Source organism: Serinus canaria, chromosome 6 (assembly GCF_022539315.1).
Source record: "Serinus canaria isolate serCan28SL12 chromosome 6, serCan2020, whole genome shotgun sequence".
Classification (NCBI taxonomy): Eukaryota; Metazoa; Chordata; class Aves; order Passeriformes; family Fringillidae; genus Serinus; species Serinus canaria.
In genome coordinates this window covers 5704216-5822549 of record NC_066320.1, presented here as the reverse complement: position 1 = coordinate 5822549, position 118334 = coordinate 5704216, and the positions used below count along the sequence as shown (strand labels likewise).

At 43.6% G+C, this 118334-nt stretch overlaps 2 protein-coding genes and 2 long non-coding RNA genes across 4 annotated transcripts; 1 reads left to right on the top strand and 3 right to left on the bottom strand.

Moving 5' to 3' along the window:
- Window positions 1-41268: 41268 nt before the first annotated feature.
- On the bottom strand, window positions 41269-80869 carry LOC108961649 (uncharacterized). The gene is made up of 6 exons (XR_003946308.2): window positions 80157-80869; window positions 78886-79029; window positions 78108-78211; window positions 66151-66245; window positions 64135-64264; window positions 41269-42437 (listed from the first exon to the last, which is right to left on the bottom strand). It is a non-coding gene; the product is annotated as an uncharacterized LOC108961649 (long non-coding RNA).
- Window positions 80870-97977: 17108 nt separating this feature from the next.
- ADO (2-aminoethanethiol dioxygenase) lies at window positions 97978-101190 on the top strand. Its single transcript, XM_050976593.1, has one exon. The coding sequence runs from the start codon at window positions 98123-98125 to the stop codon at window positions 98861-98863; it is 741 nt and encodes a 246-aa protein (XP_050832550.1). The 5' UTR covers window positions 97978-98122; the 3' UTR covers window positions 98864-101190.
- Window positions 101191-102796: 1606 nt separating this feature from the next.
- On the bottom strand, window positions 102797-105308 carry EGR2 (early growth response 2). Its single transcript, XM_030240958.2, has 2 exons — window positions 105034-105308; window positions 102797-104689 (listed from the first exon to the last, which is right to left on the bottom strand). Exons 1-2 carry the CDS (start codon window positions 105209-105211, stop codon window positions 103485-103487), a joined length of 1383 nt encoding a protein of 460 aa, XP_030096818.2. The 5' UTR covers window positions 105212-105308; the 3' UTR covers window positions 102797-103484.
- A 361-nt stretch (window positions 105309-105669) lies between these two features.
- On the bottom strand, window positions 105670-110875 carry LOC115485535 (uncharacterized). The gene is made up of 3 exons (XR_003946309.2): window positions 110116-110875; window positions 109161-109216; window positions 105670-106985 (listed from the first exon to the last, which is right to left on the bottom strand). It is a non-coding gene; the product is annotated as an uncharacterized LOC115485535 (long non-coding RNA).
- Between the last annotated feature and the right edge of the window lie 7459 nt (window positions 110876-118334).

Here is a 118334-nt window from a genome sequence, read left to right as displayed (position 1 = left end):
CAAGCATTGGAGATTGCTAACAGAGCTAGCAGAGGGAAGTGCGATACCTTCAGCAGTGATTTTTGAAAGTTCATGGAGAACAGATGAGGTGCCAGAGGATTTCAGAGCCACAAAATACAGCACTCAATTGAGTTATAAAAAGGGGCATCCAGGAATTTACTAAGCAATTCATTTAACTTCAATAGCAAGTAAACTATGTAAGGAGTCATAAAGGAGCCATTATGAAATCTTACAGCGACCCAGAATAATAAATAATTGGGTGGGAAAGGGCTTTAAGAGGTCATCTAGTAATCTCATCAAAAATCTTGTAAGAGTCAACATTCAGAAAAATACGGTTCTTAGATATGCACATTTCAGTTGGCCCTCTCTGCACACCCGAGGAGAGAATTCAACCTTTGCCTAGGGAGGGGGAACATTCCTTGAGCAGAGCCCATTTTAAATGGAGGACTTCCTTGCCTTTTCTGCACAGCTCTTGGTCTCACTATTGAGTGAAAACTCCTCAGAGGTGACAGGAGAAATTACAGCAGCTGGCACAGAAAAGGAAAGCTGTTAAAGTTGATGATCCTATTTTTCAAATTAATATTCCCTGGACAGAGACCCAAGTAACAGATTAACCGGGGGCGAACTGTGATAACACAAGCAGCTTATGCCATAATGGAGGGCTGTGGGGGAAGAGTGTTCTGGGGAAGGGAGCTTGTAAAATAAACCCTCTCCTGCCCAAAGCCATAGTGCAACAGAGAGGTCAGCCTGCCTTTGGAGAAGCAAAAGAATCTGCAGCAAACACCAGAGGAAAGAAGAACTCTGTGCCTCAAAAATTCCCACCTGAGCTGAGGCGGGTAAGAGGAGCTCACATCCATGCCCATCCAAGGTTGTCACTCCCTTACTTTCTCTGTTCTTCTAACAACACCCCTGAGTGGTGAAGCAAGAGGAGCTCTGCCATGACTGGGGACAAGGACAAAAGTCAGTTTTTTACAGCTTGAAAGACTCTTTAACCTTTAACTGGAAGGGTTTAAAACCTTCCTTTCAACCCATGCTTCTGTGAGCTTTTATATAGTCACCACAATGTTCCATGGTAGTATTTGGGTTTCAAGTATTGTACTGAGTTTTGCAGAATAGTTCAGGAGATCAAAGGAAATACTGGATGGCACATAAGATTAGGAGACTAGGATGGGGACTCTGGTGCTCAGTCTAAAATGCTGAATTGCAGCCTGACCTTGACAGAAAACCACTAACCCTGAAACACCAAAGTGCCAGTGTGGTACAAGAAATTTACCTCTGAGGTGAAATTCTGTGTCTTTCCTTGTGCTCACATACAGCTGCTCACCAAAGCCAACCAGCCAAACAGCATGAATACTGACAAAATAGCAACCTGGGACTGCAAAACTTATCTATGATGTTGTCCAGCCAGGTACATGTGTATTTTTCCCCTTAAATGCAGAATGGCACAAGGTCATTTTGAAAGGATTGAGGAAAAAACCCAGAAGTTTACTTGTCATTAGATGTAGATAGTAATAATCAAAAGCAATAATCACACCATGTGAGGAAATTGAATACAGACAAACTGCAATGCTAAATGAGAGAGGAGCACCAATTATGTGCAACGGAGTTCTTATTATATGGCATTCTGATTACCTTAAATTATATTTTTAAAGATATCCATTTTTATTTTTACTTCTAAAACAGGAAGTTCTTGTCAAGTATTGACGTCAGCTAGCCTCATCAATTGTTCCTGTAATAGCTCAACTACCACTACAGCCACAAATGCTATGAAAGAGCTAAGTACTCCCTGCACAAAGGGGATTCGGTTTGGGCATTGCCACAGCGAGTTTGCGTGCCTAGTCTTTTACAGAGTAGTAATTGATATTGATTTTTTTGTGGCAGAGGTTCCCTCCTGCTATGCACTGGTCTTTATTAAAAAAAAAAAAAAGTTAAAGACATGATGATCTATCTTGAAAATAAATCTAATTTTTTTTTTCTTCTTTTAGAAAATGCAGTGAATTCAGTATTCATTAGATGTGCTGGACTGACTCCATGGCAGACCTCCAGCATGGTCTGCAGGAGAAAAGTCTCCATGTAGAACTGCCTGCAGCTCTTGCCTGTGCTTTTTGGGTCCTTTGGGACAGTACAGCAGCACCACACGGACTTCTCTTTGGCACACAGGCCCCCACCACTCAAGGGGCCATGCAACAAGAGTACCATGACCCGCTGCAAACTGGATCAGAGGCTACCAGCTCTGGCAGCCATCAGGTGGCAATGTGGCTGCCAGTTCCATGTCACATCCAACCCCTGCTGTGTCCTGACCTGTACCCCCTCATTATTTCCTGTTTGCCTTTCCTTTATGTTTATGACCCTTATTATTACTAAGCCTGTATCCTTCTCTCTCACAGGAATCCTGGATTGCAATATTTATTTGTCATTGCTCTTGTTTTGGCTTTAAAAGACATCCACAGCTTGGGGATGGGGGGGAGTGAGTGGATGCTACCATGAGCGCCTGGTTCAATGGAAAACTTCAAGCTGTGCCAGGCTAAACAAGGAAGGCCAGGAGAGCTTCAGAGGCCAACCAAGTCAAAGGAAGCACTTAAACTCCCTGGGGAAGACAAGGGAAATCTACTGAAACACTGAAATGGCACTTTTGTTTCCTTCCTGTTCATCACATGAACCCATCTGGGGTTTTACTTCCAGGTGTGAAGAAGGTTTTTACTAACAGGAGGTTTCACTTGGCACCACAGAAGGACTGGAGGATACTGGCAACTGTTTAGAGTCCCACATGGCATCAGCATGCCAAGGCCTTGTGACATCGTGCAGCCCAGCAGCTTCCCAAAGCCACACAGAGCACTTCTGACTGTGCACCTGAACCCTTGGATTCATTTACTCCTCCTCTGCACTTCCAGAAGGGTTGCACATTCACCAAAACATCTTCACTGGCCACAGATTTCAAGTGCCCTTGGATGCAGTTTTAGTTTAGGTACCACATTCTTTTATGACAAGAACCTTTCACAAACATGAACATACCTGCTTCAGCTAACTGCTGCACCTACACAGAGAATTAGATGGCAGCTGGCATCTGCCCAAGCCTTATGGATAAAAACAAATGTTTTTGAAGGCACAGGGAAATGTGCTCTCCCATAAAATGTCCAGCACCTCTTGCTGCAGCCTGAACTAAAAATACTACAAGTACAGTTCAAGCTTTTGTCATTCCCACTGCCCACGGGAGCAGGATGTGCAGAGGCAGAGGATCAGAGGATATAAAAAGTTCATTCAGGAGTCTGTCTTCTTTACATTCTTAAAGTGACCTCAAACACTGTGAGCTTCCCTTTCAGTTTTGACTGGGAAGTTTGGCTTTCTCCTGACCCTCTACTAGCTGGTGGGAAGTGGCAGACAGAGCCCAGGCCATCACTTTGATGCTGCTTTCCTGTGACACTGACAGCTCCCCCAGTTCCCATGGCCACAAATTGGCCATGCCTCCCCATTCCCGCCCAGCACTGCTAAGCACCCCTACATCATCCATGTCCCAAACTCAGCAGCAGGGCTGCTGCCAGCTGAGACCAATGTAGCCCTTGCCCACCTTTGCCAGAGCAAAGCCAGCACAAAATGGGCTCCCAACTACACCCAATATTAATTTTGTCCCACAACAAAGAGCAGATTTACTGATTAACTAAGTCAAGCTCTTCTAAAAAGTCTATAAAGTAAGATTAAACATTTCTTCTTTCTAACTTTTTCTTAATCTAATATTAAAAGCATTTCTTTCTGAAACCTGAAATCTTCCTGATAACCCTAAAGTTTTAACCCGAGTGGCAGTATGATTTGGAATGAGATGGTGACCATGTATATAAGATGAAGTAGATACAGAGGTTTCATTTCCTACAAGTTAATTCTCTACAAGCTGTGTAAACTTTCCTTCATATAAACAAAGTCCTTACAGACAAAGATGTTAGGGTTTTTCCCCTTTCAATTATTTAGAGAAAAAACAGAAATGCAATTTTACTGTCTAGGCACTTCAACCCATACCAGCAGATTGAGAGTTGCTCTGGTTGCCTTCCACAGTGCACTTCCTCATGCTTCTGACTATAAAACAAATGTAAATAAACTTGCAAAGAAACAACCTTGTGCAGCTGGATATTACTAAGTAGTTTCAAGTTTCTACAGTAGATTGACAACAATTTGTATTTACTGCCTCCCCCCTGCCAAATACAAGTTCCGTGATCTCTCACTACAAAGGGGCAACATACGAGAGATAACACAGCTGTCATGGCAATTCCATGCTGTCATCTTCACTCCTATCACTTTTCCATGCCCTAGCTTCAGGGAGGCTCCAACATTCAGCTCTAAAAATGCATTAAACAGTCATTCTGCAAAAGAGGGAGTAATCCACATAATAAAATTTAGTGGCCCAACTCTGTCCTAGCTGGACGTAGAGGTCATGGAGGGGGAGCTGCCAATTTGCTTTGCCCTAACTCTTGCACTTCAGATCCTGTGTGAGGAGAGGAGCTGTCCCTCCTCAGAGAGCTCAAGGCCCCCACAATTTGGAGAAGGAGCATGACAGAGAACAGAGACAATTCAACACCCTGAGGGCTTGGGATACCATTCCTTGAAGGAACAGGGAGCACCCTGAAGTCTCAGTGGTGATGGAGAGATGGTGCCTTGCCTGAGGACACAGAGAAGTGGGCTAGAGGTTGTAATACAGGAGGCACCAGACTCAAAAACAAGACAGGGGAAGGACCTACCTTCCAAGGAGACAAAAAGAGCCTTATTTTAACCTGAGAATTTTTCTTCTTCAAAAAGTCACACTGGTAGAGCTTGTTTTTTGAGAAAACATGGAGCAGAGAGCCCCTGGGAGACTCCTCATGTGTGCACTTCCAGGAAACATTGCAGGTCTACCAGAGGGCTTGACTCACAGGTCATTAGATGTGGTTTTGCCAAACAGACAAACAAGTCTTTGTGGACAAATATAAAGTACAATCAGAAAACAGTGGCATCATCCTTTAAAAATATTCTGGAGCACTTAATTCCATCTCATTTTCAAGTGTCCAGAAGACCAATTAGAAATGCTATTTGCTGGGGTTTTTTGTTTTCCTTCATGGTATTAATCTAAACTAGTACATTGCATATCATTTAAGAGGAAGAGTGTTTTCATACATCCGAAAAATATTTTTGTTTCATTAATGCCCCATGTCTAAAAATAAACCCAGCACATTTAGAATGAATGCTCACAATATTTGCCTACCCTTAAAAAAAAATCTCCATGCCAGAAGACACAATTTCCTAGAGAAACAAGAGACACCTTCTCTAAATGATGCTGTTTATTAAATAAAGCAGAAGAGTCACTTGTGCTCACAATTCCCCACAAGGGTTTAACCTCTACCTTCAGTCATTTTGCACAAGCCCATGGGGAACATTCATGCCATGTTGCCCAGGGCTGAGGACTTGGGCTCAGGCACCAGGAGCAGCAGTGCTGCCGGGCTGCTGAGAGCCCCAGCTTTGCCTGCAGTACCTGCAAAAGATCACTGGGAGTAGTGACTGCCTTGCTCTGCCTCATTCTGGAGTACTTCAGGATAAATTCTGGAGGGCAAAATTTCAGAGCAGCAACTTCTAGAGGAGCTATATTGCATGGAGAATAAAACAACATAGGAATATCTTGTCACTGCAACCACCTCTACTTCAATCAAAAACCTCATTGGACAGTACTGCTGTAAACCTGCTCTCCATCTGTTTATGGTGGATTCTTGGTCACACATGAGAGGCTTACGTGAAGGCAGGGCTACACCTCCTTCTATGTTGCTTCTGTCTCCACCACTGCTTCTCAGGACAGATACAATCTACTGCTGAGATAACAGTGCCAAACTCTGCTTTTTTTTCTTTTTTTTTTTCCATTATCTCTCCCCAGTGACTGTAATACCTGTTCTGACAGTACCAGTGGTCTGACTTTCCAGCATTGACTGGAAAAGAAAAATACCAGCAGTGAGAATAGAGGCTTTAATTCTACTTCTCCTTAACTTAATAAAGTCAAATATGTAACAGAATCTGATTTTTCACTTTTCTTTATTAGGTACTTTATCATTTGGGCTTCATTGTCCAACCTGATTTGTTACTAGAAGATAAAGCAATTACATGCTCAAACGTGTTTCACTGTAAAACTCCAGCCTGTGAAACCACAGCCCAGCAAAAGAGCTGTGCTGGCAGTACCATGGCTAACAAACATATTTTATGTGTGACACCTGGGGAGAGAAGTGACCATAGGCCTGTGCTATCCCTCTCTCCTGCTGCTCCTCAAATCTCCCTGAAGTGACACAGAACCCAAACTGGGGAGAAACCACCATGGGATCTGCCACAGAGGGCATGGAGGCAGCCACTCCATGGGGCCAAATGCAATCCAGACCAAAGGGGAGCGAAAGGCAAGAAAAGAAGAGCATGGTAACCCTTGAGGAAACCAGGAGCAAAAAAAGGAAAGAAAGCCTCTCTCAACAGCTGCAGAGAGATTTTTTCCAGACAAAGAGAGAAGCTAGGCAACTGCACAGCTGCTCTCTAAATTACTGCTCAGACATGCTACATGGTCCTGACTGGCTGGGGTGCAGCATCTGGCTGGCTCCTTAGCAAGTCCAGCAGGCTCAGGCTTCCAAGTGGAGTGAAGGCCAACAGGCCTCCTTGGGACTCCAGTGTCCTGCAGGAGCCCTACCTGGCAGCCCTGCCTGCAGGTGCTTACATCACAGCATTCTGCCAGCCACCAGCTCCTCAGCACCAGGGCCAGACAGGAGGAAAGGCAGTGACTGGCCACTTGCCAGCACATCTTGCATTGTCTTAAATGCTCTGTTCTGACTACATGTCCTGTTTGCTATGAAACAAATCTAATGGAGGAAATGAACAGGATTTTGCTTTTAAAAGTATTGTGTCAGGTACATTAACAGTTCTACCATACGTGTTACTCAGCTCTTCAGAGAGTGCTTGGGTTTCATTTCTGCTGTAATTTTATCAGCATCTTGCTCAAGCCTCTCCTTGGTTTCCTGCTACTTAATTTATTTTCCTTTGCAGTCGTATATTGAGGCATCTACAGTGCTCTGCTGGCTGCCAAACCTCTGAAAACACATCACACCGAAGTGTTGTAGTGAGTCACCTATGGCTCTTGTTTGCAGTTTTTACTCATGTAGCAAATACTAACTCCCTGTTTAGGACTTATTACTCCATTGATTGCCTTTTTTCAGCTTAGCAGTTGCTGAGCACAGATAGTAAAAATGAAGACTCCTGTGTCAGAATAGCAGTCATTTGTCAGGTTTTAACAAAATCTCTGACACAGAGGTGGCTCACAGAAAGAGAAGAACTGTTGTCTAGTTATTAGTACAATAAAGGTGAATATAAACCCAGCTGCCATCCTGGAAGCAGCAAGTCATTAAGGGGGTGCTGCAGCAAGCAGGATCAGTTGAGCTCCATGAGCATCAGCACTGAGGTGAATGCCATTCACCCTATTTATCTGTGGCATTACTTATTCTGTGTTATTTATTGGTGGAATGTGAATTTGACAGCTATCTGTGAATGACAGGAGCTAACAGGTATATCAAGTATCAGGAGCCATACATGCTACATGTAGATGATTTAAATAACTTGGAGATTTGTAAGAACAATGAGACATGAACTTCAGTGAGAGGGGGCAGAAAAGGCAGATGCCAGACTACAGTTGGGGCAGACATTGGCAGAGGATGGGTTATTCAGGCTCACTCCTATGGAGCAGGACTGGAAGGTGGAGGTTGGCCACCCACAAGCACTGTCACACTCTTGCAGATACACTAACTTCAAGACCCTGATTCTTCATTGGAGCTAGGGGGTCTGCAAAGTCAAAGAAAGTGGAATTTTATAGCTTTAGAGAAGAGATAGTGCAGCCCAGAGCCACGTAGCCTGGCTAGTGCTGCTGGTGCCCCCAGGGAGGAAGGGGAGGTGTATTTTGGGATGGTCTGTCATCTTCCCTTACCCATAGCCACTGCGACATGTGCCCTGGTTCCATCTCACAAGGCAGCTGCTACTCTGGCTCTCGGTAGCACTAGCACTGGCAAAGTGGGCAGTAAAGCTATTGCTCTTTAGCTTGGGCATTTCTCTGTATTTGTCAGTGTGCAGAAGCAGGCAGAAACACTCTCCTCTTTGGCACAGAGAAAGGCAGCAGGCAGAGATCTTCCCTCCACCATGGGTGGGCTAGGAAAAATACTTGTCTATGTGGTGGACTCCCTGCACCTCACTTGTCTTCCCACCTCCAGCCTTAGCACATGCTATCTGTGTGAGAGTCCATACACAGCAGGAAAGGCTGCAAGGGGAAGGGAAAGCATTTTGTTTGCTTCAAGACTTTACACAGCTTTTTTCTGGGATAATGCCAGCCTGCCTGGAGGATGAACTCCTGTCACTGAACTCCAAAAATTCAGAACAACTTTTAAACAGCTGAAGTTTGGGGGCCAAAACTGGCTACCCCAAAAATCAATATTCAGCCTTGAAAATAGACACCTAAAAGGATCTTGGCTTAAGCTGGGGGTTCTGTCACAAGTAAATCACAAGCAACTTCTGTTAAAATGCTTTGAGAGTACTGGGTGTTGCAACTGAAAGGCAGCTCCCAGGAGCCAGAACTGTGACACAAAACCAGCCATCTTACAGAAACTGGGGAGAGATATTAAAAGTTAACTGCTCCAGGGAGCCAGCACATGTTAAATCAAGTAATTAGTTTAGTCTGAAGTGAGAGAGCCCTGTCATTAGAGGGCTCCTGTCCCATGAGGAAAGGACAGACATTGGCCTGATGATGTGTCTGAAAAAATGCTTTTCATCAGGAGACAATGCATGAGAATTAAAGAACAGTTGACAATATCACTCAGGAAAGAAGGTCATCTCTAACTGGACTCACGACTGCTTACAGGGAAAAATCACTTCAAACGAAAGAGATAAATGTGCTCTCAGTCAAAACTAATGCAAGAGCCCAAGCCTGAGGTTTTATATAGGATGTGAACCCAAATAACAAGCAAGGAAAGAGGGTATATGTACAGGAATAGATATACAGACCCCTGGGGCCTGAGGAGGGGTCACCTGGCTGCGACCAGGAGCCACTGCTGCCTCCACACAGCCCTGCCCACAGTGCAGGCAGGCACAGCCCACCTCTGCCAGACAGCTGTTGCTGCAAAAAGCTGTTGCTGCAGCTCAGTCCTGTCCACGAGATGGGATTCACCCCCTGCATTAACCTGTGCCCGGCAGAGACCCTGGGGAGGGTGGATGGGAAAACTCCTGGGGGTCTGTTCCAAAAGGCCTGTGGGAAAACATCTGGGAATAGACTCTCTGTGGGCTCTTGAGGGTGAATTCACAGTAACAAAAGATCTCAAGAGGATCTAGTGGAAAAAAATGAAGGGCCCTTCCCCCCTCAATTCTGGTAGTTTCCAGATGGGAAACTAAAATGAAACTTTTAAAAAATGTTCAGAAACCTTTTGAACCTCATTAGTTTTCATTTCATATGGCTCTGCACAAAGAAGTTTATAAACCTGCAGCTCTTTTAGATGAAATGATGTAACGTTCAGATTATATCAATTGGAGTGGGGAGGGGAGCATTCGTCTCAGTAATATTTTAACAAAAGAAGTCATTTTATGCAGTCTTTACAATGCTTTCTTATTTCAGGGGTCATGGGAGCTGCACAACACCAGGTCTTCACAGTCTCAGAAACCAAATTACCTAATTTTGAGGAAACAATACCTGCATGCAATTAAGCTCTTAACTTTACTCATGTGAGTAGTTTGAATTGGTGCATGGAGAATACTTGCAGGCTTTCAAGTCCACATGTGTAAGTTTTGGCAGGGCTTGGTTTTTAACCATGTTAATTTTGAAGCCTTGCTTTCTTTTTTCCAACAGCCTAGAAAAACTACATATATGCTATCAACTTTAAAAATCCTGTAAAATCAGTTTTGGAGACTTCAAGGAAATCAAAGGAAATGTGATAAAATTAAAATGCTCCTACTTAAATAAAATTTTATTTCCCTTCCAGTAACATACAATATTTAACTAAGAATTTTAATATAGTCAGTAAAATATGAGCATATTATTAACCTCCTCAGAACGACACCGTTTACTGTAAAGTCATTACCATTCTGTTCACTCATGTCTGGCCTCTTTGTTTCAAGTCTGTTTTCCCAGCTTACAGTATCAGGTCAACAGACTCTAACATAAATGAGTAATGTGTCTGGAATTTTTCCTTGCAATACCAAACCTCAGACCAAGCTCAGGCAGAAGGGCCATGCTGTGAAAAGGATGGGAAGCAGCTTCAGCTGTACCTCTTCTCTACATTCTCCATCCTGTCCCACTTTCCCTTGCAAGAGAAGGGAAAGTGGGACAGGATGGAGAATGTAGAGAAGAGGTACAGCTGAAGCTGCTGTACCTCTAGGCTGCTGTCTGTCCCTGACTTCACTTCCTTCTCTCACAGCTCTCAGAGACAGCATCTGGACTTTTGGAAGTCCAAACCTACCCTTTCGTAGGGTCTAGTAGACAGAAAACAATTCTGTGCTTCCCATGGCCGGGAAAGCCATGTTCAAAAGCTGCAACAGTGACCTCAGAAGTCCAGAAACTTGTTTCTGTAAGGTGGGACAGTCGGGGGGAATCTACTCAGCTAATTAAGTATTTGTGGTCATTTCTGTGTTCTTTTCTGTGCTTCCCACAGTTAACTCAGTGAAGTGAGGGGATGCCCTTGTTCTTGCTGTCTGTCCCCACAGTCAGTAGGACCTTATTAACAGTGCTGAAGGTGTCAGCCCAAGACACAGATGTCAGTCTATCCTCAGCACTTTAAACTTCTATAGGCTTCAAGTCTGGGGGAAGTTGGATGTCCTTCTGAAACATTCTGTCAGTAAATCTAGTCTTTTTTACAGATATTAGCAAGTAAAACCAACTTGTGTGAAAAATGTCAGTTCTATTTTTGCCAGCTAAAATATAACAGGAAATTGTATGCTTAACATATGTGGAGAACTGCAAAACTGAACCACAGATAAGTAACCATTATTATTAAGAATGGTAAACACAGTTGCAGAGGTGAAATGGATTATGCTGCTGGATGTTTCCTTTAATATGAATTCCAGCTACAGACTTGCTTTGCATATGAAGGTTAATAGAAAATCTTTGCAACAACTTAAGGAATCAGAATTGAATTCTTACAAAATAGTCATGTATTTATCCAGTGGCTTAATACACTGATGGGAAACCTATGTATTACAGTACACAAACTAAACAAACTGTTCTTGAATAGACTAATTTCAGAAACACACCAATAGCTCTGATAGGAAGAACTTGAATATTAATGTCACACAAACCAAAAAGGAAAAAAAAAAAAAATCAATCTGTCCAGCAAAGCTACAAGCTGTTTTGAATGATGTCTAGAATTCAGATGAACCAAAGAGTGTCACCCCACATCTGAATCATAAGTGCAGGTCTCCTCTGGGATGCCCTGGAAAACCCCATGCAGAAACCACAGCTCCACCAAGGTTTGAGCCAGTGAGGCATTCTGCAAAGTGTGCCTGATGCTGCTGTACTAGGAAGGTAGGACACAGGGGGCCCTGAGAATATGGGCCTGGCCCCCTCTGTCAGCAGGGTAACTACATAAGCAGGGAGTCTGAAAAACACTGTTGCAAATATTTTTATTTATCAGAACAAGAGGGTGTTGGAAATCTTCTGTTTGTTCTTTGAAAGCACTCGTTTTCCTAAAGAAACAGCCAACTGCTTTCCACAGCTCTGAGGCTCAGGGCGAAATGGTCTCCATATTAACTTTTTTCCCCACCAATTGGTGTAGTTACTCCAGCAGCTAAACCTCCCCTTTCTTGTTGTTAGTACAGCCAACATCAAGAGAGGTACTGTGTGGAACAAATCATACAGTGATGCTGAGTGCTCATGGTGCACCGGCAATAACCACAAGCAGAAATTTGCTGTGTTTTTCACAGACAGCCCTGTGTATTTTCTGCTTTGGAATTAAACTCATATTCAAAGTGATGATAGGACAAAAGAATTTAGCAGGGAGAAATCAGAGCACCCAGCAACCCAGACAGCCCAGCTTAGGGTGCTGCCAAGTCCACGAGCACTCATGTGATGAGGACCCTCTCCCCAAAACACATCCTGGGGAAGGTTCCCAACATACTCAAAGTTCACGGCTATGAATCTAATTTCTTTTCAGACTGGTAACTTGTGACTCACAGGCAGGTATCTATTTTTAGGGATGGCTTCAGCAAGCTCCAAATGGAAGCACAACAGACTGTGGCCTCTGGCCACTTCAACAGCCCAGCTCCTGACATGAGTACGGAAGATCTGGCCAGTGCAACTTGGGCACAAACTGTCACTGTTCAGTATCGTAAATACATGTTTTAACCTGTGCGTCCCCCATCACACAAGTTATTTTGAATTACAGAAGAAATGCCATGGTTTTGCACTGTTTTTCTTCTCCCAGCCTGCTCAAACACAAGTTGGAAGCCTTTCCAAAACCACTCCGTCACCGTGTCTTCCAGCACGAACTGTCTGATATGCTCTGAGTCAGCTACATCTGAGGAGCCACAGCTGGCCTGGAAGGAAGCCAAAGACTTTTCCCTTCAGTTTTGTTGCACAATGTGATCTAAATACCCAGTACATCTAATTGGTTTCCTTCTGGGGTTTAAGGAAACTGTCTTTCACTTCGCAAGGTCTCAAGTTAGGGAAACATCACAAGGTCAGTGTCCAAAACCAATTCAGACAGCAATACAAATAAACATCGATTGGAAAAAGAGACACAGTCGGGGGGGGGGAAGCAACAAACTTTTGTGACCAGACTACCACTTTCTTTCACATCATGCCCTGGAATTTAAGTTTCATCTGTTTCTATGAAAAATATGAACGAAGCAATGTATAACCAAGGAATGAATTCTTACTTGATTGTGTGTCCTGGCTTTGGCTGGGGCTAAACCACAGCACTGTGTAACCTTTTCCTTCTTGGGAATTTTTCAAGATAGTATTTGTCAATTTTAGTAAAATTGGGTTAAAAAAATTTTTTTTGGAGTGACGCTGAATCACTAAAATTCTTTAGGTGAAGATTGCCAAGATGCTTGGAAGTCAGCTGTGGCAGAGACTACATTAAGAAGCATCCCAATATATATATTTTCACTATCTTTATTTTTACTTCATCCTCACAGACAACACATCTTTGTAAAAGCCAGCATATTTCACTAATTTCTATTTTACAACTTTAAAAAGCTGTAGCGTGATCTAAAAATGAAATTTGATTATCTAGTGCCACAGAATTTTGAAAATAAATCATCTCTACTCTAGAGATACTGAAATATTAAGATGCTAAATTAATTTTCTTCTTGGCTCAAATTTTGAGGCAAAATGAGTTTTTTAAAGCATGCATGTATACTTTTCTAGTATTCTGTCCATATTCTAGCAATGACTTGCATTTTGGCTGACAGTATATAAATTATTTTTAGTTGCAAATTTTATTAGAAAGAGAGAATCCATGATGTGATTCTCATAATGGAACAAAAACTGTACATAGTTTTAAATGGTGCTTGCAAGCACCCCTGAATTGACACCCAAATAAGGGGTAGAAAACAACAAAAAAAAAGTCTATGTGCTGTGCCACACACATCCACAAAGGGATAAGTGCACCTCCCTCCCAAGGGGCAGAAACTCACATCCACCTAAACAACAGGCAAAGAAATATCAGCTTCCTGCCATCATACCTTGTAGCCCAAACACAAGCAAAAGCCAGAGGAGTGTGCAAGACTGCTGCACAACATCAGTGTTTCTCAAGATTTTCAGGAGTCTCCTGACTCCTTGGGTCTTGCCCAGTCCAGATCTGCTCCATGCCTTGGTGGGGGGAGCAGATGCTGGAGTCGCAATCAGGGTCCCAGAGGTGCTGCCCACCAAAGGCAGAGTGCACCCTGTCCCTGGGCAGCACCCCAGGACATGGGGCAGCTCCTCTCTGCTCCCCTGTAGAGGAGCTCAATGATCACCATCCAAATTACCTCTTTGGGGTATTTCATGCAATTTTTCAAGAGGCCCTTTGGAAATTGTTAATCATCGGACAGATTTTTTTTTTTTCCCTAAAACTGGTGTCAGTGGTGTGAGGAGCATGGCATTACCAAGGAGAGGTGCTCTAATGGCACTGAGATCAACCAGCACCCTCTGGAATACACTTCTGATGCAAGATGAAGGACACCACTGGAGCACACCTTCCTCACCTTGAACAGTCTCGTGATGAGCCATGTGGAGTTGGTGGGAGACATGGTGACTTTTTAAAGACCACCTTTTGTCATAAACCTGATGACAGCCCATGCTGGTACAACACAGAGGCTTCCTGCCTGTCCTGCTTTTCCTCTGCTCCCTGAATCAGAAGTTCTCATGTTGGCTGCCCTCAGAGAAGCTGGCACCATCCTCTTTCTCCAAGATTATGATGACACCCCAACTTCCATCCAACATAGATCCCCCACTGGTAACCAGAAAGTTCAGAAGGGCTAACAGAAATTATATTACCAGCATTTTCAAAATCCAGCAAATTCCACACCAGGGTGGAGAACTAGTTTCAGTCTCACTGGTCCCCTTATATATTTGTTTAAGGACTACTCCAGCAGCAAGCAGGGAAGAATTCCATTCCCATGTAGGAGTATGATGCCAAGTTCCTCTGACTTGCAGCAAGACTCACCAACATTTCCTCCATCCTGAAATGCCAGCAAGAAGCCTATTCTATACCTCACAGCAAACAGCAAGATCTTTCATATCGCAAAGGAATAATTTAACTATGAGAAATAAATTCACGTTTTCATTGAAAATTCTACTTTGAGTATAGCCAAACGTATTTCCACATAAACTGGTGATAAATGGAGAGGAGGAACTTGCAAGGAGAAGTGCCAATTTGCCTGTGCCCAAATCAAAGCAGTTGCTAGTTGAAAGCATAAGGGCAGCAGCATGCGCAGAAGCACATTGTTCAAATGGAGTTCCTATTGCAAAAATAAAAGCTTGCACGTGGTGAAAATGAGGTAGAAAAATCTTACATTCTCTTCTTCATTAACACAGTGGGACAGCAATATCAGAGGTGTTAACTGGCAGGTGTGTTCATACAGAACTGCTCATTCTGTTGTATGGTGTAGCAGAGAACAGAAATCAGGTTTAAAAGTGAACATGAACCAGGTCTCTTTTCACAGGCTGGGCCCTATGGCCATAATTTTTTACTGTGGATAATACATATTGTTCAATAGCACTGTATAACATTTTTTCATGGATTTTAACTCTTGCAGAGGTACAATAGGATTTCTAGAGGTCAAGTCCTCAGAATAAGAGTCAGGGCTGAGAAGCAGAATGTTCAGTGTAGGCAGTAGCAGAGAGCACCCACATGTAGCAGCCCTGGCTCATGCTCCCAGGGTTCCCTAACAGGTTAACATCCCCAGGTTTCACTGAAAGGATGCATGGGTGCTGCCAGACCTTTCCACCACAACAGCAGAAATAAGGTGAGAAAGTTTTTAAGAGGCTCCTGAAGACATCTCCAGGATTGCACGTGTTTAAAACGTTAGCATGCAAAGGCTCCAACAGATCAAGGAGCATCTGCCGCAATTCATGGAGATGACCCCAGTGATCTCACTGGTCTCAGTACCCTGTCTCAAGGGTTCATCCCTTTGTTTCTCTCTGGATGAATAACATTTCAGACGGCTCATCTAACACAAATCTGTCCTGTCTATGCATACAAGTCTACAATTGACCAATTTATAAAAATAGCAAGAAATTAAAAAGTCCAGTGATACAACTTAGAAATAATTAACTGCACTGTCTGTGGCTTTTCCTAGGTCACCAATTTGTGCCAAAGATGTGACTACAACAAAAGTGAGCAAACACCAACTTTGTAGATGCTGCCATGCCCAGGCTCATTTCAAACTATTTTCCTTACAAAAAAATCCTTTTTGTTTTTTGTTCCTTTCTTTTTTTTTTTTTCTTTACACTGGAAATAAGCTAAAATATTTTTTGAATGAATCAAAGGATATTGTTTCCATAACCTATGTGCACTCACCATGAAGGGGCTGGAGTGCTTCACCTAAAAGCCCTTTCACTGGGCTTTTTGCAGGGCTTTTTTTTTTATTGCTGTTGTTGCAGACCTGTGCCATGAACCAAGTCTTTAAGACTGCATAAAGGAAATTGCTGCCAAATTGTCTAGTCTTTACACTGGCACTAGAACAGAATCTGATTCCAAAGTTTTAAAGAAAATTCATGGATACAGGAGACACTGCCCTGGATTTTTGCAGCCAGGACTGGACTGATTTGATGCAGCAGGATGCTGTCACCCACTGTCAGCCAGCTCCTGCCCTGGCTGAGATCTGTTACTGCTCTCAACAGGAACTGAACTGGACTCTTCACTCTCTCCATCACATTTTGGCTGAATAAAAAATTTTTCAATCAGGGTGAGATGGGAAAATTAAGAGTCTTTTAGGAATGGCATATCCGGAATTTCCAAAAGCTGTCTAAGTCAGCCCAGAGTCTAGCCAGCTGGTGCACTCATCCCCAGTATTTACACTGACAGTGGAAACATGCCTGGAACACCTGCAAACAATTACATCTCTGACCCTCACACAGTGAGGCCCTGTAATGCAGGATACTGCCATTCACACTGCACATTGCAGCATCTACTGCTCACTTCCCACGGAAAACATCCACACTAAACTTATTTCATTATAGCTAACTGGCACCCAATTGAATTCTTTTAAAAGGTGTGCTTTGCAATATCTGTCATCTCAAAGCTTCCTTTACCATGAGGAAACATGTCTTCTCTGTGGGTTGAATGTAAAGGTTTTCTGCTTCCACATTATATATGTATACCAGAGAGTGTCAGAGCAGAGTAAAACAAGGGTTCAAAATTGTAGTGTGCTCTGCTATTGACCAACCTGTCAGTTCCAGTTCTGAGGCCTCCTACCCATATCCATTTTTTTCCCACCACTCCCATCCATCCAAAAGCATCCCCTAAGCCATTGTCCACTTGCACTACAGCATTTGTCCAAACCAAAACTCCAGCCCCAAGTCCTACACACACACTGAGTCCTCTACCTCTTCTCTTCTCCTTGAGGGCTGTGTTACCAGCCCTCACTTGATCTCAGCACAGCCTGGCTTTCAATGTCAAGGCTTGCTCCTGCCCAGGGCTAGGAAGCCCACACCTTGCCATGGTGCTCACAAGTGGGATTTCAGGTGGGAACAATCAATTCTCACAATCACACTACTCTGAAAAAGCCCCTGCACATCACATCATTCACATAACTGAGCAAAAACCACCGAGAACCAGGCCTGACATCCATCTGTGATCTCTACTTCCCTCCTCTACTACTTTAGTTCTGCAAGGCAAGGAAAATATGTTCATGTCTGTCTTGCTTCCCTCAGCAAGAGTAGATCCTGGACTGACATGGAAAGGATTGCTGTCACCTCAAAATAACCCTGGCACAGGGAGTGTACAGAAAGGTGGTTTAGAAACAGAAACATTAAGAGGAAAACAAGAACCAGCAACCTGGCTGGTGTGACAGAAGGCATGAAATATCAAGTCTCTTCATATTTACAGACTCAGGGAGTTTCTGGGCTTAACCAAATGCTTCAGTAAGAAAAAAAAAAAAAAAAAGAAAAAAGAATAAATAAGGGAGTCATCAATCTATAACCCTTGAGACTAAAGGAAAAAAATTACTGGACCACAACACTCAAACCACACACTCGTTTCTTTAGCCTTATATTAGGATCTTTCCTTCTTTCTCTCACATACAGACTTTTAAAGTAACATTTTAGATCTAAATTCTTGCACACAAAATCTGAAACATGAGCAGATAAAAATATATGGAGTTCAAGAGTACAACAGCCCTGGACTTTGGCTGAGCCAGCAATCAGGGAGCCTACATTTTGCTGTGTTCCTTGATGGGCTGCAAATAGACACTCATACAAGTCTTACTTGTTGTCCTTCCTGATACAGACTTGAGTAATGAGAAGAGAAACAGGATATAAAACAACTCTGGCTACTCTGATGGCTGAATTGAAAAGTTTTCCTCCTAGGAATTTGTTAATTGAGAAAGCAGGTCAGGAAAAAAGTGTCAAGAAATACGACTGTAATCTCTCTGAGACTAGAAAATGTATTTCATTGACTAATAAGTAACAGGAAGAAACTTTACATTTCCATTTACAGTTATGTAGTTACAGAAGAAATTATTAGGAGGTATTTTTATTTGTGGACTCTCAAAGGAGAGGACAGAGAACAGAGAAATATAGAGTTTGAACCTAAGGATAAAATACAGATAGTGCTCAGGAAAAAATACCAGCTTGCAAATTGGAGAAGAAGAGACCAAAATCACAACTCAGTCCTCTACCACCTGATGGGAGTCTGCTGTAAATTATTCCCTTTTGAGGACACTTTGTGAGGTTACCAGTAGACCAGCATGGTTGGTGAAACAGCAATGAGCAAGAGAGCTGTGTAACGCTCAGGTCACACCTGCTGGAGTCACCCTTTAGCCTTAAGTTTTCTGAACTGTCCCCTGAGTCTTTGCAAGGACCTGGACCACTGCTCATAATTATCCAAATTATACAAATCTCCTCTTAAAACAACACACATCTTACCAAAATATCCCTGTAACAAATAGTAAGTGCCCCAGCAAAGCAGCTCATTCTGGCACTAAAATAGCAAAATACAAAACCACAAAATCCAACAAAAACCACTTGTTTAACTGAGGAAAAATACTGTCATGAGTGCCTGGGAGTCTGAGTGGCACTCAGGGCTTATTGGAGCTACAGCTGCTCCCAGTGAGTTATCCACCAAAACTCCAATGGAAACAGTGGGAAACTCACAGTAATGGGTTAGCAGTGTGACACAGAGGCAGAGTGGTGGACTGGATCCTTCAAGCCCAGCTTGTGTGTTCAGCATGAATATCTTACATGAACTACATGGCACAGTCTCCCTAAGTCTGGCAGGAGAAGGAGAAAGAGGAAAAAGCTAGCCCATAATTCTTTTTTTAAAAAAGTTGTATTAATTTCATGCAACAGTTTGAAAAGAATAAATGTCAGAGTCTCTCACGTCTGCAAAGTGAAAGCTGGTTTCCAGACTGCCTGTTTGAATCAAAACATGTACTTAGTTTTGGTATTAGTGGAAAGAAAACTGATCTGTCACTCAGTAGATTATTGTGGTGTTTTACTATTGATATTGGGATTTTACATGCCAGTGCTGGACTGTTCAGGTCCTGCTGCTCATGAAGTTTGGGCTTTCGGATGCATAAAGAGATAGACTGCTGAGTCCTGACCATTTCCAGCCATTCCTTGCCAAAATAAATGGCAGCAAGATCAATATTGCTTGGTTTGACATTCATAAGCTATGTTCAGGTTGTATTTTGCTGTTTGGGCTTTGGATTGAGGACAGAAAAACACAAACAGGTAGAAGAAAAGTGACCATAGCCTTTCAAGGCACCACAAGCCAGGAGGCAAGACAGATGAGACTGTCAGTATCTTGGACAACAGGTTTGGACTTTAAAACTTTTTAGCGTGCTTGCAGAAATGCTCTGGGAGGGGGGAAAATTCAATACAGAAAATTGAAAGATGCTTCTGTCAGACAGGAAGAGTCAGGTTCACAGCTAAGGGAGGAAAATAATTTGTCCAGGCAGCAGCTGTGCAGAGAACGACCTGGAGGTGGATGGGTTTCACCATGGTGTTGCGAAGTCAAGCACTGGGCATGAACAGACTGAGCTAGAAGCCTCCGCTGCTCATGAAGTCACACATCCAGTGCACACAGCCCTGCTCCCAGGTCCCATCTTCCTCATGCCTGTTGCCGGGCTAGACACTGCACCTGACAAAATATGAGAATGACTGGAAAGAATACAGGGAACAAGAAAAATATTGGGACTGTTTTCTGGCCTTCCAATCAAGGAAAAGAAGGAAGATGATGAGATTATTTCTCTCAAGAAATGGAAACTAGGGAACTCAAGAAAACAGTTTTGAATATATAAAGTTGTGGCTTGGAAGAAAGAAATAATCTACTTTCTAATGTCCATAATATCCAGAAGAGTGTAGAAAATTATGAGTTTATTGCACAGCTGAGAAGATGTGGTTCAGGCATGAGATAAACCCTCTGAAAGGTAAAGGGGGAGAAGAACAGGTAGAGCTGGCATTGGGAAAATATAAAGTTTCTAGCATCCAGGAAAAGCATCCTTCAGAACTGAGGGGAAGTGCTGATCCTGTCTTTGGCCAAGAGCTTTTACAGGTCTGTCTAGCTCCACAACAACACAGGCATGGTCTTTCCTGGCCTCTGGTGAGCCATGCCACTCTGGAATGTTATACTCACAGATATAGGGAATCAACTGGAACACTGCAAAGAGTTCCAGCACATACTGGGAACACCAAATTTTCTTTTATGAGAAGAATAATATATAGAACAAGGGCATAAAAACTCAAGAAAAGGAAACAGTGCCTTTACTGGCAAAAGTAGCATTTGCCTGCATGGTCAGCCTACAAGTTTTTACAGCAAGTTGTCATCTAATTCCATCCTGTACTGTAAATTGGAGTTGCTTGTTTAGCAATCACAACAGCTTATCTCCTACAAGAATGGGGTAATCATGGAGTGACATGCAGTAGCTGGAAATACAGCCCTGAGACAGATGGGGCTGTGCTCACCCTCTCCCTTATGAAGAGACACAATTAACAGAGACTGGACACCTATGGCTAGAGAGAAACTTTTAAAAGTATCTTCTGCCAAGAGATTAAACTTCCTTCTAAAAATATTTTCTAGGCATAGCAAAAATACACATGTATTACTTTTAAAAAGTTGCCACACCACAACTAGACATGTAAATAAAAAGCCACTTTCCTTATATTGATGTAAGGCCCCACCAAAAAGTGGGAGACCTGCTGCTGTTTGAGAAGGAAAAGGAGAGTCAGTTTTTTTGTTGGCATGCAAGTCATTTGGAACCTTTTTGGCCTTAAAATACCAAGCCCTCCTTCCACTTTTGGTAGGATATGTACACTAGGAGCAGAACCCAGCTGAGACTAAACACCAGCAGTAGCCACAGGAGATACCTCTTGGCTCTCAGAACAGCCTTTTCTCTGCACACCTGCCCAGCATTTACCAGGGACAGGCATTCCAAGCAGCACAAGGCTCCTGCTTGGGTTTTGATCTAAAGATGTTTACACCATTCCCACGCAGATGTCTTTTAAATATCACCTGAGCATGCACTTGCCAAAAGAATAAACATAGCATTGTTTTCATTCATTTTTTAATTGTGAAGCACTTAGTTCAGAATCGTTTGCATAATGATTTAGCAAGAGGTAAATGTCAGCAGCAAGAGAAATACTGAACACGTTAAACACGTGTATTATTGTCTTTCACAGAGAAATTTAGTAAAATTCTGTTGGGTTGAACAAAAAAGAGCTGAATCACAACTTTTTACAGTGTTGTGTTCTACACAGTACCCTAAACAGTTTGTTTTCCTACAGTATGAGCTCCGAAATGGTTGAATTACTATTCTGCACTGGGCAGGACAGTGAGTGACACTAGTGACTGACAGCAGTCAGCACACCTGGATCCACTGCTGTGCATCAGGTTTAGTGACCATCTGCCCCTATGTGTTAGACCAGTGCCTCTCCTTACATGGGCAACCTGTTACACCCTCTACAGAGTAGTCTACATGTAGGAAGAAATTATTTAGAGAGTACCACAAGACACGGATATCCATGGCACTTGGCCACTTTGTGTCACTATAAGAGATACAGATTTTCATTAAAAAAACAAACAACAAAAACCAAACAAACAAAAAACTGAAACCAACCATCCAGAAATACAAACAAAAAAACCCCCTCCAGTGTGTCACCAAGACAGCAAGGAGGTACAGCCAGGAGCAATGGGCATGGCTGGTCCACTGCTTTTTTTAGTTCCATTTGGCCTTTTAGAAATCGTTCTGTCTGCAGTATCTGTGGTCTTAACCCTTTTCTAAAAAAGCATAAATGCTCTGTATTTGAAAAATAAAAAAGCACTAACATAACAAAGCTGTGTTAATATTAGAAGGAGTTGTGCATCACTGGTTCACATTGAATGGATATCAGCATTATGTTCACTGGTGCTAGGATACCATGGTGATGGGCCCTGAAGAATTACCAAAAATAGATTAAATGCATGTGGCAAGTGATAATAAGCACAAAATGTTTTCCATACAGTAAAAATGCCTCAGAAAAGCAGAATAACACATTCTATAAATCAGCTCAAAGAATCAACAATGTCCAGGCAGAATACTTGGTATATGAATGCATAGTCAGAGCTGAACTCCTAAGCCCAAAATTGCCAAGAAACCAAATTTGGCAATAGCATCTGCACCTAGAGAAATTCAGACCAAGGAGACTGGCACAGAATCTGCTGTTGCTAGCAAAAATGTATGAAAGGAGCTGAAAGGTTTGTATTTAAAGTAAGAGACATTAATCACTGGGTAACACCTACTACAGTGACTGCGTCTTCCCAAGCTGTTGGAGTCTCATCCCTTTTTGGATTGAGTCAATCAAAATATTAAAAATGTCATTCTTTGAAGCTGTTCTGAGCCAGGCTGCTTGTTCGCTGCTGTATAAAACAAATCACTCGAAAGCGTCTCACTGACGCTGCCCACTGATTCAGCAGGGTGCTCATACACAGAATTAAAGACACGTGCGAGCATCAGCTCTTGTGTGGGAATGACAGGACACAGAGCACCCCACTTTCTCATTAACAACCACTGTGCTGCATTACCACTAAGTGGGTGACATCAAAGGGACAAGAAATGTCTGAGATGGCACCGCTACTTGCTCACTACTGTCAGCAGCACTTGGCTCAAACCATCCCTCATGGAGAAATATGCACAGCAAAGCCATTTGTTTATGAAAACAACAGCTACCTAAAGCCATATTGAAAATTCATTAACTGGGATGATCTACCAAGGAGACTCACTGTATGTAGACACATATAAATATTTAGGTTGCTGCTCCAGATGTTAAGCCACCCTCAACCCAAAGTAACAATACTTTCTGAAGCAAAAATTCTCTATGCTTTAGAGCTTAGAAGGGCTCCCACCAAAGGGAGCAGGTATCAGAAAGCAAGTGGGAAGGAATAGCCCACTGCATAGCAACATACCAAAGGTATTTAGGGGAAAGCACAAAGAATATGCTGGAAGAAAAGATACCAAAGGCAGGCATTTGAGGAAGAACATGACACAAATTTCCACGGCTTTGAAACACTGGAGTTAATGAAAAATCCTCAGTGCCCATCAGCCAGTGCAGATCTTTCAAGTGAGACAACAGCAGCAGAGTCCCCCCGAGGTTGGCAGGATTTTTCAACATGCAGGGGCAACAGAGATATCTAATTGCAAAGTCTGTTACTAGGTGACACACCAAGTCCTGACAAACTATAATGGGTGGTATTTTGATATATCAATCTATGCAGCAAACTGCGCAAAAAATCCACTTTCACCAATTCCACCCTCTGTTTTTTTTTGATGACTGAGACAGGGTCCCCAGAATATACATGCCAAGAGAAATCCTCTGGAGACCAGAAGGTAAAGGATTCAAAACTTCAGAATCCTTATATTTTCTGTAGGAAGTGAAGAAACATGAAAAATTATTCTATGATTATTTCTTAGCAGTTATGTGGGAAAATACTTTAAGACCACTGAGTCCGGCCATTAGTCCATGACTGCCAAGCCCACCACTAAAACACACCCCTAAGCACCATATCTACAAATCTTTTAAATACCTCCAGGGATTGCAACTCCCTCATTTCCCTCAGTAGCCTGTTCCAGTTTCTTGGGAATAAATTTTTCATAATATCCGATCTAAAGCCCTCCTGGTACAGCTTGAAGCCATTTCCTCCTATCCTATTGCTTGTTGCTTGGGAGAAGAGACACACTCACAGACATACCCACCCTGTCTACAATCTCCTTCCAGTTACTTGTAGAGAACCATAAGGTCCCCTCACCCGTTGCTCCCTCAGTCACTCCCCCATCACCTGTGTGCTCCAGACCCTTTCCCAGCTTCATTGCCCTTCTCTGGACATATTCCAGCCCCTCAATGTCTTTCTTGTAGTGAGGGGCCCAGAACTGAATACAGCATTTGAGGTGCCTCACAAGTGCTGAGTACAGGGGGTCAATCAATGCCCTGGTCCTGCTGGTCACACTGCTTCTAATACAAGCCAGGATGCCAGTGGCCTTCTTGGCCATCTGGGCACACTCTGACTCTTGTTGAGCTGCTGTCAACCAGCACACCAAGCCCTTTTCTGTTGGGACACTCATCAGCCACTCTTCCCCCAGCCTGTAACAAGGCATGGGATTGCTGTGACCTTACGGCAGGACCCAGTACTTCACCTTGTTAAGCCTCACACAATTGCTCTCAGGACCATCAATCCAGTCTGTTCAGATCTCTGTGAAGAACCTTTCTACCCTCAAGTATATCAACACTCCCATCCAACTTGGTGTCATCTGCAAACTCACTGAGGGTGTGCTTGATCGCCTCATCCAGATCACTAATAAAGATTCTTCCTCCAAAATAATTTCCATCTCCTGCTACAGGACAGGAGACTGAAGGATGTGTAGAGAAACCAAAACCCTCCCAACATCCAGGGAATCATATGGGAAATCAATTTTACCTGGTAAAAATGTGATTTATATATCTTTTTGGAGCATGAAAAGATTGGAAGTATAAGCATCTCCACTCTCCATGCAAGACAGACCTTTGCTTAAGCACTTCAGCTCTTAGCCAGAAGAAACAGGTTTTACTTGTTTTTAAAGCAATTTAAACACAAAATTTGCTTGCAATAACACAGCAAAGCTTCTGTAGGGTTTATAGATCCCACTTGGTCCTGAGGATATGGTGTCTCTCTCACCAACTTTCAGACCTCAAAGCCACCACGTAAGAGGAACAATCACAGTGTGAGATCTTAGACCTTGTGGCCACCAGAGAGCTGCTGAGTCTGGGCTGCTTCTGCAAGGCTTAAAGGACCCCTACAACAGCAAAGGCCCATGGTGACAGTGGCCTTACTGGGGAAAAAGTGCAGTCTGGATACCTTTGAGCCTGGGCCATGCTACAGAAACTCCTGGATGACCTCTTAAACCAGTTTCACAATCCCTTGATAGTATAAGAATAGTAGCATGAAGGCGGAATCTATAGCAGCAAGAAAGATTATACCAGAAATATATGTACTGTATTAAAGACAAGAAATGACCAAAAGGGTAGATTTGCGTTGACTGTTCACCTCCATTTCAGCTATAATAAAAACCACAGAATAAAGTACATGGTTGATGTAGCACCCACTTACAAGGCTTTTGTGCCTCCAAGTTACCTTTGTGTGCTGCCATGCTAAAGGTCTGTTCACAGAATCAATGTTTTACAAAAACAGCAAGTGCTATGTCGAGTGCAAGCACCCAACAAGTTGTGAGAGAATCATCCTCAGAGCAGCTTAAGGGGCCATGCCAAGCAACTGTGATTCCAAAAGACCAGAAGGCATGGAAAGACATTGGATGGATGGTAGCTCTGATAGCACAGAGCTACAGAAACATACAGACATCTTTATGATAAGACCTGAAAGGGATGTCTGACTTCTGCTTTATAATTCCACAGTGCTTGGGCCTAATATACTCCACACAGTGCTTGAGAAAGCAGATTTGTCACTTTCCTGATCACAAAATACTCCTCTGAAACAACAGGACTCATTTCACTTTCTCATAATCTTCAGGAATATAAAAGATTTCACATGCAAATCATGGTATTCGACATGAGAATTAAATTTGGAGACAGTAATATAAGGAAAAAATTTCCTGAAATCAGCGTAGTACTACCAACCTCACACTACTTAGCAAACCCAAAATTTCAAGCCAGGTAAAAGAGAGCTTTGCAGTAGAGAATTTAGATCACTAATTTGGCTGTTCTTTATCAGCCAGACCTGATATGCTCACTTTCAGTATCTGATGTCTCCCGAGAACTCTCTAGGACTTTCTCTTGACTGGTCTAGCTGTATATAGATTTGAGAGGCTTCAGGGTCTTGATAAATTGTTTCCTTATTAAAAGACCTACACTGACAGGACTTGGTTTTGAAGAAGTAACTGGAAAACAGGAGCTATCAAGCAAAGGGCTTGCAAGGGCAAATCTGCTACCAACTTTCCAGTAGCAGCCTCTCTGTTGTGGAGAGCAACTTAATCACGACCTATACTATCAGAAGGTTTCTATTCCTTCTAGCATACCAGATCCCTCAACACTTAGAGATCCAAAAGTAAGGAACCGTCTAAGGCAGAGCTACTGTGTGTACAAGTAGGAAACAAAACGTCATCCTTTGCGCATTACTGTCCTGGTCCTTCTCCAGCTGAAAAAGACATGTACTTTGCATCCAGGTGAGGAGAGCCAGGCGGGAAGGGTGGGCGTTGCTCCGGAGGCCGCAGGGCCGCCTGGCTGGCGAGGCAGCCGAGGCCGGGCTGGAGCTGCCGGCGGCTCCCCCGGCAGCGGGCGGGCCCCGCTCCCGCTCGCAGCCCCGGCCGCGGGGCCGAGAGAGGGCGCTGGAGCCTCAGGCAGCGGCGGGGCCGGCGCTCCACAGAAAGACGCCCGTCTGAAAGGTGCCCGGAGCTGAGCAGGTGCGCTCACAGCTGCGGGTGACAGCCCTCTGGAAATCCCAGTCATGGGAAAGGGGAAGTCTGAGGAGCGCCTTTTTTTTTTTTTTTTTTTTTTTTTTTCTTTAAGTATATACACAAGCATCTTTCAGGGCTTTGAAGGGCTGAATTCTCATAGGAAATTGCACATATTGTAAAAAAGGAAAATAAAAAAACCAAAACAACATTGGAGATGTGTAGGACAAGAAAACAAAACAAAAAAAAAAGCAAGTTTCAAAGCAGTTGTTCACCATGTGTTTACATCTAGTCTAGAGACTGAAAACAGCTTCAAACAATTATTTTGCCTAACATATACTCCTTCTAAGGAGAGCTGCTGGCCAGCTCTGCCCGCTCACAGCCTCTCCCTTCAGCCACAAGGATCAGAGAAGGCAGCTCCAACAGCCACCACAGCTCAGGGACATCACATCCCAAATAGCAGTGTGAACATCCATATGGAGACAAGGAAAACTCTATAGAAGTTGAGATTTCCAAGCCCCATTACAGATTTTATGAAAGAATCACCTTTTCTATTGGGTTGGCATCTTTCATTTCAAATAAAGCAAATCCAACTAGTTTATATTTCATAGCACTGAAAAACATTCCTTGTTCATCATCCAAGTAATTACTTTAGACTTCTCTTGAGCAAAGATAAAAAACAATTGAGTGGAGTCCTGCAAGCTAAAGAAAAGTCTGGTCCCTGTGACAGATATCACTTGTTCTTAGTATTTCCACATGAAAAGTAGTTCTGCTCTGCTGTCTATTTTTCCATTAGTTGTTCTCCTGAACATAGATCGCAAAGGCATGAATACACCTCATATTAGCAAATACTGCACAACTGATCTGAGGGCCAATTTCAGTATCCTATAATAATTCTTTCTACATTTTTTTTCCCACAAACATTCTCAGACCACCACCTAAACAAAATATTGTGATGACTTTGAAGTAATTTCGGCCTGAAATACATTGCTGATGTGGCGTCCAGAGCCAGGTCAGTTTTAAAATTCCAGTTCAAAAAAAATCAATATAATTAATCAAGCTTCTGTCCAAAAAACAGAACATGCAGAACAAAAATTACAGACTGATGTTGAATGTTCCCCAAGGTGAACCTCAGCACCTGCAGTCTCACTCATCTTCTGATTCTCCAGACCAAGACATAAAAGACCTAGTCTGATTCCAGATTAGGCATAGTGCTGAGTTTTCTTCGGGAGAACCATGAACTTTACCAAATTTTATATGTCCCACTGGAAAAGTGGAGGGCTGTGTCAGTGGATTGTCCCCTCACATTTTTGGTCTGACACACATTTCTAAGTCATTGTCTACATGAGCATAAGGACTCCCAGAAACAGAGGCTGCAAGAGCATGGTCATCCTGACAGCTATCAGTAGATTTGAGCACCCTGAGCTCCAGTTCGGCCTGAGCTGTACACCTCATCTACCAGGGCAGTATTCGGGGTCTCTACAGCAAGTAACAGACAAGCTGCACATCTGAAATCGTTCATGAGCTTCACATGTCCTGAAGAGGTCCCCTCAGAGAAATAACAGCCTACTCTACATACCAGTGGCTTCTACTGAGCACAGATACTTTCCCAGCCTGTGGGCCTGCTTAGACAGAAATTGAAAGGATCATACAAAGCTGGACTGTCACTTGCAAATTCAAAGGACTTCTTAAATGTGGAAGTTCTCAAGGTGTTGTTCATAGGTGTGGGATTAGAGCTCCCCAGAAGAGAAGATAAAGAGTCAGTACTACACAGTACTGGAAAATCTGGGAGTTAAATAGATGTTAGTACATCAGGACTCTGGAGTATTTTTCTTAATTTTGACAAGTAGGTAATTTTGCTCTGCTGTCCAGACCAAGAGGCTACATAGGGTCAGAAGGCACAGTGAGGACAAGACACTCGGGACTACTTCTTCTGGGGGGGGGTGGGGGGGTGGTCAAGGACCATCCCTTTGGTGTGATGAAACACCATCCCTGTTCCTAGCTGCCCCAACCCTGAGCCAGTGCCTCCTGCTGGGCCAGCCACCTCTAGACTGAAAGCTGCAGCAGCAGGAGGATTTCACTCTAAGCTCCAAGGAAGATTTCAGGGCTTGCTGACAATTGTCAGGAGTAAACATCAACTCCTGCTTCTTAGCCTTGAGGCAGGGGAATCTTGGGATAGCCAAGCCAGGGGACAGAATTCAGACCATTTCCATACAAATGGGGCTTGCCATTGTCTTACTCCATTATCACTCATTATCCCAGCTATGGAGGACCCAAAGACAAAGTTCAGGTTGCTCCCAATCTTCCAGCCAACTTTTATTCCAACCTTATTCATAGACCATTTCCAGCTCACACTACACAAAACTCAATCAATCTCTGCTGGTAGCAGTTTCTTATAGCAGTGCAGGCTCACCAAGATAACTGCAGAGGAAGGGAGGATGTCAAGAGGTTTGATCTGGAGTAGAAAAGCATCAACGAGGGGAAAAAAAAAAGGGGAATGATCTCAGTATTTCCCAGGCATTATCAGCAGGCATAGATGCTACCAGTAGGAATGAAAAGGAAAGTAAGATTTGGTCCAGGACATGTATGAAAGGGAAACCCAATGGATAAGAGGACTGAAAGGAATAGAAAATGCAGAAGGTTGTTTAGGGAAAAAAAAAATTAAAAAAGGGGGGGCGGTGCAAGAGGAAGGGCAAAAACCAGGACTATATCTGTCACTTGCCTCTCCCCGCCCACTCTGAGAAGCTTCAAAAGAGATCTGGAAATAGAGAGGAAAAAAAACGACAGTCAGATATTACTGTTCCAGCCACTGAGTCATGGCAGGAAACTACTGATACTGTAAACTAAGTTCTGTAAGGTCAGAGACTATTTGAGTTTTGTCAAGGCTCACTGTAAAAGAAACAAATATTTAGTGGTGAAGATTTGCCCCTTTCATAACTCTTGGGGTTACCACAGAACTATTTCATGTTTTAAAAAAACTGCCTTTATTTTATCATTTCACACAAATGCAGATGTTTCTTCTCTTTCCCTCTTCCTGGATCTTTGATTTTATTGCAACAGAAGCTTATTAAGAAAAGGATGTGGAGAAAGTAGAAAAAGCCACCAGTCTTTGCTGCACTACTGGATGCTTGGTCTATTCCAACTCTTACAATTGCTGTGCCACAGAGAAATCATTTTACTATGATCTTCTTATCCTTTCTACAAATTAGTCACTGACAGTTGCCAACACTTCGGTGGCATTTTTAGACATGGTCTACATCAGCCCAGTACATGTACTGGGTGGAATGGCTTCTACTGGAATGACACAGCCATTCTAATTCCCACAGAAATACAACAAGGAAAAAAAAAAGATGAAACTTGCTGTTGTGCAGAGGGCTCAGCAGACTCCTCCCAGCCCTCTAGGAAAGCATCCTTACACTCCTTAAACACTGCCCAGACGTGTTTAAGTGGTTTTGATTTCCCACCAAGAGTTGAACAAGTAGTGCACACATGCATGCCATCCAGGCAAATTACATTTTCCAATTGACAAGCCCCTTTGGAAAGGTAAGATGCTACCTAGGCCCAAAGTGCTGAAGAAAATAAAACAGCAGACACAGGATCCAGAGATAATTGGGGAAGGAGCAGTAGAGTATAGGACGTGGATTATTGGGAAACTTATCTGTGTTACTTATTAATTAAAGGTTTTAATGACCAAGTTTTGCTTCTGTTGCCTAGGCATACCCGCCACAGCTTTGCAGCCACCCATCACAGTGAACACAGCCAGGAGCTCTTGTCCCACTTCAGAGGTTAAGGCATTATGGGATGTTTGTACATCTGCTCTAGAAACCTACTATGCAACCACTAAACAACTTTCCAACTCAGTCATCTAAAGCTAATTGCTTCCACAAGTCCTGAGGGTCTCTCTCCAGCCCGTTTGAGTCACTGTATCAAGCCTGAACCAGATCTGGTCAAGCACAGCTCAGCAGAAAGACATGTTGTCAAGAACAGCCCCGTGGAAGCAATGCCTGCCAAATCAAGGAAGTCAGTCACACCAGGGAAAGACACTGGTGACCCTGGAAACATGTCCCATTCTTCTTCCTCCAAGAAAACAGACCAAAACAGAACTTTACCTTATGAGGCTGGAGGCATTCAATCCAGTGATACGTGGAACAAGAGGATGCATGAAAGTTGCAGAGCAACTTCCTGCACAATCTTCTTATGAACTGAGAAGTCATGGCTGGAGGCAATACACCTCATGGGAGGCTACAGGAAAGCTCAAACACAGGCACCTGCTGCTGACAGAAGCACTGAAGGGCCTTGAGTGTGGAACCCCTCTACCTTTTCCTGACAGTAGTTTTAAAGGCTGATGGATAGTTTTGCTGTTTTAACAAATAAAAGAATTTGTGATGTTACAGAAACTAGCCAGATTCTATCTATGGTGCATCACCATAACACATAACATGTCTGAACCTCAAAACATTCCTGTCAGAGACCACTGGCCAAAAAGAAAATCTATTCCCTTTTTGTTTGGGCTTACAGGTACTGATAAACTTTATGACATGACAATGATTTCCAGCAGGGGAGCAATATTTGTCTCAGTTTCCATGCCAAAAACAGCCATGGAAAAGGGCAAATAATATAATGACTAAGCACCAGAGGGTGGAGACTAATTAGCAGCAGATCAGGAGCAGGCAGTGGTCTCTGGAAGAAGGTGCTTTCATGAACAGAGCACAGTTTTACTCATCACCAGAGGTTTCCATGAAACAAATGCTACAGCTGCCTCATACTGACTAAAAAACTTTGGTGATTTTTTGTTTGATTATTTGAAAAGTAGTGCCTCTGTTTGGGACCTTCTCTATTCTTTTGTTCTAGTATCCATTTAATCCTGGGAGAGTGGGACCCCACCTCCAACAACCAAAACTTCACTGTACAGCAGGAGCACTTATCAGGCAGTGTCTCTCCATCAGCCCTATCAGTTCACTGCAAGCAGATAACAAAAATATTAAGATTATGAGGATAGAATCATCCTTTCACTCAATCAGTGTAGATACACTACAAGGTTGCTTCAGCAATTGCTTTTTTCAAGACATGATATTCTCCTCTGTGATTTCAGGCAAGCAATGGACTCACAGCACATGCCTTTCCACTGGTACAAAACTACTACAAAACATTTATCCAGTTAGTTATCACATTACCCCATCAGCAAGGTGGATTTTATTCCTGTTTTAACAAGCCTGCCATCATTTTGGGTTTATCTGAAAGGTATACTACGAATACACTGAAAGATAATTCTGGTCCAACAGATTATTTAGTTGTTTTTTCTAGGAATATATTAGGAAATGATGGCAAAACTAAGATTTGAATCTGGGTCTCCTAGTGCTCCTACTATTCCTAGTGGATTCCCACTGAGTTGCCTCCTAGTAAGTTTTTTCTTCTAAAAAATCTATTGCTTACTTAAGGAAGCTTAAATGCTCAAAAGCCCCAAAATTGATTTGTTTATTTTTTAACTAAATCAGCAAGAGCATTTTTCAGGAGTTGATATATGCCCATTCATATTGAGAAAGGCCTTGATAATTAGCATTTATCTTTAGCTAAGCAGAGCTGAAGGATGGCACTGACATGAATTTTAAAGTCTCCATTCCTCAGGAAGTAGACTGTGGCTCTTCCTGCCATTCTCAGCTTGGCTGGAACTGCAGGAGAGCCAGTCAGGATGTCCTATTAACCAAGAGAATTTGGGCTGTGTGCCAAGCAGCCGTCTCCCTGCTGGCACAGGTGCCTCCCTGATTTCACATAGGCTGGAACACTGGAGGATTTCCCACCTGAAATAACAGCGACTACCTAAGCACTCCTGCTTAAAAAAACTACAATAAACATGGGCAAATGCATGCCCTATAAAATATTCTGAAGGGTTTTAACAATCACTTTGTTGTTTGGTGACCAGGAGTTTGTCAAGCAAAGGTGATAGACACCACCCATTCACCTCACCTTGGTTCAGCTGAGGTCTGAACCAAGCCATCAATATGACACAGTGACAAGGCCCTCTGGCTCTCTCTTGCCTTGTTGGTCTATCATTGCATATCTTTAATGCAGCAGGAACCCTGGCATCCCAAAAATCCTCCTCTCCTAGGCAACAAACTGATTGACTATCTCAACCATTTCTTTGGGTTTTTTTTTCATTCATTCTCAACTCCATAATTGGCAGTTGCATCTACTAGGTTCTCTATTTCTGCAGCTTATGATTTTTTGAAGCAGATAAAGGGATTTAGGAACTTAAGCCTCCCTGCAGCAGCAGATAGGCAGATTTTTTACCAAACTCAGCCAGGCTAGAAAAGGCACATTAAGCAGTTGCTCTGACACAGCACTTGCTCTGTCACAGTCTGGATGACACATCTGGGTGCTCACACAAGATGAGAAGGTGTGTGGCAATCTGTGGCAGGATGAAAATAGAGATGAGTGGGGACAGATCCCTTGATTTATTTTGAAAACACCACCCATGGTCAGTTAAACTTGTTTCCTGGGCAGCCTGGCCATGCATGGAGCAGCCCACCGTTCTACACTGCTCTGCAGCCTGGAAGGATGTGCCAGCAATAGCACCTGTGAGAAGTGGCACAAGCAGAAGGCAGCGGTCCCATACACAGGATATGTCCTACCAAGGCAGCTCTTGTCCCTCTCCTGAGAGGGCACAACTGGTGAGAAGTAAGTAAAATGAGATGTCTATGCTGCATTGCCAAACCTGTGTCCTTCAGAGAGGCCTGACAGAATTCACACTGTGAATTCTATGAAGTGCTGTGAGATGATCGCACAAATGTCCCCACTGGTGGCCTCAGCCTCTTGTTTGGTGTATAAAATCTTCCAGCCTAACTCCTGAACATCACCTCAGATAGAGGAGAACACATCCCCCAGTCTCAAAGCTAATTCCACTCCTGTGACAGCTGCAGAAGTTACTATGGAGAAAAACAGTTCAGTATGAGAAAGTACTGCAGTAAATCTCTCTCTACAGTTTATCATTAGAAACAAGGAGGAATGCAAGAGACCAAGCTGCTTCCTTGGGTCTCTCAGTGGCCTCCCACAGCCCACCACTGCTGCAGCCCCTGTGCCTCCAAACTGCTCACCTATCTTCCCTGGATATCTCTAGGAGCCTCCAACAAATGGGTACAGCTGGCTTACAGAGATATATTTCAGTTATGTATAAAAAGCCAAATTCATTACACATTGAAGCATGGCAGTTTTAACCTAACACTTTTAGGCTTTTCCCTACTTCTGCTGGCAAGACCACTGTATTTTCTCATATATGTGAGGAAGCTTTCCCAAATAGTATCACAAGGAAAAAAACCCTATGTACATCATTCTCTGTAGGATGCCCAAATCGCCAAGCTTGCAGTGAGTGATGCAGTAGCTGGGGAGTTGCTGAGAGGATTGAGCCTGTGCCTGCTCAGTGGGAGGCATGAGGATCTCCTCAAGGCATCAGCAGATGGCTGGGTGGTGAAGGTGTCTCCCTGGTGACACCCACAGGAAAGAGCTGGCAGAAACCTAGGGTGAGGGACATTGCTTCACAAGTTGTCCAAGACATTTTGGCCACTTCTGGGCATCTACAAGGTCTTTACTGGGCTGAGATCATGGCATAGGGCACTTGGGAGTCCACTGCTCCTCTACAACAATAGCTGAAGTTCAGACACCTCAAATGGCACTAGTCTTCTACATTTACACACTTGAATCATTGCTCTGCAAAACAAACTAAAAACCACTGGAAGAGCAGGTAACCACAAGAACTCAAGTTATAGCTCTCCTGTCTGCATTTTTAAAATTAGACTTTAGGGTTCAACATGTGAATTTCATGATCTGATAACAATTAACAGAAAAATACCAACATAAAGGGCAGTGACACATCCTCACTGCACTGTTTACAAATGTCATGGTCATATGAGATAGTAGTCAAACAAATCAGCAGACTAAAAATAAACCACATAGGATATGTTGATAAATATTTGTTTCAAAACAGTATAGCTTTTTACATGACTAATGTGATTTAACGTGATTTCAGACTGAGAAGAAAACAACCAAAGCTGATTGCTTGCTAACTGTGTTTGGAGGAGTGACACAGGTAACAAACTACCATCAACTCTGGCATTTTATTCTCCTGGTAGAAAACGTGAGTAGGTAGATCAGTCAACACCATTATTGCTTTTAATACACCAGTGAGGACCAGTGCAGGATGCAACTAGAAGGCCACAGGTACCACCTTGGAAGAGGAGCAGCCATTTGCATGCAAAAGGGTTCATCCTTCACATCTGTGTGGGCTGGTTTCATGCACCAGCCAACACAGCCTGTATCTCGGAGAGGTTAGAAAATGTCTGCCTGGACCTTTAAGACAATTTTATTCCCAGTTAGATCACCATCAAACCCTTTTCACAATAGCATCTGCCACTGAACCACTGCTAATTAGTCAGTCTCTGCTCAGCGAAGGAGGAAGACGTGACAGCAAAGATGAAATTATTTTTAAAAATGGCCCCAAAAGCCCCGATAAGGATTGCAGCAGTTTATGACCAACACCATGCCTGTCACAGGGCAGGGAGAGGGAATTTGCCTATCACTACATGTTGCAATCACAGCGGAAATGTCTCTCTCTTCTTGCTTCCTCTCCACCCTTGTTCAGAGAGTTAAGGTAAGATGGGAAAGCAGCTGCAGCTTCTAGGACATCCCATCTGGGGAGACAGGACAGTGTTGGCAATGCTCCTTCACTGTGCTCTATATGCCTCAGTTGCCTCATATTTTCTCTGTTAATTATAATTTTTCTCTAACTGTTGTGAGCAGCATGAAGAAAATTCATGGAAGATCTTGAACAGTTTGGGTGTGGCACGGGAGGTGCCACACAACAGACAACACAGTCAGGGGATTTACTGAAACAAATAGTTTTGTTGTGCTGGGGGAGAGAGAGAATTGGGAGAAGTGTCTTGACTTAGGGAGAGGGATTCATAGCTCAGTGAAAGTCTGTGGAATGACTATTCTAACACAGAAGTTTTCATTCTGCACACCACAATCTCCAAGTGAAAAAGCAGGGCACTTCCAGGGATAAGTTTACTAGGCTGAAAGGCAAACTCCTGAGTCCCAGGAGTGTGAGTCTTCATTAAGCTCTTTGGTCTCACGGATATGGACAGATAGAGCCTGACCACCTAAGCACAAGAGCAGCTTTACTGGAATTCCTTGTCCATCATTCTCCCAAGAATATGAAGAGGGAGAGGGGATTGCACAGTTGAGTATTTCTGCAGTTCCTTGGTGAGGACAGAAGCATGTCCACAAAGCTTGGAGAAAGATCTTTGAAAAGAGAAAGTGGTGTGTTTCAAATGAGACACCCACCTTCTCTAGGGTGATGTACTGGCAATACCTGAATGTTACAGGCTGCTCTGATGGTTCCTTGAAGACAGGAAAGCCTTGTAAGGGGATGGCAGATTGTGCACCTTCTCTCTTCTACCTTTTCCCAAACAAAGCAGGGCTCATAGCACTGGAGGGGACTGCTGCCTTTAGCAGTAATCCCCACATTATGGTAACTTCATCCATGTGAGCATCCATAGAGTATGATGTAGGCTACATGCCCACTAAAGCATCTGCCCATTCCTGATTCCACAGGGAATAGAAACACTAAGGTTACTGCTCCAAAAGCAATTTTTGTTTTATCACAGACTGCAATGACACCAGCATTGTGTCCACCCTTCTAAATGCACTCAGCTCAGCAGTTTACCAAACGCACTTGGAAGGGCTAACAAGAAGACAGGGTACCAACACTGACAGTCTGAATTTTAGCAAAGTTAAGAAGCAGATTAAAGAGAGAAAATGAAATATTTCAAAACACATATTTGTTGTACTGTCCTGTTATGCATCTGCCTAAGTTGTGCTGGTAGTCAGCAAATTTTCTCTGTAATTCTCTACTTTCATGAAACTGAACTTATTTCTGGTGAAAAATAATGTATATACCCCACCACTGGGGTATCATTCACAAAGAAAAGCAGAGTATTCAGTGGGAATGTGGCAAAGTGTCATCTTTCAAATGCCACAAAACCCATAAACAGACAAAAGTTACATTCAGTTGGTAAGTATTAAGAAATACACATAAAAAGGAGACTTTCTACCAAGATGGCAGAAAGCTCAAACAAAAGGAAAAAGGAAAGGACAGTATGATATCCCTTTGTGTCCTGCTATTTTTTATTGTTATGGAGTGCTCTCTACTTACACAGAGTGTGCAATAAAAACATGCTTGTATAGCAAGGTAGAGTCAACCAAAATCATCAGCAGAAAACCTATGGAAAATTATATTTTTTCCAAATGCTTTCAGTATTTATACAAGTTCAGAAATTAACATTAACAAGTTCAGAAATTAACATTGGTGAAGGATTATCTCAAGAAGCACTTTGGCATTTGTGTTGTGTTTGTGTAGGGCATTGATGAAATGCAGTTGCTCACAGACCTTCTGAAACCTACCATAGTGTAAATGTCTGCTTCACTCATTTTCCATGTAGAGGAAACTAAATCAAAAACTTATCACTCTATGAAGCAAGGAATATGATAATCAAGAGGAGGAAACTCATCATAGTTGAGAATCTAAGACATCATCTTTTCCAAGACATCTTTAATCCTGACCAGTCACAGGAGGACAGAGAAATATATATAGTCTAAATTGTCAAACAATCTATGCACCAAATAAAAAAGTCAACCTCTTTTTCCCCTCATTTATTTCTCCTCAAGCCTCTTCTGTAATCTTTTTCTTTCCACACACCCCAACAATGTGAAAAACATGGGTTTTCCCATGTTACTGGATTGGGTTTTGTAATGGCTGCTAGTGTGAAAATCCTTCATAATATTCTAACACAAACAAATACTTTTAGCCAGTCCCTTTTGGAACATATACTTATTTTCATCATCTAAATTTAAATAGTAATGCAAATAAACTACTAATTATTAATTCATTAATTAATAATTTAAATAAAAGATGTAAAAAAGTATTTCCTAGTAAGATGTTTAAGAGCTGATAGGAACATGCAATTCATGTATCATGGTAATTTTTAATACATTTTATATGTGGTCACTTCAGACACACTAGAAACAGAGGAATTATCCAATACATAACTTTATATTTACAAATATATTCCAGAGACGCTATCTGAAGTTGATGCTAAGAATAAAAGTTATCAGTTAAAGAAAGGCAGCAGATTCTAATCCTTGTGGTGGAAAAGCTATTTTAAAATGTGAACTTAACCACATCCTCTTTAGTATGTACTTATCAACATTCAATACACTGTCCCTGAATCTGTACAAAGTCTGAGACAACAGTTCAGAAAAGCTTATAAATATACATTTCATATTTTAAAAAAGGCTCCCTCTGAAAACTAGCTATAATAATTAGACATTATTACTCAAAGACTATGTCCATGTTTGGGCCATGATGACAGCCCAGGGACACCCACAGCCCTCCTGCCATCACCTCAGCCAGAGACACCCATGGCCCTCTCGCCATCACCTCAGCCCACAGACAGACACCCACAGCCCTCCCGCCATCACCTCAGCCCACAGACACCCGGGGACACCCATGGCCCTCCTGCCATCACATCAGCCCACAGACACCCTCAGCCCTCCCGCCATTGCCTCAGCCCACAGATGCCCACGGCCCTCCAGCCATCACCTCAGCCCACAGACGCCCAGGGCCCTCCGGCCATCACCTCAGCCCAGAGTCACCCACAGCCCTCCAGCCATCGCCTCAGCCCACAGACACCCACAGCCCACCTGGTGTCACTTCAGCCCAGAGAGGCCCACGGCCCTCCAGCCATCGCCTCAGGACAGGAATGGCCTCCCCACAGCCCTCTATACCAGTGGCTTCACCTGCTGGGGTGACCCAGGCTGTCCCGTGAGAGAGCGGGAAAGGGGAGCCCTATGGCTGTGGGGCAAGAGGCCCAGTGCCTGCCCTTGCCCAGGCCACTGGAACCTGTGAAGTCAAAGAATTCCTACCAACGTAGAAATTATCTTCTCTGTGAGTGCCTGACTGAACAAAACATTCCATGAGGTTACTGGAGCAGAGCAACTCTGCCCAGGTACACAAGCAATCCTGCGAGAAATACCTCAACTCCAACTGGACACTAACAATGATTTAAAAAAAAAAAAAAAAAATTATAAAAATGGTAACTGAAAAAGCAGGGAAAGCTGCTCTCGAGCTGGTGGGCTCCTCCTGGCTGCATAAGTAATTAGGAGACCTCAGGAAAAAAACAATTCTACCTAAGATGAACAGCTGCCCTTACACTGTGGTGTGGTGTTTTTGCTGGTAGAGCCTGTGTGGTGCTGCAGGAAACAGTGACAAGAAAGGGGAACTGAAAGCCTTGGAGGAGCACGGAGAAGCCACCCGCTCCACAGCTGCTCCCTGAGGCCAAAATTACTCACTTAGGGCAACTGGTGGTGGACAGGGGGCGTGTGGGCAGGGACATGTAAAGACCCTGGATTGAGCAGGGAACCAGGGCACCTCCCCCTGTCCATGGGATGCCTGAGTCCATGCCTACATCCAACCCTCCCTGCTGGCACTGAGTCATCCCTCAGAGCATCATCCCTTCAGGCTATCAGAACCCAAGGCAATGGCCAGTTTTTCTTACTGACATTCCCATCCCTAAATACATTTTCACCATGGAGACCGTCTCTCTCATTCATCTCTCATCCGAGGAGACACAACTTTGTGGGACTCCAACTCCTGCTTGTTAGCTCAAGCCAAAAGAAATAACTATCAACTAAGAATAAATACTAATTAACCTGAATCTTTCATCATATCGTGATCTGAACCAGATGCTATCTCTAACTTTAGGCTGCTTTGAGATGCAACCTCTATCTGCAGCAGGCAAAAATAAGATTCCTTCTTTTGATAAAGTTAATTGTGGGCCTCAACAAGACACATTTCTTGGCAATACTGTGCTCTTATCTTTAAATGCTGTGAACTCACAAGGGTTTGAAAGGTCTTACATTTTGAGTGCCTCCCATATGAGTTTTATGTTTGAGAATTCAATCCAGGAAGCTTCCTATGTCATGCTGGAAAAAGAGGTGCAGTGAAGACAGCTTTAACACTGCACACAAGCACTGAATAGAAGCTGTCTCAGAACACTCAGCCAAAGGCTGCACAAGAGCTGAGATTTAGCCCCCCAGTGCAGGGGACAGTGGGGTGAAAGCCACAGGATATCTTTTGTTGAGCTGGTGGAAATCAATAATGCTTTATATTGGTTTTAGCATCACAGAAAGAATAATAGAGCAGGGTGAAAACCAAAGATTTATCTGCCAAAGTGTATCAACATTTTCAAAGCTTCTTTGTTTTGATTTTTTTCATTTGTTGGAAGTAGCTCCAATGTTTTCTAAACTACTGAAAACCACTGTTAAAAAATTCTGCAACAAAACTGTGTTTTTCATTATGACTCTTGGTACTTATGCAGACAACATACATAGAGAGAGGAAACGATACAAACCAGACTTACTGTAAAAGCCAAGACCTTTCATAAATGCAGCTGTGTTCCCTTGCAGAAAAATAGGTTATTTGGGGAAAAATATTTTTGGACTTCAAGAAACAGTGAGAGGGATACCAAATAACTCTTGGCAAGAGCTGTGCAAAGCTGAACGCTGCCCAATTCCACCTCTCAGGCACCTTCTGTGCAACAGTCTATACTGGTAACCAGGATTAGCAATTTAATCTTCTCACCACTTCAATGTGGACATCTGAGTTTCAACAAGCCTGCAGATGAAGTAATAAAATCAAGCCTCTACCATTTTGAAGTTGCACAAACAGTGTTTAAGTGGTTTAATAGTGGGGTTTGTTTGTACAGCATGAATGTCATTGCATATAGCAGCTCAGCAAATCCAAAGACGTGTCCAGCAGTGCCATCTTCCCAGGTGCTGGCACACCTTCCCATCCACAGACTCTCTGCTGCAGATCACCAAGGGCCTCCTGGTCTGTAAGACATTCATCTCACTTGTGAGGCCAGAATTACCCAACTCCTCGTTACATGGCACAAGGAACTTCTTCTGTGTCCTCTGAAATAGACCTTGCTTTCCTAGAAGAAAGCCCTCAAATTTGCGCTAAAGGAACAAATGGCAGCTCCATCGTCCAGGAGAGCTGAAATAGCCAAAGCCACTGAGAATGAAGTACTGTTCTACCCTCTTCATGAGTCCAATCACCCCCTACCTCCTCTCTGTGTCTTGCAAGTGGCTGTTTCCTATGGGAGTAAGGAACAAGTGAGCAGTGAGAATCACTGGAGATAACCAGAAGTTACCTGATTCTCACCAAAACTGATGGGAATTACATAAATAATGTTTTTTTGGGAACTCTGTCAAATTTAATGCCAAAATTGCTCTTAAGTCTTCTATTTAGGGTACTGGCTGACTGTAAATCTCTAAAGGTACGTAGTCAAGTGGAAACACCAGCCAGAGTTTCAGCCACTTGAACAGTCCTAGGTGCTCAGGTGTATTTTAGGTACTGAAAACACCCTTTAAAACTTAAGTCAAGATTCCTTTCCCTGAACTGAGGGTTCATAATCTTTGATGAGTCCCATAACCAAATCTGCCATCATAACAAATGCACAAGCATCTCCTTTCCTGGATGTGGGTGGTTTTGATGCCTGCACTGGTTATAAGCAGCAATGTACTAAGGGAGTACAAAACCATGAAATTTAGGAAGATGAGTAATGTATGAAGGGTGGAGGCAGTGAGAGATGATCCTCATATTATGTGCTTTTATTTAATAATGTATAAATAAGCATCAGCTTTCCCCAAACTGCCCCTTAGCCTAGCAATTACATGTTGGCTGATTTCTGGTTAGTGCTGTTCTTTTATAATAACAAACTGTTCCCAAAGCCTCACATACAGAGAATTAGACAATCAAAGTACTGTGTGAGATTTTCCACTTAATTCATTCAGTTAGTTGCAATTAAAACAATACAATTCAAGGCCTTGTGTGTTTCTCTGAAAAAATACAAAACTTTACTTGTTACTATTAATATATACAACCTACAAGAACGTGTTAACAAAGCCCCTTTGTTTTCACTGTTGTAGTAGAGTAATTTTCTTATCTTTTTCTGCAGATGCCCTGGCAGTCATCAATATTTCTTTCAGTTGCTGTTCTTCAAAAGACACACACTTTTCATTCAACTGCACAGAAAAAAAAATAAAAGGAATCCAGTGGGACAAATTCCCTTGGTGAGAAGATCCACTGTAGCTGCCTGGGAAAGAATCTAGGTGAAGGTGCAGGGTTTGCACTAAGGAGATGATCAAACCTATTTAGAAGGGAAGAGACACCATTTTACCAGGCAGCAATTAAATTTCTGTTTGATTTTACCTAGATATTTTACCTAAATATTTCATATTTCTGGAAAAGCAGTGTTTCATGGCTACCGATCTCTGTTCGCCCCCTTCGTATAAATGACATACCAAGTTTTAGCATGACTATGGAACATTTCCTTTTTTTTTTTTTTTTTTTTGTTTTATGGATCTTCACTAATGAAACCTAATGACAATCTAATTAACATTATACCAGATTTGTGGGTGCAAAAGAGAACAGAAGTTGCACCTGGCTCCACAAGAAAGTGATAAACCATTCTATTAGAGCTGCTGTGACTGTCTCCCATACCACCAAGCCCCTCCAAAACTGGGCATTATTTCCATTAGTCATGAACACAGAGTGTGCAGTGCTCAGAACAACAACAGCTCTGCCTTCTGAGGATGCACTGTGTCTGTCCAAGTCTCACGATGTTTCCAGAGCTTCTGTGAACAAGGTATACCTCCACACTATTCTGGGTAGAAGGCTATCCTCCTGATGTGCTGGTCTTGGCTATGTTAATTCAGTATTTCAGCAGTGGTTCTTGACAGAGGCTTGATTCAGCCTACTCCTGCAACAGAATAACAAAGCACTGATTTGGATCTTGTACTCTTAATTATTATTCCACCAACATAAATGAGCATTTCACTTAAGCTCAGTTCCTCAAGAAAGAACTATTGTCTGCTTTGATAAGATGGTATGAAATTTATCCAAACATTTATTGAACTATGTGAAATCTTATTGGAAGAATATGTTCTGAGATTTTGTGAATAGGATAAAGTAACCTCAGGATAAAGTAAACCCAAAATATCTGTCAGAGCAGAGACTCCCAAAGTCTGGTCCAAAGGGAACTCACAGCTCATCTAGTGCTCCCTTTTATCCTTTTCTTTCAATACACAGCAGCATTAAAAGGCCAGGACAAAATAAAGAACCAAAATCAGTATTTCTTTTCCAGAAAGGCAGACCTCTACCACTCCCAGTTCCAAGAAACACTGTCCAGTATTTTCCTTCCTTCCTTCCAGTTACTGTCATTCTACAAAGATGTTACACAGTGATGAATGATAAGGAAGGCAATTCACCAAACAAGGTACCTATTTAAAAGTTATTTTTATTAAAAGAAATGCTAATATCATACTCATGGCAGATGACTTTATGCTTGAAGAATCCTGCAATTTGCATATAATCTGGGTGAAAGAAATTTAGTTGAAAGACCATATCTCCTACTATTAATGAATGTTCTCAGAAAGTCTAACAAAAGAAAAAAAACCCCAACCACCTCTGCTTGGCACGTTTTTTCCAAAAGTGCTTTCTTAGCTTAGGCTGCTTTCATGGAGATAACACTGGCAGGGAGTAACTGTACTTGTTCTAATAAACATATTTTTGATGTGGCATTTCAGGGTAATTGGATTACTAAAAAAAATTTATAAAGCTAAAATATATATATATGTATTATATAAAATGCATATCAAGGATCATGTTATTACAATCAACTGAATAAAGTAATGCACTGTCCATGAAATCAAGGAGATATTTCATATCACTTTAATATGCTGACATTATCAACTGACCTATAAATACCAATAACATTTTCATTATCATCTATATTTAAGCTTCTTTAAGCTCTCAAGTACCCTTATGTCCAATACCCAAAACCACGCAATTCAATTCCAGCAAGTAACTCCAAAAATCACATCAAGGAAATTCTTTATTGGTTTCTCTCAATGACTTCCAGATTAAATCTGCTCTTCTATAATCACAGAAAAGGCTTCCTGTATCTCATCTAAAAACACATGGTTGAAGTTAGGTATTTTCAGTGCTGCAACAAAGGACCACGCAACTACAAAATAGTTAATAACTCTCCTGATGATTCACATACTGAAATCAGTGCTGACTCTTAGTATCAGAAGAATGAAACTATATTTAAGAACTAAAATAAGATTGTGGAGCACACAAAAGGAATAGGTTTGGATCTCAAAGTATCTACCTTTTACCTACTCACCTTTCAGACACTTGGGCTTCATTAAACTCTCAAGTATCCCTGCAAGAACGTGCACTACCAGTTCAGTGAGTGCATAAATGCCAGAATGTCAAGGTAGGGAAGAGGCAGACGTAAATCTGCTCACAGTAGTGTTCCAGATTGGTGCTAAAATAAGAGTTATGAGCTACATTCATTTCAAGTAAATATAAGATTATCTATACTCAGTTCAGGCCTTCTTTAGTCATCATCTGCTTGGGAAGAGATTATAGCTTTATAGAACAGCATTCATTTTTCTCAGTGACAGAAAGCAAAAGTGAACAAACTCTTGCCCTTCTCCAGTTCAGGTCAAGGAGAGATCCATGCACAAAGCCCTGAGGGTGACATCTACGCAGCACAACATGGCTGCACTTACCCATTCTGTAAGCTGCCAGATCAAAAGCAATTGGCTCAAACCTCTGGAAAAAGAAAGGTTTCACATCAAAATATTCTTCCAAATAGAAGTTGAGTACACAAACCTACCACCTCTCCTTGTAACAAAAGCTTTCATTCATAATGTTTGCTAGAAGATCTTTACTACACCAGACAGCAAGAGAAACTTATAGCGCCCTTTCAGGCCTCTTCATCTTGAATAGTTTCAGTTATGAATGGACAAGTGTACTTCACACTGCTAGATCAGGGAAACAAAGAAGAGCAAAACAAATCCTGGAGTCCTCCAGAAACTCAGAATTTCCACCTAGCTTTCTATTCAAGAACTTCTACCCTTGATTATTCATACTAAACTGTAGCATTACAGTCCCCGGGTGGGCAAGGATAGGTTGGATTCAAATCTACACAGGGACCCCCAGCCAATGTCATTCAGCCCTAAATGCAGATGTATCATTGGCCAGAGATCTTAATGGTGCTGAGACCTCAACCAATCACATGTGTAGGCTAGGGAAATTTGAGCTCCTACAAAAGGAGCTGTGGGAATAAACTCAAGGCTGTTTCTCACAAGGACCAAGGAGAGTGTGTGTCTCTGTCTCTGACCCACACCCCCCCCCCCCAACATTACACTAAGCAAATCCATGGATGCACTGAATAGGAACAACTCAGCAGCAGCTAATAAAATTAAACTGAGCTAGCCATCATTGCTATATTGAACAAAACAGATTCCTCCCTCTACCAGTAATGACTAGAGCAGACAGAAGTGCAAGAGCTGTGTGATGACAGACTTTCATCAGGGAAGGCAAACGGGCAGGCCTTGGCAGCTGTGTAAATTCTGTGGTTTGGTCCTGAAGGTTGTGGCTTTAGCCCCAGGTCCCAATTCCTTACCACAAACCACTAGAGATCTCTCTGAGTAAATGCAGGACCAGCTCCTTCTCAGTGAGGCACCATTAGATTTAAATATCATCCATGCAAAAGGCCTGCAGGTGAAGCATCCTGCCATAGGCATGGCTACTTAGCACAGCTGTGAGCATGACACAGCTGAGACCCTTTCAGCTTGACAACAGAAGACAATGTTCTGAGCACCTTCCATCCCTGCAGGCTGCCTCCCTTCTTGGACAGCCCCTCAGGAATACAACTCAGCTGCTTTCTCTGAATCAGACACAGAGGACCACAGATAAATTAACGCTGCCGGTATCCCAGGAACATCCTGGGGACATTAATCCCAACCCTTGGCCATCCTCCACTAGGCACTTTCCATGCATTTGGCAAAAGGCAGGCTCTGTATGTCAGGGCTCCTCCAAGAAAGGGCTGTCCACCTGCACAGCAGCAGCTTTTGAACCACTCCAGAGTCTAAGCTGCTATTCCCAATATCCAAACGTAGCTAGCTCAGCCTGGCAGTCTTTCTGAACTCTGGCAATGAGGCAAACCTGCATGAGCACCAGTGGTCACAGCCATCCAGGCACTCCTGACACAGGATACAGATGAAAGTCATGCATGGGGCAGCCCTTGCTTTGCATTTTGGTGCAGATGTACACAGAGAAAGGAGTGAGGGCAGAGCTGAGACAGTGGGAAGCTCAGAGAGAAGGAGGGTATCTTACTTAAAGTCACTCTAAAGCACATTACAAATCTGTTAAATCATTGTGGCTTACCCTATATTTCAGAGTAAATTAGTAACTTTTCAGAAGGAGTGAAGAAACTACCACTCCACTTTTAAATAATAAAAATGCTAAAAAACCTACACTTAACAGCTCTAAAACTGCAGCAAGTCACCCACCAACACCCACTCCTCTTGTCAGCAGGCTTTTTTCAGCTTTGCCTATTATTTGTGTCAAGTCAGAAATGTCTAATATATGCTGTGCTTATCTGCCCAACTTTCAGGAGCCCCAAATGTTACAATATGTACCTGTGCCACTGACCTTTTTCCCCACAGCATTTTGATCTAAATAAGTAAAACCCACAGAGTTTCCAAAATCATTTGGATTCACTGCTCTGAGTGCATAGCTGTAAAAAATCTGCTTTAAGATTAACATCCAATTTTATTCATGCCTGAGGCTTCACCACAGCATCTATTTTTGTAAGATTAACAGCAAGATCCCAGTTCTCCAGAAATGTAAAGAGTAACAGACAATTGTAAAAGGAAGATGATGTTTCCTAACCTGCCCTGCTCACATCCAAGAAGGTACAATTTCCTAGCCCTTTCCATATTGGGTGTAATTTCTATTTACATTTTTGGACCCACAACATACACTATGTGTATTAGTCCTTCTACCTCCCATTATCTGGAATGCAAACTGTGGGTGCCAAAAAATACTAACATAAATTTCACATGTGCAAAGCATCCCCTGAAAGACAGCTTTTATGCTGGAGGAGTTCAGAAACAGCCATCTTCCAGTACCTTGCACAAGAGCAGTTTGAATCATCTCTAACTTGAAATTAAAAGTGTAGAAAATGAGCACTTGATTTTTTGGCTAATCCATTTGAAATAAGTATACATAAAAGCATTTCTTTTTGGACATAGCAACCTGAGGATAAATTGAAGGTCATTTTTAACATAAATATCAAAGGAGATGTTGCTTTAAATAGTGCCTTTGGTGTCTGTCAATTATAGCTATTGCATTGCTGTCAACTTGCATTTCTGCCTTAGTTCCAGCATTGCTCCATCCTACACAGATCTGTACAAATCAATTGTCTCTTGCTAACATGCACTAACCACTGGAAAGTGAAATTAATAAAGTGTGAGAAAGTCTGATTCATAAAGCTGACACTCCTGTGCCCAACAACTCTTCACATGGGCAGGCAAAGTGGTAAAAGATTATCAAATTGCAACTGTCACTCCTGACAAAATGCATCTCAATGCTGGAAGGAATTTTAGGTTTTAAGCTAAACCACCACCTCAAAGGGTTCTTCAGAGCCTGTCAATATCTGTACTTTGGATGGAAAGCTACCACTGAGCGCAGTGTGCCCAACATACAGAACCTGCCACAAAATGAAGTTCTTCATAAGAAAGCTCATCTCAGTCTTGGTTGGTAACAATAACAAGGAGACAAGATGAGACCATCAGTCTCAATTGTGAAGACAATGTTTTCCTCCCATATTATTCTGTCTGTCATGTTCCCTTCAGGTTCCAAAGGAATCCCTGTCTCATATATCATTATTTCCCACAAAGCTTGAAAGCCCTCAGGGGGGGTTTGGTTTCTTCCTGCCCACTGTACCAGCCTTGAAGTCTGAGTACCTTCAGAACAGTGACAGAGGCCTCTGCCAGCAATAAAGGGAACATCTGCATACCAATTAAACTGCTGAGCGCTGAAGAGTGAAAAAAAAAAAAGAAAAAAAAAAAGAGGGGGAAAAGCCTTGAAAGTAAATCTGAGCCAAGTTCTAATTAATGCCCTAGGCCCCGATTCACCACAGCACTTAGGCACGTAGTTAACTTTAAGCATGTATTTAGTTCCATTGAAGTAAAAAGACAGCATCGAAGAGGCAAACTACATTAGCAAATTTAATACTCTTTGGGCTAATTAATCAGCCATAAAAATTTACTATGAGATCTGTATTCCTTATTTCCCTCACTGTGACATTTCCAGATAAAAAAACTTGGATGTGGCTGGAATAAGCAGGAAAAGCACTACTCGTTTGGCACTACTGTCATGGGGTGCTTGGTCCTACAGCTGTGAAGGCTAGTCCCTAAGAACAGCTGTAGGAGCAAAGCTCTCTCCACATCACAGCCTACAGTCTGTATCTTCTACATGGTTGCAGCTCACAGACACAAAAAGCACAGCCCTTGTCCTGAGAACCAGTAATTGAAAAAAACTAAAAGAACTGGCAAGAGATGAGCAAAGCCACCAGGCTCACATCAGAGACATCTTTCCTTTTCTCTGTAAAGAGGCATTTGCTCAGTGCAGCACATCAGTGGCAGTTGTGATTGGAGATGGCAGGGAAGGGCAGCAGACAGGGCTGGCTAAGCAAGGGAGGCTGAGAGCAGATGCAGGTTTGGAGACAGAGCTGGTGAGGTTCCCAAGGAGGCACTGTCAGGCAGAGCTGGGGTGAGGGGAAGAGTGCTGGTGTCTAAAGGCTAAACAGACTGGAGTCTGGACCAGCCCCAGTGTGGGTAAGGGCTAAAATCTCATCTGTTTCAGTGCAGCAGAACAAAGCCCTGTAAAAAAGAAGCCCAGAGTGCAATCTTCACTTAGCTGATTTGCCCCAGATCCAAACCCTTTTCTCCACTTGGTAAGCCCAGCATGGAGAATAGCTGCCAACATTGCGCCAACAACATGCAGGCTAGATGTGGCCTAAACACTATCTCCAGGGGCCAAATGTGACCAACACTGGAGTCCTGTTGACTTCAGAAAATCATGTGTGACAACCAACCATTCTGTAAATCAGAATGCAAGGAGACAAGCTGGTTAATAAGTGTGCTCTTGCTAGGGATTTCTGCAAAAATGAAGCTCCAGAAGGTTTGCTGAATATCATCAGTGCTGTACATGGACCTATAAAAGCAAGAAAAATGAAAGCAGGGGACATAAAATCCTCATTGACAATACTTCTTTATATCATCCATCATAAAAACAAAAAAGAACAAAAACAACCCTCTGAAAATTAGAACAACATGAGAATACAAGAAAGTACCAGCACAGCTTTTCAGATTAACTTTGAATTTCCTTGCTTTCATTGGTTTAAGAACTCTATTGTTACTCCCTTGTTTTTTTTTAATTGCAGATACTAAAAATTCTTTTATCTAAGTCTTTAGAGTATGTTATATAATTACATAATTAAAGCCTCTTTCAACTGGATATAATTTACTCTATAGTTTACAACAGCTGCACTAGAGCCATTACATTTTATCATTTAAAAGCCTAATTAGAGGCTTCTTAATTAGTGGATCCTTCAGTCACTAGGCTGTGACTGTGTAAAATACGCTCGGCAGCTATTGCATTTTCCAAATCTACATGAAATATTTGTGTGAAAACAGGGTGTGTACAAGTCCAAAAACACAGTGCTTGTCCTTGCAGGCCAGCCCATCTGAGCATGCAGAGCTCCACATGACATCTCCACTCCTGTCTCAGTGTCCAGCTGCTCTCACACAGCCTTTCCAGGAGCGCCCAAAACAAGACCTCAGCCTCACCAAGCTGATGTGACTGTTGCCATGTTCAAACATGGCCCAAAGAGAGCATGGGGCTGTGCCCACTGACTGCCCAGGCCAGCTCTTGCATGGCTCATCAAAAGCTTTCTCCTGCAAACTCAGCTTCTCTCTGCTGCTGCTCTCTCCCTCAGGAGCTCTGCTCTGTGCTGGATTCTGCACACACTTCCTCTGTGCTGCCCAAGGTACTCATATCACTAGATGGAAGAAGAGGGGAACCAGCCTCTCATTTATAGACATATTTCTCATTAATCACCACCAAAATAGCAGTTGGTCACTGAGATTCTAAGTGCAGTATTTGCCCAGAGAAAGAACTGTAACTCCATCCTCCCCTCTGGGCAGCACAATGCCAGGGAACAGCTGATGTAACTAAAGTGAATCATAACAGGAATCACTCCCTAGAATGAGCCTCTCATGAACTGGGGGCTCACAAGATCCATCACTCAGTGAGCAAAGAGCTTATCCAGACCATACTCTGGAGGACTTGTGGGGTTTTGTTCAGTTTTCCCCAGCTTGTAACACAGCAGCTGTGTTACAATGGATCGGATTTTGGGCCTGCCAGCATTTGGGAGTGTTCCTTTAAAAAGTACAGTGACAAAATCATGAGTTCTTGTTGACTGCAGGATAATATAAATCAGCTATTGAAAACCTGTATCATTAGTGCTATTGCTTTCCAGTGGTAGATGGCTGCAGTAACGGATTGGCCTCTCCATCTCATCCTCCCACTGGAAAGCGACATATACAGGACCGATCAATAACTTGATCTAAGTTACTTGTAGACGTGTCAGGTGCAAATATCACCCTTTCTCAAAAGGCTTTAAAGACCAGGTGTTTTTTGCAAAATTTAGGCCAGGCAACAAATTGCTTTGGATAAATTGTCATTATGGTGGAGAAAAACATAACCAGACCCACCCACATTGTTATACGTTAGTGTTAAATAGACAGGAAGCAATTCTGTTGTATGCATGTATTTCTTTGTGGGGTCAACAGCTCAAGATGTTCCTTTTGAAAAGCATTTTTTGGAATAGCCATGTTGCTGAAGAGCCTGTTTGATAGGAAATAACTAGATTATTTCATAATGGAATTTGCCACTAATTTCTACAGCTGAAATCCTAAAATCTCCCAAAATCAATACCAAGATCTACGGTCATTGTGAGGGCCAGAATTTTATCCTGCTGTGTCACAACATATTATCCACTGTTGTCAAACCTGAAGTCAGTGAAACTCTACAGGTCACAGCCTTGTTTCCCCATGGATCAGTGGAGAGGCTAGAGAAGGGTTTAAGGGGCTTCCCTACACAAGGGCAGCACCATTTTGATGCCATTGCTATGACTACAGCATGTACATGTGTTTCTATCCCTGACGCCACCTCTGCCACCTGCACGCTCACAGAGGGGATATGATCAAGTAGATTATAAAACAGGTCAGAGACAGATACATCACAGTTATCATTTTACAGCCCCCAAGGGTGTCCATGGACACACAAAGAAGCAAATGCAAGCTGAATCCTGGCTATACACTGAGTCCTGAATCTGTGGCACTGACATCAGGGCAGTCTTTTTGTGGGAGAAAACAAACATGGACCAGGGCTTTCCAAAAGGTGAGCTGTCATCTTCTGAAAATCCTTGTGACAAGCTGCCCACAGATTTAACTGAGAACTTCACAGGGATATAATAACTTTTTGAGCTGACCTTCTTAGAAAACTCTGTACTCCAAACTTCTGGAAATCCTTGCACCTTAAATGAAACATGCTTTTAAACTGCTCCACATACCACACTTACATTCTGTGGCCTCCATGGTACTAATACCAACTTTCTTCAGTAAACTCAACAACACCAGAAGTGATGTCATAGAAATGATTTCACGAGATTAATTTTGCATTGACTTGCGTGACAAGAGCAAGAGAGGAAAAGGAAGGTGGTGGCTATGTTCAGGTAGCCATAACCATAAAGCAGAGGAGAAGGCTGAAGACAGAGGAAGAAATAACATCATAGATAACATCATGCTTTGTACTCAATCTGCCTGTTGGCCTAAGCAAGTACCATGAACTTCCTTGTCTTCACAGCAGGGCATCTGTGCTGCACTCGACCATGTAAAACCCTGGGAGAGCAGAGCACAGGACAGCCAGTGGCTTGGCAAGGCCAGGGACCCTCTGGAGCATGATGCCTGCAGCAGGACAGCACACCAGCGCAGCTCCCTCAGCACTGGGGCACCACCATGAGGAATCCAAGCACCTGCACTCAGCCCACAGCTATCCCAGCTACACAGGCTGGTGGCTGATGTGCTCCAGCCTCACCACTGCTGCCAGAACCCTTTGGGTCAGAAGAAAGAAATGGATCTCTCTGGCACTCAAAAGAGTCAAGAGATCCCTTTTTATGGGGGCAGGATTATGGATTATCATTTTGTGTAGATCTCTGCTCTTCTCCACTCCCACACCTTTTTCTTTTTTTTTTTGAATAAATGAAAACATACAAGAAAAGCTCAGTGTCTTCTTTCAAGACTTCTCTATTTCACTAACTTGTTCCAACCTCCATCACAGCTCTTCCCTTGTCAGCAACTGTACCACTGCGCTATACCTCTGCCCACGCACAAATGCACTGGTTGAAGGTATGAACTGGAATCTCTCCGTTAAAGGAACAAGCAGGCATCCCAGAGACTGACACAGCTGCTATTTGCATGTAAAAGAGGAAAAGAGGTGCATGACTGAGCCCAAATTAGCATGAGCAAAGCCTCCCACCGAATTTGCAAACTACAGCTTGCACAGTGGTGCTAATAGAGGTGCACACTCTCCTCACAAAGAAGGATTTCTACCTCAGCCTTAAGGAAACTTGGATAACAGTGGTCCAGAGAATTTAGCATGAACTTTTAAATCTCTATTTTTCTGAAATTTACAGAGTGGTAGAAAAAGAGAAAAACAGTGGATGCAGGGCAGTGAGGATATATCAAGGTTTAATATCATCCCCACTTCCAGCTCAACTCCTGAAGCTATGTGTTTCATAAGGCCTCCATCACTTCTGTACCCCTAGATTTCTGAATGTCCAGAAATATTTACAACCCTCAGTGCACCTAAAAATGAAAACCAAAATAAGCAGGGCAAATGCAGATCTAATGCACCATTTCCATCTTCAGAAAAAGGAGAACCATTCATTTTCAATATCAGCTCTTTCAAAGTGATTCTCTTGGGATTAATTTATGTCTGCAAAGTCTTGCTGAAGACACACATTTCATAAACTATAAGACTTCCAGATTTTAACATAGTCTTTGTCTCTCTGGCTGCTTACAGAGATATCTAAGCATCCACGTCTGTGCCTGTACCTATTGAGTCAGAAAAAGATTAGATGTCTCAGTAGACTGCTCAAGAAGTGCAGCTTTACTGGTCCCCGAAACCAAACTGCACTTTGAGGTCTTGCTGCAGAGAAGTTATAGACTCTTTTTACTTTATCCTCATACTTTCATAGAAACTGTTGGAACAATTCAGCGCCAATTTCTGCAGTAGGTTTAGCTCATCTGAGAAACTAGAAATAACAGTAAATGCAGACATTAATGGTAATAAAAATCAAAGCTAAGCCCTACATGAAGAGAAACAAATTCCAAAATGAAAAATTCGATTACACAGTACCTGTCTCCTGTCTTGACTTCCTCATTATACGTAGAAATTAACCCTGTCATTAAGTACTTTGATCAGGCTGTACATAAACAGCTTATAACGGCATGAAATCTACCACAGCAAGCAGCAAATGAACAAGTGGAGAAATACTGACATTTGGGGCTGCTGTCAGACATCAAGTGCTCCTACTCCCTCAGGGCCAAACTGCTAGAGTAAATGGGGTTACTCTGAGGATTAATTGTTCCCTCCTGGTTTGCACTACTTCCAGAAAGTTTCAGCAACAATATCCAAGAGGCTATCATTTAGAGATCAGTAGTACTGTTCTAAGATCTCTAAGAGATTTATAAACTGGGCTTTGTAACTGCCCTTTAGGTTCAAATTCAGTCAAAAGTGGAAAAGCAGCATTTAAAGTATGAATAGTCACTACCATCTATCTAGTCAGAATAAGGGCATGAGAGGAGAGGTGCCCATGACCAAATTGGTCCAGGTTTGCATAGCTCAGAAATGAGGTATGGCACCATTTAACACCCTCCAACTCCAAATATTTGTCACTTACATTTGGAGAATATCCATATGCTAATGCCCATTATAAGCAAGATTTCTGGGCAACTGAGAGTTTTTTCTGCTTTGTTTGTTTGTCAGGATTTTGGAGCAGAATTTGCTTTCTTCTGGGATGCATTTAATGCAATGTAACTTTATTAGTTGCGATCCTGTCTAAATTCCTTGCACACATAGACTGCTACGTGATCAGAGGTGGTCAGGCCAACGGGGTCTCTCCCCAGCTGTGCCCTGATTTGCCATCAGTCCCTTGCCATCTCTGAGCCTTCTTTCAAGCAGCTATGTTTCCTGCTGGCTCTTCCCACCTCTTTGCTCAGAAGACCCCCAGCATGGGGACAAGCAATGGGAGTGTCCAGCTACAATATCTGCCCCTGAGCACTACCTCAGGGCACTGCACTGGATTTCCAAAGTACAGCTCAGATGCTCTCTGCTTTCCTAGGTTGGCTGTGATGGGGTTCTGGTGATTTACCAAGTACAGTAGGCACAGACATAAGGGAGGAATCCTGATGCAAAAAAGGCAAAGGCAGTTTTCCACCATATTGAAGATGCCCCAGATTTTAGCTTTAACAACCTTACAAAAGCTTTGAAAAACACTAAGCAACCCCACAGATTATTTGTTTCTGTATGTATTGCCAAACATATTGCAGAGCAGACATTTTATTACTTCTAAAAGCACCAAAGTCCAGTATTTCCTTCACTTATCACGATCCATTCTTTCATCCCATTGCTATAATCAGCCCCAGGACGTTATTGCAATCCATTGTTCAACATGGCTATAACCACCGTTCAGACAAACTCAGCCATAGACCAAAACCGCTGAGCCAAAACAACACAAGCACCACTGAGCTTCCCAGAACTCTGCTCTCAATCTACAAAGCTGCATAGCTATGCTTACTCATGCCCCACCTACCAGTTGGGTGCCCACAAAAACACTTTTTTCCAGATCCCCAGGCTCAGGCACTCCCTTCTGTACAGGATAGCAAAGAGTGCAACCATGCCACAGCAACACAGGTATACTCAAGATATCACAGTAAGTGAGCAAGAGATGGAGTTATCTGAAGGCAGCATTTTTTCATCTGGCTCTAACAAACCAGCCCAAGTGCAGCACATGTGTAGTCCCTGGTAATAAAGCAAATAAGCCATTTATTTTGACTTTTCAATTCCTGTTCCAAATAATTTACTTAAATATTGCTGGGTATTTTGTCTACATTAAAAGTTGTAGTAAGTGTGTACTTAAAATTTCTACCAAACCTAGAAGCACGTAACAATCCAGCCTGCAAATGCACATTCTGTATATCAACTACCATAGCATTATCATTTGATATTTTTACAATATGCCAGCTTCCCTTCTAAAAACAATTCACTATTAATATAAATTTTATGGAACCAGCAGCAGGCCAGGGATTTCTCACAGATCCTGTCCCTGAAGAATCCCCAGAATTCAGCAAGGTGATCAAATCTCATATGTCAAGTCTTCCAGTGATTACTGCCTTCAAATCACCTCTTCAGTGCTCTGGAGTTTGCTTCTGCTCCCACAGAGCATCCAGACTTCCTGGTGAACTGCAGGATGCAGAGCAGATTAAGGGCTCCACTCCTGACTGAGCAAGCCATTTTTAAGCATATCTTACCTGTAAGTGCATGTGTTGCTTTAGTAATCAATGGCATCACCTAAAAGTATAGTCAATCAAGTTGTTACACATCTGTCTGAACAGCTGATGCAATAAACTAGAAAAATCCACTGGCACAGCTTTGGAGCTGCTCTAGAAAAATTCACAAGTAATGCACTTAGGCACTGAAACATATCAGTAAAAGTATAAACAAGAGGAGCATGAGCAGCTACAGTGGCACTGCTTTTCAAAACTCAGTGCTTGTGGGAAGGCAAGGTTGAGACTTCTTTTAGAAGGCAGCTGCTCAGGGTTGCATATGAGTCACAGAAGATATGTGAGAAGCTGACCTACCTAAAACCTTTTGGAGGATGGTAAAAACTGTAGTCAAACTTTCATTAAAGGTTTGTTTTCACTAAATCTTTGTTCCTGGTTTTACATGGGATTTAAAGCAGTGTGGTAACTTTATTCTACCAGAAACAAATCCCAGCCAATGAGAACAGCACATATTCCCAAAGGCAGCTGGACAGTGTGGCCCCGTGGGAGGTGAGCAGATGTAACCAGGATGCTCAGCACCTGCAGTGGCTGTTGAAGCTCATGGGAATTGCTGGTACTCAGCACCACTGATGCTTGATCTTCAGGAGGGGAATTTGTGATTTATCATGAGCTTATTGATTACAGATAGAGACTGTCACAAAGACACATCCTTGAAAGGAATTGAAGTTTTCAGCCGTAGTGTAGATGTGCACCCAAGGGCTTCACACAGGGTGATGTTTGAATTCCAGGCACACCTCTGAGAAGTCGGTATTGTGGCACACTTGCTGTCTGCTCATCAGGGAAAATCTCCTCAAATAGCTGCAGTTAAGCTCAGGTCACACAAGAGGAGAGCCTTGCTTTGGTACCTCTCCAAGACCTCCTGACTGGGGGCTGGGGGTGGAAGAACACAGGGCTATGAAAAAGCAGGCTACATGCAATTGCCTTCAGGACATGATAAATGTCAGGAAGAGAGTACACAAAGCATTTCCAGACTTGAGTCAGAGAACAACAGTGTGAAGCTCCTTAGTAAAAGGTCTAACTCCATTTCTTATCCACAGGCCCCAGATGTGCTGTCAGGTAAAGAGTATGAGTCATGGGTACCTACAATATCCCTTCTCAGCAGTCTTTATCCATCACTGCCATTGCTCCTCTGCTAAACTGCCAGAAAGTTATGGAGAAATATTTTGTCCACATTTTACCTGTACACACTTTCCAGAGACGTAAGTCTAAAGAAAATAGAAAGGAAAATATAACCACTTGTGGATGCCTGTCCCTGGGATAGAAGACTCACTTCTTCATGAAAAGCATCATGGTGCACTCACCACAATTGCTTCTGTTCAGAGCCATCTCTATTGAGATGCCTACTCCAGATACAGGAATCCTTTGGAACCAGGCCCTGTTGTCCCTTCCATTTTCCCTGCAGCCTGTATCAGACTGTGTAACTTCTGAATAGGAAAGGCAGATAATGACACACCACAGGTTTCTTAACAAACTAAGACAATCCTGCCTTTTGGAAGTCTAACTATGCTCTTTTGATCCAAACAGATGTTATTGCTAGGAGCATGGAGTACATCTTCAGTGACTGTAAATGACAATGAACTGCTGATTTTGTTGTATTAACAATTATTTACACCACCCAAAGATCCTGCATACCGTCCAAACCACTGCTCTGCATATTATGCACCCTCTTCCCCAACAAGGTCAGTATCAGGGCTGCGAGAAGAGTCAATAGTAGTTGAGATGGTTTTAACCTGGGTATCTTGGCTTCCAAGTAGTAAAAAATATTTTGTGTAAAACTGCTTGGGCACTTGGTTCTCAAATAAGCAACCTAGAAGAAACTAAGGACTTTTCTGATCTGAAATTGCTAGTGCTTGGCATTTAAAAATGCTCCTCAGAAGGAGCTTGACAAATTACTTAACCAAGATTTGGGGGGACTTATGGGAATGCTTTTCAAGTAGTTGTTGAAACAGAGGTGCTCATAATTTTCCGAGAAAATATGTCAAAATTAATCAAATAATTCTAGGAGCAATATATAATAAGGAACCAGCCAGGTTCCTTATTCATCTGTGTCCAAAGGTTGGACTCTTCCTTGGTATGAAGAAGGCACAAGCCATGGCTGACATCTCCCTGAACCTGAGTCTGTCATGACATCTCTCTTCCAAGTGCCTCTCTCAACAGCCTCTCCTCAGCCCATCTGTGTTTTCCTCCCTTCCCCACATATATAATTTAATTGAATTTGGTCAAACAGATATTTTCAACCACCTGTCAAATTTGGATTACACTAGTCAGGATATCCAAAGTTATTCTGGAGGAAGGACACATCTGCACAGAGGCCAGTTTTTAGTGGCTTGCTGAAAAGTCCCCAAAATGTTTAGTACCTGCATTGATGGAAGCCTGAAGAAGAGCTTCATTACACCTAAACAGTACCAAGTGCTCTGGAGTGGGACCCCACAGAAAGGAGCACAGTCCTGGCAAATCCTGTGCCCTAGAGGCTACCTGAACCCCAGCCCAGCTACTCCAGAGCTACTCCAGAGTAGCTGTATCCTCCAGAGGCAGATACTCCAAGCTGCAGCTGAGGAATAAACACCCCTTGTATGGAGGCCCACCTTCTCACTGCAGCAATGGGCTGAAAGCAAGGCACAGGGCACTTTCACATGGACTAAGGTGGGAAAGGCAGTATGCAAAACCCACCTACCTGTGAGAAGATTAAATCTTATCCAACAGGCCACTTACATCTTCTTGACAGTCCAGTTTCCACCACACAGCCAACACAGTAAATGAGATTTCAATGTGGGCAAGCAGGAGGCCAGGCACAAGTCTAGAAGTAAGGGAGTTTATTTCTTACTGAGGAGCTTGATAGCAGAAGGGCCATGGTCATTCTTTCTAATTTCAGAGACCTTTTAAATAAAGTTCCACTCCAGAAGCCAAGCATGAAAGGAGAGGAATGAAAACTCTTTGATAGATAAGATATTACAAGAGACTGTCAGAAGCTTGCTAGGAGAATGAAGTAACACTCTGGATACTGTCATTGAAAACAATAATGAAAGAGTACACCATTTTCTTAACTGAACTACTATCAAATCTATGTTACTGCCACACAACATATTTTTCGTCCAAAAGTGCCAATTTCAAGCTATGACTATTGATCTCTATCTAACACTCAAAATTAACTGCACTGCTAAGGAAAAGTGGCACCAAATCGTTCGAGAACATCAAACAGTAAAAAGCCAATGGGGTCAAATCAAGGTCAGAATTTGATGAGTAGGGTGTCAGAAATTTAATCCATTTTGTCTAAGATAATGTATAGCGCCCGTATTGGGGCTTTTTTCCCTTTCTTTTCTGTAATTTTTTTAAGCTAGCTTCTCTCAAAAATATCACAAAACCAAACCTCAACTTTTTTTTATGAACTTTTTTTCCATGACTGGAGAGAGAAAAGATTAAATGGACTGCAACACAGATGGCAATTATGCCTCTGTTTATTTCCTAATGAGTCACAAGATTATTTTTTGCCTTCTGCCACATCATTTCAGAATACAAGAAAACCTTATCTTGAAGGAGACTTGAGGAGACAAAATAACACTGTTAAAAGTTCCAGTCCAGCTGAAGTGTATTTAAGTGAGACTGAAGTTTATTTAAAAAAGAAACAAACAACTAAAAAAAAAACCAACCCAACAAAAAAAACCCCACCCCACAACTTTAACCACAAGTAAAGTCCCATTCACTTAAACTCAGAAATGATGGGTAAATCTGTTCCACCAACTGGTGGATGTGGTGGCTATCAAGTTCATTAGTGGCCTCACGACAAAATGTTCAACAGCTCTCATAGTGACACATTGCATGTACAACTCAGCATTTGGAGAAAGTTAATTCCCTAACTGTGGCCAGAGAAGGCTTCTCCTCTGCCCCCCACCAGAGCCATCTGTGCCCTTTCACTGCTTCCCATATCACCTGCCCTAGATATTGCCCAGCCTTGGACAGCTGACAGAACCCATTTCCAGCCGAGAGCCAAGCCCAGAGAGCCCACCCTGGAGCACAGCTGGGAGCACACTGACCCAGTGCTGCTTGAAACTTGAGCCTTCAAACTTGGTTGGGGCCACTTGCTTTAGAAACCCAGGCTGAGTAACCAATTTGATAGTGGCAACACTGTCTGCTTCTCATATCACAGTCTAGTAATTAGCTTACTCTTGAAAAGAAGCATGAGATATACATTCAGCAGTTCAAACCCTTGTCTCTCACCTCCTCAAGAAATGCCTTAACCACAGGGGTTTGGATATGGGGACTCCCCTCTAAACAAAAATTCAGGCTTTGATTCTAAGAGGGCTGAATCCTCAGCCTAGTGATCAGGATACATGGCTGAAAGAAAAAGATCCTTTATCTGAGAACTTTTCATATGTTTTAGGCAGTAACTGGGGGTGGATAATATGAATTTGGATCTTGTCAGGAAGAGACTGAGTGTGACCTCCCACCTCCTACCAGAATACAAAATATGCAAAAGAGGATCCATTTTAAAGGGAGAGCAAGACACACTCCTTTCTGGAACAGCACTACCTCCGTGCTGGAACACACTTGCTTTCTGCAGTAGTAGGTAAAGACATCCCTACTCAGGAGATGGCTGGTACTTCAGAAACACCCACGTCCTCAGGACATTTCTATTTCCTGGCTCTAGAGGTTCCCCTTCAGTGTCTGGAGATTCCTGCTGCCTCTGGTGAGCCTCAGGCTTATCTATCCCAAGGAAGTTCAAAGACAACACAACTGGTGTGGTAAAGACAGGGCACAGTTAGGTTGAATAATTTGTTACCTAAAAATGCTTCTGACAGATGGCAAGGCTGTTCTGGAACACTGTGAACATAACAGATTTTGGGACAGGGTGCTGAAGAGAACTGATTTTAGTGAAAAGTTGGATTTTTATCAAAATGACCTTTTCCACTCCAAGTGTCTGCTTTGCATAGAAAATTGCAAAGAAAACTCCAAAATTTGATAAGATATTGAACATCCCAGTGACTTAACTGGAGTTTTGGTTTGGATGTCACTATCCTTCATGGCCCATTGGCTACAACTGGGCTCCATGTCCAATGTGTCCTTGCCAAATGTTCCCATGATGTATCACAACAGCACAAGAAAACAGAAAACCATCATTCTCATTATAAAAGCTCAGAGTTTAAGGAAGAGAATGGAACCATTTGTCCAGGACACTTGCAAATTCCTTAATCTGATATGGAAACCGGTTGCTTCTACCTTGCTTCCCCACCCCCCCACCCCTAAAAAACCTGCAATATTCACAATCCATTCTAATTACCAAGGCACTTTCAGGCTGTATTCCTAAAGAATTGAGGCTTAGTTGTTGGCACTATTCTCCTTTTATCTGTCCAATGGTCAGTTCTGTGTCCCTTCCCTTCCTGTCTCCCCAACGCCTTCAGAAACTACCCGACAGACAGGGAAGGGGGAAGGAGCTGTGAGTTCTGGGTGGGAAGAGTAGATAAAAAAATCCTTAGTTCTGTTTTGATATTTTGCAACCACAGCACAGATCTACACAGCAGATCAGCAAGTCTGAGGTTTGAGAGGAAACACTGCCAAAAGATGGTATTTCTTTCCCCTTAAAAAAAAAAAAGTTGAAACAGTTTATTACTAGGTGCTATATCGCATCTAAAGCTTTCAGTTTCAGTACTTGTGTGACGTATATACCAAGTGGAGAGGGATCTTACTAAAACCTTCCAGGATGAAAACCCTCACACTAGCCAGTCTAGACATTCTCCAGTAAATACAAAAGTAGGATTAGATGGTGCTGCTATTCTCATCCCAAATAAAAAATAATATAAATTAAATAATATAAATTAATCAAAAGAAAAAAGCAACTAAATCAGGTGAATGTTAGCTAATACAAAGTTTAGTTTGAGATGGTAAAATGCTACAGTATAGCTTAATGTGGTAAATCTATTAAAATACCAGTACTTTCTAAAGCATTTATTGAGGTATATTATTGTCTAATGACTATGCAAAAATTTTTTGTAATAAAGAGCTTGATTTTCTAAATTAGAGTGGAAACCAACTCACTGGCTTCTATTTGGTACCTAGCTTTCTACATAGCTATTAAATTAAGAGGTCACTGAATTTTTAGTGTCTACCTAATCTCTTGGCTTACTTTACACTCCTCTTCTAAAATGTTTCATTAAAGTGAGATGAAAATTGTTGATTTCTGATATTTTACTACATATCTAGGAAACAGAAGGATGGAGCATGAGGAGGAACTTGATTTAAATAACACACATCTGTCTCTCCAAGAAAAGGTTTTCTATTTGTGTTGGAATTAACTTTTTTCCAATACCTGTTAATTCTTCTGGTTTCTATATACATATTCCACAGAAGAGGCAAAGGTTACTGGTGTATAGCATTACTTCTGTACGATGCTGTGTGTTTTCAATTAGGCACTCCCACAATGATTTCCATATCTAGCCACTTGCTCTTCTTATTTCTTGATAAGTGATGGCCTTATCAGGAAGACGGGGGCGAGTCTGTTACTGCTTTGAGTAAACAGCCTAAAGGTCATTTTAGATGTTGGCTTTGACACTCTTGGTAGACACCCACCATAGCTGTCACCAGTATGGTGAAGTTACCCTCATGGAAAAACAGCCTTTCAGTGGGTCCTGTTTTCTCTTCAAAAGAAGAGACCACCGGTGGGAACTTAAGGATGAAATGAGGAAAATTCTATCAAATTCCCCTCAAGGATACCTGACAGAGGCATTTGGTCTGAAGTCAGGATCCAAGTGCTGGAGGTCTTGCTGAGGTCTGCTAAGGTTAGGGGAAAGTCCTCACGTGAATGGGGTCTCTTGAGTCCCTGTGTGTCCCAAGGGGTGCCACAGTTCTAGCCAGTCCTCAAGGACCTGTTAAGAGAGGATTCCCCTAGAACTGACAGCAGCAGAAGACATCCCAGCCACATGGGCACAAGTGACTTTAGCAGATGTGGGGCTATATACACTAGAATGAGAGGGGTAAAACCCATGGCTCACATCACACCCCCATTTGGGCTGAACACCTGCACAGCTGTCACACACCCCACTGTCCTCCAACCCAGGCTTCTGCAAGTACCATTTCTCTCCTGCTCCAAAAGACTGAGCAGTAAGACAGTAGAAGGCACAGTTTTGCTGAAATAGATGCATCCACTGCCAGAGTGTGTTGGCAGCACACACCACCACTGTGCCTCCATCAGTAAAAGGTCGTTCCAACACTATTCTCCTGGCCACCTTCTCCCACACACTCTTCAGCATGAAAGCAGGAAGAACCCAACAGACAGATCTAAAGATACCAACATCCTGCAAAAGAAGAGTTGCATGACTAAAGCTAAGATCCAGAGCAAAGGCCAAAGCACCCACAGGGCTACAGCAATATGCCTTGTATTGACAACTCTACAAACTGAGCAACACATATTCCACAAGGGATACCACCACCCAAGGCAGCATCCCAAGTTCACTGCAGAATAACTCCTGAAGTTTTCTTTCAGGAAACTTCCTACAAACAAAAGTAACTTTCCTGTCAAAATTAGGTACTTTGGGCTCCTTGGTTCTCATTTCAGGTATCTGAAGATAAAGTATTTCAAAAGACTATGAAACAGGCAACTCTCACTGAAGTCCCGTGGAAAGAGTAACGGTGGATTCAGGCCCCCAGGATGCTATTCTGGTACTGCCTGGTGCTTCACCTCTCTTCCACTCACACCAGCATGCAGACAGCTTATTTGAAAGGCATCTCAGATGCTTCTTTTCTCCAGACTGTACACAGAATTTCCAGTAACTGAGGTTCAGTGTCAAATCATTCATCCTGCTGGAACATACTATCTGTGTCCACTTTACAAAAATGGAAAGGTGGAGCACAGTCCAACCCTCCTTGTCCAGCTAGACACAGGTCTGAGATTCTCCAAAAAAGTCAGGGGACAGGATGTACTGAAACATTACCTCAAATTTTCTGTAAAGAGAGGTAAATGCTAATATATATGCTGTTGAATTTCTATAGGAAGTGCACCTTATATCATCTTTGCCTCACTTCTGTGCAGCTAAAAAAGAGAAGAGAGAAACCAGAACCATGATGAAGAGATCCAGAAGACAGCAAATACATGTGTGTTCTTCCAAGATGATGCTGTCTTTTCAGAGCCAGACACTCAGGTTACTTCATCTACCAGCCCTTTTGCTTCAAGACACACATTCAAGACAGTAGTTACCAGAACATCCTGTTCTTCTTTTCCACCATGCGTTTTGAAATCCAGCTGTAGCCATTGTGACCTCTGGCACTGTCCTTACAACCAACACAGGCTGTTCTGCTGCCCTTAGAGATGAAACTTCTGGTTTTTAGAAGAGATTCCTAGCACTATTCACTCTGAATTGCTAATGAGCTGCTAATAGAAGCTAATGAAGCTGCTAATAGATAGAAACTACTGAGAACACATCCCATTGCTCCTTTTCCCTCCCTTCACTCCACAGCAAATAAGGCTTCAGAGCTCAAGGCTTCAGAGACCTCTGCAAAAGCAGTCAAGCCCAACTTCCAAAAAAGCCCTGTATGGTATTGTATAGGCACAGTCAGAGCTGCTTTCTCCAGACACAGGGCTCCATTTTCTAGTACATAATTTTCACTTTGTGCTAAACAGACAACAGAGTGTGAAAACTCCCTTTTTTTGGGTTTGACATTATCGTACAGACAAGAAAACCATCTGCAGTTTTCAGCTTCAGCTTTTGCTCCAAGTTGGGATCTTTCTGTTACTTTTCCCAATACGTTTTCAAGCCCAGACACTAATTCAGTCTACTCCCTACTTCAGCTGCTCTACTCTGTGAGCAATGTCTGCTTTTTAGCACAATGCAGGAATCACCAAACAGCACCTGAGTAGGGTGTTTATAATCTCAGGATACCATACCACAAAGCAGGCTCCTTGAATCCAGTACTTACCCAAAAAAAGGGCATGAGCTTGCCAGCTGCACAGCCCAGCAGCGCTCACTCATGGAGGGTAGAAAAGCACTGGTGGAACTTCACTGCAGTCCAATATCACAACCTGTCATATCTTCCTTGCTAAAGGAATCTGGGTAAAGAAAACACAAGCTGTATTTAAGCAATAATACCTTCTGGGAATGTCTAGCAACAAGTGCTCTGAGGAACAAGCTGTGCCTCTGGCCGTTACCCTCACCACTCAACATTCTCAGGCTGAGTTAAAATAGCTGAGTTAAAAGTCATAATTGCTATTCTCAACAGAAAAAATACTGGGTTTTTTTTTAATGTACCTTTTAACATGCTGCAAAGTTAAACATGGCTTGCATGTTGCCATGGATATGATTTCACGTTTATAAGACTGGTCTTTCCTGGCAGCTAAATGCCAGCATGGGAACAAATAGCAGAACAGGGTTTTGTCTGGCATTTTCCTTTGTTTAGGATAGCAGCTAACTACTTTTCTTATTAACAAGCTTTTGATTTTACTGGAGTTTCTCTAGGAACAGAGTTCATCTCATTGGCATTAAACATCACAACCAATCATCCAGTCTGTGTGAGCAGGGCCCTGACCTCTGAGCACCACTCATGAGAATCAGGGTATAGGGTCAAGCCTGAGTATGTTTACACATCTGCCATGGCTGATATCAGACAGGATACAGTGCATGAAAACATCCTTTATCTCTGCTTGCTTCATCTCTCAACACAGAGAGCAGGGGTTGAGCTAGAACTAACTTTTATTCAAAATAAAAACATCATCAATTCTGACTAAAATAGGGTACTGAAGTTAGGTTTTCATTTGAGGAGAACCCATGGAATTTCATTTCATTTCTTTCCATAGGGTCCCAGGAAGAATGTCAAAAATGGAATTGCTAAATTTGTATCAACTTCAAATCAGCTGCATTCATGCAGAAAGGCTAATGAAGCAAGAATAAAAGCCAGACTGGCAGGAAGGTGTCACCAGTTCAGAATACCAAGTCCAAATGGCTCCGTCTCATCCACACCTAATGACTCGTGCCCACATCTATTTCAAAGGCTGTGTGTGTACCTCTAGTCCTGCTGGATGACTTATGTGGCAAAAATCACCTGGTCTTCAGTGGGACAACACTTCACCCCTCAGTGAATGAAGCCAGGGATAACTTTTGCCTGCTGGTTGGTTACATGTAGGATTGTATCAACTCAGCTGCTATCACTAGGAAATCTGAAAATAAGATGTAATTGCACAGACAGATCTGGGGATTATACCATGTCCCTCCAAATCACGCAGCCAGAGTGTTTACCTCTGTCTGTGTGTTGCTGTCATGAAAAATTCTGTACCTATTTCAGTGTCAGAGATACATATCAGTCAAACCTGACTTCAGCTTTTGAAGTGGGTGGAGAGCAACACCGCCCCTCTCCTGTGCCAGAGCCTGCAACTAAACTGCATTTTACTCACAAACATATCTGTAGTTCTGCTGTGTTCTGACTTTTAAAAAAAAAAATCTCATTGGACAGACACCACCAGCAAGTTTCTCCACTCTGTGGAGTGTCTTCACAGCCCTCCCACATAGTGAAAATGACTCAGACTAAACTACTAAATTTAGGGCATTGGTATTCTATGTGTTACGCTGGTGTTCATACAAGTAATGCCTTAAACAGTAAATTTCTGAATTAAGCATTCAGGCATCTTTTCTGTGCTGCATTTGCCACTGAAACAGAACGGCAACGAAGGTGGGCTGAGGAGGAGGTTATTTGGATCATGATTTGGCTTGTGTTTTGGCTAGAGCTATATGGGAATTTGAATGAGGTTTGCATGCACTTTTAGAAGTATCTAATGACCCAATATCATGATGTTTGATCTCAAGTGATGAGATCGTGCAAGATTAGCTGCCCTTGGGAGATTCCCCTCATCTCAGGCAAGAGACAGAAGGCTTTGACTCACAACTGGGGAGGATTTCTCTTAGGATGAATACACCAAATCCCACTCCTCAGCATCCAACTCACCCATCTTTGTGATGTTTCCCTCCTGGAAGGATGGTTCATGAAGGAGCTGCTGAGCTGCTGGTTACAAATCCATGTAGTCAACTAGATCAGTACTTCTGTAACTCAATGTAAAATACAGAGAACTATTGAAAGGTTTTTGTTTGCAAACCAGACCCTATGAGCAACAATCATCGGTGTAGCAAGGACAGGGTGGTCTGGAAGAAACCCGTGGTGGCCATGAAGTTCTGCGGCTGTCATCAGCAAGTCAGAGCTTTGCAGAGAGATTGGCCATGTGGTCACCACCCAGAAATAAGGACAGCAAGTCTCTGGCCCTTCAAGGAGTAGGAGAAGCAATGAGAGGGAGGGATGAGAAGAGGAAGGGGAAAAATAGGAGTGCTAATGAACCTTGTCAGCTGAGGCACTCTTTCCCCTCTGTTTGCTTAAAATCACCAACAAATCAGTGTGAGCCTGAAGTCAGGCCAGAACCTGGCCCAGAGACCACACTCTCCTTTAATCTAACCACACCACCTGCTGAAGCCAGTGAGAGTTTATGTGGGTATCTCAGGCAAGGACATAGAAGCAATGACTCATCTATTAATGGACTTTGGTTCTTTATCTGGTTGCCAGGTGCCTCCAGAAAGGCACAGCTTTCCTAAATATTTGTGGTTTTGGAAACTGCTGAATAATTTTTACAAACACAGTTCACGATTTGTTATCCAATTAAAACCATGCAATTGGTAGGAGCCATGTGAGCTGTTTACACTGCACATTTCTATCACATGACCTTCCTTTGTTCCTCATCATTGGAGCAAAACTTTTCAATAAAAATTATGTTCATGCAAAACCACTTTAACGCTTTCACATAACTTGTTGTAGCTTCTAGGAATGATTATACCATCTGATGCACAGTATTTCAACCTGGGAAGCTGGGCATTCTTGTCTGAAGTTCTGCAGAACAGGGAAAGAATAATTGACATCTTTTCAGTAAAACTCACAACTTTTTTTTGGATGACCATATGCCCTGATATACCAAGATCAGATTATCTATATAATATCTACTGCATACTAGTTGCCCTATAAACTGAGAAATTACATTAGTTAAATATTAATTGCTCTTGGAAATTACATTTTAAAATCATTTTACAATTTAGGTCCATACAAACTGTCTGACAAATCTGTCCCACTATCTGTCCAGGAATCCAAATCTCTTTCTTGAGTGGATTCCCAACTTCATTAACACTTCCTTCTTTAGAATACTTAAAGGCGACTTGTGAAAAAGATAGGGACAAACTTCCTAGCAAAGCCTACAGGATAGGACAAGGTGTGATGTTTTTAAACCAAAAGAAATCAGAATTAGACTGCATGTACGGAAGTCATTTTTTACAGGGAAGGTGGTGGAACAATGATGCAGGTCGCCCAGAGAGGTGGTGGAGCATCCCTGGAAACATTCAGGGTCAGGCTGGACTGGGCTCTGAGTGACCTGATTTAGTTGTAGATATCCCTGCTCACTGAGGGGGCTTGGACTAGATGGCCTTTAAAGGTCCCTTTCAACCCAAACCATTCTGTGATGCTGTGAACAAGTAAATCTTCCTGGGTAAAACTCAGTTAAAGTATCTCCCTAATAACTTCTACCTTGTGAAACAGAGTTGCCTCAATATAGCCTACCATGGTAATACATTAAGAGGTTTTGTCATGCTGCCTTTCCAAACAATATCCACATAAAATGTCCCTTTGCCACTAATAAGTGCTTCCAAGAGTTCTCAAAAGCATCTTTCCGCTTGTCCCAGGCAGGTGGCTTAAATGAAACCCACCTGTCAAAGAGGCTCTGCTCTTTCTCTTTCTATCCTCATCCAGACAAGTCTGTCCTTCATTATTCCACAACTTCAGGACAAGCAAGGATAACACTTCTCCATTTCTCCAAGCCTGTCTGTACAGAATGAGCTGTATGAATGCTCCAGTCCTGAGACTGATCCCAGCAAATTTCTAACAGATCTATGAAATATTTAATTTAACTCTATTGCTACAATGTCAGGTCCCGTATTTGTGCTGATGTTGCCTTCTTAACCTTCCAAAGATGCTGCTGAAATATTCACTCTTTTAAAACCTTTGCACTGACCTCTTTCAAACTGAACACGAAGTCCCTTTCCCACTAGGCTGGTGAAGGCTGCACTGTGATAGAGCCCTATTTCTTCATCACCTGAGAGAAATTCACATCCCTGCCTTCAAAGTATGACATTACCAAGTGCCAAATATGTTATTTCCACACTTTTGATTTAAAAATGAAGTGATTTGGTATTCCTGAATTGAAACATTTATTTTCTGTGAGCTAAACCAAAGCAAAATATTTTGATCTGACCCAGTTTGCATTCAGTTTGTCTCATCTGTCTAAAGTGAGCCTCTATGTCCAAGCTTTTTCCCATGATCCAGCACTACAATAGGTAAAAGGATAAATTGCACCACACCCTTGGTTAGATAATGTAGAGATGGGAGTGGCTGTAAGAAATAATCAGGATACAATGCTTCCTGTCCCAAATATACCACAGCAGTTCACACAAATTGCTCAGACTCAATATTAAGTAACACACAGCAACCCAGCTCAACAAACTGTTTTGAAATGGATAAAACTGACTCAAAGCAAAGTATTTCAGTAGTAGCCTCCTGGCAAGTCTTCCTTAAATTTCAATCTCTCAGAATTTCTGCATAAAAGTCACTTGAACACCAAGTATTTTTTAACATAATATAATTAGCAACTGTAGAAATAGATCAGTCATCATGACTTGCTGCACAGGAAGATCAGAAAACTGATTCATACATACTTTATATACATTGAATTGCTTCAGAAACCCAGTACTTTTACATCTTCTTCATACCATGACAGTTCAAATGGAGGTCTTTGCTCTGTAATGGTTTGCACATGATGAGAAGTGATGCTAATCATAAGAACCACCAGAAAATTCTTTTGAGCCAATTAGATGGCATCAGTCACAATGATATTAGTCATCCACTCCTCACTCTGAGGAGAAGGAACCAAAAATTGTCATTCATCTACTCCTGAAGCTGTGGAAGACATGAGGGAAGTGCACTATTTCCCATTCTTTTTGCAATCATTGTTACAGAAAATGACACAAGCTGCTATTTTCTATTCCTTTTCTAAAGAATGGTGGTTACTCTCTGTGCAGCAGAGGTTACAAGAGAGACCTTGATCTCATTTAATTGTTTCATACTCCCTCTGCTCTTTCTTGATCACCACATGACCCAAAAAGAAAATGGGACCAGAATATGTTGCCATTAGCCTGATGCCATTAGCCTCAGCAGCTTGTAAGGGCAAGAGGAGCGAGATGTAACTGCTGGCTTACAGTGACAGAGGAGAGAGTTGTCACACGGTGCCATGACTCAGCACACCAGTGAGAATAACTAGAAAAGCATGAGAAGTGGTAACCAACATGTGGAAAAGTGGACACTCTCAAGGAAAATCTTTCAAAAAGCTGATAGTGAAGCATCAGAAGATGCAAATTGCAGAGGGTTCAAAGTGGAGGGATGTAAGAACAGACTGAGAAATAACACTGCAGCAGAGAGACAGACTGCCCTGGAGCAGCCAGCCTAACAAACCACACTACTGGGATCAGTAAGTACCACTGATCTCAGGGAGCTGTGAGCTGGGGGAAGTCCAGGAGGAACTGATATGAGGAGAGGCTGATCAAAGCCTATTTTTCTACTGCAGGATGGTTTGGGTATCCCAGAGATGCTGATGTAGCAATCTACCACTTTCACCCCAGCCAGGAGACCAGACTACCCAGCAGCCCTGGTGAGCACAAAGATCTCTGTATGTGATGCTGTTCCAATGTGAGAGGCGCCTTTGGAGCACTCCACAGCTACAAACATCTCCAAGGCACAGGCTGGCCAGCTCTGGAAATATCAACACTTGAAATCCCTCCAACACTTTGTTTTTGGAAGACAGAGGTAGTGAAAAAGAGGATGAAAAATCAGAAATATCAACCCTTCCAACAGAGGGGTAAATATAGCAAGTTAATAGTAAAGTAATATTCTTGAGAAGGCAAAGAAAGATCTGTGGCTGAGAAGTCGAGATGCATCTAAGCACATCTGGGGAAACTCTGCCAAGGTTTTCATGGCATCTGGTCCTCTGGGATGATATTTTGGCTCACTTCCCAGTTAGAATTTGCCCTTGAAGTATTTTATGGGCTAGATCCTCACCTAGAGTAAACTGTGCTGCTGCATTTTAGAAGCTGGACAATTTTAAGCAGGAGAGAGTTATGTTCCAGATCTCAGACTGGTAGGACGGTTTTCTCAGGGGAGCTACATCTGACAGCTTCACAATGAAAGGACATATTATCTATGCCATGAAACTCCAATTCAACAAATTAGAAAATGACTTTACAAGAAGTCATGTTAACAGATGGTACCAAATCCAAGTAGCAAAGATCACAATTACTTCTTCACATTTTGCATTTTGTCTTTTGTGTGTGTGTGTGTGCGTGTGTGTGTGTATGTGTGTGTGTGCTTCAGCCCCAGAGAAACAGATTATGACTCAAGAAGTGGAGCTAATTAAATTATAACATACTAGAAGGAGATTTGGCTGTGTTGATATATCTGGAGTGTGGTACAGCAAGATATTCCTCTGTAAACACTGAGATACCTTCCCAGGATTTCTCATAATTATGAAATAATTCAGAGTATCTCCAGAAGAAGTCTTAGATTTGAATGCCAACCCTAAAATAAAACATGCCTGAACTAGGTAAATCAGATAATCTAAGACCATATTTACATACCTATAAAAAGAAGATTAAGAAGGACAACTGGAATAGTAACTGCTCCCTGCAGTTGTTGCTAGGCCTCAGCTTTCTACAACCAGCTGCACTGAATCCAGATTCTTTCTCTTCATGAGATGGTGTTTAAGACTCTGATTTGTTTTTCACACTGTCCAGTAGAAATAACTTAATCACAGTGAAATAAGACTCACAGCAGCCCTCTTCTTCTCAGAGAAAGAGAGATCTTCCAGAAACTGTAAAGATATAACTTTAATTATATTCCAATGTGCAATTATAACACATGCCTTTTTTGCCTCATGCTAACAACATAAAAGGTCTCTAACTCTGAAGTAGCCCCTGCTTTGCTTGGTGAATGAATGAAACAACATTGACCTAAGAGGTGCTGATGTATCCCAGAGGGAATGGAACCACACTTTCAGCACAGAGCCATCTTCACACCAGTACACCTCTCTCTCTCTAGCCTCTACCTGACCTAGACATACTGCTGGCAAAAGAAAAGTAGAGGTGAGGTTTCTAATAGACGAACTCTACTAGCACCTTCTACAAGGTTTTAAGATATGTTCACCCTAGTTGTCTGTGCACAGCCTTCCAGAAGTCACAACTGCCCCTGCAGAGTCAGCAGAAGGGAACATCTCTCTGTGTCTCATCACACAAGAGATGCTCACTGAAGACATGGCAAAGAGGAGCTCTGGGCATATGCAGTATGCTCAAGCATCTGCAGCAAATCGATCTGTCTGTGGGCAACAGATGCCTTTGCAGACATGCAGCACTCCAGGCTCTTTTTATGCTCATTTGCATTTAAATACTGCTAATTGGAACTCAAACTTATACTTCCCTGGCTCTGAGCAAGAAAAGCATAGCCCTTTAGCCTAGAGTTAATGCCTAGGATTAGCTAATTGTCCTGGCTCTCTCCACCACCAACAGAGACAGGCAGTGCTGCTGTATGATTCACTCTCCTAAATCCATAATGAATCACTCAGTAAAGAGGGAGACACACAAGAGTGCCCATACCTGTTGCTTATAATACAGACCTGGCCTCCAGACAGCTCAAGAAGGATAAGATAGAGCCTAACTGAATGGCCTTGTCTTTTGATGTTCCCAGTGGTCAAGCAAATAAAAAAGGAACTTGAACTGTGGCTTTTTGACATAATAACCTTACAAAGATATCATGAAAGCAGCAATCCAAACACACTAGTATTAATTACAGTAACACAAGCAGCAGTCAACAGCTGTTCCACATGAAACTCAAGTGTGCCACAGCCTGTGTGTAGATGTATATCACTCATCTGCCCAATATGAAGGCCACTGCCAATTCACATGTTGTGTATGTTTTCAGTCAGAAAAGAAATTAGGCCATTGATACAAGGGTCTGGAAACCAGGTCATGAGATTCCTTCTGCATGATCCTGGTGTCCTGCATGAAACTTCCTGTCCAGACAAACACCTGTAACCTCATGCTTTCACCACAGCTTTGATTTATATCATTTGCTTGGCTTCTACAGTACTTTTAAACCTTCCAGTTTAAAAGTACTGAGTATGCTTGGGCCCAAGCTGCACTTCTGGGCAAGTGGCAGGGAAGAACAAGGTTCTGCCAGTGGGAAAGCAGATAGACTCTCCTGCTGGTTTCAAAGCTTCTGTGGAGGCACACCAGGCAGGGCAGGCTGCCAGGCTTCTCTCAGCAAGAGCTGCATTACCAGAAATGACCCAAGGGATCCACTACATCATACAGAAGCACAATATTTACATGCACAGACCTTGTGCTCCAGTGTTCCCCGGAGCAGCTGCCCTTTCTGCACTGAGGGTTCTGCCATGCCCATGAGAGGGCTGCTCAAGGCCCATTGGAACAGGTCCAGGCACTAGATCAAGTCTGACCAGCTCTGGAACATCCATCTGTGTGGTGTGACATGTCCCTTTATCTCATGGAGGGAATAGGATTTTATGCATTTTCATTCTAAACACACAAAGCAGGTAGCTAGATGAAATACAGTACAGTCAAGCTCTGAAAAAACTTCTTGTAGGTATGAAGACTGCAAGTGACATACATAATTCTTCATTTAAGACTTCCCTGATCTCTGACTTGTGGATTGTTCACCCTCTGAAAAACCCTAACTTTTCTTTTTACATGGGAATTTTGACCAGAGCCACTGAGATGTTTTTACACAGAGATTTGGCATAGAGACTGCAATGGCAGTGAGATATTGACCTGGCTTGACACAGCTTGTACCTACCCTGTGGCTGAGAAGAGCAAATGTCTATGTCAGCTACATCTGGAAAGAAAAAGGGTTTCTGTTTGAGTCAGCACACAGCATCAGACAGCCAGGAACTGACTGCTCCACTGGGCTCCTGATGCTTATGACATTCCTCACCAACCAGCTTTTGAAAGATCAGTCACACTGAAATGTATGCCACCAATTGAAATATGCTTATTAGGCAATATAAGCTGAATGCTTTGAGAGCACTACTTACAGCACTTTGTCCTGTACAACTCCTTGTAGGATCCTACTTCCAAGGCTTATTAGCTAACCAGACTGTCTAGACCAAGTTCTGTATGTGCTGTGGATAGATACACCACAAACCAAGAGTAGCAGGAGGACAGTTTCTCCCCTGCAAGTACATCATAAATAATACAAATCAGTCTATGAACGATGGGAGAAGACTATCAAGTGTATGCAACAGTCGTGACTTACACCTACCAGAAATGTGTGCCAACACATCACATCAATTGACTTTCTTTTCACTTGGTCTGCATCTGACCTTGCCATGTTCATTCCAGTAATAGAACAGCTTCAACCTCAAAGTTATCTTTCAAATAACATTTTTCAACTGATAACATGCTCCCACATTTAAATTAACCAAACTTTTTACTACACTTCAGTCTATTTTTTTTCATACAGGTTTAATGCCAGAATAGCTGAGAAAATGAAAGACTACCTTTTAAACAAAAATATGTGGTTTAGTAATTGACAGCACATGTCAAAGTCAACAATCAAACAGTTCAGGCAATGCAAGGTAATGCATGTTTTCATTCCAATTATTGTTTTCTGAATTTAGAAAATAGGATTTTTGACTGCATTTAAAGAGGAAGTCAGCCACTCAATACTATATTTTCTGTAGAAGAAAGAGTCATAAAATAACTCAGGTTACCACAGAAACAAATTTAAGCACACTGGTGCCTCAAATCAAGTAATTAAGAAGAAAGAATAATTTAATGTCTTCAAAAATTAATGATTTAGGATACCATGCCATGTTTGGGACATAAATATTTATTATCTTGCATTTTCTATACCTTCAACCCTTTCTAATAAAGGGCAACTCAGGCAAGTCCAAGTAGTGAACAATAAGACAACACGATGTTCTATTTGCCTCTCTCTTGAGAAGCAGAAAGCACTTTTTATGTCAAATTACTCCATGCACAGGGAACACTGCAATACTGTGTACCTACAGCCATCCATGGATTACAGGATTACACTCCTGTGTACAGCCAGCAGCAGTCTAATAAATTTAAATTAAACTGCCATAAAGTAGTCAGGGGCAGTCTTTTTAGTCTTGCCATACAGTACAGCAAGAAATGTATTGTGCTGTATATTTGCCTTATTACTTAGCTTTTCCTGACAAGAAGCAAGTTTACCTAAACACCAAAAACAGAGAGAACTTTAAGGCTTAAATCCTTATGCTCTTTCAGCTAGACATCAGTAATATCCATTTCTTCAACAACTCACAGTGCAAAGGGTTGTTATTTTCCCTGCAGGACTCTAATCTGATAAGGAGCCAAGACTGAAGCCAAATCTCAGCAAAAAAAAGAAAAAAAAATTCTGTCTTCCTCTTTTTTTTTTCCCTTGCTCACAGAACATTACCAAACTGGCCTTTAGTGTAAGTTCAGCTCACAGAAGTAATTCTTGAAAGCCCATTGGTGGAGAGTGCATTTCCTTCTCCTTTCAGGTTGAAAAGGAAACTTTCTGTGAGTTTACTGTAATGGAGTATTTGTCTGTATCAAAAACACCCTGACCTCTCCAGCCACAAGATTAAATACCAGCAGCCCACTCTGTCACTAGTTCACTATTAGGAAATTACATGGGAGGAAAGACACAACATAAAATTCACAGGGAGAAAAATAGAAAAAAAGACATCGGTAGTGGTGGGAGTGAATGAACAAGCTTAATAATGAAGCCAGTAAAAAGGAAAATACCCTCTGGCCAATTGATAACAAAAGGTTACTTGAGGCAAAGGGGCAGATCCTGAGCAGTGCAAACTGGCCCAGCTTCTCCAACCTCAGCAGAGCAACAGCGATTTACAGCAGCTGCAAAAAGCCCCAGGAGACAGAAAAACCCAGCTATAAAAATGGAACTGGAGGCCCACATTTTGAAAAGCTTCCACTCACTTTTAGCACCAGACTGAGGTACAGAGGTGACTCTGAGGGTTTGTTTCTGCGGGGGAGCTCCTGTGAAGTAAGCTGAAGTGTGAATTTACACTGCATTTATTCTGGGTCTTAAGTAGGCTGTAAATTCACACCCAACCTATTTTACAGGGATTTCCCCAAGTAGATAAGCCCTAAATTTGCCTCCTAATCATGGAGGTATACAAAATAAATAGATGCTTTCAAAACTGCAGACCCACACAGGAATCTCTCTCCTGCTTGTAGGGGCAGGTGAGTACTGAATAGTATATATTGTATTGTAGTCCTGCAAGTGCATGGTGCCCTTCTTTCAAGCAAGGACCCCAAGGCCCCCTCCAGTCATCTCTCTCAACATCTTTTTAAACCCCTGGATCTATCCCAGCCTCAAGTCAGACTTCCATACCCCAGCCCCTGGCTTCTCCCTTCCCCACTGCAGTTCCACACTTGAAGGTCCACATTTCTTTACCTGCTCACCCCTGACCCTCAGGGGGAGCAGTAACTCCTCATCCTCGTGCAGAGGTGATGTCTCTTACCAGTTTCCTACCTATCAACCTACCTAATGCTCTGATCATTCATGCCTCAGTCACCCCCAGAACCACTGGATCCCTGGGTTAATGCATGTCCTTTGAAACCTCCTTCAGAGTCATAAGGTTAATCCATGCCAAGAAATGCCAAGAGGCTGAGCAAGATTATTCACACTTTCTTGGCTGGGAGATGCTTTTACTCAGAGCTGAACAGGCAGCCAGAGGCCTTTGGCAGGAGCCAAGAAAAAGCAGCTGGTATGGTCACAGCTTCACCAGGGTCCTCAGGATGGGGATTTGGTCCTCAGTAGGCTAGGGTGACCAGCTTGGATCACACAAAGCCTGGGCTCTTTCCCTGGAAACTCCCTTTCCCTGAGAGGGACAGTGCGGCCGTGATGGAGCAGAGCATTTATGCCTTGACTAATCTGGGACAATGCACTTCTTGAACAGCTCCTGTGCTGGCTCAGGTGTCAACTAAGTCTCACCTGTGGCCATACCACCCTAATACAGTGACAGCACTGTATCGTGAAGGATCATTTTCACTGTATCCTGAAGGATTCTTTTCAATTTAGCAATATTCTCTGTCACCTGAAGCAAACACCAGGTTTCTCAAAAGCAGCCTGGAATGCTTTCCTTCAGTGAAATGCCTGATTTTGCAAAGCATGAAAGTCTGAAAGTCAGTTAACACTTAAAAGTTTGAATTTTCAGGGTATAATTTCTTTCATTTGTAGCTTTCCCAGGCTACAGATTTCCTGTCTATCATCTCTCTCTTGGTGTTTAAAACTCCACAGCCAAGCTATTCTAAGTCCTTACTGAGCCTACTACTTATAAGGTAACAGGGATAGCCACCAGCATATTCCCTAAACAGGGCAGCCCAGAGAATTCAGTCCCCAAAACACATCCAGCAAGGCAAAGGAACGGGGCCTTCCATGTTAACAACCTATCCCCTGAAATCATTGGCAATACTAATCTATTTATCTTGCAAGTAGACAAATGTACATCTCTTTCCCATGCAACAAAACACTGATTAAACTTAGAGCATTTCAGGCAGATCATATTTCTCAAATGAAAATCAGATCTTATTAACCCTCAAAGGAAATTCCACACAAAAACACAGCATCAAAAAGACAGGAGCATGTAAGAATTCAGTCTGCATTTCAGTCAAAATTCAGTGATTCCTTTTAACTTCTGAATTTCACAGTTTTTAGAAGAATAGTGAGCTGTCCTTAGAGAGCTAGCCAGTAGAAGGACCACTGCTCTCCTTCTTACTCTGTCACATAGTAGGGAGGCCTTTATGCCCCGCTAAATGTAAAATATTTTAGAAAAACAAAACCAGGAAACAAACTGGGATTTGGTCAAGAGTTCATGCTGGCTGAATCACTGTGGTGTGGAAACCACCAGCTCTAAAGATGGAAAGTCCGGAGCCATTCATTACTTCAAAAAAAGAAAAGAAGAAAAAAAGAAAAAAAAAGACCCTCAAGACCCATTTAGCTTGCTGGTAAGCTGCTCCAACACCTAAAACATAAAAGAGGCTACCTATTGACAGATGCCTTCACCTTTTTCCTCTTCATCTCTCTCAGAGCACAGCCAGCAATTTGATCTGCACCACAGTTTTTCATATTGGGTGCAGTGAGAATCGTTTAAATGTCACTCCCTGACTCAACATGCAGAAATGCTGTAGGGTCAGAGCACTGCCTCTTCCCTCCACATCCTGCACCTATTGCCCTCTTCAGTCTTCCCAAAGGGAAAAAATCTACATACTTTACAGATTGAATATGGCCGGTTTCTATGTAGAAATCCATTCAGACTTCTCTGGATTGCCTTGGAACCTCTCAGATAACTAGAGGAAATATTGCTCAGAAGCAATTAAAGACAACTGCTCTTGGACAGATAATAGGCACATTTAGGGAGGCATACAGCCATTTTGAAAGAGGCCTGGAAAATCTTAACATGGTTAAAATGTGTATTCACAGCTGCTGATAAGATCTAGTAACGATGTCTGTGTTGTGCCGGTGCATTTCATCGCCTTCCACAAGCCAAAATCTTACCAGCAAATCATTTCAGCAAACTTTAAAAGGCAGTGCTGTGGCCAGTGCTTGTAGGAAGAATAGCTCTTGACAAGCTCATGATACATTTTTTACTTTCCTTGTTTCCAAAGTACTGGCATACAGAAACACTCTATACTTAGGCTCTAAATACATTTGTCTCAGTTAACCATCACATTATTTGACATAATCCTGTCACTAAAGCCAAGAATCCTATCGGCTTCCAGACTCACCTGAATGCTGTGCAGCCTTTTTGTCCATGCTGGATGGGGTGACCAAGAGCTGCAGCACAAAGGGAATGAACCTGTGCTGCAGAACAAGAGAGCTGGTCCAAAGGCTAAATATTGCAACATGAGGAAACATAGGATCAGCAGTTCTGCAACATATTTCCTTACACAGACTTATCTCCATCATTTATTCTCTCTGTGCCCCCGCTCTGTAAAATGGTACTTTTATATAACAGTCTCTGTGAGAATATGGTATGAAGTGGCACATTGACAGGGAACATGGAAATATCTCTGAATCTATAACTCCACATTACCAATCAGTCATCTTAAACACCCAAAAATGAATGATTCCAGAGAATGTTACAGTGGAAGTGACTCACAAAAGACTGAAGAATCAACACTCTCCTGAACTGAATTCAGTTTTGTGAGTGTAAGCTTTAAAGGGTTCATGTAACATAGTGATTCCATTTGGAAAGCAGTCTTTGAAAATTATAAGCATCTTTCTACAGAGTAAACTGCCAGCTAGCAGCAATGTTGTTTCATAGCACTGGTGTCAATGACCATGGAAGCCTTCCAACTCGGCAAAGCATGTTCCAGGATGTCTTGAGAAAAAGATATATAAAACCAGCACAATTAAAAGCCTGTTGTGCATTAGTTTTGCACACTTAATGGAGCTGGTGCTACAAAATGCTTCTAGCCCTATCAAAATTTCACAGGCAATATGTCAGAAGGCAATCCATCCTGAAATAAATCACAGTGGACTTTAGATATGCACCAACTTTACCTACAGAGGCTTGCATCAAACAATGAATCATTTTTCCTTTCTCTTTCTTGCAGGGCCTATAAGGCATGACAGCTCCTGGTGACCTCCTCTGGTGCCCTGGACCTCTGGACTTCCACTGCTCTCAGCTCCCTGTGCTGCCAGCACCTGTAACATGAAACAGTACATTTTGAGTACTCCCTCTGCCCCCTCCTATTACACTGGTGTTCAAGTTTGGAGTAGCAGTGTGCTTCTGAAGCCAGAATGCCCCACTAACTGTGCAGCCCCCAAGCACAGAGCAGATTCCTTTTAGATAGAACTAAGCTGGAAGAGGTACCCCAGCAGCACAGGCAAGTCACACAGGCCTCACATGGTGTGTGGGCCAGGGGAGCTCAGCAGAGTGCAGCTCTCCAGGTCCACTCCTAGCTCCTACTACCATCACTTGTGGAGAAATTGCCTTGAAGTATCAGACATTCTTTCTCCTCCAGGCAAACCTAACAAATCTTTTCTACTCTGTAAAACAACCCAAAACTTTGCTCTCCTCCAAAAAAACAGCTTGATGCCTGTCTTTTCAGACATTGACCCAGCCAGCACCTCCAGTGGATCATAGCATTTATATTGTTATATTTTTGCATTTATACTGTTATAGCATTATAGCATTTATACAGTTACATTTTTGGACTAGTCATTAGAATTGTCATCGTTTAGGTCCTTGCCATCTGCCAGTATTCTGTCACTCACCTCTTCCCTTTTGCCTATTTTGACTCTTCCTTTTGGACTCACTTGTCCTGTTCTTATGATTTTAGCTATGAATAAATCTTAAATTAATCACTAATGCCAAATTAATCTGAAGTAACAATTTTCTGAGATTTCTTAGATTTCATGTGATTAAACTTCTATATGAGTTCCACCAGCACAATCTGAATCTTCACATTACCTATAGAGAAATCATATCCTTTTCTCTCTCCGTTAACTGCAGCCTCTCTTTGTGGACTAACCCAGGACACACAGAACTGAATGGAAGGACCTCAGCTGACTGCAAGAGGCAGTCCCCTAAATGCACTTAATGAAGTCATTGAAACAACTGATGCTATTTATGTTGAATTTCATGACTATCTGACATTCAGAGATAACCATGTATGTTCTGTGTCTTTAGCAAATACATTTTTCCTATTATACAATCTGAAAAAAATACTGGTTTTGTTCTAATGTAATTGTAAGAATCAAATTTATATACAAGACCTTTAGAAAACAGAGACCCACCTCTAAATGCAAAGAACAAACATTTGCATTACCTATTTATATTAAAATATGCAGAAATTTCCAAAGTATTCAGTCAACTTATAAATTTTTATAACTTCTTAGAATTGTTAACATTTTTTTAACACACAGCATTATTTCAGCTTTGTAGAAGGCTCAATAACAATCTTTCTGGTCTGGAAAAAAAGGAAAGAACATTATAATAAAGAATGCAGAATAAATAAAAACAAAACAGTACAAGCCGTACATCCACGCATACAAAGACAACTTTCATGGTGAGCTATAAGCAAGTATAATAACACAATGTGCTGCATGTTGATTTCACCAGTGAAAAGAATTTCTCCAGTTATTGAAGACTTTCCTGGCAGAATTTCAGAAAAAAAAATTCTGACATTCTCCCAATTTGACTTCTGTGCAATGCAAGTCATGCACATTTTAAATACCGATGAATAATACTGCCTTTCTTCTGAGAACTGTTAACAGCTGTAGAAACTATTATAGCCTGCTTAAAATCATGTCTCTGTAGTCAATACTCTCCAGACACTTAGCAATACTAAAGCTATTCCTGGGACTAAACTAGAATTGCTATGTGAGTACAAAGTTTGATTTATGTTGAAATGAAACAACAAACATCTGATCTTTCCTTTTTTTAAATAGCCATTCACATAAACACAAGAATCAGCTGCATAACTAGAAAATTATGTACCAAATTTACAGAAATTGGACAAAAGAAGACCACCCACAGTTACCTTCAAAAAGAAAAGATTTGTGAAAGGGTGAAAGATGGCTGGTTAAGATACTTTGTACAGCCATGGCCACCCTAAAGTCTTTGTGGTGAGGCTGTGGTGTATGAGTGTTGTTTCATGAATCTTGTTTTTCAAGTTTTCTGAAATACACAAAATTATCAGCAGCCCAGTCCAATATCTTGGCAATGCTCATCACCAGCTGCTCTCAGATAGATCACAGGCACAGTGGACTGCATAATAAAATCATCCAGATGCATTCAAGAGGAAGTCAAGATCTCTGTGTACTAACATTATTTTTTCACATCACAGAGCACAGGTGGGAACAGGAGAAATGCTCTGTTGTGGCTACTCTGACATTTTTGAAATCATGACTGGAAAAAAGAGACAAAACACAAGTAGAACAAGTGCAGACCTCAAAAGGCATAAGATTTCAAATTATGTTCTATAGATTAATGTCTATTACTAAGATTCTTCATTCTAAAAAACTGCCACCAAAATTCCTGGGTTATTTTACACATCTTCACCTTCCAAGAAATAAAAAGCACCTAAGTAAATATTATCAGATTTTTGAGGGTTTATGGTCTCTGACAAAGACAGCAATTAATTTGACTAGTAACAATAATAAAGTGAGAATTAAGCTAATTTCAAGTAAGTCTCTTCCTCCAGAAGAGTACCATAAATCAGCCTTAAGCAGCTTCAAATTAATTATCCAGTTTCTTCTAGATTAATTCTGAATCTTCAGCTCTTAAAGTATCTAGAAAGGTGAAAGATAAGCTAATTGTTCATCTCATTATTAGTTTTTCTTCAGTCAGTAAGTTACCTTATTTATAGCATCATACTTCGTCTTCTAATCAGAGCTTTCACAGCAGTTTTGTTGTATTACCAGTATGGCACAGGGACACCTCCACCTTCTCCAGCAGACATACAAGTAGCAGCAGTAACCTGTGTGCCCTTTTGCTGCCCCAGGTGCCATCAAACACAGCTCTCCACACAGCCCCTGTGCTTGGCTGGGGAAAACATGACTGTGGTATCAGTGCTGCTCTCCAAAAAGCTGCTGTCAGTTCACCCCAGTAACATTTACCAGGCATGACTGGTGCAGGTGCCCAAGGATGGAAACTCATTGTCACTAAAACCTGACTTGCCCACCCCCGCTCTAAAGGGACTGAGCAAGACTGAGGATTCCAGAGGCAAAACAAAGCTTGAGATTCTGAATGCAGACCTAACACAGGGCAGAAATGCTGTCACCCTCTTTACTTTCAGGTCAAATTCAAGTTGTGTGCTCAAGATCCCCGGCACTCTTGGGCCGAGGTCAGGGCAGGAACAGGCGAGAGCCAGGACCATAGCAAAGGCAAAGAAGGCTTTATTCCAAAGAACCGCGCGGTTTTTACAGAGTGGGACGATAGATTCTATTCTACTGGCTAACTAACAGAAACATCTTTCTCACGCACTGTCCTTGAGAGGAATGGAAAAATAAAGTAAAAAAACACCACCTGCAAATTGTTTATAGGCAACAAGTTATCACATCTTCCCAGCTCCCTAAAACTTCTCACAAGCTACTGTGAGAAACGCTTGCCGTTTCTCTCTCTCTGTCCCATGGCATCCACAGATCCCACTTTGGCTTTACAATGTCCTAACTCAGGCTGCTCCAGACTCCTCTGCTTTTCTTCCTCCCTACTCACTCACTCTGCTCTTCTCACTCCTTTTGTCCTTGCATGTCTCCTTTTCTCCTCCGTGCTCTCAGCCTTATCCCATGCTGGGCTGTGATTTCCCCCTCTGGGAAGTCTTTGGATGTCCTATCTCAATAAATTTGGGATAACACTCAAATTCAATGGGAGTAAAGCTGACCCATATCATTGGGGCTCTCTTGCCAAGCATCCCCTGTCCTCCCTCTTGCCTTATCCTGTCTTTATTTAGTGTCTGTAACTCTTCCCCTTCGTCTCCTTAGCTGTTGGCCTGCACTTCGTTTTTGCCTATTTTGCCATACTCATACATACCAAGTTGTTAGATTTTCCCTTACTTTGTCTATAAAATGATGTCTATTCAATATTTTCCCATAACAATGGAAAGAGATGATCAATTTATCAACACCAAAGGAAGGAAAAAGTGTGCACATAAGCAGGAAGTGGACAACTATTTTCCTAAATTGTAATAGGCAACTAAGGAACTACTTTTTTCAAAATCACTGATCATATACAAGGCAAAAAGGCATTGTTTAGAAAAAAGCATAAGAAAAGCACCAAGGTTACTAGAGACTATTGTATCCTTTGGTCTGGGAATTTCAGCTGGACTCTGGCTCTTAATTCAGCAGTTACAAGGTAATTCTGCAAGTACAATCCTCTAGGGACTGCAAATGAAAACGAAAGTCATGTTCAAATCAACTGATTTCAAGGTCACGTATTTGAAATCAAGGCAGCAGGGAACCAAAAAGTCTCGCAAAACTTACAAAATAAGCAGAAATAATGGAACCAGGAAATTCTCACAGGTATAACAGCAACCTGGATCTGCTAAACTCAGTGGTCAGTGGATCCACTGAATATAGTAAGAAAAATTAGGCTGTGAGTTGAGATCAGATAATTTGTAATGGGAGGCTAACAGTGGACCACATGGAAAATTAAGTGGCTTGGAATGCAGTCAAGCATAGAGAGAGGGTGAAGCAATGGCTGTTTTGAGAACCCCTATTGGGCACTGCTGTAGAGTGCTAATAACATGTCAAATGCACTAACTGCTTCAACACAGGCAGGAGTCAAACGACCTTATATAATCATATAAAAAAGTGATTTCATCCATCACAAAAAAGAAATGTAACAGAAAAATCTCTAGCATGTAGGCATAAGTGTGAGAACAGATCTTCTCAGCAATGGATCAGGAAGATCTGATCTTTGGCACTATTTCCAGAATGACAAAACTTTTAGGTAGGTTACCTCTTTACCTGTCTGTGGGTAGCAAAGTCACGGATAACTGAAAAATTCTTAAGCAACCTTTTGTGCTGTTTCCTACTGCAATAATTGTACATTGACTGCTCAGAACTGAATGGTGCCTGGTATCATTATTCCAAAACAAGTAACTATCCATCCAGATATTTACACTGTCTCTCTCCTACTGTGAAGAGACTACAAATACGAGCACACAGGGGCAAACAATACTATTAACACTTCTTGCTTTGGCTGGTATTGCTGTGTTAGGGCAGTCCATGGGCAGGTGCTGTCGTTTCTGACAGGCCTGTTGGATAACAGCGACAGGAATCTGTCAGATGCAGCCCACACACAGGATGTGTCCCGCACAGCGTGCTGACCTCCTCCAAAGAAGTTTCATTTTAGAATTCTACGGAACATGTTACAAATACCAGCTGGCAATGTGCGATGTATCAGAGAAAAAAGGAAAGGCGCGAGGGGCAGTACAAATAACAAGGAAACGCCCTCCGAGGGCAGCAGCGGGCTTTGCTGGAGCACGCTGCGTGCGCGCTTGGAGAAACAGGCGGGATCTGTGGGACCGAGGGATGCCTGGCCCAGCAAACAAGGAAATGCCCAAAGGCACTTTTGTGCTTCTCCTGCAAAAACCTGACTCTGCAGTTGCCAGAAGATTAGTGCTGTCTTAAAGACAACTCAAGGAGCTTCAGGTTTGGCCAAGAATAAACCTAGTAATAAAAAAACTAATAAAGAATAAGTGCCCTTACCTTCACAGGATCATATTCACATCACAAACAACTCCTTCTTCCCCAGGAAAAAACCTTTACCAGTGCACAAGACGTCAAAGGAACATTGCCTCACTACAACCTCACAGCCTTCTTCTGCCATGTCTTCCACAGCATTCTTCTGCCATCTCTTCTTCCCAGGACAACACAGTTCTGAGGGACCTGCTTACTCCTGATTTCCACCTTCTTCACACCACTTGAGGCGCAAAACTGATGGAGATGAACAACCAGTCACACCTCCCAGGCAGACAATAAAATATCAGAGGCTCCCAACTAGTAGAAGAGCCTTCGCACACCCAGCCATGACAGCTCAGAGTGCTTCTGCTCCCATGCAAGAGGTTACCAGATCCACAGGAGAGCTTTAAACTTTAATTATCAGACCACCCACCTGAGCCTATGCAACAAATACGTGCCCTCTGTCTCACACCGTGTTGTGAGCATGTTTCCCACTACTGGAGAGGAATTGACTGGATAAGTGTCAATAACTTAAACTACACAAATATATTTGGGAGAGCATTTCAGCAGCATGCTGAGAGCTTGGGTTCAGTATGGTATGCAACAAATGATAGCAGGATTGTCTTTTTAACAAAAAGTTTTTTTAAAAAGTCCCTGACATTATGATTTTGCTTTTGAAAATTGTATTAAGACCGGTGCAGAAACTATTGGCAAATAAGAGATTTGTGAACACCAACAAAATGATTCACCACTCCCTCAGTAGGAAGTGGTATCATTGCATCACATCTTCATGAGAATGGCAGAAGAAATGCATTGTTTCACAGGACAGTGAAGTGTTGTATTTTCCAAAATAAAAGTATTAAATCTGCAAGTGTGTATGACAAATGAGAGGAGGAAAATTGTCTGGGAAGTGATGATCAGATGCTTGTAAACACTATTGAACATTTACAATCTGATCTGGCATAAACTGCATGCTGAGAGTATTGTACAAATTATACCACAGTCTAACCAGATTCTTTTCTATCTGATCCATCACTTCTTGCTTAATCCCTCAAGCCAAAACCAGTTAAATCCTTTCCTGCTCCTTGTTTAGCAGCCATATAGTGAGCGTGTTCTCACATTCTCTTACCTAACTCAGTCCCACGCTCTCTGACCCACATCTCTGCATCTCAGAAAAGGCACTCAGTCTTGCCAGGCATTTATACACCTTAGCAGTACACCTGCTTCTACCCTTTGCCATGCCCAGCATCATTATCCAGGTGCTCCAGTACTTCTTAGGTCAAAAGGCAAAGGACTGGTGCACAGCCAGGTGGCCTAGGGAACCCCAAAGTTCTTCCAACCCCTGTGTTACACAGATTCTTACCTTGTGGATCACACTAAGGAGAAGCTGGATACACATATGAGACTGCTAGGGAGGCACAGAGCAAGGAAGTTTTAGGTTTCAGCATGTATGCTACATGTCTTCAAGGATGACACATGGGGAACAGATTTTTTAGTTCGTAGAACCGTACCTCGTGTTGGACATGCTCTCTGCAGTTGTGCTCGGCGATATTAGCTTGTCAGCACCTCAAAGCCCTAAGCATGCTGCACTCTGCCACGTCTTTTAATTAATGATCTGCTCCTTGCACAGCAGGCAGCAGGAGGCTTGCAGCTACATAACTACGGAACTGACAATGACAGGCTGGCATCACCCAGATTAAGAGGATTTTCTTTCTTTTAATCTTATTCCTTCTCCTCAGCCTGCTCTATGTACCAAGAGGTCAAAGTACTATCCCTCCAGCTGACTTAACAGTGATGCTTCTCCCTCACCTTCTCTCAAAAACCTACACTTAAAGCACCTGACAGACATCAGCAGCCCCAAGCATTAAGACAATAAAACTTGTGTTGCTTTCCTCCCCAGCCTGCTGCCCACCTCTGCCAGAGACGAGGGACACTTTGAATCCAGGGAATTGCCACAGAAGAGAATGGCAAATTTTTGACTCACTTATTTTCTCCAAAATTCCTTTAACTCTCCGCAGGAAGACTGGCGGGTCTGTTGCTATGCAGATCTGGTGGCCCACAGCATGCCAGAGGCTGCTGTCAAATCAAGGCTTTAGGAGCAGCAGGCACATCCAAACAGCACTGGAGAAGTCATCTGCAAGGAAGAGCAAGTCCCATGCCATGTAACATGAAAGCAAGTAATAAGTATTTATTCTGCTATCACTCCTAAACTCCTGGGGACTGGGACTTTTTTATGCAACTCAGTATATATCCTCCAATCTAGTAACCTCAGTTCCCTGGAGACTGGTGCTGTAGGACACACAGACAGGGCTGAGAGCTGAGAAGCTCTGGGATTTCTGATGTATCCAGCCACACTCGGAGCCAGCCAGAGCGATGCAGGACTCCTCATGCAATCCATCTGCTTCCCTGGGTTCACCTAGAAAAGCAAACCACCAGCCCTCCAGCTCAGCCCTCAGTTACATGAAGCAGCAGAGTGGAAGGAAAGCTGCTCTCTTTATTTCAGCAGAGCCCACAGGCTCTGGTGCACTGACCGACAGTTCCTGCCCCACAGAGCTGCATCTAAAATAACAAATAGCCAAAGGGAGGACACACACACCAACAGGAAACTTGACTGAGTGATTTTTCTGTATGGTGGAGAATGAGTGACTATATTCTTGATACAGTTGCAGGCAAGACCTCAGGGGTCTTGAAAAACAAAATGGAAATGCCACTTGCTTTAGACAAACACACAAAGCATTGGGCCTGATTTTCCACCGGTGACCCTTACATAACATCCACGTAACCCAAACAATTTTCACATTTACTCCTCATACAATTAAAAAAGAATACATCTAATTTTCTGTTTGGTTGGGAGAAAAAGCTACTGCTTTTGGCATACAGAAGCATAAGTAACCTGTTAGCAAGCATTTTAGAGAACAACCCAGTTTGGTGAACATATTCCCTCGAGTTATTTCTATGATCTAAGTGAGCAGCAAGTGCTGTACTCATCTCTTTCAAAATTATCCACTATCATCAGTTAATGAGTCCTGCATTAAAAATTCCATCCAAAAAGCCTCCTTGTTGGGCATGCACAGCACTTCACTAAAGTCATGGAGACATTCCCCAGACAGAGGAGACTGAAATAGATCAGACACCCCTTCTGTAACAGTTACCTGGAAAAGTGAACGTTTCCTTTCTTCTGTGTATTATAAAACCTCATGTACCACAGGACCAGAAGCTTAAAGGCCACACAGTACTTTCACTTCATGTGTGCATCTTCCACTGATGTCAACTGGAATGAGTGTGAGCACCTGATTCTCAGCCAGTGTAACTTCTGCCAGGACCTATTTTCAAATATACCCCATCAACTCTGGGCTCACATTTGTATCCCAATAAAATTTTACGTCTCTCCACATCATTAAGACTTGTACTTAGAAGCGGCAATATTTAGCTTGTGCAAGTAAAACTTACTTTATCAAATACTGGAGGCTCTTTGAAAGCTGAAAGCACTTACAGATCTTGGCTCCAGGAAAAACATTCTCTGCTTTCCAGTTTCAAATGGGTTGGCCACACTTCTAGGCATAAGGACAGCTGATAATTTATGGTAAGATTACCACAGGTTAAGAATTTAACAAAATGAAGATGGCTTAAGCCATCTTCAGCACATGACTTCTGCATAAAGAGCAGAGAGTTTAGCTGGTTCCTGAAGCTCAGCTGAAGAGTTACAGAGTGTTAAACTACAGCATCATGGCTGATTGTAATTGTCTCTTATATTCTAAGAGCTAAACTATCCCTGTTCCAAGGCATGGGTCAAAATACTGCAAGAAATGCAGGTCATGGAGTAGAAGAAAGGTTATTTTGAACTTTTTAGACTTCTCACAAAGTTTTGTTTCTGCAGATAGATTTAACCAATTTTATCATTTTGGTTACATCAGAACATCTTTATATCAGAACAACTGACTTTTTGTTATCAAGCCCCTTTATTTTAATTCTAGCTATATGCCATTCCCTTGAACTCAAATAGCTCAGATTCACACATAAAGATTGAGATGAGATAATGGAAATAAAAGATAATGAATCAACTGGTTTTGTACACAAAATAAGCATCTGTAATTACAAAGCAGTCAACACACTGACTCTGACTTGAGTTCCATTACACACTGGCCCCTTGGGATCCCAGGACTTTAAATCACCTTTGCTCTCTCTGTCACAGGTCAAGTATAGCTCAGCCAAACCAGGAGATTTGTGCCAAACAGTTTGTATTTCCAACAATTAAATATTGAATTCTTCTTTTAGGAGTCATTCAGAAGTCACGCTTACACAATTATTTGCATACACAGCCACTTTATTTCAGCCTCCAATACAAAAAGCTATTAACAGCTGGCCAGATTCTGCTCTCATTTGTCCCAGTGCAAAAAACCTCATCATTTTCATTAAGATCAGTGGAGCCAGACTTTCTTACCATACATGGGAGAGCACCACCCCTTTTTCACTGAGGCAGCTCACATCACCACTGAGTTGTGTGCCTGTGGCACATGTGACCTGAAGGTTTCTGTTCTGTGGCACAGGCCACCAGTTCTGCTCACTGCTTCTAAATGTTCTGCAGCCTCACCATAGCCCTCGTGGCCTCAGTTTTAAATGGACTTTGTTTCAGTGACAGACCAGAGCACATTACTTATTCCCTTAATTCACTGGATTTACCAGAAGCACACTAGCTGAGTACCACTGAACAAAAGGCAAATTTCTTTCTACAGTGTATTTACACACAATAAAATGAACCAATCAAGCAAACAAACTGTACACAACGTTCCCTATTATGAACCGAAACCAGAAGAAACTCTCCTCAGTATTTCCAGTTCTTATAAAAGCATGCTTACGTCCTATGTAACCCAGGGCTTACATCAATTACTTGGTCCTCAAAGCTTTGAGCCAAATTTTCTCCACAGTATTTACTCCCGGCAACCCAAGGAGTCAACAGATAACTGGTCTCCAACACTGTTTCTTCAGTGCCCTCCACACTGAGGGCAAATTTTGCTCATTCTTCCTGACTGATAGATCACCCTGGTTTAACCCCCTGGACCCTCTCTGCTAGCTATACATGCCACAGCCATGGTGTAACACCTGGCCAGTGAGGGATGGGCAGCTGGGTGCCAGTGGGCACCAGGACAAGTGCACAAGAATGCTGCTGCTAGTCAGTCAATTACAATGAGCACAAGAGCATGCACAGCCAGCCTGAGAGAACAGAAATCTTTATTGCACTGCTCTGCATGCCCACAATCGCTGGGTTAGGAGTCACTGCTCTGCTTTTCTACAGACACAGTGTTTGGAAGTGCATAACCATTGCTTTGTGCTTCTATTTCTTTCTGGTAATGTAATAAAGCAATTCCCACGTATAAGAAATGTGAGCATTTGTGACCATGATGAGGTTAATGAAGGTACAACCCTTGGTATGCAATACACACAGAGCTGTGGCGGAACAAGCTCTTGTTCTTCCCATCAGGCAGTCTGGCCTCAGACTGGAGGCACACAGCACCCCATGCAGCACCATCCTGCAGGACTATGTGCCCTGCAGACACAGTTTTCTGCAGCCTTGTGTGAGCACACAGCCTGAGAGGCAAACTCCCCCAAATACTTCCCCTTGCATAAAGGGAAAAGTAACTTATTTCACAAATACAAGGCACACTGAATCATCCCAGCTTGACTACTGATCCATGCCAAATAAATAGTGCTAGTTTCAAGGAGCTCCTTCTGACACCCTTCCACTGAATAATTTAATTGAAGGGAAAAACTTGACATGTCACAGCACAGTATCTCTGATGCTAATTCACATGTCTTTTTTTCCCTATTAGAATACATGGAAGCAGAAGGTTGTCACATTTTTCAAGAAAAAATGCTAATAAGTGGGTTTTAGCTCTCTGGTAAGCCTGGAAAACAAGGCAAGGGGCAAGCCAGCTCCTCTGTGCACAATCCCCCAGTGACTCAACCAGAGCGTACCTACATGAGGCAGGAACCAAGAAGAGAATCTGATAATTGTGTTCCAAGTGTGCACAGCCAGATTTGTAAACAGAGAACATGGTCACTGTTTTTGAAATAGAGTATTATCATCTCAAAAAGCAGCAGTAAGAGACTATGTATTCAACATTTTAATTCCCAGGTAAAGCTAGGGTAAAAGCACAGCAAATTTACATAACAGCTCTTAACTGCTTGGAAAGGACATCAGTCAGGCTGCTTGGACAACTTTACTTGCACCTTCTTGTACAGGGAATGAGTGACTGGATACTGTAATACAGTATCTGCCTAGAGTGTCAGTCTAGTAACAGCTGCAGAGCCTTCTGCCTCGAACACCGGATGCTGACACAGCATATATGGGTTACACATATGTTCTATTTAGCATTATGTATACACCAACAAATATAGATGCAGATAACCTTGATAAATCAAGTACTCATGTGATTTTTTTCATATTGTCCCAAATATTTGCCACTGTTACTGCAATCCCTTCCAAAGGGAGAAGCACTAGTACAAGCACAAAAGGTTACATGAATGAGGACCTCACTCCCCCTGCACACCAGGAAGAACTTACACTGTATAATAAGAACAAAGCTTTTAGCAGAACTCAAAAGCCACAAGGACCTACAGCCTACAACAGGAACACAGCAGAAGAGATCAGAGACTTTGTTAGGTGAAAAGAAAGCAATATGTGCAAAGTTACGCAATTGTTTAGTGGACTTAAAATTGTGTTGGCATCCTCATACAGTGCTGTAAATTTAAGTACACAAATAAAGATACAAATACAGTTACAACACTGTCATGAGTTCCATGCAAATAGTTCTACATGAGCCAAGTCAACTCCTGTGTGCAAGGCTCTCTGCAGGATCAGGACTGTAACCTATGTACAGAAATGCTGGAAAAATGTGTTTATGTAATATGTAAATAGATAAAGAAAAGTACATTCACACCAACTACTGAGGAAAGAAAACTAATCATTTTTCTACTGCTAAAAGTACTGAATCACTTACCATCTGGTTTGTGAGGGAAAAAAAACTCAGTCCAATCCAGCTATGAAGAAAATCCTGTCTAAAAAAAGTAATCACATGCTAGATCCCCCTAAGTTTAATTTCCAATCATTTTAACACAGAGACATGGAGAATTTGTTTTTCTGAAGATTAAAAAAAAAAACCAAACCAACAGTAAGAAGGATGTATGGCTTGTTAGGCCCTGATCCTTCTATGGGAAATAGTAGAAGCTAGTTTTCAGAAAAAAGTGGAGTTTCTGCATCAGTTTCTGCTGGAATTCATTCTAATTTTCCAAGAAAAATCTACCCCATTTCTGTTACCACGCTGTGAAATGCAAAAGTAAAATAAAGATATTTAATATCTGAACTAGCTTGCCATTATACCTTGACAACTTTGTGATGGATCCACCATCATCCCAAATTATACACATGCAAAAGTGGCATGTTACTGACAGGTATATTATTCCACCCTAAAAAGGGCATGTGGTCACATAAATACTCTGAGCATTAAACCACAACCAGCAAAGGTCATGTTCATGGTTCTGGCAATGATGTGTCATTTCCAAACTTGTGACTTGTCACTTTGTCCTCAAACACACCACTGTTATCTTAATTTTTAAAGAAATTAAAATTTTTATATCATCATTTCAATCCACACTTCGAAACCCAGCCTACACACTGTACTGATCTTCCAAAGGCCTTTGTATGTCCCCTTTAACAGTTGTATGTCATAGAATCAAACTTCCCTGTTCCTTCCTTGCTGTGTTCCCTGCACCACACCAACTCACCTCTTCACACTGCCTCTCTGGAACAACCCCCTGACCTCATTCACTGCCATTTCACCCACACTAGCATCTCTTCCTTCTCTTTTTCCTTGATATTTTTCTCTACTAATTGCCAATGATTTCTAATTTATGTTCTTTGATTTGGAAGCAGACAGACACTGGCTGCTCTCTCAAAGAGAGATCAGTGCTATGCATGGGTGGCTGTAACAGTTCTGCAGCTCTTGGCCTTTTTCTTCTGCTTCCCTCAGTCCACTTCATCTGCTTCAACACTTGAATAAAATTTCCTTCCTCCTCACAGAGGCATGGAGTCTAACACAGATCATTTACCTACAGGAGAGAGAATTATTTTATTTGATTTACCAATTAACCTAAACCTTACAAACCCCAAACACACTGGAAGAAATTTCTATCCCACTAAATACCTTACCCACTAAGTTTTACCATTAACCTCTTTTGCTGCTGAACACTAAGTCTTTCCATGAAAAAAATATATCTATTATTTATTTAAAACTGAAAAATATTTTTGGCTTTTCTTTCCTTCTTAAATTTGTCATTGCTGATTAGCCCTATATAGATCCCCACTGGGATAAACTTGATCCCAAGTCATTAAGAAATTAGGTAGTTCTCTCTCTTGCTGAAAAATTATTCTTACAATAATGTGTTACATGTATAACCAAAGGCAATTAAGTTACTATGGCTTGACCTGTGTGACAACTACACCCAGTCCTCACTTGTGATTACGAGAAACAAAGGCTTACCATCAAGATACTCTGTGCAGATGCATTTTTGGCAGTGAAGGAAGGCTGTGAATGAGCAAGTGTGACTCAGTGGCACAGCAGTAACTCTTTAAGCCACTGACACAGATTACTGCAGACCTTGCTAGCAAGGCTGTTCCAGAGTTGGTGTGTGACCACTACTCAGCATAGCACAAGCACTGGCAGTCCCACAGTTGGCACCCTCTGAGACTTGAGAGTTAGTGACCAACCTCCTGCTACCTACTGCCAATTCTTGGGCTCTGAGAGAGTGGAATCACACCCTAGCCTAGGACAAAAGTGCTCTTTTACTGCACCTATCACACAGCAGGTAAAAGTAAATATGGCACTGAGGTCAGTGATAATGAGAGAACAGACATGCACAGAGACACAGGGCTTTCCCTGTGAGGGAGCAGCTCCCCTCCTCCCCACACCCAGGGCTGGCCCTAGACAGTCAGTGAGTTCAGAAGGAGTATGGCCATGGCTAACTCACAGCACCCATCACCACAGGCTAACCCAGGCAGCACCAGACACACCAGCACAGACCTGATTCACACCAGTGGAAAGCATGAAGTTGGTGGAGCTGAACTCAGATGATCAGAATAAGGCTCATTATTCCTGCAAATTCATGCACAGGGAGTTGCATGTTGCACAGCCTTTCCTACTCTGAGTCACTTCAACTCCTGCTCTAGGCTGTTCCATAGCAAACTGTCAATAAAACCCATTAATGATGTGTTTTACATAGAAACAGTGCATTTAACTGAGGAGCTACAACACAGGAAGAGTCAGCAAGAGGTGATTATGTGGTTCATAGAACCATAGAATTTCCTAGGTAGGGACTGACCTTAAAGATCATTTACATCTAGTTCCAACTTCCCTGCCATAGGCAGAGACACCTTGCACTACACCAGGATGCTCAGAGCCCAGTTCAGCCTGGCCTTGAATACCTCCAGGGATGGGGCAGCCACTCAGGGCAACCTCCCAGGGCAGCCTGTGCAGGGCCTCAACACATCCACAGTAAACATGTTTTTTGTAATGTCTACTCTAAATCTACTCTCTTTCAAACTGAACCCATTACCCCTTGTCCTGTCACTACAAGCCTCAGTGAAAAGTCCATCTCTATCCCTCTTGCAGCCTCTCTTCAGGTACTGGAAGGTCACAATTAGGTCACCCCTAAGCCATCCATTGTCCAGACTGAACAAACCCAATTCTCTCAGCCTTTCTTTGCAGGAGAGTTGCTCTGTCCCTCTCATCATCTTGGTCGCCTCCTCTGGACTCTCTCCAGCAGTTAATGGAATGCAGGATGCATCTCAGTAAAGAAGTGGTAAAGGTGGGTGGGAGTCTTAATGTTGCATAGATCTGCTTGATGTTTGGTATATACATGAACCTAATTCCCCTTTTGATTTCAGTGCAGTTATATCTAGCACTCCCCTGTGTTTCTACTGATATATAAATTCTCTGATGAATAATTGATAACCAACTTTCTTTTACATAAGCCTTTACTGGAGAGCCAGCAAAAATTACAGACATGTTGTTTGTCTTCTCTCTTTTTAGTCTTGTTCTCATCTGAGTCACGTTTGGCTAGCATTCCTATCTAGCTTCTTGACTGGTGGCAGCTATTAAAACAAAACAACAAAACAAAAAACACCTTTGAAGATCCAGTGGCAGGAAAAGTGCAAAAAAGATGCTCTTTGACAGATTCTTGGGTTTTGTCCTATGTAAGTACACATCTGCAACTGTTGGCGACATTATAACAGAGGATGGTTTCTGTACTGCCTGTCCAAACTCTGACTCTTGTAAAACATTTAGCAACAGGTAACCACTAACTTGCTACACAAGCAGCTGACATTTTCATCCACTACTGATGGTTTTATTTGACGGCTATAGGGAATTCTAACTCCTCAAAAGAAATTGGGAGGATACAGGGAACAACCCCTAAATGAAAGCTAGAATTAATCAGGGTTTTTCACAAGCTGTAATATGTAACAGTAACAAAGAAGCAAAAAGTTGTTCACAGTTTGGAGTCCAGGTAGAAAGGGGAGGAGACTGAAAGTAGCGGGGTTGGGCAGGAGAAAACAGCGGTGACACTTCTCGTTCTCTTCCAGTCTGTGGAGAAACAAAACAAACACAGAAGGAGACCAAAACCATAACCTGAACCTGACCTCCTGCTCACTGGTTATATCATAAAACCTCCAGCTGAACTTTGGTCATTGCATGACCAACGCAATGAAGTTCCAAAGCTGGCCAAGCAACTACACCATGATTTTTTTTCTCACATATGCTCAAGATAGTAGAGGCCAGTTAAGAATATGGCCTCAGACATGTTTTTTCAGAAGAAAAAACATGTCAATTTAATTGCTAGTTGGCTGGACAGTTTGCTTTTCTGATGAGGTTGTTTTGTGGGTTTATTTGACTATCACTGCACTGAAAAAATGTGGGTGTGATACAGGATTTAACTGGAACATGAATATATTTTTATCTTTATCTGTTAGAAATGGCAATCAATACAGCAGTTAAAAACATTGGCAATTGTAAGGTGATCAATTACACAAAATACAAACCTCATCACCAGCTTAACGTGGCACCAGGATTGTCCACATAAAGATGTTCTTAAAGTCTTAATTAACATCCTTATACGTGGAACTTATGATTCATGGTTTACTGAGCGATAAGTAGTGAAAGGGTCAAGTAACTCACCTAATACCACTCAGCAAGGCAAGAACAAGCTGAGTTCAGACTCAGGATCCTGCTTTTCCTTGTTGATCTGTCCTTCAACTGCAAGTTATTCCAAGCACACAATGTCCAACAAATACCAAGCATTTGTTTCCACAAAAGATCTGATTTTTGTGATGCATAGAAAAAGAACCAATGTGTCCAAAAATGAGTATTCCAGCACTCACTTGCAAGCAAAGTGCAATAGTTGGGGCAGGACACAAATAAGTGGCCAATAAAGAATTTATCATTATCACTGATAACGGTACTGCCAAAAATTCCAGTGCACATCTTCACAATTAAACTGCCTGCCCCTGTGAATGGGGCTGAACAGAAGAGCACACTGAAAGTGGAGCCTTCCAATCCCTCTGCTTCTGACAAAATGACAGGTACCACCCAATGCAACAGCGATGAGCATCCTCAGCAGTTCATTCCCATGCAGGTAGGCTCACAGACCTATAAAGAATCTCCCTCTCCACATGGAATAATGCCCCCTCATGCCAAGCATCCTGCCACACAGACCTGTTCCTGCCAGGTACAGAAATACACACCCCATCTTCACCCTGTGCTCCCAATGCTGGCACAGGCAAATCACTCAGCACTTAACAAACAGCTGAAGATTGCAGTGCTCTGCAGCTTCAGGTGGAACTTGAAAGCAGCAAGTCAAATGAACATCCTTCTCTGTGGAGAGAGATGCAACTATGCCATGACCTAAATTTGCATTCTGTGCACCAAATTTATGAATAGAGGACAGGAAATCGTTTTGGAAAAAAAGATCCAAGACACATCTTTGTCTACAGCATCAGTATGTCATCTTCTACTGGGCCATCACATATCACAGCATTTGTATTTCTGATTCATGTAGAGTATTTATCATTCACGTGAGGGTGGTGAGACACTTAACAGGTTGCCCAGAGATCCTGTGGATGCCCCATCCCTGGCAGTGTTCAAAGCCTGGTTTAATGGGGTCCTGAGCAACCTGATCTAGCAGGTGGCATCCCTGCCGATGGTGCTATGTTCCAAAAATCAGATGATCTTTAAGGTCCCCTCCAACATAAACCATTCTATGATAATGTGTAAGAATACTGTGAAGCCATGTGTATCTTACTTAAGCTTAATGCATATCTTACAACTTCAGTTTGCCTTTAATCAAGAAAATACATTGGTTTACCTGGTTTTAAAATGAAAAATTTTACCCTGGCAGGCTGCAGCCCCTGGAGTCATAATTGATTACATAATATCATTCAGCTGTTTCTCAGAACCTAGACCTACCGTGGTACTTAAATGCTGCACACCCATGCAAGTAATTGAACTCAAGATCGAATGAGTCTGTATATTTCTGTGACCAGACCCTAACCCTAAAAAAATCCCAGGACTATCAGGTTAACTTCTGACTTAAAAGCAAGAATTTTTAGGCATGATCTCCTATGTACAGCCACCCCAATTAGAAAGAAGGTAATAGGGTCGTTGCTACAAATATACAAATTAAATAACCACCTGGCAGAATAAATGCAGGACCCTTTTTGTACATTAGCCTGAAACAACCACATGCAGGCTCCACCAGGCTGGAGCTGAGCCAAAAGATTATCCATCCTTTCTGTTACACATGGACTCTCTGAGGATCGGCATCTGGAACTCTGTGTGCTCGTCGGTGTTTACCTGTGGTTAAAGACAACGAATTCAGACACAATCACACTCAGAAGTGACCATAAGGAGATGCATGAAGGACAGTACGTGCCGCACAGCACGACCTCGACCCAATGCTGAAATGAGAGAGGCAGTGCGACAAAACTCAAATCTGATAAGTTTAACCAAATGGCGTGTTTATATCAAGCAGTTAGTGATAAAAGATGAATTGTCTGTAGGCAGTTGCCATACGTCCAGGACACCGCACTTGCACTACCTTGCTCAGTTTTACACGGTTTAACTACAAGCCAAGTAACAAGTTGCTCCTGTGCTTCCTCAGCCCCCCACAGTGGTGGGGAGGAAACAGGTGGCATGGGCAACTTACTGCCATGGCTTCCCCGGCCCCAGCGCAGCCCCCGGACAGCAGTGCCAGAGCCCCGGGGAGCGGGACCCCTCAGCGGCCGCTCCCGCCGGCCCGTCTCCCCTCACACCCGTCTCCCCTCAGCGCTCAATGGCAGCCGCCACAAGCTCTGGGAGCCGGCCGGCCCCGCGGCCCTTCGCGCCCCCTCACCTCTGCTGCCCTCCTCCTCCTCCTTCCTCCGCGCTCCCCAGCGGGGGCCCAGCCCGGACTACGAGCCCCGTGGTGCCCGGCGGCGGCGCGGCTGCGCGGCGGGCCGGGGGGCGGTGGCGGAAGCGGAGTCGAGCCCCGCCCGCCGCGGCCAGGCCGGGCCGTTGCCGCCATGCCCCGGGACAACATGGCCTCCCTGATCCAGCGGGTGGCGCGGCAGGCGCGCATCACCTTTCGCAGCCCGGCGGGCCCAGCCTTCGGGGAGAACCTGCACCGCCTGCAGCAGCTGCTGGACGAGGTGCGCGCCGAGGACTTGCACTTGGCGCCGCGGGGGCCGTCGGCCGCGGCGGCGGCGCCTGGAGGGGGTCCGCCGTGGGCCGGCGTGGTGCCTCCCGTCAGCTACATGCACATCTGCGAGACGGAGAACTTCAGCATGGGCGTGTTTCTGCTGCGAAGCGGCGCCTGCATCCCGCTGCACGACCACCCGGGCATGAATGGCATGCTGAAGGTGCTGTACGGCACGCTGCGCATCGCCTGCATGGACACGCTGCCCGCCGGGGCGGCCGCCGCCCCGCCGCCCCCCGCCGCTGGCGGCGGGCCGTGCCTGCGCGCCCTTTTCCGCTCCCGCCAGCAGTACACGCCCGCCTCGCCGCCCTGCCTGCTCTCGCCGCACACCGACAACCTCCACCAAATCGACGCTGTGGACGGGCCTGCCGCCTTTCTCGACATCCTGGCGCCGCCCTACGACCCCCAGCACGGCCGGGACTGCCACTACTACCGGCTGCTGGAAGGGCCGCCGGCGGGCGCGGAGCCGCCCGCGCTGCCGCGGGAGGTGTGGCTGATGGAGACCCCGCAGGCCGCCGACTTCTGGTGCGGGGGCGAGCCCTACCCTGGGCCTCGCGTCTGCCTCTGAGTCGCCGCCGGCGGTCCGTGCCGGGCGGCGGCCGCTAGGGACGATGTGCGCTCACCCCGCCGAGAGGGGAACCTGCCGCCCCGCGGCCGGCCGCCCCCCCGAGCCCGCCGGACAGCAGCACCGCGGGGACGCGGTGTCCCGTGCTTGCTGGAGCTTCGCGGGAGCGCCGTGGGTCAGAGCCTTCCTCTGATCGCGGGCTTCGTGAGTCGGGGAAATAAAGCGCCAGAATGTGTTTATGCCCTTGGGGCCGATGTGCGGGAGCAGCATGATTAAGCTGCTCAGCTGAAGGGTCGGATTCCAGCATCCTGTCTAAATAGCTAGGGCCACGCATCAGGGAGGGAGGCTCAGGCTCCAAAGAGAGAGTAAATGCAATAAGACTTGTCACAGGGCGCCCCAGCTTTTCCCAGTGGGGCTTCCACTGCTTGAGCCAGCTGGCACCACAGGACCAGGGGACTGTACCCACTGAGTTTGGGAAGTGGGGTTGGTCTGGCTACAGCCTTTGGGGACTATCTCCAGAGCGACTCAAGAAGAGCTGTACCCCACTAGTAAATAACAAATCCAGAGCAACTCCTGAGCCAGGACATGCTCCTCCAGTAAATGCCAGTGATCAACCCCCAGGGCTGGAGTTAAGGAAACTACTGCTCCAAATGGACACTGTCAGGTTCAGAGTTACTTTTCAACAGTTCTTTAAAAGTGTCATATACAAGATCTCACCATTGCAACTGAGAATTACTGAGTGCATCTATGCATACTTCCTTTAGCAAGAGGGAGACAGCTGCTGATTAACCTCGCTTGGAACCTCTAATGCAGCAGAAGGTGACAGAAACTGGGCATCATAAGAGAAAAACCAACTATCCACTGTTGTGGAAGCTATTCTAGAAACACGGTGTATTTGTAAACCCTCAGTATGTGGCAGCGCATACCCTAGGTACTGATAAGATTTGACCTGATGTCTTCTCTTAAAAGCGTGGTCTGTGTTTTTATATGTTGAACGCTTTGGGCTTTTGAAGCCTTGCAGTTTCCTTCTTTATACTATTTATAAAGACTACTTTTTCATAAGGCTTTTAAATAAACCTAGAGTAGAAGAGACACCATGACTTTTGCCTTGCTATGATGGAAGCAGTCTGGATATGCAGTTTGTCCACAGCAGGGGATGCAATCTTTCTAACACAGAAGAGAGTTTTTCTACAGGTGAAGCACCCCATCTGTGCTGCAGGAACTGGTCTTGTGCCTGTTCATTCTAATGCACACTTCATACCACGAACCCAGGCCAGGGCAGCCTTGGCCATCTTAGTCCTGACTGAGAATTTGAGTAAGAAAACACGACTTAGCAACCTCCTAAGTTATGTACCAGCCTGCTCCAGAAATCATTTCACAGCTGGCTTTACTTTTCTGTGTATTTGTAAAAGCAGACTTGTTTTTCCTGTACAGTGGCTTGTATGTGTGAATTTTTAAATGATTTTGATATGGCATTGCTTCTTTTTTTTTCCTGGCCTGTGAAAGAATGAATGTAATATACAAGTCAGCATTATGCATGCATGGATTAATTCTTTTGCAAGGAAAAATTGGTAGAAATTATTTCAGGCAATTTCCATTTATTCTTTTTGAGCACTTAAAGGTGTCTGATATTTCTGCAGCTGGTTTACCTGTTTTTCTTGGAATTCCCCTGCAGCTTAGCATTAGTTAATGTTTAACAATTCTTGATCAAAAGTAGTCATTAATTATAAGGCAATGCCTCCCTGTGTTACAGCCTGTTTCTACCTCTCTCCAAGCCTAACGAAGACAGTTACCCTTTTTCAGAAGTCCACAAAGAAGATAGCATGGTGCATGCAAACAGCTGTACTGGAAAAACAAACTGCATCAGTGAGCATTTTTTATCCTATCTGCTCTATCCTCCCCTTAGGTCTTTCTGCTGAGTTTTTTATTTTTTTCCTCCATGTGTAAAACCTAGTCAAGATGTTCAGTGGGACAGTATTTAATGCATCTTTCTGAAGAGGACAGCATGGTCACACCACAGAGTGCTGTTAACCATGGCAAAACCTTTTTTTTTCTTTTTTTTCATTATTTTTAATTTAGGTGTTAGTATCAAAGTATTTAAAGCTGGAAAAATAGCAAAGAAAACCTGAGATGCATTTTTTTAAAAAGCCTCTTTGTGTAACTTCTTGCTTACTCACTAATTGAAACTTACTTCCTATGTTCTGGATATCTGTAAGTGGAAGGTTGAGGTCTGTAATGCCTTTCCTTCTCTCTGCAGTCTGGTTATTGTGTTTTCACAACAGCAAAATAACTGTTATTGCTGAATTGTAGAATAAATACAGGCTATCTCACTGGTGACCGGTCATTACTTTCTTTCACAAGTATGACAGCCTTGAGCCAAGCATGGTACTGAGCTCTAGTTTCTTTTGCCTGACAGTCCGAACAGTGGGACCGGCTTTTCCTTGGGAGGCAATGCTTAGCACTGGATTCTCAGCCCAGATCCTGCAGGCAAATCCAGGCACATACACTATTGCTGCTTTTGAAGCTGGCCCTCAATGTAAGGCACACGCTGGAGTGTAGGACCATTGATACTGTGCCATGTGAGGTGCTCTTGTAGCCGTACACTAGTCACCAGCAGTTTCCTTAGTTCACCTCTTTACAATTTCAGTGTTGTTTATATCATTTTAGCATAGCTGGAGACAGTAGTTTGGACAGTGCAGGGGAAGCCTTGGATTGTGTGTCTGGGTGGCTGAGATAACAATTTTGCTCAAGATGCTCTGGCTGTGACCGAGCTGGGGTTATCCAACACTGTGGCGGTACCTGCAGAAGCTCAGCAGTTAAGGAGGCTGGAGCTTCTGTATGACATCCCTCCAGCAGCAGGCTGTGGTCTCTTGGGGGCCAGGACCATGTGGGGATAGGTGGCAAAACTGCAAACAAGGACGTGAAGGTTTACTTGTGCTGCTTAGGTGGATGGCGGGGCAGTGAGCACAGCTTCCCCTGCACAGGCTGGTCCGTGTCCAACTTCAAAAGCTGTCTTGATTCAGAACCAGGTTATGTCACTTCAGCTCCCACGGAAGAGCAGCTGCCCCAAAAGCCAGCATGAATTCCAGAAAATGGGAAGCAGGAATTTCTGTCAAACAAAAAAGGCAGGTGCTGCTGGGCCTTAGCACTATGGGACCTAACACCTCGGCAAGCGGAGGCTGGGAACCACCAAGAAAGGGCTTAATCCCTTCGCCCTGCTGTGCTGGGCTGTGGCGTTAGTGATGTCCATCCAGCACAGCTCACTTCTGCAGTGCGGGCCGCACCAGGGATCTGCGTGGCAGAGGGACAAGCCCGCGGGGCGCTTACGGCCCTGCACCGATGGCAGGATCCGAGGTTGGGCAGAGGCCGGGATAGCATTTAAAAAAACATTAACCAAAATAAGTTTACAAGAAAAAAAAAGGCACGATATTGCGGCCATGTGGGTTCAGCAAAAACAATCCGGCTGTGCCGCGGGGGTGAGCGCCGCCGCCCCGGGCCGCTGCGGAGACCCCGAGCGCGGGCGCGGCTCCGCCCGCGCAGCCCCGCGCCGCCGGGAGCCGCTTCCCCCGAGCGGCGGCCGTCGGGGCGGCGGTACTCACTGTTCCGGAGCCCACTCGCGGAGGTTGCCTGGGGCGGATCGCAACCGCGGAACAAAACAGAATGAGTCAAAAAAAACCCACCCCGCTCCCTGGTTAATATTATCCCGTCTCTCGTCTCCGAGGGAAATTCCCGCGCCCAAAAGCGAGTGTTTGTACGCTAGGGCCGAGGCCGCAGGTTTTCCACGCCGAGGCTTTGCGGGGCGGTGCGGTGCGCCCATCGGACCCCGGCCGGGCTGTCCCGCAGCCCTTCGCCGCCGGGACCCGGCGCGCATCGGGGACGAGCGGGGAAACCCCTCCCTGGGTCAGGCCAGGGAACCTACGGAAATAAAGATGTCAATTTAGCATAATTAAGAGATTTATTTGTATTCTTTTATAAACTTTGTAAGCACCTACCCTACTGTCGAAAAGTTTATTTACAGAGTGGCCAGAAAGATAAAGATACCCTCCCTCTCCTTCCAGCCCCCGTTAGTGGTTGTGCATTATTCGTGTTACCTGCGGCGCACTGGGGGCCGGCCGACCACGGGCGCCGGTCCCAGCCCGAGTATTTACATCCTGTCCCAAGTCCTACTACAAACGGAACACTTTTAAGTCACCAAAAGAAAAACAAAACCAAAACCCCAAACCAGTGCGTACAAAAATATAGTCTCTAAAAAAAAAAAAATCCCAATATTAATAGGCAGAAATGTACAGCCATACTAAAACCAGGGAGGGAAAAACTTTCCGGTCTCGGTGTCGCCGCTGTCGTCGGAGCGGATCGGTAAGGCACCCCCCACATGCAGACAGGGGACCGGGCTCTACACCACACAAGGCACCAAGGACACCTCACCACGACGGCACTGCATGCATCCATCCTCCCGCCGCAGCCCCTATGTACACCCGCCGCTCCGGCCCGCTCCGGCCCGCCCCGGCCCGGGGGAGCCCCGCGGCGCCGCCAGGTGCTCGTCGCGCCCCGCCGGGCCCCGCTCCGCTCCGCGCCCGCCGCGCTCGGCGGCGGCTCCGCGCTGGGTCCTGCGCGTCCCGCGCCGTCAGGGCGTCCGCGTCCGCGCCGTGCAGGGGGCCAGGGCGGCGGTACCGCTCCCGCCGCCGGGTTGAGGGCACCCGCCGGCGGCGGCGGCTCCTTTTCGTTCCTTCTGGCGCAGGTGAATCTTCGTGTGCCGCTTCCTTTCGTCGGAGCGGGCGAACTTCCTGCCGCAGAAGTCGCAGGCGAAGGGTTTCTCGCCGGTGTGCGTGCGGATGTGGGTGGTGAGGTGGTCGCTGCGGCTGAAGTTCCGCATGCAGATACGGCACTGGAAGGGCTTGTGGCCCGTGTGGATGCGGATGTGCCGGGTGAGCTCGTCGGAGCGGGAGAAGCGGCGGTCGCAGCCCTCGGCGGGGCACGGGTAGGGCCGCTCGTGGACCGGCGTCTTGCTGGGCCGGTTGGGGTACTTGCGGGGCCGCAGAATGGGCCGCAGCGGCAGGTGGTGCGGGCTGTAGGCGCCGGCGGGCAGCCGGGCGCCCGCACCCTCGCCCCCGCCGCTGCCGGGAGCGCTGCCGGGGGCGGCGCCCGCCGGGGGCGCCCCCATCGTGAAGTTGCGGATGGTGGAAAGCGGCGTGAGGGGCGGCGGGACGCGGAGCGAGTCGAGAGGGCAGGGGAAGGGCTTGCGGTCGGGACCGGCGTGGAGCTCCCTCTGGCACTGGGGCGGCGGGAAGAAGCTGCCGTACTCGGGGATCATGGTGAAGAGCCCGCCGTCGGCCGCCGCCGCTTTCGGTGAGGGGTAGGAGGGCGGCGGGGGAAAAGGCAGTGCCCCGCCGCCGGCGGCGGGCAGGAAAGCCGAGGAGGGGTCTTGTGGGTACAGGTCACCGCAGCCCGAGTAGGGCGGCGGCGGAGGCGAGTAGAGATGCTCCAGGTCGGCTGGCTGGCCCTGTGCCATGGTGCAGCCGAGGGCCCCGGCCAGCGGGTTGGGGGAGGTGGCGGAGGCGGCGGTGGCCGAGGAGGCGGCGGAGGAGGCGGAGGTGGCGGCGGAGGAGGCGGCGGAGGAGGGCGTGCTGACCCCCTGCAGGATCCCCGCGCTCACGATGTTGATGATGCCCTCGGGGTAGCAACCGGCGCCAGGGTACTGCGGGTCGATGGAGAATTTGCCCATGTAGGTGAAGGTCTGATTGCGGGAAGCCGGAGCATTGGGGGCGAAGCCGCCACCGTAGGGCAGGTCCAGGGCCCGCTTGTCGCCCATGTCCACGTTGATCATGCCGTCTGGGGGGGCAAGGAGCAGGTCAGCCCTCCGCGCCGCCACCCGCCGGACGACCGGCACCGGTCCCAGCCACCGCCCGCCCCGGCCCAGCGCGGGGCTGCGGCGCCCACATGTTGCGCTCCGGATGCCGGGGGGCTCCGAGCCGACTGCAACTTTCCCCCCCGAGCTGGGTGCGGAGGTAGGGCTGCCGCGAAGGGGCGGCGGGGACCCGGCCGGGCGGTGGGAGAGCCCCGGACAGGGTCCCGGCGCCCCGTCCCAGTCCGACCCCCGCCCGCCGCCCCGAGTCTCCGCCGCCCCGCCGCTCTCCGCGGGCGGCCCGGCCCTCACCTGCGAGGGCTCCGCTTACCTCCTGCCACACCGCTCATCTGGTCGAACGGCCCTGCCAGGTCGGCATTGGGGAAGATCGCGACCGAAGTTGGCAGCGCGGCGGAGATGTCATCCGCCGGGTAAATGCCCTCGGGGAGCTGGTGCACGAAGCCACCGAGGGTCACCGGGATCTTGTCTACCGCCTTGGCGGTCATCATGGGGGCAGCGGGGGGGCCGGGGGAGCGGCGCTCCCGGCCGGCGGTGGGCACTCGGGGTGGGGAGGGGAGGGAGAGGAGGGGGCGCTTCCCCCTGCCTCCCACTACCAGCGCGGGGGGACCGCGGGGAGCCGGCGCGGCATGTGCGGGCGGGCGGCCGCCCCGTCGCGGCGGTGCGGTGCCCGCGGTGCCCCGGGAGCGCCGCGCTCCCGCCGCAGCTCGCGCTGGAGGACAAGTCTGGCGGTAACTATTTATGGGGGCCCCCTGAATGCCCGGGACGTCACTGCCCATATAAGGACTGAGGAACGGGGCCCGGCGGTCACGTGGGCGCCCGCGTGCGGGACCCGCCGGCCCGCGCCCGCCCCGACCCCCCCTCCCTGCGCACCCTCCGCGCCCCGCGGGGGCGGCCCCGACCCGCCCCGGCCCCGCTCGGCCCCCGCCACCGCCCGCCGCGCCGCCCAGGGGGGTATTCCGGTGGCGGGGCCCTTGTCCTAAAAAGGCGAGGATCCGGCCCCGCCCCGCCTGCCCTTTTAGGGCTTGTTCCGGAAAATTTTAAAAGGTTCGGAAAAGCAGAGGAGGTCCCGGGGCCGCCCCGCCAGACCCCGCTCACTTTCTCAGCAGCCTGTAACCGCAAACCGGCGGCGGGTCAGGAAACAGCCACATTCACGGAATAGAGCTTCTCCTTTGTCAAAGAAAAAGTAATTTTAAAAAATAATTTTTTTTTTCTGAATTACGCGTGGAAAGAGCCGCCGAACAGAGAGACTCGGCGGCGCTGCTTGTTTTGGAAAGTGTCTGATCTATATATACCGTCGCGAAAACGGAACCGCCTGCTCCGCCGTCGCTGGGTTGTTATTGTATCGGCGGGCACGAGCGAGGACGGGACGGGGAGGGGTGGCGGGGGGATAGGAGTGCCCCCCCCACCTCGTTCCGTATTGACCCTACTACTCCCGCTTTGCTCAGGTCAGCCTCGTGCTCCCACAGTTCCCATGCTCAGTAACATTTCCATTGCCGCTTTTGCTTTATTTCTCCATGATCTCCTCCATAACGAGGGTATCAAACCAAAGAGAGCTTAAATTCTGGCTTTTTCTTTTTTTCCTCCAAAGTACTAAAAATAACCTCCCTTGTGCCTCCCTTCCCAGGAGAAGCCAATCTTTCATATGCTGTTCCCAAGCTTAGAGCTTGCAGCCCCTACATCTTCTTGCTGATGAGGGTGTCAGATGTAATTATTTTTGAAAGCTGTATCCCGTGTCACTAATCTCATTACTTGGGGATATTTCATCTCATGGCTGTTTATTACTGCATTTAGGAAAGCAACTCTCACATATGGTCTGTAGCATGCGAGGCCCCTTTTCAATAGTCTGCAGTGAAAAAAACAACCCATTGACAACCCAAGCAGCAGCAAGACATGGCAACATATGAGAGATATTATGACAGTGCATTCCTGTTCCAAAGCAGCAAGCCAGAGAATACATAGGAAGGCTAAAAACTCTTCCCTTTCATTTTTAACTGCAGATACCAATATTTACAGGTCTAATACATTACAGCCTGTGCCATAGAAGTGGGGTGTGCTCGGGCATCCCTATGGTGTATAGACTTACCTTCTGCCTTGACTCCCAAGCACTGTCAGTGTGTTTCTCAGGACCCTCTTTATCCATGCCACGTCTCACACCCCAGCTGAGAAAGGCTCTTTCAGTTCCTCCAGGTCACGGCCTTTGGTGATGCTCCAGGTTCATTACTTGTCCAGGCACTATAGAGTCCAGACTAGACAGCAGCATCCCTGGAAAAGTAAAGGTTTTAGGGGCATTTGCAGAGGAATAGTAGGCAGAAAGCTAGATATTTGCTGTGATCAGGGAAATATGCACAGTAATTAGTAAATATGTAACAGTGGTTTTTAACATAAATTTTTGTTACCAGTCCTCTCTAGCACTTAATGTACAGCCAATACAGTTTGACATACGAGATTTAGTTGAAAGCAAGCTTTCAGTGGGATTCTAGATATTTTCATTTTAAAAACCATCTCAATTTAAAAGTAAAATTTAGAAGTGTGACAGAGAGACAGGTTCTGGGAAATTTGACTGAGAAGTAGGAGCAATTGTATTGTACCTTTCCGTTACAGCTGAGCTATAATTGGTCTAATCGCTACTATGAAAGAACAAAATATTGGAATCTGTTGTGCAGTGGGGTGAGTTACTTTACATGAATTTGAGAATCAGTAACTCTAAGTGCAGTATCCTCCTTACTGCAAAACATTGCAGATATCTCAGATTTAGGGCTTATGGATATTCTACATCATCTTGTATTAATTCAAAATACCATATGCCCGCTGATGACATTAAATCATAATGCACACAGAAGAAAGGAGAACCAAGGTTCCATACCTCACCTTAATCCCCCCATGAATCAACTCTAGCTTTGAACTCACTTGGCTAATTTAATGTTCTTCCACTATGGAAAAGGATTGAATGAAAGACAGACACAAATAAAATTTAACTTCACCTGAGGAATACTACTATAGTTGACTTGGCTGGTCAATTTTAAAAGGTTTCTTAAGAATGGAATAAATTGTGTCTGATTTCCAGCCTTTCCAGGGACAATCAAATCACTCGACATCTTTCAATGGGGGCTTTGTCTCAATGGCAGCAGGATCTGGCGTGGGGCAAGATGGAAGCATACTTAATACTCAGTTTTCAGGAAGTTGTTGACAGATGAAACTCAAATGTTTCTGGGCCCTTTTCAGATATCCTTGCTGTATTGCTTTGCATGTGCTTTGTACCCTTGATCCCCGTTTGGCTGATTACAGCAGACTCTGAAGGTTGGACTGTCCAGCTCACACTGACATCAATGGCCCTTACATGCAGAAATATCCTCCTGATTTCTCCAGTTTGTATAAACCACGTGGCTTCATATGACAGACAGATTGTTGGTGCAAATTTCCAAATCCCCAATCACACCAAGAGCCTCGAATATGCATAACCTCTTAGTGGATATAGCAGTGATTGAGGATGGTTCAGAGCTGAAAGGCAGAACTTCTCTCCTACTCCCAACTTCTTTGAAACCAGGCCCCTTTGGATTTACTGTATTTACTCTTTTAACAAGTTGCTAGCCGGAATTGCACTGGGGGTAATTTTCCTGCAGTCATTCTCTACCACCAGTACCTGAGACAGGAGTTGTAGAAATAAAATCATCTCTGCCTCCATACCTGAGCTGAGAGTGGCTGAGGAAGAAAAGGCAGCTTATCGTCTGTGGAGCTGGCAACACATTTAACCAGCTTAGCATCACACATTTGAGTCATCTCTCCAGGGGGTTACTATGCTTTCACAGCAAAACTCACCCGACCTCCTGTGCTAACAGGCCTGCATGGGAAATACACCCTGCAGCTTCCACTCTGCATCCTGCTGCTTTCAGGAGGGTTAAGGTGGCCCTAGCTCAGCGGGTGCCCTAGGGAGTAGGAGCTCCTTTGGGAACAGGGAGTTGTTTACAGGTTGGAGATGAATGACCCTGACAACAGCAAAGAATGTCTGTCCTAAGTCTGGGCTAGATTCATGCTGGGGTTGGTGAGTTTTTAATGTTTCATGTAAAAGAGAAAATATTCTCTCCAAAGCTGAATTTCAGTTTCCTAAATTTACCCCTTTTCACCAGGGAAAGATTTGTCATGTCCTCACAGGAAGAAATGGTTGTTTACTATTTCACCTTCTGTTTTGGCCAGGGGTGTCTGCTGGATTCCCAGGCTGCTGGCAAAAGCCACTTCCCTTCAGTCTGCCCTGCCTGCCCCTCAAAGGCCTGATATAGGCTCTTAGTCTGCACTGGCCAGTCACCAAAACCTGGAATCCAGCCAGGGAAACCTGCTGTAAATATGAACTTACAGAAAACATCTGGCTGACTGCTGGCATGCTAAGGGAAGGGGATGGTTAAGGAGAGAGAAGGCATCCCAGTCTGCCCTTAATTACAGTACCTTGAAACCACTCTGTGGTTTTCAGCCAAGGCTGCTTGTTGTCTTAGGATGAGTGCCTGTAAATTTGAAATAAGTAAATAACTTTATTGTCCTTGGCTTAGGATAGCAGTAGCAGCATTCTGAAGGGTTATTTAAATGTCAATAACTTTTTCTAATTCGGGCTATAGGAATGAAATAAACCCGTGTGGAATCAAAAAACTACTAGTTTAAGTTCGTGTGGCTGTGAACAAGTATGTGTGACAGAGAAAACTTCCAGTCAAATAAAAGCAACAACAAACCTGTTTGCTCAAAACTTATTCTCGTTACTAAGTACGTAGAACATTTCCTGGATGTTCCTGGACACGGTTTCTAGTATATATATAAAATCCGTGGTCCTGCTTCCATTCACCCCATGAGTTTCCCACGGAACACCCGAGGGAACGGATGCTCCCGCCGCTGTCGGGAGGGGAGCGGGAGCGTGTGCGGGCTCCACTGCCCTCTCCTGGGGAAAGGCGCTCCCGGGAGCCAGCGAGGACACAGCAGCTGAGCAAAGAGCGATGCGTTGGGCTGAGTTCTGCTGCTGTTTCACCGTATAACAGCATCCCTAAAGGTTTTCATCACACTCGTGCTACCTGTAGAAAGTCTCTAGCCCTGTTGAGTCAGAGATCCCGGCCACAGCTGTGACCCCCACAACCCCAGCAGTGTCGATGTGTGAAGTGTTGAGAGCAAGCCACCAGAAGGGCATCCCTGCTGAAAGGCTAAAATATCAGCTCTGCATGCTGCTTGCGGGGCGGGGGGGTGGGAACAAAGAAAAGAAAAAAAAAAAGAAAATAAAAAGTTGCCTCTCAACTGTGAAAATTGCTGGGATACACGTCATTCATAAGACAAGACTCAAAATAATGACAACTTTGTTTCTAAATAGCGAAAGTCTGCCTGCAAAGCTCCAGTTCTTTCTTTCAAGGGTAGTTTCACTTACCCTTGTATTTCCTGCTCCAACGTGCCTCCTGTGTTTTCTGTAAACACTGCCTTGTCCCATGGCTGGGCCTTCAGTCCAGAGAGACACTAATCAAGCACATGCCTTCATGATGCAAGTGGCCTTCTTCCTTGAAGGACTGAAATAAAAGTGTAGCAAGAGTCACATTTTCAGTTCTCTTCGTCCCATCACCTAGTGTTTGAGTGCTTAGAAAGCCTGTCAGAAGGGTTTCTGGACATATTCAATTTAAAGGAAACAGTGTCTTCAGCACTGGCCATAGTTTTTTATCCTCAAGCGACCAGTAAAGTCAGGTATAACGTCTCTCTCCAGCAAACCAGGAGGGAAAGCAAACCTCTAACACAATTTTCCAAGCAGTCTTCTCTTGAGAAGAGATGGAGAAGAGCTCTGTGGGGTGTTTCCCAGAAACTTCCCATCCCTCCAAGGAAGCTGGAGCCACTTACATGTCTTCTAAATTTCCAAGCACCCATTTGCATTTGCTCTATGTGCCACTTCTCAGAACCTGTTTCCATTTATGTCTCATTTCTCTGTGTTTTTGTCTTAAAGTTTGCCTTCAGCCTTGAAAACACTCAGCTCTTTGCTCTGGGTAAGTCAGTCTGTGTGTGGTTCTGGCTTTTCCTTAGTCTTTATCAGCATTTATTTTCTGCTCCTGAGGGTATGTCTACATGCTCCAGTTTCACCAGAAAACCATCCTGACTGTGAATTCTTTAGGACAAGGGGATTCAGATTCATTTTCAGCAAAGTTACCCAATGGATGGCTTTCTGTCAGAACAGACAGCAAATATTATTGCAGCAGATAATTAAATAAATAAACAAACAAACACCCCCACCACCCCCACCCCGAGATTAAAATAAGCAACATGTTTTGTTTTAAAATTTCTAGGGCCAGATTTTTAAGTGGCATAAGTTAGCTTGAGTTTCCTGATCATGTAACTCCTACAATCTGAGTGAACAAATAAATTTGACATGATTTTTTTTACAGTTTGGTTACTTTTCAAGGCTAAAACTTCAGGTTCTCCTGAGGGCAGGCATGGTCCTTTTCATCCTGTATTTGGGCTGCTTCCACCTGTTTCACATGAGTTTGTTGCTATCTTTGATTTGCTTTCTCTGCTGTGATGTACTGTCCTTGTTCTTTCACCTCCCTTCTCATTCATGTCTCTCTCTCTACTCCCTTGTCCAACCTTTTCAGCTTTCTTTTCCCTCTTCCTCCTCCTGTCTTTCCTCTTCCTTGGTAGTTCCTTTCCTTCCCCCTTATCTAAGCAATTGCTGCCAACATCTATATTTGGAATAGAGTGGGAACAAGCTATTCTTGTGACTTTACTTTGAAATAACTGAGAGGAGCAGATGATTTGCTTTGAATAAATAGAGGATACATTGAGAAGACAGGCTAGTAAAGTCAAAACAGCATCATTAGGGAATACCTGCCCAGCAGGTTCATTTTTCCCAACTCTCAGGATAACTTAATCAGGTGTTAGTTCTTGTTTACTCTCTTGTAGCTTTAAAACCTCCTTTTGTGCATAGTTCCTCTCTCCAGGTTAGTAACCTGAGGTGCTAACAGAGATCTAGCTCATCACCATAATGTCTGGGCTCTCAGACATCAAGAGGAATGACTGCCACCTAAAATTTCAGATGCTAAAATTAGATGAGCCTGGTTATATATTTGTTTAACACCTGAACTCAATGCCATTGCATCTCCTGGTGTAGTCACAGGGTACTGTTATGGAGTCCCACTTATATGGGCTAGCACAGAAATATGTTGGGAAGAACAATTTCCTATCGTGCAACATGATTTCTTCATGTCTTCTCACATTAACTCCTTCTCATCACCAACTGTTCCTCATCCCCCCTGCCATTTAAACTGCTGTAAGCAACACATTAACAAAGCCAGCAAGAAACAGAGCCACCCGAACAGGGCAGCACAGAATGTATTTCTCCCTATCTCCCATATTTCTGTGTTTATACAATTAACTCCCACACTGGCAGATCAAACAAGAAATTAGGCCAAATAAGAAAATCAGCATCATGGCTTAGCTTGTGCCATAGAAAGACCCAAATCTATTTGTCTACTCCCAAGTGAAGCTGGTTCATTAGAACTCTACTCCTGTAATGTGTTTGTGTGTCAAACAGCTTCATACAGGGGAAGATACATGAAATTACATGCAGAAAAGTGCAAAGACAAGATCTTTCCTTACAGGTTAAGCATTCAAAGGAGAGATGGCTATTAATGTTAGACAAGAAACTAGAAAAAAGTAATTCTTCTACCCATTCATGATTTCCTGGAATTTTATAAATGTTCCAGCTAACAGAAATGGTCATTCTGACTCAGTATTTCAACAGTTGCGTCTGCAATAATTGTTCATAAGCTCAGTTTGCCTATGGAATATAAATCAATACCAGTATCTCAGGAGGGCAAGGCTGACAGAACTCTAATGCTTTTCTATCACACTAATATAAAAACAGATCAGTCTTCAAGCAAACAGATTCTTTTCCAGGTTCACACTACTACTACTGCCACCACACTGCAGATCTTGAATGTGCTGTGTAGATCAACAACAAACAGCCTAAGCAAAGGGAAAAATGAATGGCCCAGGCTAAGAAGCAACATCTACATTCAGCATCAGCAGCAATTCCCAGGAGAGACTGCCAAGTGTCTGTGGGCTTCTGTCCCTTAAAACTGAGCACAAGGGAATTTGGTGCATGCAGACATAACAAGGTAACAACATTAAATACTGACTTAAGTGCATGTGCAATGGTTAAGTGCATTTTGATCGATATCAGATGTGTTTCTGTAATTTTGTGCTGCCATAGAAAGGACATATATTTTATTTATGTGTTCCCAACCCGAGGACAAATGAGCTTTGGCATATTTAGAGAGCACTGGTAAAAATGGTGAACTCAGAGTACCCTCCCAGTTACCCCTGCCCTATCCCTGCCATGCTAGCTACTTGAAGCTTTCCTCTCAGTCGCCTTGATTCCACATGCTCAGTGCAGCTGAATAAAAACTGCAAAGAGCATCTGAAAAATAATCTTTCATTTAAGGCTCACAGGGCATTAAGGGCACAAACCTGGGCCAGTTTACTGAAGAGGTAGTTAGCCCACAGCTGTACAGCCAGAAACAAGTCTGCATTCACTGGCCCAGGGACCAGAAACTGCTTCTCAGGCTCTCAGGAGTACCAATGTATCTTTGATTTTTATTATCAAGTAGATACAGATGTGACTGTGTCTTGGTTGTATGCAAGTCATAACTAAAACCCACTGAGATGTGCACCCCAACCTCCCTGGTCTGCACAAGATGAGAAAATGAGCATTTTCTGAGCCTTTCTACTACCACTGAGAATGGAGAGAAGTTTTGTACCCAGAGTTAGAGGCCTTGCCCATGGTATGTGATGTGCTGCATTCAGTCCTCTTTTTTGCCTAAAAGCATCTCAGCCCATTTCTTTAGTCTTACAGGATAGCACTCAAAAGCATGTTTCAGTCACTCTCAGTGCCTCCCCATGTCTTTATGATTAAGGCTTTGGGTTTTATGTGAAGTGAGCCAACTGCACTGTCTTCATATTGGGGGTCAGGGTACTTGCCTGGAGAAGAGCTGAGATCCAACAGGAAGACAGAGCTTGTGTTCCAATCTCTGCACTCCAGTGTGGTGCAGGTCACAAGGAAGCCAACAGGCTGTGCATCTGTAGAAAGGTGAATGAGAAAACTCTAAGTGCTGCATTACAAGTAGTTAAAACCACAACCTGCAAGCACTCCCCAGGCATCCAAGGATGGACAATCACTGTTGCCATACTCACACCCCAGCCCCCAAAAGGATATGGGAAAAGAAGGTGTGAAGAAAGAGCTGCTCCACACAGATGATGTTTTTCACCTTAACTCATAAGAGATCTCAAGGAACAGGAAGTACTCAGCCTGAGATGTACAATAGAATCTCCTTAAAGCTAGGCTGAATAATCATAGAATCACAGAATCAAAGAATCAACTAGGTTGGAAAAGACCTTGGAGATGATCAAGTCCAACCCATAATAATAACCTATGCTCATAACCACATCATATTCCATGCTGTGATTGAGGACAGTGCTTGTGCTGGAGCACACTAAAAACACCATCTCTGCCACATGCCTGGACAGCCTGACCAGGCCTGCCATGGACTTTGCAGACTTTTTGATAAGCACAATTATTGAAACACAATTTAAAGTTGACAACGTGTCTGAAAACACACACAATGTCAGAGGAGGAATGAAATGTTGCTTCCCCCTCCTTCCCCAATCTCATTACAGGCTAAGGAAAAATAATGTATGGAGAATAATACTTCACCATCTAAAGAGTTTTTCTGGTTTCTAAATCTAGTGAAGAGTCATTGTATATTTTGACAGAAAAATGGATCAAAATAATAAAGTGAATACAAAATTATATTGCTGTCAATAATTTAATTTACACAAAATAGCACTGTGACATGGTAATTGTTATATATGATGCAGCATTCAGTATAATATTTGGAGAATGCATTATAGAAAGTCAACATTTAACTACTAAAATCAACTTACATAATCAAAGCTGTCAGAGAATCTTTACAGTTTTATATTAATTTGAATGTAATTTACTATAGAGGTGTCATTCTTAGAGGTGCTTACAATAGTTAATGATCTCTGCATTTCCATTATAAAATCCTATTTTCAAAGGTTCATCACTTGGTCTTAAGAACACTGAACCCTCTGGCACATTTTCCTTTTCCTTACAATAACTCTGTTAGACAGTTTAAACTTTTCTCTCAGAGCAGATAGTGTGGTTGCTTTCCAAATTAATTTTGAGGATTTGCTAATTTGCTGGTTGCCACCTGGGGATCTCAGAAAAAGAAGGGTTCTTTACAGAAGTCATTACAGTCACATTTTCTTCTTCCATTTTCCTGAGCATGTTACCCCTCAGACCATTTTTCTTGCCGAAATGTCTAAGTATCTTCCAATATTGCATCCAAACCTTCTCCATCATTCCTTCCCTCTTTCCTGTTTTGCTGCTTTTAAGCTTTCTTCCGGGTCCTTCTCCTCATCTCAGACTTTGACTCCCAGCTCTGTTCTGTGTCTTCTCACAGATGTCCACATTTATGCTGGCATCTGCTACTTCCATGGCATGTGGCAGTCCATGGGCTCTCTTGGCAGCAGCCTGAGTTTTCTACCAGTTTCTCTTAACTACACACCTCTCAGCCTCACACCTTTTTTGAAGCTGTGACCGGATTTCACTTTTCCAACCCATTATAAGTACAGCAATTAGGTTTGCTCTAGCAAGTACATTTCTCTCTGTAATCTTTCAGGCTTGATTCCTATCAGACTTTTGCCACCAATCAACCCAGACCTGCTCTGTTGGTCGGTTGGTGATTTCCAATTTGCCAGCCACAGGAACTATGCATCCCTGAGGCATTAAAGTTGTTTTCCCCTGTCCAAGGCTTTCTGCTCGGGGGGTAGGACATTGCAAATCAACTGCCCACAAATACCTTGAGCAGGTCATTTCCAAAACCAGAATTTGAAAGGCAGATTGTAAAAACAAACCTATTACCCATAGTAAAACTGAAACCAACAATTACCTTACTTTGGTAGACCTGCTCTAGTTCATGGGTCTGGTTTTCCCAAATCCTGCTCAAATTCACTTATTTTTCATCCATGTCACCTAGCTGTCATAGATCCCCTAGCTTTCTACAACCCCAGTCTTATTAGACCAGACCCAACATGCACAACTGCATGCAAAATCCAAATTATTATTACCATGTAAGCATTTAGATTTACACTGACATAATTTTGTCACTTATCCAGGATCTCTTTAGGAGAAGAGCTTTTTAAAATATTTAGGATGTTCTATTCTGTTCAGTCTTTTTATGGCCCATAATTGGACATTTGTCCATTACCCACACTTACCCAAAATTCTTCCTTCCTTTTTTCCACTGGTGTCATTTCTGTGTTTGAAAAAAATCAATATATTACTTTCTAATAATTCAGTAATGGAATAAAATGGAAATCTCCTTTCTGTTACACACACTGGAAACAAGATTTGCAGTTTCAGACCAAAAAAAAAATCTGTGGCTTACCTATCATGTTACTGGAGGTGGAAAGAGAAACTGTTTCATAGATGTCATGTTGTGATGATGGACTTGATTCAAGGGAAATGTGCTCATATTTTGACTGGATAGCACTGGTGACTGACTCAGCAAGATTGTTAAACTAGGACAAATAACAATGATATCACTGGGAGTATTCTATTTGATCGTTCAGATTCAGAATTTAGTGATACCAAGAAACTCTAGAAATTACTTTTATTTTTCCAGTGGATATCCAGTTGGACACAAGAAGAATTTTTGTCTGAATAAATTATATTTTATAGAGGCATTTTACACACTTCAGATTTTTATTCTGGTTTTGGGAAAAAAAACCCTGGAAGACTGACGATAGCATGGACTACTGTCTGAAAGCTCCAGATGTTATTTCATCATTCTTTGTGTTTAGGAAACAGAACTGGAAGATAAAACTTTAAAACTGTCAAAAAAGTCAGCAGTTGTATGGACGTCTTCTCTGTGGGATGAATGGGACCTGACAAACACAAAGGAGCTTAGAGGATGATCTTCCAGACTGGATGATAACTCTTCCATTTTCACTGTCCCTTAGAAGAATCTACCAAACCCGTTTATCTTCATTCAATATTTTTACTGCTTGAATCTCAATGGAGAGGTTTTCCTCTGATGTAGGTAGTCTGTTACCAAATGCCTGCTCTCCCGAGGGTGACGCCCACTTCATTCAAGTATTCCTGGTGCAGCGGGGATGTTAGTGGCTACTGGCTTGCAGCCAACATCCCACACGTTTCCTCCGCAGCAAAAATGCCTTAATTCTGACCCACTGCCTTTCAAGTAGATAGTGAAAAGGAAAAAAAAAAAAAAAAAATCAGTCACAAAGAAGTTTGCTTTTATCTGCATTTCCCCTTCAGAAAGATCTGAAAAAAACTTCAGATATTGTTCTTTTCTTTCTCAAGGTCCACAGTCAGCAAGGGTGAGGTTTGGTGCTGCTGTTAGAGCTTGAGCCACAGAAGAAGCTGAAGGCTCTCAGAGAATGTGTTTGTAGATTTGGGCAGAGGAGTTTGAAGCAGGGTAACTGCCGAGGGGTTGGATCAGTGCCTGCCGTTGTGCCAGGGGCTGCATCCAGCACCTCTCCTGCTCAGCAGCTCTCCTGAGCACCATTCCTTCTGAAACTGTCCCCTACCATGGGAGCTTGTTTTTGTCAGGCAGGGCACTGATAAAAGATCAGAAGGGACAGTAGATTTTGGCTCTCAGCTGAAGTTTTCCATCCTCATCACAGATAGGAAGAACACTACTGACCTTACATGGAGCTGGGGCAGTGTGTGCTCAGCTGTGTGTGAATGAGCAAGAGGAACTCGTACTTGCTCACAAACTGGGCACACTGCAGGCCTGGCATGGCCACCACCAGTGGCTTTGAGATGTGACCAATTATGCAACATACATCCATTCTTAAAGCCAAACACATAAATGGTTTTAAGACCAGTGCACAAAAACGGGATATAGTGAAACAAAGCTGTCCATTTCCTATCTCCATTGCACATAATCCTAAGGGAAAACAACATAAACACATCTTTATATATGAAAATCTGGCCAAGCAGAGGTGAGGAGAGGTCTATCAATGCTCATAGGGGAATTAGGAACCCAAAATTACAGCATGAGGAGTGCTAGAATCAGAAAACAGGGAGAAAAAGCTTTTGGCAAAGCAAAGGCAAACCAGTGAGTTCATTTCCAATGGTGTTGTCAGGATGCAAGAAAGATAAACTACTCTCCAAGTTAATGTTATGTAGTGAGAAATATCTGAGGGAAAACATTAAGAAATAGATATAAATCAAAAAGATAACCACAAATGAAAACCCCAAAGACAACTACAATCTGGGAAAAATCACCAAGTGGAAGGCAGATGGCCAAATCTTGTGATACAGATAGAAAGATAATCTACTTGGTTCAAAAGAACAAGAAGGTCTGGATGGCTAGAAAGAAGAGAGATAATTAAATGGAGAGAAAGGAACTAATTAAAGAAATCATTAATGCTGACCTAGCATAAACAAAGTTTCAAAGATTGCACACATGCTAATTTGAGGAGCAGGATGGCTAGAGATATGGAGACAATTAAAAATATTGACTCCTCTATACCAGGGATAATGGTAGAATCAGAATG

What these genes read in the sequence shown, in the direction of transcription:
- ADO (XM_050976593.1), top strand. Translation starts at nt 98,123, where the DNA reads ATGCCCCGGGACAACATGGCCTCCCTGATCCAGCGGGTGGCGCGGCAG.
- EGR2 (XM_030240958.2), bottom strand. Translation starts at nt 105,211, where the DNA reads ATGATGACCGCCAAGGCGGTAGACAAGATCCCGGTGACCCTCGGTGGC. An exon ending in GATGAGCGGTGTGGCAGGAG is followed by an intron (nt 104,690 to 105,033) that starts GTAAGCGGAGCC and finishes TTGCCCCCCCAG; the next exon opens with ACGGCATGATCAACGTGGAC.